The sequence below is a fragment of the Talpa europaea genome, assembly GCF_964194135.1.
Source record: "Talpa europaea genome assembly, chromosome: 5".
Taxonomy (NCBI): Eukaryota; Metazoa; Chordata; class Mammalia; order Eulipotyphla; family Talpidae; genus Talpa; species Talpa europaea.
The window spans coordinates 45,793,912-45,901,875 of NC_140071.1; the positions used below are offsets into that span (position 1 = coordinate 45,793,912).

The 107,964-nt window shown below is 34.4% G+C and overlaps 1 protein-coding gene across 3 annotated transcripts; it reads left to right on the forward strand.

Annotated features, from left to right (window-relative positions):
* Positions 1–238: 238 nt before the first annotated feature.
* Positions 239–71,915, forward strand: HOMER1 (homer scaffold protein 1; the record flags this gene model as incomplete). 3 transcript variants are annotated; one of them, XM_084233714.1, is made up of 8 exons in its annotated part: positions 239–391; positions 3,850–3,981; positions 7,609–7,701; positions 15,492–15,661; positions 54,562–54,718; positions 58,970–59,080; positions 59,672–59,752; positions 71,727–71,915. In XM_084233714.1, exons 2-8 carry the CDS (start codon positions 3,880–3,882, stop codon positions 71,913–71,915), a joined length of 903 nt encoding a protein of 300 aa, XP_084089840.1. In that variant the 5' UTR covers positions 239–391; positions 3,850–3,879. The 3 variants fall into 3 exon arrangements, with proteins under 3 accessions (XP_084089840.1, XP_084089839.1, XP_084089841.1); XM_084233713.1 differs by having other exon boundaries at positions 15,492–15,631; positions 54,514–54,718; XM_084233715.1 differs by having other exon boundaries at positions 15,492–15,631.
* Positions 71,916–107,964: the final 36,049 nt, after the last annotated feature.

Consider the following 107,964-nt stretch of genomic DNA (forward strand, 5'->3'; position numbering starts at 1 on the left):
ACCATGCCTATCAGCAACTCATATTTTTCCCATAGTGAAAGCCCTCAGTATTGATTTTAGTTCTACAAATAAATTTTAGTGAGTTGGAAAATTCACAAATATGGAGTCAGCAAATAATGTTTGATTGTGATTGTTGGAATTTGGGGGCATGCTGAATCATAGTTTTCATGTTCTGTTGTCCAGTGGAATAAAATTGACGACTCTTAGTACATCCTTTTATTTTCTGCCATACAGGGAACAACCCATCTTCAGCACTCGAGCTCACGTCTTCCAGATTGACCCAAATACAAAGAAGAACTGGGTACCCACCAGCAAGCATGCAGTTACTGTGTCTTACTTCTATGATAGCACAAGAAATGTGTATAGGATAATCAGTTTAGATGGCTCAAAGGTAAGTTACATTTACTTTAAATAACCTTGCTGCTTTATTTTAAACAGTACAGCATTCCAGCCTTATTCAGAGGATTTTTATCTCTACTAAAATATTTCCTTTTGAGTTTTTAAAAATTTTAAACAAAATCATTTTCAGGAAAACATGTTTTGTTCACTAAATTACTTAGAATAATCACCTTATTTATATAGAGTTACATGCCAAAATCATCTACAGATTTGAGGCCAGTTTACTTGATAAATATTAACTGCATTTTTGTTTATGTCAGACTCTGTGCTAGGAATATAGTGGTAACATGTATACAGTTTTTGGAGCACAGAATGTGCTGAACTAGAATTCTTTCTAGATACACTTCTATAGATTAGTAGTCAGTTCAAAATCTCCAAAAACATGAAATCTGTCAACGTCAGTATTAAGACCAGGATCCTTTATTCTAAACAAGTTCATATGGAGGGCCTCCCCTGGTGGTGCAGCAGTTGAGTGCTGGGCTGTGAAGCTGCCCACAGCCTCTGCAGCGCCCGTTCGATCTCTGGCCACTGGCGAGGGTCCCACATGGCACGACAGACCTCTCCTGCCACACCTGCTGCTCCCTTCAGTGGTGTATTTCGTCAGTCTGCCTGTTCTGTTCCCCGCTCTGGCTCTGGTGAATTCTCTCACCCTTCTGTGCTTCTGACTGTACCCAGTGCTTGTATAAATAAATAAATAAATCTTTTTTAAAAAAAAGTTCATATGGTTAAATCTGATTTTTTAAAAATTTTTTAAAAGATTTATTTATACATACAAGAACTGGGGTGTAGTCCAGAGTTTTAGGGGGTGAAAGGGTTCACCAGAGACAGAGTGGGGAACTGAACAGGCAGATCAACTGAAATACACTGCTGAGGGGAGCAGCAGGCGAGTCAGGAGAGGTCTGCTGTGCCATGTGGGTCACCTCCCTTGCTGGGGATTGAACTTGTGCTGTAGTGGCTGCAGTGAGCTTCGTAGGTTGTATCTTAACTCCTTGCACCACCAGGGAGTCTCCTAATTTTTTATTTTTTAGAGGAAGCAAACAGAATGATATTAAGAATATGGGTTCAGATTTCAGCTCCATCATCTACTAAGTTTTTGACTTTGGACACATTACTCTGAGCTCATTGTTCTTCTCTCAGTACTGATAGTCGTAAGGATTAAATTCGTGGATATCTGCAGAGAACTTAGATCACTCGCTGATGGATAGACTACCAAAGGGGAAGAAAGTCCATTTTTTCATCAATGAATTTTGACTAACATATAGGTCATATAGATAGGAAATACAGATGTCAGAATCTGGTTATATAACCATGTAGAAAGATGAAAACTCCATTCTTCTCCTCCAACCTTTCCTGATGCTAATGAGGCTATTACACTCCCAGAAATTTTAGCATTTCATTGTAGGGGTCATAATAACGTAGACTGTAGAGCTAACTGATTTGAATTTCTGTTCTGTAACTAGTCTTGTGGCCTAGAGCAAGATACCTTCACACCTTGGTTTTCTCATCTGTAAAAGGGATCTAACATGCAAATACCTGTATCATTATAAACTGGGAATATTGTGAAGATTAAATAATTAATTTAGGCCAAGGCACTTAAGGTGTGTTTAACAATAACACTGCTGTTGTTATTGTTATTAATATTATTAGGCTATCAGTTATGTATTGCCTAGTGGTTTGGGGAAAATAAAATGATCATTGACTTAATGTTCAACTCAGTTTGTTTTTTCTGTGTGCTCATCCCTTACTCTAACTCAATGTAAGCCCAGGGGCTAACATGTACTTATTCAAATAATTGATCTTCTTTTCATTTTCATTCAGAGGCTTCAAAGGATTTGGGAAATAATGATAATTTCTGTGAGGCATTATTTAATTAAGAATAATTTTGTTATATTTGGTAATTATTTAGTGAAATTAATAGATATTAATTATTATAATCTCAGACCTCCATAGTGTTATTTCTTTTTCTTGACTGGAACGTTCAATTTTCTATCATCTGTATTTCTCTCTTAGCCTAAACTACAGTGAATTTATCATTTGTATTAGACGGGAGGGTTAAATAGTTTTTAAAAAGTAAAGTTCAAATGAAGTAGTTCAGTGTCTCATGTGATTAAATAATCCTTGTGTTCTTCCTCTGAAGCAGTATGAACTACTGCTTCTGGCATTTCCATTTTTAAATATAGTTTACAGCTTATAATTATTAGGCTCTTAAATAACTTGTGGAAAAGTTTTTATTTTAACAAAATCTACTCTCTGTAGCAGAATTATATTTTCTATCACATGTTCTAGTTGCTTTTCTAAGCAACTAAACTGATGCTGTTGGTTTTTGGTAAGCAGCAATGGTTTATTTGGTGTGTTTAATGAGTATTTTTCTCTTCCCTACCCCCACTCCTATTTTGGAACTTCATAATGAGTTGGAAAGTCCTTATGTATCTAACCAGAAAAATGTCTTATTTAGTAGGACAAGTATCTTGCATTCATTGTTACAACTTCATCAGTACTGCAGAGATCATCATATTTACATTAATACTGTTGTTTACATGGTAAACAGATTTAGCTTTGCTCTAAAAATTCTTCATTTTCATTCAACATTTAGTTGAATGTAGTTCACCAAATAATTGCATATGGACTGTCTGATGCTTACTTTTGCTTTTTGCTGGACTCACTTAAAACTCAATTTTGGAGGCCGTTAGACTAAAATATTCTGAACTTTCACAGTAGAGACACAGGGAATGCACTTAGGCTAATATGTTATAATAATTGAAATATATTATTCAATAATTGCCAATGTTAATGTTTAATAACTTATGAAAATACAAGTTTTCTAAGATTACTAAGTGCTAAACAGAAGTGATAATGATTCTCAATTCATAAATTTATACCACAATGAAAAAAGTGGCAAAGTATATAGTGAATTGATTTTTTTCTTTGAGTAAAGTAAAAATGTACTGAATAATTGAAAATATTTTCTCTATCATAATCAGGTAAATAAGCTTGAAAATTTTTGATTATATATTTTAAAAAATTAGTATACAAATAGAAAATTTGTTATTGATATATTATTTTTTTAAAGATTCTTTGGATGGTGAGTCCTAACCTTAAGTAACTACTAAAATCTACTTCCAATGAGTATCATAAAAAATTAAGAGATTGGTTTTAAATATTCAAAGGGTAGAAACTGACACAATAAAAACTTTAAAAATTTTTTTGCGTCATAGGAAAATCTATTTTGATTGTAAGGTATTCAAGTCTTTGACAATGTCATTAATTTTTAGCTCTATTAACTATTTTATTAACACTGTTACAATACTATAAAATATTTCTCTAATTATCTTTATATATTTAACACTGTAGCTCATTATAAGCCCTAAATTTTATGTAACTAAATGGTCCTGTGTTTAAATGCCTGTTAGGTAATAATTGACAGATACTCATATTTGTTTTATTTTTCAGGCAATAATTAATAGCACCATCACCCCAAACATGACATTTACAAAAACATCTCAGAAGTTTGGCCAGTGGGCCGATAGCCGGGCAAATACTGTTTATGGACTGGGATTCTCCTCTGAGCATCATCTTTCAAAAGTAAGTTAAGCTATAAGAGCAAAATAGAAAACTCATCTTCAGCAGTTTAAGTCAGTTGTCTTAAATATATAATAACAAATTATAGGAGAAATTTGTTTAGTTTTCTCAGCCCAACTTTAGAGTAAGAAATGAAAGATCATAGGTTCCTTTGTCAATAGGAAAATTTACTGTACTCATCAGAAACAGTCCCTATTGATTGAGAAGGGTTTGTGTGACTGTGTGCATGATAGGAAATAATGGGGGAATATCACTTTTTAACCAGGAGGATATCACTTCAAAATGGACTTAACTCAGGGATTAGAGATGTTGGAGATGTTCTGTAAGGTATGTAGACGCAACACTCTAATGAAGTGATAAAGATTTAGTGATAAAGATTTCAGTTTTTGACATGACAGCAGGTATACATAAATTACTGTGTTTTGAGAAAATTGTGTTTTGTCTTGGTGAGAATTACTCTGAGCGCTCTCTGTTGCAGTAGAGTGAGATCCAATAAACAACAATGAGGAGTTGTTAGAACAGGGTGACCAAGTGAATTACTGCCTCAAGAAAAGCTGATAAAAAAACAGCATCCCCAGGCTAAGTACTAGAAGTAAAACAGTTGTCCCGCCATAAGCAAAAGCTGTGCTGTGTTAAACCAGCAGTACCTTCAGTTTTAGTGGTTGCCAAACAGAAAGTATGTAAGGAAACAATGTCAGAATAATAAGATAATTGGTGATGAGTATTGCACTTTGTCTCTTTTAATATTATGCTCACCAGTCCTAAAGATTTATGATTAAAGCCTTTCTGTTTGAAGCATTCACTAAAAAAGAAAATATAGCCCTACTTTTGAAGCACTTTACATATGATTCAATATGCATGACGAGCTGAAATTGTTCACATGTAGGGTAATTGGGTTCTTATAGACACACACCATTCACATTTATATAAAGCCTTATGCTATTTATTATAGACATCATTCAGGTATTAAAAATGAGTTGTTTTTTTAAAATCTTACACTTGTATAATATTTATTGACTTGACATGATAGGAGAGTTTAATAGTTGAAATAATCTTTGTTTCCTTTTGTTATAATTGTAAACATTCCTCAACACTGTTTTCAAGTGTTTTGATTTCTTTTTGAAGTTTAAAGCTCAATTTTAAACTATTTTAACTTTTGTGTTGATGATTTCAAGATATATTCTGTAAAATGATTAAAACAAGTGTTATCTGATTTAGCTTCTCTTTTACCCTTCTTATTCTCTAAATATACTTCTGGAATTGTGGCTGAGGAGTGAGTTTTAGATTCAAAATATTTCAGCATAACAGGGTCATAGACACCCAATTCATTATCCTTCCTTTAACAATCCCCTGAGAAAATTACACATTTATATAATACTTTAACCATTACTTGGGACCTTTTGGGAACTTTTCATTTGGAATTGTGTATTAAATTCTATAGCAGAAATATTAAATTATAATTGTATCCCACTTGCTGAATTTCTTGACAACACAGGAACTAAGTTATGAATTAATTGCTGAAACTTGTGTGAAATGATTTTTAGCCTAAGTCATTTTGATTATAAGTTTTTGTTACAACTTTCAGGTAATTGGACAGCTATCTGATACAGTAAAGGAATAGTTTATTACATTCTATCAATCTTACTGTCTCCTTTCATTCTCCTTCCCATTTTTTTCTGGGAATGATTTATATTTCAGTAATTTCATATCTCCTCTTTAATGTTAGCATGTACTTTTGACCAATCTTACTGGTTAGTCTAGTATTTTTTTTTTTTTTGAGTGTAAATTGACTATTATGAAACAACCTGTTAGTTTTTGTAGTCAAGGTTATTTATTCACTAGACTTGACTCCAAGAATTCATGATCATCATCAATCTGCTCAGGATGTTTTGGTACAGAGACAGAACCATAATTTCTTTTCCAGCTACTTTGAAGGCTAATTTTGGTGCTTTAAAAGCTGGAAGGAGCCCAAACAAGTTTGTAGCTTTTATATAAATGAAGCAAGCATTTAGAAATATTCCTGTTTGCTTTATCATTGAAAACCATAAGTGAATCAAAGTGATATAAGGCAATTCTAGATAAGGGCCTCTCAAAGTAGGAGTATTGGAAGAACTGTATGGTCTCCTAAGTTAGATGTATGAGGAATATTCCAACTATGCTTGGATTGTTAGAGTGCTTACCACGTTGCATCTTGTTATCATGGAAACCTCAGCCTATGAGAACTAGCAACAGTGTAGGTCTTTGTGAAATTAAGAAGGATTTTAAACATTAAGTTCTTTGGAATGCTAAATTACTTGTTAAAAACTTTGTGTGCTACTTCAAGTCACATACAAAGAACTTAATTATGGTGTTTTTTTTTTTAAATTTCATTTCCATCATTGTGAATGAGACCTTTAAAGCTCCATATTCAGATTTTTTTCTTTTTTACAATAAGGAGATATTCTGTTCAATAAAAGAACTATAGTAACAGATTCAGTTCCCTGATCTATAAATTATAGATGGGGGTGGGGTAACAATATTTAATATCAGAGGAAAGTTGTAATAATGACAACTTTAATTTAGACACTCTTCCATCTCCCTACAGCAGGTCGGAACATCATCATTCTTTCCATCCAAAACTTTCCTTCCCAAGATGGCAATGAAATCAGGTTGGCTTATGGGAGTTTGAGGAGGGAACTATAATTTCAAATTTTTATTGCCTGTGCTAGCAGGTGTTTTAATTACATAGAGATTTTAGGTTTTAAATTTGGTCATTTTGAGCCCTAACTTGATCTCTCTGAGAATAATAGTATACTACTTTCAGATACTGTTTGTGGCCATGGAATTTTTAGTTTCCTGGAAGTCCTAAGAATTAGCATTTATGTATGGTATTTTTAAATTGTTACTAGTCTTTTTTTTTTTTTTTTTTTTTTTTTTTGTGGGACCCTCGCTGGCGGCCGGGGATCGAACCGGCACCACAGAGGCTGCGGGCAGCCTCGCAGCCCAGCGTTCAACCACTGTGCCACCAGGGGAGGCCCAAAATTGTTACTAGTCTTAAATGACTTTGTGGAGTTAAGTCATTCCTTTCTGTTGCTAAATATTAGCTGTTTAGGAGTCTTTGGAAATGAAATTCAAGTAATGTCCAGACAGAGATAATATCTATGTTGTTTGATTGTGGAAGACAAAATGTCTTACGCAATAGAAGAGTTTATAATTTGTTAAAGTTAACATCATGCTGCAAATATTATGATGTTTAAGATTAGAAACTTAAGAGAGTCAGTTTTCTCCATGATAAACACACATGACATACCCATCTTTAGTAATTTTCACCCCTCACCTGTTAGTCTCTCACTGTGATATTAATGTATGTATGAACAACCAAGAGGGATATAGGTAAGCTTGCTGATACCAGATTCTAACTTGGTTAAACTGTGCTGTTCTTGAATGAGATTTGTCAGAATACTTTATAGTGTACAAATGCTTGGTATTAGTTTTCTTTTTCTGTTGTTTTAATATTATTATATACTTGTAATTGATTTGAGGGCTAGATTGTGTAAAAGACAGTTATTCAGAAAATGGAAACAAAACTAAGAAAGTGGGCATTGCAACTTAATTTTATTTGGTTAATGTATATAGTCTTCATACATTCAGTTTGCAGAAAAGTTTCAGGAATTTAAAGAAGCCGCTCGACTAGCAAAGGAGAAGTCACAAGAAAAGATGGAACTTACTAGTACACCCTCACAGGTGGGTATTTAATTTTTATTAGTATTTATGAGCCTTGTTCATTTCAGATGGTGTACTTTATGCCTGAGTTAAATTTGGAGAGGAGTGGCAAAATTAAGTTTATTTCCAAAGAGGACATAGAAATGCATGTACCAGTTAATCTGTACTCACGGAGAAAGGTTTTTTCCCCTCTGTATACCAATGTCTGTAAGAATCTTGAGGAAGGGGAGGGTAGTCAGGTTAGTAATTAAAACTCAAATTCTTTAATGCGCATACAGCTTAAAAACAATTGTACATAGAGAACATGAATTAGCCTGTTGTTTGCATTCTATATCTTGTGACAATTGAGTGCAGCCACACAGGAGAAGGTCAGAAAAGCACAAGTTTGATACACTCACAGATCCTAGAAACAGGGGGCATGGCACACCTCTGGAGCACTCACAGGATACCTTAGAGTGGTCAGGAAGCAGAAAACTGGGCAAAGAGCCTATATGGGGTGGCTGTACAAGGAAAACTGGAAGTAGTGCCTGTATGGGGTTTTCCCTGGGATGGGCTCTACACTACAAGAATTGTAGTTGGCTGATACATGACCTGGGATCATTAAGGCAAAGGAATATTGCCTCCTGGGTTGCACTGGCTAGACAGAGTAGGGATGGCTCTGGATTGGTTCGTTTGCTTATCAGAGACATCCTACCTTAACCCTTTGCTACCTCTAGATATTGAGTAGTTAGAGAGGTTATATAAGATGTAAAACATGATAATAAACAGAAAATTTTAAAAATTAGCTACTGATTTTAAAGTGTACTCAAATCTGACAGTTATGGCATCTTACTTTGTACTCTGCACTGAAAGCCAAAAGTTATATGGGTTTTATACAACTAACTTTCTTGGTTAAGAAATGAGTTAATAGCTGCTACTTGTCCATTATAGCCTTTCTTCATTAGAAGTTAGTTATATCTACAAATAATTTATTAGCTACATTTCAGTATGTTTACAAAGGTTTTAATATGCATGGTATGATTTATATAGAATGCCACTTATTTTCAGATTTTTAAAACAGATTTTCCAAAAATTAATTTTTTAAAGTTGTTTCTGTAACTTTTTTTGAGGTAACATTAATTTATAACACTATATATGTTTTAGGGAAATAGTTTCATTATTTCAATTGTGATTTCAAGACTAGTGTTCAGCTTTGTGCTGGATTCTTCTCTATAATAATTATTTTTGAAACATAATATGAGAAGGAAGGATTAGATGTTACAAATGTTTCTCTGCAATAATGTCAATAATAACACGCTTACAAAAAACCTTTTTGAGGAAGTAAATAGGAATTGCCTTGGACTTTAGTGACCAGTCAAATGATTGGAACATTTTGGAAAATTTTTTGCTCTTCCCCCTTCTTCTTCACCTTTAGTACCATTATCTAATAAACCCTACTGATATAAAGAGTTCTGTTTTGGTTTTGTTTTTTGCAGGAAAGGAGAGCTCTGCTCAGTATGCTTTCAAAGTACATATTTCCTGACAGACTAAAGGTATACTCTGGATTGAAGCCAAGGTGCTATTTTACCTCCTCCGTACATGCAGTGACCTGGAATAACATGAATGATCATTTTAAAACTTAACCTTGAGTCTGTCTCCCCTAAGTGCTGTGATAGTGTAGTGATACTTTTAAGCATAAAATCCTATTTAAAATTTAGTATCAATACAAGTTGGAGCTCCAATTCTTCGGGTAAATGATTGCAGTGTTACAAGAAGATGCTGTAGCACATTCTGTAAGAGAATACTTAGAGGACTCCAATAAAACTGTAATGGATTACACTTGACCATTGTACTTAGTTCCCGTTTCTCTAACCATAGCTGCTTTTTGATTAAATGGCCATGAATTATTACAGGTTGCTGCTAAGTTTCCTTTGAGGTGGAAGGAATGTCTTTGAGCATTTATTTTCATCAAAGGAATATATCAAAGATATTTATATTTGGAAAATGCTGTGAGATCTAAGGAATAAATATCTTAAGTTCCTCAGTATACCTATCTTAATTTAGCTTCTCAAAATATTTTAAATTTGTTAATGTACTGGAACCAGAAAAAAAATTTTTTAAGTATTTTTCTTTTTGCACCCTTTACCTTTTTTGTGACAGTTCACCACACATCATAAATATTTCTATTTTAGTTTGCATTGTATGACCACTTAGCACTCTGATCCTACTCAGCCAGAAAGCAAAACTTGTCACTGGTTAAACACAATCTGTTAATTTAATATTCTACTTGAATAATAGAATATTCTCATGCATTCAGCAAAAGATGTCAAGAGGCTAACAGATCATCAATAAAGGTAGACACTCGGTTGGCCATAACTCTTGTTTTTATTTGAGGAAGTATATAGACTGGCTAAAATTTTTGAGTCTGACCTACTTTTGCTATCAATATGTGCTCTTTAGGAAACTGCTTACCCCAAGTCTATTCTTTATACGCTTGTTATGAGTGTTACATTAGTTACAGGATTGTTGGGAGGAATGAATGTGATAATAGCGATGTCATGACATGACTAATGACATTGTCATAAGATAATGGCAGTTATGTAGCCTCTAGAGTCTAACTTTGAATCCAGTTTCTAACCCTTTTTTTTTTAACTTAAACTATTTTTTTAAATCTATAAAATGGGAATGAGCAATATGTCCTTGTAGAGCTCTTGTGAGGATTACATAGTGCTCACCATATTGTAAATGCTTAGTTATGTTAACAGCTGTTGGTTGTGGTGTGATTGTAATGATGAAAATGATGGTGAAAAGTCTTGGTATAGTATTTGACACATAAGTTATTTAGAGACATACAGATACTTTTGTTGAATTAATCCTGAATCCCCTGGAAGACTTGCTAAGATGCAAAATGCTGATCTGGCATTTATAGGGCTGAAATGGGGCCTGATAATGTGCGTTTGTAACAAGTAGTGAGGAGATGTGGATGCTGTTGAACTGGAACTACACTTTCAGAAGCAGTACCGTTTCACTTCCGCAAGGGCTTGTGATGAATGGGGTCTGGCATTTAGAGCAGTTAGCCACTTCCTTATTCTTAGACTCTTGAACTAAAGTTGTACACTTGATGTAAATTTATGGTCATGTCATGTCAGATAATCATAATGTCGTTTTGATCAAGGTAACATCTGTAGGAATAAATTGAATCCCATGTTGGCTGTTCCTTTCATTTCCCTCTTTAAATAATAGACATTAATCTAGAATTTTTTTTCTCAGGTGAACATATTGCATTCTTTTGTTTCCATGGGAATCTTTTAAACAGTCAATTTTTTGTTAAATTTGATAATTGACTTTAAATATGAATTTCTCATACAGTTTATAGTAAAAATACTATATTTCAGAAAATATTTTAGACACTTTCTTTAGAATGTGCACTGAAGAAAAAAAAGGGCCTCATAAGCAAATACTATCCAATATTTTTTTCATTTGAATTTAGAAAAAAAAATGTTCAGCTGTCAGTTAACTAAGACTTTTAATCTGAGTAAAGTCTATTTACCCTATCAGTTGTTTGTAACCAAACAAAAATTGCAGGGTTTTTTTCCCCAATTTAAAATTGTCATGTTCTTATAGTATTGAACAAATTGTAGTAGCTCTCTTGATTTGCATTGGATATGTCTAGCTTTTTCCTGATGATTTTTTAGAATTCACTTCATAGAAAAAGTAGGTTATATATGTATGTGTGCATGTGTGTGCAAAGGAAGAATATTTCTTTAGCTTTATAAAAATAACATAATTTTTAAAATTTTCATCTTAGTGATGAATTCTATTTACCCAAATGAGCACTAACTATGTAAGTGATTACATTCTCAATGAGTAATTATTTTATTTTATGAAAGTCAGATGATAGGCGTGAGTAGTAGTTTTTAGATCTATAAGATTAGAGGTTTGAATTATATGATTTCTTAGGACATTGTGAGTCCAATAAATCACGAATGTTTTTAGATTTCTTTGAACAGGTATGTCACCGGGCTCTTTTGAAAGGTGATTGCACTTTCCAAATGTTACTACCCTGAACTATTATTTATATGTAGCCCATATATATATACCATTAAAATTCATGAATGCTTATAAATTAATATTAAACTTTCTTAGTATCATTTAACTTTCTTAGTATCATTTCTTAGTATCATTTAATTGGGTTTTACTGAACCAGATCCAATAGATAACTTTACAGCCTCATGAAAGTTTCACTACAATTCTCTAGATATTAGTGTTTGCTCTCCAAAGTAAGGGCAATGTAAATAAGTATCTCTAATCCTGCTACTTAGCTCAGTGGAATGTTTATCAGTTTAACTAATGGGTGTACTGACTAGTTATTAGCAGTTTACCATTATAACCTTAAGTTAAAATTCAGTGTTTCACTTATCCACCAATATTTTGACTTAAACCTGACAACTTTTCTTTGAATATGAATCTGTTGTTTGGAATTTCATGTTATCTTTCTTATATAAACCATATAATAATTGTCAGCAGTTTTCTGTAAGTAGAGCCAAAACTCTGTACTTAAAAAGAAGTCTGAGTGTGATATTTGAAAGAGTTTTATGGCATTTTCTAATATGGTAGCATATTATATATGTTATATAATAGTATATTACATATACATAATTCAATCATGGGTTTTATTTAATTTTTTAGCTATTTATCTTTTAGTTGCTTTAAAGCATTTGTATTGGCTTTCATTAAAATAACCAATCTGATTTTATATTCAAATTTTATTTGTTTATATACATTTAATCCAACTATATAATTATATAAATAAACTATATAATTATGTAAATACAATTGGTATAAACATGTTCTGGACAAATATAACTGACTGTTGGTAAGCATTTAATGCAGTTGGTAGGTACAAAAATATGAGAGTGGAGATAAACACACCAGCCCTAAACATCACTCAGTCTGTATACTTTACATAGATAAGGAAGAGCTAGTCAGGAAGGAAGGAACTTCTATGAGATTTCAGAGAGGGCACTTGATGATGACCAACTTTAGGGTTAGGGTTAGGGTGTTTTGTTTTTTTTTTTTTTTTTAAAATAGAGGCATGTTTTATTTGTTTGTTTGTTTGTTTGTTTATACATGCACTGGGTACAGTCAGAAGCGCAGGAGGGTGAGAGAATTCACCGGAGCCAGAGCGGGGAACAGAGCAGGCAGAAGGACCCAAGTCCACTGCTGAGGGGAGCAGGGGGCGGCAGGAAAGGTCTGCGCGCCATGTGGGACCCTCCTCCGGTGGCCGGGGAGCAGCCGGGGATCGAACCGGCGCCACAGAGGCCGCAAGCAGCTTCGCAACCCAGCGTTCAACCGCTGCGCCACCGGGGAGGCCCAGGGTTAGGGTGTTTTTAACAACTATGTTGTATATACATATACACATACAAGTTTCTTTATAAAGATAATTATTTTCTTTTTCAAAAATTCAGTCTAATAGTTATGCCTCTAGTTTTTTATTTAATGTTTGATTTAAAGAAATAAAGTACACATAATTTTTATGTAAGATGTAGGGTTTTTTTTTTTTTTGAAGAATAGAGGGAAATGTTTAAGAAATTACAAAAATTGTAATTTTAAAAAAGAACTATGTGTTCGGAATTTGTTAAAATAAGTGTCACAGTGTTGTTTTTACATATATAAGTTTTCTCAGAGGTTTCACAGAATATTTTTGGCTACCTATGGGGTAGTTGGAGGGCAAAGGGGTTTCATTTTCCTCTTATGCCCTTTTATACTGTTGAAACTTTTTCTTGTTCTCATGAACAAATACTAATTTTGTTGTTTTTAGACCTACTTTTAGAAAGTCATGCTCTGAGGTTTTTTTTTTCTATTTTAGAGGTAATGATCTTGGGTAATTAAGTATGTCTTTTGTTAATGTAGCTAATATTCACCTTTCCTGAAGAAAAAGTTGCTGCACTGAAACATTGGGATTGTTGCAACCTTTATCCCTTTTTCCCCCCATCTCCTGCCCTTTCTTCTTTACTTGCCTCTGAGAATATTCTTCTGATTTCAGTAGCAACATTGTGGCTTCCCCATACCCACCTTATTTTCTCCTAGAAGGTAATAAAAACAAATATTAAATGATTCCTCCTCTTCTCTTTTAATTCTAATTTACTTTTGTCCCTTGAACTCTAGTCAATCAATTCCACCAAATCTATTAAGCATTAATTTCTAATGATGGTTATGCTCTTTCAAGTTAATAAGGTAATTTATGTCTGTTATTATTTCCACTGAATCAAGTCTTGGCGAACTTACTGTTTAGCAGAATGAACAGCTGGCCTTGATTATTTTAGTTTGGTTTGGACTTTCTTGAAAAATGGTACTGATTTATTGAAAGCAAAATTATAAGTTCATGGTTTCTCTCTCTGCTTATGCTTTTTTTCTGCCTAATTGACAAAGTTCATAACTAGAGGTGGTCATTTGGAGTTGACATTTTTGCAAAACAATTTTATATTGTCACATTACATACTATACAATTTATTCATGGATTTAGTGTCAGTGAATGGAAGCAGAGGATTTAGGAAAACAGTAGCAATGAAATTTTAAAAAGTTCAAAATGGAGGTTCCATTAATAATTGAAAAATAGTTAAAGTAATAATACAGAAACAGGAAAGTAGCCTTTTGGTCTTTGATAGCATTAAAGTACTATTAGTTAAAATATTTAAATATAAATAGCATTATTAAACCAGGGATCCCCCAAAAAGAAAATCTTACCATACCTTTATGTTTTCTTTGTGGCACATCTTCATGTGCTGTTTTTAGTGTAAGTCTGTAGATTATCATGACTTAGATATCCTTTTATATTCTCATGTTTTTTTCCTGATTACAAGCATTTTCCCTTATTACACATATTCTTCTTGTTTTTATTTGTGACAATTTTGTTTTCTTTCTAGTTGGGACATTTTGACCCTACCTATGCACTCCCCCATTGGACACTGATGTTTTCATTTTCTTCTCTGCCACAGCCTAATGTTTCAGTTGTGAAGTTTTTTTACTCAGAGATCGCAAAGGGTCCACCAAGCTGCTCTTTAACAGTCTGGCTCTAGAGCCTCTCCTGGTTAACAGACATACCACTCTTTATTCTGATAACTAATTTCAAATTTGGAAATTTTAATGATGTCCCTGCTAGAATAATTCTCAGTTTGAACTTCATTTTAAATTCCATTTATTTTCCAGAGGATTTAATTAAATGTAACTACTACACAAAAAGTAGAAATAAGACAAGAAATGTGAAGAAAAATAATTTCATTATGAGTAGCAGAAAGAAAAGCTGAACTATACTGTATCATCATGTGTGATAAGTTATAGTGGTATTTCTGGTAGCTTTTTAAAATAGCTATAAGAGTGAAAAGGAGGGCAGGTAAAAAAAATTAAAACTTAAAAGATGACATTCTCTTTGCTTTCCTTCCCTCCAAATTAAAATCATATTTGTTTTTATGCCATCTTCCTTTCTTGTACAGTAATAACTTGAATTTGTTTTATTCTGGCCAGTTAGTTACTTACATTTTTCAATTCTTTGAAAGTACATTTCTAAATTGTGTTATGTTTATATATCTAAATTGTATTGTTTCAGTTAGTTTTCATATGAATTGCTTTGCTTTAAGATTGCTTCTCTGTCAAATTAGACCAAAGACATTTCTTCTCCTTCCAATTTTAAGTCTGACTCAAATTTCAATTGAAATATGGTTCATAAGTAAGTATATACAACAGTCAGTAAGTGTAAGTGTAAGTAAGTGTAAGTAAGTGTATACAAAAGTGTAACACTTTTTCATCTTTCACCTGTTCTTCTTTTAAAAAAGGAATCAGCAGGCGGAGATCTTCAATCACCTTTAACACCAGAAAGTATCAATGGAACAGATGATGAAAGAACACCTGATGTGACACAGAACTCAGAGACAAGGGCTGAACCAACTCAGAACGCATTGCCATTTTCACATAGGTACAAATTCAATTCAACCGTCATGATTAAGTAAATTGTATAAATATGAAGTTTACTTGGGTTCAGATAAAATTATAGTTTCAATCCTGGGTGAATGTTCCAGGTCAGATTTTTTTTAAACTATTTCTGTTAATCTCGGAAAAGTTTTAATAGTAATTTTGATAGTTGCCTGGATGGACTAGAGTGTACCTTTTCTTTACCTTTGCAGAAAAAGGGCTACTGATCTAATTTTAGTACAAATAATTTTTCAGTGAAACGAAATTTATTGTAAATCTCTTCTACTCATTTTTTAACACAGTCCCTTAGAGGCCCCTTTTGCTAACCTGGTTTCTACTTTCATGAATGTTTTTGAGGGTTATAAATTTTTTTAATAATAAGCTTCCTACTCTGAAATTAAGCTTTACTATAGTCTTAGAGGTAATTTTACCATATGATTTCAAAGAAGGAAACGAGTTATTGGGGTAACTTTTAGCATGCACATGTTAATGTTAGCATCGGATTTATTTTACCATACCAAGTAAGGAGATAAATCTTCACATGCTTCTGAATGTTAAAAGAATTTGATACATTAAAAAGATACAAGTTATCCTAAATATGTTCCAAACTAGTTTCATTAGTTATTGAGCATATTATGACAGTTTTAGGCTATAAGGAGGCCTATGAAACTGCAGTTTTTCAAATGTAAACAATTGCCTAGCAGTCATTGTTTTATCGTTAATTTTTCTTTGGAAACTTTTGTCTAGGTAGTTTTAGTTAGAGTTATGAAAACAGTTTTCCTTTGTTGTGTGTCTCTTAAGAGACCAGTTTTTAAAAAATAATTCTTTAGCATATTTTGAAGAATTGTGAAGTGGGATATTCCCAACTCTTTTTCATGAGAATTTTAATTTTGATTGAATTTGTTGGACATTAGGGCATAAGATTAAACACAGGGACTAACATTGAGCAGCCACATGGTTGGACTGAGAAAGAAGAGAAATTAATATTTTTTAAGAAATGGATGAGACAAACTACTTGTGAGACTATTCTAAATTGTTTTTAAAATACTAACAATTTTGCATAAAGGAGTAGATACATCTTGGAATTATGGAGATCATGTTCTAACTATTACAGTATAAGCATTTTCTCTTTTATATTTATAAAAAGGAATATACCCATGAAAATTTTAGTTTCTCTGATTTGTTGCTAGGATCACATTGATTTATAAAACATGCAAGTTTTTAAAATATACAATTGCAATCAAAGAGCAATGTAAGTTTAGAAAAATTTTTATGTTGAGGGAAGGAATGTTTCTTTTTATTGCATTTGATATATCAATTTAATAGAATTAATTGCATTGAATATAAGTATTAACTTTGATTTATTTGGGTAACATTTAAATGAGCCATGTTTATTAATATGGTAGTATTTAGAATTATTGTATTTATCATTTACAAAAACTATTCCTAGTTTACTTTATGCACCTGAAATTTTCTAAATATTTATTGTTTTGCTAATCCTTAGTATTTAGAGTTCTTAATGGAAATTGGCTGTCTTTTATTGATTTTTCTCTGTTCTTGGGAGTATAGTAAGTGTCATTGCTTTGATTTGAAGGTATAGCTTCTTTTACTACTAGAATCTATAGATTAGCGAGGGAGAGATTTCAGTTCTAGAAATAAAGCTTAACAGATAGATTTGAGCTTTTAATTATGTTAAAGGCATTGCATAATTGTATAGTTCTTTTATAATTTTAAAAATACTTTAGCTATAGGACTTTAGAAGACTTATTCTCTGAACTTGTTTGGATTTTACACTAATCACCTAGTTGCTTTACTGAAATCACCATTTCTTTCTGAGATAAAAGATTGAATATTTTATAACTAATGTTCGAATCTCAAAATATCAAGATTAGACCTCAGAGATGGTATAATCTAGGATTTTCCATTTTACTGCTAAATAAAAAGCGAAAGTATTAGAATGTCTGTGATTTTTTAAAAAACAGAAAGGTAGGAAACAATGATTTATTCAATCTCATCTCATTATCAAACCATTTTGTGCTCTTAAAATTTCATACTTAAATCTCATGAATTAGTAATTAAAAGAATACCCTGGTTTTCATTTGCTCCTAAAAATTTTAGTAATATGGTTATAGTTCATTCTTCTCTGTAAGCTGTTTATTTTTTTAAGCATTACTTAACTTTAAAGCAGTATGCAAGATTTTCTGTTACACTTTAACATACAAATACATACAGATTTTAAGATACATATAAAAGAGAGAATACTATAGTGAACTCCCATGAAGATATGACTGGCTTCAACAGTTGATGAAAAAAATGGCCAGTCTTCTTTCATTTCTATCCCTACCCACTCATCTACTTTTGTACTATTTATAAAACAAATCCCACACATATATAATTTTATCCACAAATTCTTTTTCAAATACTTTTGAACTTTTATAAAACATTTAATAAGCTAGATAACTTTTTATATTCTAATTCAGTGGTATTTTAGGATTACCTTGAATTATTTTCTCTTTGATTTATAATTATACTGCTGAACTAAATTTTAAAATGTACAAACTGCTCATTATTCCTTGGCGAAGTGCTGTAGTACTGTTTTATGTCATTGTCATAAACTATGCAAAAGCATTATTTAATAAGTTTTAATAAATTAATAATTTTAACATACATTTAAATGCTTTTAAAAGCTTAGGAGTATGCAAAATTGGAAGACTGTGAGAATGAAAATGCTTACTAATTTCTTTGGGAAATTGGTATTATGTTTTATCTAAACTGCTGTTTTTTTTTTTCTTCAAATTTTCTTTTTTACCTACATGGTAATAATATCCTTTTGGACTGAGCAAGTATATTCTCTGTCTCACTAAAGTATTCAGGGCATCCTTTGAAACAATAATCTTTGATTAACTATATACTAAATAAAATATAAGCTAATAGACTACCAAATACACACAGGGGGGACAGTTTTATTCTGTCATTCCAGAGAGGTGTTGTTTGCTTCATAGCATCAGCTAAATAGAATTCTGGAATTTACTTATTTTGTAATAATAATAATAATAATAAATTCTGGATTTTAAAATACAGTTTAAAGCTCTCAAAAATTCTCATGGAAGTGGTTAATTTTATAGTATCCCAATGCTGTTAGAATGCATTAGTGAAATAGAATACTGAAAATTAAAATCCCTTTTCTTTTTCTTTTGTTCATTGTGAATTTATGATCCTCAGACACAGAGTAAACACTAATAAATAACTGCTATTATCCTATTTTTGAGAGTTCAGAACATATATATGTACATTAGTAGTTCATGAAGCTATTTTTGTATTCATAAATTTTAATAATTTTGAATTAATAAAATATAGGCTTTTAAAACACCGATTATATATAAATTCTTTTAATGCTTAGCTAGTCTATTCTCATGGTGCTGTTAGAATTTATGCATTTTGGGGTACTGCATGTATTTTCTAATATAAAAGAAATTTTTTTTCTGTCAGTTTGCGTGTTCCCAACAGATATTCATTAAATATTATATGCAGAAACATTACTCTTTTTAAAAAGATTTATTTATTTATGCATACAAGAACTGGGGTATAGATCAGAGGTGTGGGAGGTGAGAGGATTCACCAGAGACAGAGTGGGGAGCAGAACAGGCAGATCTATTGAAATGTACTGCTGAGGAGAACAGCCAGCGAGACTGGAGAGGTCCACTTTGCCATGTGAGTTATCTCCCTGGCTGGGGATCGAACCCATGTTGCAGTGGCTGGCAGTAGCTTGATGTTGCTGAGACTTAATCCCTTGCGCCACAAGGGAGGCCCAGAAACATAACTTTTTAGTGTATTGATTTTGCTGTAAATCAGTATAACAACAGTTTTACCAAAATTTATCTGAATGGTTTAACCCTATTCATATTCATTAAATTAAGTTTTTCATTAACAAATTTTTAGAAAGCTATTACTTTAAAGCTGTGATTAGAGATTTTTGTACAATTTCAAAAACTAATTTCATTGGAAACTTTACACAACACTTTTGTCCCATGTTAATATTTTTGAAAGTGCTTTCTCTTGAGTCATACAGTCTATGCTTCAAGATGATGCAAACAAGAAAAAAGTGAATGATTTTTAAGAGCTCTGAGGTGTTGTACTGTGTTGTACAGCTGTGCCATATATCTCACTTTTTAAATGCATAGTTAGCAAAACTTACAAGATTATACTCATAAACTAAAATAGGAATAATTTTTGCAGATGACTTGTGGGGTAAAATTTGTAAAGCTGGGCCTTGGTTTCATTAAGAAGTGCTTTATCAGTATAACTACAGAGGAAAGTTTAAGTTATAAGATTCCCCTTTATTGTTAAAAAGTTACAATTGACTTAAATGTTGTTATTTTCCATCATCAAACCTCAAAATTTCGATTAGGTTTTTAAAAATTAAATGCCAAGACATTTTTGTGGGAAGTCAACAATTTAAAGATAACTAGAATTTCCTTTACCATAATTATGAACAGATAGTATTGTGTAAGTAGTGCTGTAGTAATTTGCTAACATATATGGTTCTGCATCTTTGAGAACCGAGAAGCAATCTATATGTTTTTAAATGATATTCAATAAAAAATGTACTTTAGTGACTAGAAGTGTTTATTAGCTTTCTAAAATATCCTTAAATTTTCTATCTTGCCCATTTTTTAATTAATTTTTTTATTGAGGTAACATTGGTCTATAATATTGTGTGTGAGTCAGAGGCACCTAGTTGATTGTTTTAAAAACAAGCCTTTTCTCATATCTACTAGAAGATTTTCAAGAAACTGTAAAAATGTGCTAAAGCAAATTTGTTTGGCATTAACCCTTAATATAGGTTATCTGTAAGAAGAAAGATTCATATGCTTAATAAAGGTGAAAGAATTTTCACAAATCCATTCTTAGTGATGTCAGCTTTATTTTCAAGATGACCAGTTGGAGTTAGAAGTGTGGCCATTCCCAATGGAAGAGATTAATCATTGATTGATTATGATCTCTTCCCTGTGGACAGCTTTAAAAAATGTCTTTTGTTTTCTCATTTCAGTCCTTATAAGACCATAGTGGGGAATCCATTGGAAGGAGTTGTGTGACACAGACAATTCTGCTTTAGGACTTAGGGGGAAATATTCTTCCTTTGGATTGTCTTTCCTCCTTCTTTTTGCTGGATTAGTAAGGGACAAGATCAAGGTGTGAATACAGGCAGAGGCCTAGCAAGCCACAAAATATGTGAAATTTTGTGGTGTATAGGACAGTAAGGAATTGAGAGGTCTGTGGTAAACTATGCAAGTTTGATTGAAAATATTAAAGTTTTTATAAAACAAAGCCAAATAGAGGGGTGGAAACTAGAGGATCCATCTGATTTCTAATCCATGTGATTTTCATATGGTTTAGTCCAAGGTAAGGATTTTGAGCAAATTCCCAGGTAGTAATATCCATTGCTATAATACCTTTATAAGCTCTCAGTTGTGATATTTGAGAGGATATTATTTACGGATTTGGAGTAACAGATACTTTTCCTCTGGTGACATATTGCTCTGTAGATATTACTAGTTCTCTCAAACAAAAAATCTGACTGTGTCACTTTCCTTCTTAAAATACTGGCATGGTTTGTGTGTGCGTGTGTGTGCGCATATGTACGTGTATATATATGTATATGACTATATATATATGTACACATACCATTCCATGGTCATCAGATGAGGCCTCCCCAGCTTCATCACCTGGTGTTTCTATAGCAGTTACTCCACATACAACCAAGCTACTGCTAATCTTCAAGTCTTTGCTCCCTTGATTTTATAATAAAAATGTTCTCCCTTTGTATTACAATGATTGTATTTTCTCACTCTCCTTGCTCCACTCCCATGTCCTCGCACACTACCTATGTCTCCAATTGGACTACCATCTAGTCAACCTCTATATGTCCTATAAGCTTCAACATCACCTCCCCCAGTAAGCTTTCCCATATGCCCCATTCTGAATTGTGAGTCCTCTTCTCTTAAGTCTCTATTGGCCTCCAGACTGACTTACGGAAGATAACATAGACTGCCCAGTCTCTTCTGACACAAGGATTGTGTTTTATTAATTTGTATCCCTGGTGCTTAGCATGGTAGACATTGAATAAACATATGAATGAAACAATTTCACAGAATTTGAATATATGCTCTGAAATCACCTTGGTATGGTGCTTCAGTCAGCCAAAGTTACATTTAAAGATTCACAAGACCTTGCAAATGAATATTAAACTGGTTATAATTTTTGAAAGTCACTCTTTTGAAGAATGAGATTTGAGTTTAACTGACTTAGTCAGATTTTCATGGTAATGAAGTAATTTTTCATACTTTTCTTGAGAATACTACTATTTAAAGAGCAATGCAGTGTTTCAATGGTATATTTTCTGTGAAATTAGACAATATACTACTTACTTTTAAAACCTATTATAACCAAAATATGTTTCTAATAAAGATCCACACAAGTATTTAATATTGATTCAAGTGAATTTAGGGACTATAGATTAGTATAATTCTGTAGATTGGTATAATTCTCAACCAAAAAGTTAACTACAGTCCCTAAGTTAACTTGATGACTGGCATCAAAAATATACCGCATAATAAGCTAACAAAAGATATCAATATTAGCAATAATTAATTTACCTTTTATTCTGTATTAGTTAATTATACCATTTAATCCAGTTAGCTAATATTCCTATTAATATTTTTTTTTATTTTTTTATTTATTTTTTTTTATAAATTTTATTGTTATATTCCCCATACAATTGCAGCCCCCCATTCTGACCCCAATCCCTCCATCTCCCGCCCCCGCCCCCCTAAAAGTGTCTCTGGTTCATAGTTTTTTGTTGATTTTGATTTTCACTTTCTTATAGTTATTCATTTTCCTGGTCCCTTATTTAAGTTTTCTAGATTCCTGCTATGAGTGAGACCATCCGGTATTTTTCTTTTTCTTTTTGGCTTATTTCGCTGAGCATGATCCCTTCCAGCGCCATCCATGTTGCAGCAAATTGCATGTGTTTATCTTTTTTGAATGCTGAGTAATATTCCATGGTATATATGTACCACATCTTCTTGATCCAGTCATCTATTTTTGGGCATTTGGGTTGTTTCCAAAGCTTAGCTATTGTAAACAGTGCTGCTATAAACATAGGGGTGCAGGTGTTCTTTGGAATTGATGTTTCTGTGTCCTTTGGGTAAATACCTAGGAGTGGAATTGCTGGGTCATATGGAAGCTCTATGTTTAGTAGGTCCAGAAATCTCCACACAGCTTTCCACAGTGGTTGGACCAGTTTGCACTCCCACCAACAGTGCAGAAGAGTTCCTTTTTCTCCACACCCTCGCCAACATTTGTTGTTGCTAGTTTTTTTAACATGTGCCATTCTCACTGGTGTAAGATGGTATCTCATGGTAGTTTTGATTTGCATTTCCCTGATGACAAGTGATGTTGAACATTTTTTCATATGCCTGTTGGCCATTTGCATTTCCTCTTCAGAGAAGTTTCTTTTAAGCTCTTCTGCCCATTTTTTGACTGGATTATTTTCTTTGTTGTTGTTGAGTCTCATCAGCTCTTTGCAGATTTTTGTGATCAGTCCTTTATCATTAGTGTTGGGTGCAAAAATGTTCTCCCAGTTGGTGGGGTTTCTCTTTGTTTTTGTTATTGTCTCTTTTGCTGTGCAAAAGCTCTTTAATTTGATGTTCCTATTAATATTTTTAATAGCAGCTTTAAGAGATACAATTCACATGCTAAATAATTCACCAATTTAAAAGGTACAATTAAATGGTTTTTAGTATGCATACATGCCTTGTATTACTGTGCTTCAATTTATTGTGCATCACAGATCTTGTGAATTTTAATGACCTTCCACCAGAAAAAAGATTATGATTTGCTAAAGACTCAGATTGGATTTAAAAAAAAAATTTAAATTAAGATATGTACTTTTTTTTTAAAGATACAATGCTATTGCACACTTAATAGTCTGAAATACAGTATAAATACTATTTTTATATGCACTGGGAAACCAAAAAATTAGCGTGTCTTGCTTTTTGCAACAATTTATTGCGCTTGTCTTGTACTGAACCCACACATTCTCCAAGGTTTGCCTGTATTCAGAGTTGTGTAGTCATCACTGCAGTCAATTTTAAAATATATTTATCCCCCCAAAGCTCTGTATCTATTAGCGGTAACACCTGCTTTCCCTTTCATGCATTCCCTACATCCCCCATACTTAAGCAAACACTAACTTACTTTCTGTTGCAATAGATCTGCCTGTTCTGGACAATCTGTATTTATGGACTCACAACATGTGGTTGTTTTGACTGTATTCTTTCACTTAACATATATTTTCAAGGTTCATTATGTTATAGAACATATCAATATTTCCTTCAGTTGTTGGATAATATTCCATTCTATGGATAAACCACGTTTCATTCATTCATTCATTAGTTGATAGACAGTTGGATTGGTTCCACCTTGTGAAATGTCCATCATTATTTAATGCTGCTATGAATATTTACATACGAGTTTTTGTGTGGACTTGTGTTTTCAATTCACATGACTCATAGCTAGGACTAGAATTGCTGGGTTGCATGGTAATTCTGTATTTAATCTTTTGAAAATTGCCAGATGGTTTTATAAACCAGATGTATCACTTTACATTTCCACCAGCAGTGTATAAGGGTTGCAGTTTCTTCACATCATCAGCAACACTTGTGTTGTCTTTTTGATTATAGCCATAGGTGTGAAATGTTAGTTCTTTGTGGTCTTGGTTTGTAGTTCCCTGATGACTAATGTTGTATACCTTTCCACATACTTTGGTGAAATAGCTACTCAGACCATTTGCCTATTTTTCCTCAGGTTATTTGTTTCTTAGTTGTTGAGTTGTAATTCTTTATATACTCTGCATGTTGACTCCTTATCCTATAAATGATTTGTGGATTTTCTTCAACTCTGTGGGTTGTCTTTTTACTTTTTGGCAGTGTCCTTTGCAACACAGAATTTTTAATTTTAATGAAGTCCAGTTTATCTGTTTTCCCTTTGCTTTCTTAGGCTTTGAGTAGTTGAGAGACCATTTCTTAATACAAGGTCACGGAGGTTTACACCTATGTTTTCTTCAGAAAATTTTATAATTTTAGTTCTTATGTTTAGGTCTGATCCATTTTCAGTTAATTATTGCATATGATTTGAGGTAGGAGTTGACTTCATTTTTTTGCAAGTGAATGTCCAGTGGTCTCAGTACCATTTGTTGAAAAGATTATTCTTTACCTCTTGAATTGTCTTGAAACCCTTGTGAAAAGCCAGTTGGCCGTACATTTGAGGGTTTTCTTCTAAACTCACAATTCTGTCCCACTGATCTTTTGTCATTACTGTACTATCTTTATTATGTCATTACTGTACTATCTTTACTATCTTTACTAGTAAGTTTTGAAATTGGGAATGTGAGTCTTCCAACTTTATTCTTCCTTTTTAAGATCATTTTGACTATTCTGAGTTCCTAAAATTTTCATGTGAATTTTAGCGTCTATTTATAAATTTTTGCACAGAAGCTAGGGAGCCAATTGAGATCCTATAGAATTTGTGGAAAAGTTTTGAGGGTCACTTTAACAATATTAAGTCTGTCAGTCATGAACGTGGGATGTTTTCATTTATGTTTTTCTGCAGTGCTGTTTAGTTTTCAGAGGATAAGTTTTTCACTTAATTTGTTTAATTCCTAAGTATTTTATTGTTTTGATGCTGTTATTTTCATTTTCTAGTTGGTCATTGCTAGTATATGGAAATATAATTGATTTTTGTATAGTGATCTTATATCCTGTAAAACTGTATCCTACAAACACAGTTTTAATAGTTTTTTAGTAGTTCTCTTAGGACTTTCTGTATACAAAATAATGTCATCTGGAAATAGAGATATTTTTACTTCTTTTTTTTTTTTTTTTCCAATCTGGACTATGTTTTATTTCATTTTTATTTGATTATTTGCCCCTGGCTAGAACTTTCAGCACTATGTTGAATAAAAGTGACAAGGGTGGACGTCCTTGTCTTGTTCCTGATTTTAAGAGAAAGCTTTCAGTCTTTCCACACTTAAGTATGATATTAGTTCTGAGTTTTTCATGGATGTTCTTTGTCAGGATGAAAAAGTTGCCCTATATATTCAGCCTTTTCCTGTTTTACCATTAATATTCTTACTGGTTAGTGATTTTCTCATCTCATTTGGTATCTTTAGAACAAATATGAATAAGGCAGTATGTTTTCCTTATGGTTGCTTCTTAAAAGGTAATTGATAGTTTACTTCAAAGGAAAAAAGAATGAGATAGAGAATTTTTCTTATAAACCTGTCATTGTTTTTTAAAAGCTCAAAACTAGGCCTCAGTTTTCCTATCTAAAAGTAAAATGTTCCACTTTTCTAGTTTTTTGTTTCTTGAAAATACGTCCAAAACTTTTATAAATGGTAGGAAAGGGGGTATATTTATTTTTTTCCTGATATTTGTAAGTAAAATAGTTAATTATTTTTCTTCAGTATTTTTAATGAAAACAAATTAATATAAAATATGCTCTTTTTAAAGGGTAAAGGTAAATATTTGTTTAAAAGCATAGTGAATAAGTTATATCATTTTCCCATGAATAGAAAGCACATTCTTATTAAATATGTATACAAATGTGCATATTTCAAGTTGTTGATTTCAAATAACTGATTTTTAATGTAATTATTACTCTAGAAAAGCATTGTGTAGTTTTTCTTATTGCATTATAGAAATGTTAGATGATTAATAATTTAAATGAATGTGATGAATACTTGTTTTACATCAACACTAATTTATCATGGAGGGATTGTATTTCTGAATGAGTATAAACTAAAGGAATTTTTGGCATGTTTTCACATTAGCGTGTAAGCAATATGGGAATGTTATAATTATGCATAGGACACTTTAAAGTTTGCCTATGCATAAAAAAATAGAATTTTTATCAAATTTTAGTCATTTGGTAAACTAAATTTTTTAGTCTCATTTACCTTGGAACACCAGCTTTTTATAAGTTTTCAACAATAAGTTTACCATGATATTTAATATTATATGCATGATACTTATATTCCATGATACTTATATATTACTTATAGTATATATACTATTACTAGTTACAGTACATATATAGTTATAGAGAGATTTCCTTCATAGCTTCTTTGAAGTTTATTGCATGAGGGTAATGGCAAAGCATGTTACAAGTGTCTTTAGAAAGTATATTCAATCCTTAAGCTTAATAGTTTCTGGTAATGGGATCATTCTCTAGGGCATACTTTATTCACAAGTTAAGGCCTTTCTGGCTTTATGAAATAATAGGGTTTTTTTTCCCCTCTAAGATACAGAAAATGGATATTAATAATTTGCTAAATTACGTGAAGGACCCTATCAGTAGGTGTCATCTGAATCCAAGAACATTGCTATCATAAGCAGTCATACCTTTTCAACTTCTTTAAAAGGTGTCACTAAGCCATTTTGTCCTTCTTACATAAGATCAGGAAGTCTTCGCTTCCACAGTAAAGAAGGCAGATATTAAGAGGTCTTGTAGCCTGCAAGACTATCTGTGTATCAAGCCCTGAACATATTGCCACATTTTGTTTTGTTTTTTAAAGATTTATTTATTTTTATACAAGAACTGGGGTACAGGCCAGAGGTGTGGGGGGTGAGAGGATTCACCAGAGACAGAGTGGGGAGCAGAAGAGACAGATCTGCTGAAATACACTGCTGAGGGGAGCAGTGGACGAGACAGGAGAGGTCTGCCGCACCATGCAGGTATCTCCCTGGCTGGCCGGGAATCAAACCGGCTCTGCAGAGGCTGTGGACAGCTTCACAGTGCTGTGCTCAACCCGCTGCGCCACTGGGGAGGCCCCACATTTTGTTTTGTTTTTTTGAAGGCGATAGATATCTTAGGCAGAAATAATAAAGAAGAAGAAAAAAAAAAAAACCCAGCATAGTTAGATAGACTCCATTCCCTTTTCCCTGTTTCCCACTTCAAAAAATATTCTCCCTGAACATTTTTTCTCTTTGTGGAAAAGTTGGACTCCTTACTTTCCTCCATCCATACCTATTGGATAATTTTTTTGTGGAAAGTCAGAAAAGATCAAGTTGGATTTTTTTTTTTTCTTACTGTGGAGAATGCCAATTTTTCTTGGTAGATGACTTCTGTGACCACGTTTAGTTTTGGACCTTAGCGGAGTCACCATTCCCCATGGAAGAAGAGGATCTGCGGTTTAACCTAATTGAAAAGATGCAAGTAGTCCCTGACTGAGAGAGACTAACATCCTGGAAGAAACTTGACAGTTTAAAAAGACCAAATCATCCTAAGTTTAACTTTGAAGAATCAGAAGAAGTAGTACCTTTGAAGAAGACACTTAATTAAAGACACTTAATTCCTCTATATTTCTCAGTAACATTTATGATCTCACCATGTAGTGGAAGAGAAAAATGACTTGGCATGGCATCTTGCGTTTTCTTCCTTTGGCAAAATACTGTCATACTTGCTACACTTAATTTTCAGAAGACTGAAAAAGCCTTGATGGAGAAAGTGTTCTTTCTTGAAGATTAAGACAGCTATTATTCCTGATAAAGATAGTGAAAAATAAGCAACTTAATTTTCCTGGACTGCAAAATAGAACTGGTTCATAGATGCCATTTCTTTTAAGGCTTTAGCCATTTTCATGCGTGTATTCTTATATATTAGTCCATTTCTTGTGTTGTCATATGAGAAGGCTTAACTCCCCACCTCACAGGGATGTTGTGAGGCAAATTTCAAATGTTCCTAAGAAAAGTTTAGAATAAATCATTCTTGGCTGTTTCTTTGTTAATAGTTTCTATAATCATAAGATTTTGTTTATTTTAAAGTTTATAAGTGCTTTATTATAGTTATAAATGGATATTAAGTGTACTAAATGGAAGTAAGATAATTTGTATTTGATTTACAAATGAGCATACTTGTATAAATAATTCAATTGCATGAAACGTTGCATTGATATATTTTTCAACCAAGGGCTTTTATACAATTTTAATTAAAGAAGCTAAAGTAAAAGTGTCTGGTTTCCCCTTTTATTTAGTTGAGATTTAATTTTTCATACCTCTTAGATAAAAAGTGGAATCCAACTCATAAAATTTTCTTTTTTCCCCAAAGATATTTTTGTTTATTGTTTTAAATGCAAATATAAAAATTGCATTAGGTTGATACAGTAGTACTTAAATGATTCTAGAGTTTAGCTCTATCACATTTATCTTGAAATTTAAGTATCTGATTAAATTTTATAGAAGTTTAAATCCTTACTGTTTTAAACTCTCATTCTCTAGTGGGAAATTCAGACATAAATTGAATTTTCCTTAATGCAATGCTTAGGTATAAATTTTGTTTTAAGACACAAAGGTTTCTTACCATGAAAACAGGTTTAGCTTTGAGGAGCAAGGAAAGCTTGCTTAAAGAGAAAACATTAAATAAACCATTTCCTGATTAGTTTAAAAATACTAAGCCAACATTTGATATCTTTTTCCAAAGCAAATTTGCAAAAACAAAATCATAATGACTATGTACTTCTCATTGTAACACACCATGGTAATACTTGCATATAGAATAAAATTATCAATTTTAGGAGGCATAATTGTGATTGCTGTAATCTCAAGAAATGTATACTTTGTAGGAAAACTGTGTCCCCATGAAATTACAAAACTTTTATCTCATACCAAATTTTGGGTGTTTTAAATATCATACTTTTCCATATGATATTGTGATTGAGAAAGAATAGTGAAGTTCAAGTGGTAACAAAGATAGTTTTTATGGCATGGTGGAATATGCATTATTATTTTTCTTTCATAATTTATGGACAGGGAGATAAACTTTTAATTCCTTAGTTTGTGCAACACTCCAATTTAAAAAAACAAATGTAGCACTTTACTTCTTTAGTTCTCAACATTTTTTGACATATAATTTTCATCATTTGTGATAAATTAGTGGAAAATTAATCTATTTACTATGGGCAGTCAGTGTCTTTTTACGTGAGTAAGGCTTTTCATGAAGACTGTATTTCATTCATCTAATAGTAAAACTCCCTTAAAATCATAAACCTTAACTCATCAATCAATAAGTGTTTCTGTGTATCTTGAGAAATTAAAACTCTGATGTTTTATCTTTGAGCTATAAAACTATATAATAAGTAAAATGACAGTAAACATGTTCTATATCAGCAAAAATTTGAAAAGAGAATGCAAACCACCACTCAGAAATACAGAAGACTGAAAGATTACCATTAAAAGGCTAACTGCAGTAATATTTGTTTTCTTTTATTACAGTTTATTTTTCTTCCCTCAAAGAGAAGTGTTTTCTATAGACTGTATTATTACAGGCTTAATCGAGGTGTAATACCTAATTCCTGTGATACCTGATAGACAAAAAGGTCGTAGCTCTGGTTGTCAGTAAAATATCAGTAAGATATACTCTGGCCAACAGTGATTTAATGGAAGTACAAACAACAGATGGTGAATCAGCTTAAGAAGGTGAAATAAAAGCATTTGTAATTTATCTCGTTTATGAAATGCCTCCCCAAATAGTATAAATAGTAAAAAATTGAAGAAAATAAAATAAAAACCATGCCTTAATTACAAGTAATTAGCAATAAACTGTGATGACTAGCTTTTCAAAGAGGGAGACATTTGCACATAGGAGAAAGGAATTGGGACATGCCTTGGATGGGATACATATTTCACTAAGTGTCAGGGTCCTGAGACGTCCTTCAAAGATTGAAGCTTCCTTGGGGTATAGATAAAAAAAAAAATCTGTCTTCTTAAAATGCCTGCAACTATATATTTCCAAATGACAGACTATGGAGGTAAAGGAAAAAATGCTGATAGATTACATTCGGTAGTTGTGAACCACCCTGTTGAATAATAAAGACCACTAGCATAAGTGGCAGAGGCAGAGAACTTTAATTATTAGAATGTTTCTTTGAGCTCATAAAATAATATGAATAAAAGATGAAAACAGTAAAAAATAAAATAAGATTCTTAAAAACAAGATTCAAGCACACTGAGATGTCCATTATTTAGATTTTGATAAAAGTTGAGTAAACTGTGTTATTAGGTACAGGTAAAATTTAATAACTTTCATTAAATATAGTATTGTAGCAATAAAGAGTTGATAAGCCCTTGCTTCATATCATAGCAAAAAGAGTAAAAAAGAAAATTTGTATATACTGAGTAAAGGAAAGTGGTTTGAGTTAAAATTCATACATAGAAAATTCTTGATAGCCTGCAGCATTTGGTATCATTTTTATAATTTGAGTTTCTTAACATTTTGAGAAGTAATTGTATAACATTTCCTGTTTCACATAAATCAACCAACCCAATTTTTGCAAGTCAAAGCTTTGATATAGCACATGAATTATCAGATAATGGCTCCCAGAGTAAGGCTTTAAAATTGCTATCAAATGTCTACTTTCTATAGCTTTATTCCCACTGTCACAGTATCAAAAGACAAATCAATTCAAAGTGAATTTTGGGACTCAAGCTTATAATTTGGTAATCATAAATAATCTAGCAAGTCTTTTCTAAATTATTATATAATTTAAATGTTTGTTTTATAGCTTATTCTATATGCTTTATTTTTTTTCTTGAATTTTACTGATTTGCAAATCTTTTTTTTTTTTGAAGATTTATTTATTTATGCATACAAGAGCTGGGGTACAGGCCGCAGATGTGGCATGTGAGAAGATTCACCAGAGACAGAGCAGGGGACAGAACAGGCAAATTGACCAAAGTACACTGCTGAGGGGAGCAGCGGGCGAGCCAGGAGAGGTCTGCTGTGCCATGTGGGTAGCTCCCTGGCCGGCCAGGGATCGAACTCGTGCTGCAGGGCCGTAGATTGCCTCATAGTGTGGTGCTTAACCCCTTGCGCCACTAGGGAGGCCCTGATTTGCAAATCTTTTATGTAACTCTACTTTTGGGAACACAACTTCCAACTCTGTACATGCACGCGTGTCTTACCCTATCCCAAAGCTTCAGTGCCAGTACCTACCACCTTCCTTCTATTCTTCCCATCTCCCCCTCTCTTAGCCCCTCTGGTAACAAGTATATTTTCAGAGTCTATGAATTATCCTTATGTTTTACCAGTTTCTTTTCTTTGACTATTTATTATATGTTCCACAAGTGAGTGAAACCATTTGCTACCTGTCATTTTCAGCTTATTTCACTTAACATAATCACCTCCAGATCCATTCATCTTGTCCCAGTATAGTTGAGAAGATTTCCATTGAGTATCTATTCCACATTTTCTCTTTCTCTTGGTCTCTAACTGTGTTGATGTGCGTTTAAGTTGGCTCCATAACTTGGCTAATGTGAGTAATACTATGAACATAGGAGTGCATGCATCTTTTCGTATTAGAATTTTCACATTCTTTGGCTAGATACCTAAATGTGGCATTTCCATTTTTAGTTTTTTGAGCAATCTCCATACTGCTTTCCATATTGGCTACACTAAATTCACCAACAGCGAATGAGTGTTCTTTTTTCTACATATTCTTGCCAACAATTATTATTTCCAGTCCTTTTTATATAGGCCATTCTCATAGGTGTTGTGATACCACACAGTGTTGATTTGCATAAGTGATATTGAGCACTTTTTTTTCCCCTTTCATGTGCCTATAGGCCATCTGTGTCTTCTTTGGACAATTGTCTATCTAAGTCTTTTGCCCATTTTTTGGTTGGGTTATTCTTTTGTGATTGAGTTGTATGAGTTCTTTATATATTTTGGACATTAACTCTTTGTTGGGGGTGTGATGTGCAAATATCTTTTCCCAGACCATAGGTTCCTCTTTTGTTTTAAAACAAAAATTTCAGTGTGATACAGTACAATATGCTTTTGTTTCCACTAAATGTATCTCTGTAGTTGATGTCCAGGAGTGTTACTGCCTATGTTTTCTTCTATGTATTTTATGGTTTCAGTCTTATATCCAAGTCTGTAATCCATTTTGAATTAAATTTTGTGTATGGACATAATGATCTAGTTTCATTTTTTGGCATATGGCTGTGCTTGTTAAAGAGATTTTCCTTTTTCCATTGCATGGTCATAGCTTCTTTGTCAAAGATTAATTGTTTATATTGTGTGGGCTTATATCTGGGCTCTGTATTCCATTGGTCTGTGTTTCTGTTTTTGTTTCAGTATCATACTGTTTTGGTTACAGTTGCTGTGTAAAGTAGTTTGAAATCAGGGAGTGTAAAACTTCCATTTTTATTTTCTCAGGATTGCTTTGGTTATTTGGGGTCTTTTTTCGCTCCATACAAATTTTATAATTGTTTCATTTCCTTGAAAATGTCATTGGGATTCTGATAGGGATTGCATTGAGCCTGTGATTGTTTTGGGTAACACTGCCATTTTAAGTTTATTTACCCAATCTATGAACACAGGAATCTTCACATTCTTTGTATCTTCTTCTATTTCCTTTGAATATAGTATTTTATGCTTTTCAGTGAATAGATCATTTACTTCCTTTGTTCAGTTTACTGCCAGATATTTTATATCTTTTGGTGTGGTTGTGAGTAGAATTGTTTTCTAAATTTTTCTATCTTCTAATTCATTGTTTGCACATAGACATGCAGCTGATTTCTGTGAATTGATTTTGTATTCTGTCACTTTATAGTATTATTTCTAGTAGATTTTTAGTAGAGTCTTTTGGGTATTCTGTGTATATTGTCATCATGTCTGTGAATAGTGATAGTTTCACTTCTTTTCTAGTGGATTCCTTTGTCTTTTTCGTGCTTGATTGCTCTGGTGGGATTTTCGACACTGTTGAATAGTAGTGTGAAAGTGGAATCCTTGTCTTGTTTCTGATCTTAGGGGAAATGCTTTCAGTTTTTGACCATTGAGTATGATATTCAATGTGGATTTGAGATATATTCCTTTTATTCCAAAATTCAGTGTTTTTATTGTAAATGGGTATTGAATCTTTTCAAATGATTTTCATCTTCTATTGAAATGATAGTATGATTTGCATATGTTGAATCAATTTGTATCCTGGAATGAGCCATTTGGTCATGGCGAGTGATTCTCTTAATATACTTCCGGATTTAACTTGCCAAGATTTTCCTGAGGAATTTTTGTGTCTGTCTCCGTTGGAGCTATTATTCTATCATTTTCTTTTTTCGTGTTGTCTTTGTTTGATTTGGGGGATCAAGGTAATGTTGACCTCATGAAATGTATTCGAGATTACTCCCCCCACTTCAATTATTTTTGAGAAGTTAGAAGGATAGGTATTATGTCTTCTTTAAAGGTTTGGTGGAACTTACTTGTGAAGCCATCTGATCCTGGACTTTTATTCTTCAGGAGAGTTCTAGTTATTTTCATTTCAGTGCCTGTGATTGTCATTAGATCAATAATAAGTGAATATATTATATATCAATAATAAATGAATGCAGTAAAGTGGCAGGATACAAAATCAGTAGACCTATTTCATCCTGATTCTTTCTTTAATTGTAAAAATTTGCCTATTTCTTCTGAGTTGCCCAGTTTGTTTGCACTTAGATGTTCATTGTAGTCTCTTACAATTCTTTGTACTTCCGCAGTATATGTTGTAATTTCACCTCTTTTATTTCTGATTCTTTTTATTTGGGTTTTTTTCTCTTAGTGAGCCTAGCCTACGGGTCTATCAGTTTTGTTTACCCTTTCAAAGAACCAGCTTTCACTTTTATTGATCTTTTGTATTTTTGGTTTCTTTTTTATTTCTGTTGTAATTTTTATTATTCCCTTCCTTCTGATTTTTTTTTTATTTTGTTCTTTTTCTTGTTCCTTTCAAATGTAAAGTCAAGGTTTCTTTTGGTAATTTTTTCTTATTTATGTGACCCTTTACTGTTATGTGCTTTTGCTTTTAGTATATCCCATAGGATCTGATATCTTCTCTTCATTTTTGTTTATCTCTAGATAAAATTTATTTTTCCTTGATCTCTTCATTGAACCAGGTGTTGTTATTCAAAAGCTTCACCCCACCCACTGCACATGTTTTCTTCTTGGCATTGATTTCTAGTTTTGTACCTAGGTGATCAGGAAAGATGCTCAAAAATAATTTCGATTTTCATATATTTCTTAAGACATATTTTGCGTTCTGCATATGATCTACCCTTGAGAATATTCTGTGTTTACTTAAAAAGAATGTGTATTCATTTTGTTTGGCATGAAAGGCTCTATAAATGTCGTTAAGGCCACCTGATTGATCCATTGCTTAATTTAAGGCCATTATTTTCTTTTTTACTTTCTGTCTGGATGGTCTATCGATTTAAGTGGTATATTGAGGTCCCCTACTACTATTATTATTGACAGCAATACTTTGTATTGCTGTAGGTCTGTTAATAGTAACTATGTAATTTCTGTAGGTCTGTTAATAATTATTATATATATTTGCATGTACTGATGACATTTTATCTTCTTCATGAATTTTCCCCTTGATCTTCATGTAGTGCCCAACATTGTCACCAGTTTCCTTTTTTGGCTGAAAGTCTGATTTATCAGATATGAGAATAGCAGTTCCTACTTTTTTCTCTGTTATTTATTTGAACTATCTGACTCCTGTCTTTGTCTTAAGATCTGATGCGAGTCTCTTGTGAGCATGGTAGAGATGGTCTTGCTTTGTAATATAACCCATATTCTAAAACTTGATCTTTTAATTGATAACTTTGGACCATTCACACTTAGGGTGATTGTTGACATGAGTTTTATTTGCTGTCATGCTTGTGCTTTGGATGGCTTTATCTTTCTGATACTTTTTTCCATGTATTCCTGTCTTTTCATTTGGATGGCTTTACCTGGTGGTTCTCTGTTTATTTATTTCTTCTTCTTTATACTCAGTTTTTGTTTTGTAGCTACCATGATGGTTCTATCAAACTTACTGTATCTGAAAATAGTTCTTTTAGTGCCACTATCAATTCATTCTATTGGACAGAATACTACAGCAAGAATAGTGTTTTTGGAACTCCTAACCTCATAATAATGAGAAAAATACTATGTGAACAGTAATCTAGTTTGAGGGTAGTTACAAAATTATTGACAAAATTTTATACATTAACAGTAATAGAAATAAAGGTCCTTTTAAAATAATTTGGAACCGGGTTTCTATAGCCTCTAATGATTTTTAATACCGAGGTTTTTTTTTTCATTAAAAAATTTAGAGTGCTTTCCTCCTAAATATGATAATATCTGATATAAAATGTATATTCTTCTTACCAATCTAGGATAGAAAGCAAATATTAAAGTTGGTGAATACATGCTACATAAATAATGAAGAAATTTAACAGTGCTGGTCATCACCTTAATAGTATTACTTTTCTGGTCCTTAAAACTTAGATGAGCTAGCTATCTTGTATCAGTGCCTGTTTTATTATGGGAACAGTTCTGGGGATGTATCCTGAGCCAAATTTAGTTTCAGATAGAATAATTTCCTGGGAGGAAATGTGAACAATATAATGCTTTTATGATCATTTTCTTGGCCTCTAAAATTAATACACATTCTTACCATCATCTTCCTTTTACAAATAAAAGGGTAGAACTTGTATTCTTCTGATTATACCACCAGTAGTATTCATTTAAGCAAATTACCATCTCTCTGAGTAGTTTTACCATCTATTAAATATTTGAGGGCAGTAATAATATTTAAAACCTCCTTTAGTTTTATAAATGAATAAGATATCCTCTTGCAGTCTTCTATAGCTGGCATAACATTTAGTAGTGTTTGTAATCATCATAAACATTGATAATGTTACTGAGCTACATAAAAAGTATTATATTAATGAAATTAACCATTTTGTCTTAAGTAGAAAATTTCTAGGAAAAGTAAGTATAGTGTTCTGTGTTTTTAGATTATATGAGCATATAAATCAAATTATTTAAGTTCTTTTCAGATAGCACTATGGATTCAAAGTGTGCAATCCATCAATTACTACTTTTCAGCAATAGATTCATTTATAATTAAGTTAATACAACATCATAGTGTTCTAGAATGGATATTATAATGGATTAAATTTCCAAACTATAAAGCTATCTAATAACTAGACTTTTTTAAACCCATAATGACAATTAAATCTTCTATACTTGGGAATAGATTTTAGTGGTGTTAAATCATAAACAGAAACTAGGGGAACATTGCTTTATATAATTACTCACTATGAAACCAGTTGAAAAAAGGTTTAAGTAGAAAATACTATCCTTTGGGAAAGAAAGATATAAGGATTTAGTAAGTAATATATTGCTATACCTAGAAATAATAGGGTAGATATTTTGCACTTCTAATAGTGTTGTTTGTTGTTTGTTGTCTCACCTGTGAGCCACACCTCACAGTCTTATAAATTCTAAAGTACTTTATATAGAGAACACATTATACACAAAAAGGATGAATACCCCACTGAAATTCAGTGATGCTGATTGAGAGTAAGATCATCTTTTTTCTTTTTCTTCCTCTGTTTTTCTTCCTGAAGAGATCTTGTAATAGTTAATTTATTTCAATTCAAAACTCTGACTGTTAGGCTGTGTGCACTCTCCTCAGTTCTTCAAAAGATGAGGTAGTAGAGTATATATAGAAGTCTAGATAGGCTTATATTTAAGCCATTTTAAAAAATTAATTTTTATTGAGGTAATGGTTTACAATACTACATGTTTTAGGGTTCACACCTCTTCAAATGTGTATTATCACACCATACCTACCACGAAAGCACCCAATTCTCCACTATAATTCACTGGCCCTCTCGCTCCAATACTCCCCATCTCTCACTGTGCTCCTCTTATAGTTTCAATTTTGCAATTGAAACAATTCTAGGATTTGTTTGGTTTTGTCTGTTGCTTTGCTTTGTTTCTTTATGTTCCAAATGTGAATGATATTATCCAGTATTTTCCTTTCTTTTCCTGACATATTATGCTTAGCATAATCCCCTCTAGTTCCATGTTGTCACAAAGGGCAAGATTCCATCTGTTTTTTTCATCGCTAGTTAGTATTCCAATTGTGTATACCACTTTTTATTTATCCACTTATCTTCTGCTGTTGGGCATTTAAGTCATTTCCCTGTCTTGACTATTGTAAATAGTATTGCAACGACCATATGCAACAACCAAGGGAGTGCATATATCCCTTTTCATTCTTTTCTTTTTTTTTTTTTTTTGCATTTGTTGATAGCCACCTAGGATTGGAATTACTGGATCATGTGGTAGATCTTTTTTTTAAATATTTTGAGAAGCTTCCACACTGATTTCCATAGAGGCTGGACTAGTGTACATTCCCATTAATAGTGTGTGAGGGTTCTTTTTCTCCACATCCTCACCAACATTTGTTGTTTCTGCTCTGTTGGATATAAGCCATTCTCATAGGTGTGAGGTAGTTTCTCATTGTGGTTTTGATTTGTGCTTCCATGATTATAAGTGTCGATGAGCATTTTTTTTTCATGTGCCTTTAGGCAATCTGTATGTCTTTGGAGAAGTATCTATTGAGATTTCTGCATCTTTTATTTGTTTTCTTGCCATCTTATTGTATGGGTTCTTTGTAGATCTTAACTATTAGCTCGTGTGAGATGTGTGATCTGAGGTGTAAGGAGGTTAGGAATTTTTCTAAAATCTAGAGAGACCAGAATTATAATTTGATTCTAATCCTTTGTTGCTCTACCCCAGTCTTCCCTAATCTATTTTAAATAAATTTTAAGTCTTTATGTGAAGATTAAACTTGTAAAACATAATTAACAAGATTCATGCATTATTTGGTATAGAAATAGATTATGGATCTTTAACTGTGTAGTTGAAATTTACAAATAAATAATAGCTCTGTACATTTAATTCATTTGAGAATATATCACATATTTAGATTGAGTCATCAATGTTGATTTTACAGTCATTTACATTGATAAATATTTTAACAGGTATTAGTATATATGTGCATACATGTGTCTGTTACAGTATTCTTGATTATGTAGCTGCAAGCAATAAAAATTATTAGGAAATGTTATATTTGGGTAATTTGTATGAGCCTAGGACACAGGAAACTTACATGCTTTTTTTTGGCTTTTAACCTGTTTTCCTAATAATATAGTTAAGAATACAATATAGGTATTTAGTAGCTGGCTTATAGTTTTAATTCCGTTTAGAGCTAAGCTTTATCTTTCCCAAACCATAATGGAATGAATACACATCTGGAATGCTTGTTATAAGTGTTCTCAGATTTGCATACTAGGCACAGCAACTTAACAACAACCAGAGGGGTGCTCATAACAAGTTAAAATCATTTCATGGGTAAAGCAAGTTAAAACTTGAGTATAGCTTCAGAGGTATTCTGCAGAATAGGCTCACAGTCCCTAAAGAGTTCAAAAGTAAAGTCATATAAATTTTATTTGACAGTAAAGAGGTTAAAATTAGCTCTATTGTAAACCAGTGATTCCCAAACCATGTCCAGAGACAGGAATACCTGGAAGGCAGTTATCTTTGTGGAGTGGTTTTAAGGTTTTTTAAAAAATATTTATTTAATTATATATATAATTTACATCATTTTTCCTTTTTGTTCAATGTATGCTTTCTCCTCTCAGGTGCATTCCCCCTATAATTTCCACCACCAATTCACCCGTGCACCATCACCATAGTCCCTTGTGCTCTTCCCTCCCGTTGTGATTCCCCTCCTTCCTGCCCTGCATGGTGTCTCTGATTTATAGTTGCCTGTTAATTTTGTTTTTTTAATACAAGTTTTTTTTTTTTTTTCGAATCCTATTTGGTTCCCCTACATTCCTCCTGTAAGTGAAATAATCTGATATTTTTCTCTTTCTTTCTGGCTTATTTCAAGGAGCATAAGCCCTTCTAGCCCCACCCATGTTGCTGTGAACGGCATGAGTTTATCTTCTTTGATTGCAGAGTAATATTCAATGTGTATATGTACCACATCTTCTGATCCAGTCGTCTGTTTCTGGGCATTTTGAGTTGTCTCCATATCTTACCTTGTAAATAGTGCTGCAATAAACATAGGGGTGCAGGTATCCTTTTGGATAATGTTTTTGTGTCCTTTGGGTAGATTCCTAGGGTAGATTCCTGGGTCAAATGGTAGCTCCATTTTTAGTAGTTTGAGGAACCTGCACACAGCTTTCCTTGGTGATTGGATCAGTCTGCATTCCCTCTAGTAGTGTAGGAGAGTTCCTTTTTCTCCATGTTCTCGCCAACATTTGTTGTTTCCTCTTTTTTAATATGAGCCAGTCTCACTGGTGTAAGGTGGTATCTCATTGTGGTTTTGACTTGCATGTCCCTGATTACAAGTGATGTTGAACATTTTTTCATATACCTGTTGGCCATTTGTATTTTGTGGAGTGTTTTTATATGTATATAAAATATAAGAGAAGTGAGTGTATTACATATATAATGGTATATATAAGGGCCTCCCCGGTGGCCTTCCCACCGTCTCTGTAGCGCTGGCTCAATCCCTGGCCACTGGGTGAGGGTCCCACAAGGTGTGCAGACCTCTCCTGCTGCCCGCTGCTCCCCTCAGCAGTATACTTTGTCAGTCTGGCTGCTCTGCTCTCTGCTCTGACTCTGGTGAATTCTCTCATCCTCCCGTGCTTCTGACTGTACCCAGTGCTTGTATAAATAAATAAATAAATCTTTAAAAAAAAAAAAAAGAAAGAAAGAAATCACCTACCAAGTTATTTATATGAAATTACCATTGAGCTACACACAATGATAGTCAGTGGTCAAACTAAGCAAGACCAACTATTTCTGGCAGTTCGCCAAATATAGGTCCATTTTAATACACATACAAAACCATTTGTTGAGGATGTCTGTGTTCCAGGTCAGAGTGAGAAGGAACTTTATGAGGCAGTAGAACATATAATAGTATGGTAGTAATAAACAATGATATAGAGGTAGTGATTACAGGGTGCTCTGGAAGCCCAAAAGCCCTAGCTATTTCCATGGCTACTTTGACAGTAGTTTCATACTTTCCTATATACTTGCTTGACATATTTGAGTGCCAGGTACTGTGGCTACATTAGTGAACAAGAAAAAGTCTCTATTCTCATGGTGTTTAAGCTTATGTGGGATAGTGAGAAAAATAATTACATAAATAATTGTATAATTACTGTCATAAAAACTACCTTGAAAGATGAGATCAAAGTGAGAGAGTGGGGCAGGTGGTAGTATGGCTGGATCAGAAGAGGGAGGCCCTCTTGAATTGTCACATATCTCTCACCATTCCAGAGAATAGAAATCAGTTTAAAATAAAGGGAAGGAGTGTCCCATTGAGAGGGAGGGGCATCTGCTTTGGACTTGAAGCACTAAGGTGTTTAGTGCCCTCACCCAAGATCACAGCAGTGACAAATGGAAAAAAATCTTTAGAGCAAGACTGGGATGGAAAAAGTGAAAGGATTGCTCATTATCTAGCTTTGTGAGCAAGGAATTAGGAAGAGATGAAGATTTTTCTTGTCCACTAACTTGTAAGCCTTTGAGAACAATAGCCATACTTATTCATCTTTGAATTCATATTGTGTGGTAGTGGGTATGTAATAAACATTTGTTGAATCATTTAACTGGCTAATTGTTCCATATATATTAGATTTTTTTTCCTCCACTTAGAAATACCTTGGAGAATGAGATAGATGTATATTAGACACATAAAAGTTATTAAATACTGTTGATTTATTACTGATTGCTTGAATTAAGTTCAAGAATTACACCGATAAGTTATTTCATTATCCAGTAACCATAAAATGCTATCATATGACTAAATAAATGAGAAACATAAACATAATGCATTGATAGAAAATGAATCAATAGCTTTTTGACTATTTTATCTTTCTTCAAATAGACTACAGGAGCCAAAATAAGTAAATGTCCATATTTCTTAGAATTTTTCATGTTTCTCAATCTGACTGTTATAAACCTGGATTATCACTTAATACAGGCTAAGATCATCTGTGGATACAGTATTGTGGTTTTAGTAATTGGAATCCAAAATAAATATTCCTTCTAAATTCTTCATTTTTACAAAATGCATTCAAAAGAGAAAATTGCTATAGTTTCAAAAGATTAATATTTTTAAGTTGCATATGAAGTTAATTGTGATAAGTCATGACATTTAAATGTAATTCTTAAGGAACTCAATGTGAAAAATCAGCCTTACAGATTTTATATTTACATAGTTTCTCTTGTATTTATTTCCCCTCCTCACCTTTATTGAGATTGAGTATACATTATGTAGGTCTGGAGTGTAAAATGTGTTGATTTAGTAAACTAATATGCTATAAAATATTTTATCACCATAGCATTAAATAACACTTGTGTTGTGTAATTTTTGTTTCTTTTTTGTGGTGAGAGTTCTGCTCTCTTAGAACTTTCAAGTATATTATACAGTATTATTAACCATAACCACTCTGCTGTACCTTAGCTCCCCAGAACTTATTCATTGAATAGCTGAAAGTTTATACTCTTTGACCAAAATCTTGATTCCTTTTCTTCTCATTCCCTAGCCCCTGGTAACCACCATTCTAGTCTCTGTTTCTGTATATCCAGCTGTTTTCAGTTCCACATAATAAATAATATATAGTTATTTGTCTTTCTATGAAAAGAAAAAATGAATTATTTCATTTAGCATAATATTCTCAAGTTATATCCATATTGTCACAAATGGAAGGATGCGCTTTCTGATGGCTGAATAATATTCCACCACACCATCTTTTATTCATTCATCCATTGATGGATACTTAGGTTGTTTCCATAGGTCAACTCTTATGAATAGTGCTGCAGTGAGCATGAGATCCCAAGTCTTTAATGTGTTTTCCATAAATCAGTAATAGTTGTGGAGAGGTAATTTAACTGGTTTAATGTTGCCAACACTATGGCATGACCAACTCATACATCAGGCATTTACATGAAGAGATCACTTATATGGGTGGTCAGAAAGTTTCTGATAAAAGCTCCTTTCAAGCCTGGGATATGTGGTTATTTGGGGTGGTTTTCTGAAAGCTGTTAATAAACCAAGTAAACTTCTGAAAGTATTTTTTAGTACTAAGAGCCCAATTTTAATGGAATACATATATATTCATAAATATTCATAATAGTCTTTCAATTTTGAGTATTTAGTAACATGTCCATTATTTTCATATTCTCAAAGAGAAATATACAAGTCCTACTTTATTAATTTATGTATTTAATACCATTCTCCATTTTGAAATATGTTTCACAAGACATCTCAGCTTCCAAACTGAAATAAGGATGGGCAGATAAAAATATTATTGTCTTCAGTAAAATATAGCAAATACTATTTCCTTATGAATAAAAGGACAGGTTTAAAATTAATTGATATCACTCTTTGCAAAAAATAAATGTCTATTCTTAAGAACTGAGAGAAACATAATTCTTTACTTAGTATGTAAGGCTATTTCCCTGACAGAGTCTCCCCAATAGGATAATCTAACATGCTCTGAATAAATTTCCAAAGGAAGTTTTTAGTCATTAACCAGTTTTTATAAAAAGGAAACCAATACAGAAATTGACTTGTATGAAGAAGTAGATGCGTAATTCACAACATCACCTTGAGTAAATTCTTTTCTCACTTAGGAATTAGCATAAGACTCACTAAGTAGCTTGTATTTACTCCCTTCCTTAGATCCAGCATCAATACTCCAAATTCACTCACACGGATAAAGTATGATTTACATAAAATATTTAAAACACCTGTAAAGTATTCTAGTTTGAAGCTTATGTAAATATCTTTGAACAAGACGTTGGTATCCATACTTCCTACCTTAAAAAAGAATAGGCTGCTTTAAAATGTTAAAGAGAATCTCTTTAGAGGTTTTAGATCATTGTGGATTCAGGAGTGGCAGTGAGAGTAAAAAGTAGACGTGAACTGGTATCTCCTGTGGCACTTTTCCCCTTGTATCCCCTTACTTGACCAGAGCTACCTTGAAGTACATGGCAAAGACACAGAAGGCAGCACACACAGATGTTAATAGGTGTTAGAGTACAGTGAGTCCTCACTTAACATGATAGTTAGGTTCTTGGAAACTGTGACTTTAAGCAAAAGGACATAAAACAAAACCAGGGTTGTTTCCTTCAATGTTGGCCAGAATTCTTTTTTTCTCATCAATGTTAGAACAGAAAGGATGTTGAATGAAACTTTTTTCAGGGCTGCTGTACAGACAGGAGGAGTGACAGTTACTCTAATCTGTTGATACATTTTTGTTTCTGCTGTGGCAAAATTGTAAGTGCCATGAGGTTTCTAAGGGCCTCCTTTTTTTATGGGTTTATGGATCCCTCCATTTGAGTGAATAAAAATGAGAGTAAAGCTACAAGCTCGTGAAATCATATGAGAAACTCCACTGAAGTGCAAGGTGTTTCTTATCAGCTAAATATGACATCGTTCCTTTCTCTCATAATCAGAATTGAACTTTGCCACTTCATAAAAATCATTTTTGTTTACTTATTCATTCATATGCAAGTTTTTTCCTGAGATCTATACCAAAGGCTTAAACTTTATAAATACATCTATAATAATACATTTATTGTGCTTAAAGACAACAGCAGAAATCCTTGAGGCACACCTCATGTGGCTTTCATTTAAATTACATCTCTTTGTTATTCACATCACTAGTCAAGAATATCTCTCTTAAAATATTAAATGTGAAATCTTTTTTTAAAAGATGTATTTATTTATGCATACAAGAGCTGGGGTGTAGGCCAGAGGTGTGGGGCGGGGATTGAGAGGATTCAGCAGAGACAGAGTGGGGAGCAGAACAGGCAGACTGACTGAAATACACTGCTGTGGGTGAGACAGGAGAGGTCTGCTGTGCCATGTAGGTCACCTTCCTGGCCGGGGATCAAACTCTGACTGCTGATAACTTCATGGTGCTGAGACTTAACCCCTTGCGCCACCAGGGAGGCCCTGAAATCATTTAAAATTTTTCATAGCGCACTGAAGATTCTTTAAAGATTCTCTATTGCTTGTGCATAAGGGATGATAGTAATAATTGTTAAATGTCTTTTATGTACTTTCTTCAGGGGTACTTATCCCTCATAGTCACCCAATGAGGATAGTTAATATTTATGGTAATTTTCTAGATGAGGAGTCTGAGACATAACTAACAGATGTTTGGACCTATGATTTGAACTAAGTCAGCTGGGTCCTGAGCTTATGCTTCCCCACCCCATTTTAAATTGATACATAATTGACATATAACATTGTATTAATTTTAGCCATATCTAAAACTATGTTTTTAATCACTTTTTGATAATTGGTTCTTTTTTTTTTTTTTAAAGATTTATTTATTTATTTGTTTGTTTGTTTGTTTATACATACAAGCACTGGGTACAGTTAGAAGCGCGGGAGGGTGAGAGAATTCACCAGAGCCAGAGCGGGGAGCAGAGCAGGCAGAAGGACCGAAGTACACTGCTGAGGGTAGCAGTGGGCGGCAGGAGAGGTCTGCATGCCATGTGGGACCCTAGCCGGTGGCCAGGGATCGAACTGGCGCTGCAGAGGCTGCGGGCAGCTTTGCAGCCCAGCGCTCAACCGCAGCGCCACCATTATGTGTTTTGAAGTAATTTGTTTCAGATTAATTTTATGCGTTTTGAAGTAATTTGTTTCAGCTTAATTTTATTTTTTAAGATTTATTTTTATTTATTTATGCCTACAAGAACTGGGGTGTAGGCCGGCCAGAGGTGCGGGGTGTGTGTGTGAGAGAATTCACCAGAGACAGAGTGGGGAACAGAACAGACAGTTCTAAAATACACTGTTGAGGAGAGCAGCAGGTGAGACAGGAGAGGTCTGCTGTACCATACGTGGATTAGCTCCTTGACTGGCAATCGAACTAAGGCCATCAGGGTGATAATGCAAGACTTAACCTCTAAGCCACCAGGGAGGTGCTCAGATTAATTTTATAACTTCCTCGGAGAAGTCATTGATGTTTGATTTTCTTAAGTAAAATTCCTTATTTTATTTGATCTCTGATCCCTTTGATGCACCATTATTTTATGTACTAACAAGAAAAGATAATTAACAATCATTTCAGACTTAATGTAGACATAGATGTTAATATACCTATGTTATACTTTTGTATACATGTACTAATAAGTGGTTTAGATCTTCTGTTACTTCATTTTCAGAGTCCAACTCTTCTAACTCATTGTGTTACTCAAGAAATTATGTCCACATTTTTCAGCCCAGTATCTTTTTTTGTCTATGAGTAACATTGTGGTTTGATTGAAGTAACATTGTGTTTTTTTTAAAGATTTATTTTTATTTTTATTTATACAAGCACTGGGTACAGTCAGAAGTGCCAGAGCAGGGAGCAGAGCAGGCAGAAGGACTGAAGTACACTGCTGAGCGAAGCAGCGGGCGGCAGGAGAGGTCTGCGCGCCATGTGGGACCCTCCTTTGGTGGTGGCCGGGGAGCAGCCGGGGATCGAACCCGGCGCTGCAGAGGCTGCGGGCAGCTTCGCAACCCAGAGCTCAACCGCCGCGCCACCGGGGAGGCCCATGAAGTAACATTGTATTACAACATTAAATAAGTTTTAGATATTCATCATTGAGAATCAACACTACAGTGTTTCTTTGAAAACTACTTCTCTCTTTTCTCTGAGATTGTCTTCCAAGCCACTGTTTGTTAAAGTTTTAAGACTTAAACTCCATTTTAATTCTAAACATCCTGTTTCCCAAAGTATGATCAAGTGGTTTACAGTTCAGTATAGGGACTTTACTCAAAACTTTCCCAGAAAGGGACTCCCTGGTGCCACAAGGTGTTAAGTCTCAGCACTATGAAGCTATCAACAGCCACTGCAGCAGGAGTTCGATCCTTAGCCAGGGAGCTAACCCACATGGTGCAGCAGACCTCTCCTGTCTTGCCCTCTGCTCCCCTCAGCAGTGTACTTCAGTAAGTCTGCTTGTTCTGCTCCCCACTCTGTATCTGGTGAATCCTCTCACCCCCCCACCTACCACCACCGCACACCTCTGGTCTACACCACAGCTCTTGTATGCATAAATAAAATAAATCTTCAAAAAAAAAAACTTTCCCAGAAAACATGTCTTGCTCAATTTACCCATAGTTGTCAGTGTCTGTATTGTTTGTTAATCTAGACATGTTTACTAAGATGATGGATTGTGAGACAAGGAAGGAATCTGAACTGAAAAAAAGTAAGATTTGGGAGACCATCAGGCAAAAACTAAAGGCAAGTGTTAGAGGAGTCAGCGTTTATAAGCATAGCATAAGGAACAGAAGAAAACAAACACTGGATAAGAGGACCCCAAGGATAAGGAAGTTAACAAATTGTCCAATTTATAGTAAGCTCTGAGAAACATTTTATGCAATTAGGCAAATGAAGACTCAGCTATGTCTAGTAGATCTTTCAGTTTATTAGACTGCTTGACAGGACCCGAATTCCCTACTCACTGAAGTCCTTTTGACAATAAATACCGTTTTTAAACAATAGAAAGGTGTTTTTATTCAAGAGGTATTGCTCTCCTTTAAAAGAACAACTTCAGTATTATTAGGAAACAAAAATTTGAATACTGAAGTGTTGAAAAGACATTAGTTTCTAAGTGGAACTAATTTGGGGCCAATTGGCCAGTGTGAAAGCACCTAGCCCCAAAAGTGGGACACAAGTAGGCTCATGTGCATTCTGGTTGCTTCTGCATTCACAGGCATGAAAAGGAATGAAGAACAGGCAGTTGCAGAAACAAGGCCACGTTGTGGGGCCTCCCAGAATGACCTCACTAACAATACTGAGAATAATATCAGAAGAGAGTCTATTGCAACCTACTAGTTCTTTTTAAAGAGATTATCTGGATTTTCACAATTTTACATAATTAACAAGTGTAGGGAGTATGGAGAAGGGATTACCATTCTAATATATGCAAGGGGTTTCCATCCTGGACCCTGGAGGCTTGGGAGAAGCAGTTTTCATAAATTCTATAACCACTTGCATATAGGTTCACTCCACAGGTTTAAATATGCATTGCTTTATGCATTAGGCTCTTTTTAAGTTGTTTGTCTTTTGAAGTTCTTTTTCTTCTAGATTTTTACCTAGTTAATTTAATGAAGTTTACTTTCTCAGAGATCTTTGGCTTTAAAGAAAGAAAACCTGTACAATTCCAGCTTAAAGAACCTTTCAAATGATGTTTTTGGAGTGTTTTGAACTCTTTAGATCTGAAGCCAACAGGAAGCCAGCTGGTCCTTTTTGAAGGGAAACCTTACAACAGTCACAGAAATAAAGAATTATTTTGCCCTTATTTCAGTAATCAGATATGAAATCACAGTGATATTTCAATATCTCCTGACTCACAAGTGTCTCCAGCTAACCAATTTAGTGATTTCTTTGCAGACATTTTACTTAATGTAAAACTGTCAAACTTATACCTGTAAAAAAAAGAGCTAGATTAGCCAGTGAAACCCAACATTTTTAAAACAAGTATTCCTGAAATGTAAGATGTTAACTTAAAGTTTTGCTATCACATACCTGAGGAGAGAAAGTCTATATTGTGGAAAAAACACATGGGATGGAAAATAATGGCATGTCATTAAATAAATTAATTAAAATAAAATAAGAATTAATAACAAGGTATGAATTAATTACTGTTAAAAGTCAGTCTAATGTTGGAGTAAAGAAAGGATTTTTTTTCCCTCAAAATTGCTCAACGTGCAAAGTATTTAAAATGTTATACAAAGACTGAACACGTCTAACATAACTAACACAGCTCATATATAGAACTTTCTTCAGGATACCTTTGGAATTTATTGTAAGTTGAAATTGTATATGGTTTTCTAATCTAGGAGACAAAATGAGTATGTGAAGAAGCAAAGACAATTTAAGATTGACAAAAATCAAAAACTTTTTATTTCCTAAGTTGTACTTTCTACTGTGCTCTAAAAAAATGGATTATTAAAGGAGCCATTCATAAAGTAGAAGGAGCAAGAATCTTATAAAAGATTCAAATTTACCAGCAGAGGTAATATTTTAGTTGATTTAAAACAAAGCTTGAAAACATTTATTTACCTTGGAACTAAGTATAAGAAAACGCAGAAACATAGCTTAGCATTGAACTTATTTTAGGATTATTTAGTATTCATTATCAGCATTATTAAAACTCAAGTAGGGCCTCCCTGGTGGCGCAGCGGTTGAGCGCTGGGTTGCGAAGCTGCCCGAGGCCTCTGCGGCGCCGGTTTGATCCCCGGCTGCTCCCCGGCCACCGGAGGAGGGTCCCACATGGCGCGCAGACCTCTCCTGCCGCCCGCTGCTCCCCTCAGCAGTGTACTTCAGTCCTTCTGCCTGCTCTGCTCCCCGCTCTGGCTCTGGTGAATTCTCTCACCCTCCCGCGCTTCTGACTGTACCCAGTGCATGTATAAACAAACAAACAAACATACATAAATAAATAAATAAATAAATAAATAAAAACATGCCTCTATAAAAAAAAAATAATAAAACTCAAGTAGTTGTGATTTATTATAATATGAAAAAAATTTTATATTGATAATTTTCTTGAACATTTATTTAAGTGCAATCAGCAGTTAGGTTAATTGGGAGTCTATTGGATAATTTATCTGGGGCCAGATTTCACTACTTAGTATATTAGAGGCTCAAGGCATATTCATGGACATGAAGTAATAGACCAGTTATAGTATATCAAGACTGGTACCATTACCTTCGTTATCCTGTCCAAGAGACCTTATTTAGATTTCTTCCTGCCCAAAACTAGTTTTTAATTACACCTTCTCTATGTCCCATTCCTTTTGTTTGTGTATCCCTCTGGCAATCCTTGTATGTACTTGTTATCATCATCTCCAGATGCCCACTCACCTCTTTCTTTTTTTTCATTCTCATTATGTGTCACAGCCATTGTTTTCTGCCCACCCAGTCTCTTCCCATACCAACAAGTACAGATATGAGTAGAGCAGCTTAGATACCACTGGACATTTAAGATCTGATTTTCCAGCTTATTTTTTTGTAACCTTACAGTCACAGAAAAAGTATCTAGGAGTGTTTAGAAACACCCCCCCCCTCTTTTTGATAACATGGTAATGTCTTTTTTCTTTTAAATGAAAGTATAATTTCTATGTGCTAAGATTCATTCTTTCTACTGCATTGTTTATGAGTTTTGATGAATGTGTGCAGTTGTGTAGAGACCAACATGATCGAGGTAAAGAAAATTGTTGTCATCCCTCAAAGTTTTGTCTGCTTATTTGTAATCCACCTTTTCCCCGGCAGTCAGTAATCTGTTGTTTATCCCTATAGTTCTGTCTTTTCCCCGATGTCATAAAAATGGAATCTTACAGTATGCGGCCTTTTTTTTTCTTTACAAAATTGTGATAAGATATGTTTAACAAAATTTATCATCTGAACCATTTTTAAGTGTATAGAGTTAATTTTATTCACATTGCAGTGGAATCCATCTCTAGAACTCTTTTCATATTGCAAAACTAAAACTATGCACAATTCATTCCTGTTCTCACTAGTGAGCCAGTACCTGGCAAACACACTTCTATTTTCCATCTCTATGAATTTGACTACTCTAGGTAACATATATGTGCAGTCCTACAGTATTTGACTTTTTGTGACTGATTTATTTAGCCTAATGTCCTCAAGCTTCATTCACATTGTAGTATGTTTTCAAAAATTCTTCCTTTTTTGGAGTCAATTATATTCCAATTTATGTATATACCACACTTTGTTTATTCATCTGTTGGTGGATACTTGGGTTGCTTCTTTTTTGACTATTTTCCATAATACTATTATGAATATTGTTGTACAAATATCTGTTAGACATTATATATTACATTATATATATTACATTATATTACTAAGATCATATGGCATTTCTAATCATAATTTTTTGAGGAACTTAAATACGGTTTCCATAGCAACTGTGCCATTTTTGCATTCCCTCCAACAGAGCACAAAGGTTCCAATTTTTCCATATCCTTGCCAACGCTTATTTTCTGTTTTTTTTTTGTTGTTTGTTTGTTTGTTTTTGGTTTTGTTTTTATAGTAACCATACTAATGGATACAAGGTGGAACACATTGTGGTTTTGATTGCATTTACTAATGATAGTAATGTTGAGTATCTTTTTAAATGCATATTGACTCATTTGTATATCTTCTTTGGAGAAATGTGTACTTCAAGTCCAAATGTCACCTCATTAATATAAACTCCATGTAGCTTAAAAGAACTTATTGTAAGTAACAATAATCACAGTTTATCATCATGGCTTTGAATTAATTTCAGAAACTAAGAACAAAAGACCAAATATTATAGCAAATGATCATTGCTTTCATTGCACAGGGAATTCCAAAGTTTTTGGAAATTGTGAGTGAGGAATTTTTGACAAAAACCAAAATATTATTTATTATAAACCATAATATTACAGATACATAGTGTGGGCTATTTATTTTTAACTGAGGTAATATTTGGATATTCCCACCAGGTATTGTCACTATAATGCACCCATCACCCATTCACCTATAGTCCACCATCATAGTCCACTGTGCTTCCTTCCCTCATATACTGTTAACTTTTTTAACAAGATAATTGTATGGGGCCTCTCCGGTGGTGTAGCGGTTGAGCGCTGGGTTGTGAAGCTGCCCGCAGCCTTTGCAGCGCCGGTTCGATCCCCGGCTGCTCCCCGGCCACCAGAGGAGGGTCCCACATGGCACGCAGACCTCTCCTGCCGCCCACTGCTCCCCTCAGCAGTGTACTTCGGTCCTTCTGCCTGCTCTGCTCCCTGCTCTGGCTCTGGTGAATTCTTTCACCTTCCCGCGCTTCTGACTATACCCAGTGCATGTATAAATAAATAAATAAATCTTTAAAAAAAAAAAAAGATAATTGTATGTATGAGTTTGTTTGCTAAAGCTATTCTAACAAAGACCACAAAATGGATGACTTAAAAAATAGAAATTTATTTTTCACAGTGCTGGAGGTTAGATCGAGGTGTCAGCAGACTTGTTTCTTCTAGGATCTTCCCCTGACCTGCAGTTGCTGTCTTCTAATGTTTTCATGTCATCTTCCTCTGTGCATGTCCATATCCTAATTTCCTCTTGTTATAAGACCACCAGTCATATTAGTTTAGGTCCCACTCTAGTGACGCCATTTAATATTCATAACCTCTTTTTAAAACCCTATCTATAGTCATTCTGAGGTACTACTGGTTGGAACTTCAACATATGAATTTGGAAAGGACACATTTGGGCCCATAATACATGGAATTAAAAAAAAAGCCAAATGTAGAGATCATCTAGGATAGCCCTGTCCAGTAGAACTTTATGTAATGATGAAAAGGTCTATATCTTTGCTGCCTGATATGATAGCCACTAGCCACATGTGACTATTTAATACGTAAAATATACCTAATGGGACTAATTAATCAATTTTAATTAAGATTTTAATTAATTAATTTTAATTTAATTAATTAATTTTAATTAAGATTAATTTTTACCTTTACTAATTTCTGAGCAGTTTAAATTTAATTGGCCTCTTGTAGATCTGGTGACTAGCATTTATAGTTTTTGTTTTTTTTTTTTAAAGATTTATTTATTTATACATGCACTGGGTACAGTCAGAAGCGCGAGAGGGTGAGAGAATTCACCAGAGTCAGAGCAGGGAGCAGAGCAGGCAGAAGGACCGAAGTACACTGCTGAGGGGAGCAGCGGGCGGCAAGAGAGGTCTGCGCGCCATGTGGGACCCTCTCCGGCAGCTGGGGAATCGAACCAGCGCTGCAGAGGCTGAGGGCAGCGTCACAGCCCGGTGCTCAACTGCTGCGCCACCAGGGGAGGCCCAAACATTTATAGTTTTTGACTGATCTCTATTTGGCAAGTGAAGTATAAATGTTTGAAAGACTAGTCTAAGATCATACAAATAATTATTGAAATAATTGTGATGTACACTGGGTTCTCAAAACTCTTAATGGACTTTGCCACCTATAGACTATAAAATAAAACCTAAGGAAATAAAGTCTAAAACACCATATTTTTTTATTCTTTTTCCACTATAAAACCACATGTGGTAATTTTATAATTATGTATCTTCTTACAAATGGATTTTAGAAATATTCAAAACAATTTTTTCTTCTCTTTAAGTTTTAGAAGCTTAATATATCAAGTGTTTAAATTAGTTCAGTAAGATTTTCATTATCAGAAGCATTCATTTCAATAAAACTCATGTCTGTAGGGGAAAAACAGGCAGGAAGTTTTTTTAAAATCTGTAATTCCATTAGAGCAGTTGAATCAATGCATACTTTGCTCAGAAACTATGAATCTAGAAAATCAATTCACAAAAGAAGAAATAGAGAAAAGCTTTCTTTTCAAGGATAAAAATAGGTTGCTGATATTGCTAGCTTATTTTTTTTTTCATTTTTTGGTAAAATTTAAACAATTTTAGCATTCATTAAAATATTTTAACTTTTCATTATACTATTTTAACTTTTAAATAGTTTAAAATATTTTAACTTATTAAACTAATTTTATACTTGTAGAAGAGTTATAAAAACTGTATAGAGAATCCTTGTATGCTCCTTCACCTAACTTCCCTTAATGTTAACAACTTCTATAACCATAATAAAATTACCAAAATCAGAAAATAACTAATACTACTAACTAAACTACAGACCTCAGTCTTCACCTATGTCCCTTCTCTGTTCTTGGAATTTGTCCAGGTTCCCAGATTGCATTTAATTATTTCTTCTTAGTTTTCATTCTGTTTCTCAGTCTCATCCTTTTTTGATACATTTAAATAGTATCAATCGGTTATTTTGTAGAATTCCCTTGGTTTGGGTTTAAACAGTGTTTTCTCATTACTGAATTAAGGTTGTGCATTTTGGCATGAGTAATGAGAAAATGATCTTGTGTCCTCTATACATCGTATCAGGGGCTTCATGATGCTGAGATGGCTTGCTCTTGGTATGAGTTTTAGAAATCTTGGTGAGAGGAACTATGCTTTCTTTCACATAGTATACATTGAAATTACTGTAAACTATCAGTGCATCAGAACATTTACTCTATAGTATAAATGACTTATCAAAAATCAAAGTACCGATTAAAGAAAGCTGTTAACATCACTAGTTAGCTAATGGGGCGAGTTTAATAGAATTTCACTAGTAGGAACTATTTCATAATGAGAAAGAGAAACCACCTTTTTCTTTCAAATGAGGCAATTCTTTCTTCATTGGAAAGTTAAAAGAATTATTAAGAGAAGGGTCTTCTCAATTAATGGAATTGTCTTTGTAATAGAAAATCGTCTTGGTTGAGATACTTAACTCTGGGCAACATATGAAGTGGAACATTAAATGAGAAAAAAGTGATTCGTTTAGGTTTTTTTGTTCTATATATAACACTGGAATTCTATCAGGAATTAAGTTATTAGGACCAGTTTTTAAGTTTAGCCTGTAATATAACCCAAAATCAATTTATTGCAGCAAATTTTTACATTTTGGACATTTAAAATATTCTAAATAAATTGAAATAAACCAGCAATCATTTGAAAAGGAAAACATGCTCCAAACCTTATTGACATTAAACCATCTTCATTTGTTTTATGAAGGAAGGAAATTTACTTTAGGCTTAATGCTCTTAAAATATGTAGTACATTATTAGGTTTGGCTTATGGATTTGTTTAGGATATTATATTTATTCCTCAAAAGAGAATAGGTAGAAAGTCTTTTTTAAGTACCTGTGTCAGTTATAATGAAGATGGAAACTATTCCACATTAAATCTACCGCTTTAGTATTTTCTAGATCTTCACTGCGAATATTTCATTGAAATAATTGTGTTTTTATGCGTTCTGAATTGTATTTGAAACATACATAGACTATAAAGAAAATAATAGATTGTTATTATTAAGTATTCAAAGTAAGAGTATTAAGTATTAAGTATTCAAAGTAAGAGTATTCAGTATAATGGGTGGAGTATTCTTTTCTTTTCTTTTAGTTCAGCAATCAGCAAACATTGGGAAGCTGAACTGGCTACCCTCAAAGGAAATAATGCCAAGCTCACTGCAGCCCTGTTGGAGTCCACTGCCAACGTAAAACAATGGAAACAACAACTTGCTGCATATCAAGAGGAAGCAGAACGTCTGCATAAGCGGGTAGGTCCAGGGATGTATGGCTAACACATTTCCTTGTCAGAGGAAATATACATGTAGGTTCAGCATAGTTCCATCTTCTGAAGATTTTCATTGGTTGTTGAAACATATATATGAGTTGTATATATACATGGATTTATTCAGTGAAAAAAAATTTTTTCTACAGTTTAATGAGAACGAAGAATATATAACTTCTGGAGTCAAAAGACCTGGTCTCAAATTCCTGTTCTGTCACTTATTAGCTGTGCAACTTCAATGAGTTATTCCCCTTTAAGTAGGAATAATATATACTTAGTGCAATTTCTAATTGAGAAACTAATTGACATTTCTTTGCTTGGAGCCTAAATGATAGATGCTTTTATTATTTTTATTGTTTTTTAAAGAAGGAATAATGTAAAAAATATAGATGGGTTTTTTTTTTTTAATAAAAATTGGTAGTATTGGGAATTTGGAGCAGGAAAAGAAAATCAGAAATCACAATATTATTAATATCAAAAGCACAATTACTTTAAAAATTTTTTTTTTATTCGAAGAATATACTTTCACCAACAGGAAGAAAGTGCTATTAATTCATTTTTAGAAAAAAGATGCCAAACAATTGAATGCCACAGAAATGGGTTTAGTACCAGAGCACAGTTTGAAAAGTGTACTATACCCAGGGTGACTGGCAAAGCAAGATAGAAATGGAATAAAGACTGGGAGGGAGAGTAACAAAACTGAGTAAATATCATTCTATCCCATGTTAATTTATAAGGAGGAATTAGGAAGATGTTATTTAATGAGTAGTTTCTATTTTGTAAAACTTTTTTTGCAAAAAGTTCTGGATATTTGTTTCACAACTGTGTGATTATACTTAACTGAACTGTACACTTAAAAATAGTTGAGATGACAAATTATATGTTTTTCATTGACATAAAAAGTAAGCCATAAGCCAATATAGTCATTGAGGAGATATCTTGCCTACATGTTTTATCTCCTGCCCACGGTAATTTTGCTTTAAATAGTCAACTGAATTTTAAAGAATTTAAGAGGGGCCTCCCTGAGAGTGCAAGAGGTTAAGCATCACACTATGAAGCAATCCGAAACCTCTGCAACACGAGTTCAATCCCTGGCCAGCCAACGAGCAACCCAAAGGCCCAGCAGACCTCTCCTGTCTCTCCTGCTGCTCCCCTCAGCAGTGTATTTCGGTCAGTCTGCCTGTTCTGTTCCCCACTCTGTCTGGTGAATTCTCTCACCCCTCCCCCCCCTTATCTCTGGCCTGTACCCCAGCTGTTGTGTGCATAAATAAATCTTTAAAAAAAAAAGGAATTTAAGAAATAGAATTTTTTTATTTACTCACCTATTTATAATTCTCAATGCTCTTTTTTTTCCTTCCTGCATATCTATTCAGGTTAAATAACTTTCTTTGCATTTTTTTTTAAATTGCATGTGTACTAGCAAAAATTCTGTTAACTTTGATAAAGACTGGTTTTGTCATTACTTCAGGTTGCCTTTTCCCTATTTCTTCACATTTCATTATTTTTCAGTTGTGTTCTGGACATTGTAAATGAGATGGTATAGAGCCCATAGATTCTGTTACTTTATTCTGAATAGTATTGATTTTGTTTCAGTAAGTGGTTGAATTACCTTGAATTTGTGAAGAAATGGACTTAAAGCTTTATCAGAATAAGTTTATTTCAGTTTTGCTTCTACTTTTAGCACAAAGCCTTCACTCTTGGGATATCATGATCTCTAAGGCACAAGTCTTCTGGGGTTTCAGTGGAAAGCTTTAGGTATTTGCCCAGGCCCTCTATACACTTTATTGAGAATGATGACTAAACTCAAACATGATTTTGTCTTTTTGTGGTGAGCACTACCATGGGTAGTGCTTTAAGCCTTCCAGTTTTTTTCCACCTTCCTAACTTCTTACATTCTTACCTGTGCATGTGTAGTTCAGTGGTCAAAGATCTGAGGAAAATCTATATGCTTATTTGGCAGCTTCCTTTCCTACAGTGCCTTCCATTTTTAACTATTTCCATTTTTTTTTGAGGAATCTCAGAGTTCAGGCTTCTCCAGGAGATAAGGCTTCTGTTTTCATTGCAGTAGAGCAACACAGCCAGATTACAGAGTGCCTTCACACAAAAAGATGTGTAAATGTTTGTCTCATCCAATGTAATTGCTTTCTCTCGGTCTTTTGCCCAATTAGGGTCATTGAACAGTTGATTTTTACATTTTGTCTATGATCTGCAATTGTTATTTACAAGAAAGTTATTCTAATAAAAACTACATCATTATCAGAACGCCCATGAGGAATTTATTACCCAAATGGACAAAGAAAACTAATAAATATCAATTCTTATGATTTTTGAACATATGTTTCATTTTGTGGACTAGAGGACAGGAATATAGAGGAATGGCTCCCTGGAGAAAGTGTGTGCTGAGTTGGAAGTTGAGAGTTTATTAGGATCTGAATGGTTTTCAGAGGTAATAAAAGGCATTTATAATAGTTAAATCAACAAGGTGAATATGAACATGGCTTGTTTACTTCCCTATTTTTACTTCAAAGTACACACTGGGTATCTTCAGCAATGAGGATGGTTAAGTAGATTGAAGCCAGTGTATAGAGGAACGAAGGGCATAGATTTGATGTTATAAAAGAAATGAGCAGTTGAAAGCTTTGAGTGGAGAGGAGTTGCCCAGTGAAAGATAATGTTAGCTGTTAACAGAACAGATAAATATAGATAAAGATTATAATTATATCCCCTGGCAAGCCATAGTTTTTATTTAGGGTTCTGAGTCTCGGCACAAGGCTATTAGTACATAAATAGAAAGGAACAAAATGATTTGAGGGATAGAGTGACAGAATGTGAAGGACGATTAGGTGTTTGGAAAATGTGAAGGAGAAGAATTTGCTGTTTCCTTAGTTGTCTAGTTGTCTAGAATTTACTATATTCTAATCATCTAAAATGTATGAGATGCCTAATATGTATAAAGAAATGTGATGTTTTGTGTGTATTTGTGTGCAATTTTGTCTATTTTGACCATCTTGGATAGAATAACTTTTAAAGGGACAATTCTCTTTTCTGCTTTCTCAAAAAAAGCATGTGCTTATTTATTTATTTAAAGATTTATTTTATTTATACAAGAAACTGGGGTACAGGCCAGAGCACGGGAGGGCGAGAGAATTCACCAGAGACAGAGCAGGGAGCAGAACAGGCAGATGGACTGAAAACACTGCTGAGGGGAGCAGCAGGCGAGACAGGAGAGGTCTGCTGTGCCATGTGGGTATCTCCCTACCTGGCTGGGAATCGAACCCGTGCTGCAGAGGCTGCAGACAGCTTCATAGCACTGTGCTCAACCTGCTGCGCCCCTGGGGAGGCCCAAGCATGTGCTTATTTAAAGTTAGGTTGTTCTTTGGCCCCTCAGTACTTTTTGTTTTGTTTTGTTTTTTAAAGATCTATTTATGCATACAAGAACTGGGGTACAGGCCAGAGATGCGGGGGAGGGGTGAGAGGATTCACCAGAGACAGAGTGGAGAACAGAACAGGTGGATTGACTGAAATACACTGCTGAGGGGAGCTGTGGTCAAGTCAGGAGAGGTCTGCTGTGCCATGTGGGTTGCTCCCTGGCTGGCCAGGGATCGAACTCATGCTGCAGTGGCTGCGGGTAGCTTCACAGGTTGTGTCTTAACCCCTTGCGCCGCCAGGGAGGACCTCTCAGTACATTCTTATTGCCCAAAGAACTGTCATCTTTTGTCATGAGAGACACTATTGATGCGAAGTCATTTTATTATTGAATGATTTAAATTGTATTATAAGTATACCTTTTCTTCCACATTCTCTTATATTTTAGAAATGTTTGAAAATGTTTTTAGAAGTGTTTGAAAATTTCTGTCCTCTGTAAGGCCTGTTTTGAGACCCCATATTTATTTTGAAGGCTACAGGTAGAAGACAGATGACTATATCTGATTTTGGGTATGTTTTTAGAAGAAATTTTTGAAGAAGATTTTCATTATAAGGGCCCTCTACTGTCATTAATCACTTAATTTAAATTTTCCTAACCTTTTCTGACTAGACCATGTAAATATGTAATTGTTTTCTTATGTCTTTTTTCTTTGTCCTAAATTCTTATCTTTAAAGACTCTTCATTCTACCCTCCATTGCATTAATATTTCATAATTAATTTTCACCTATTGCTTCAAAATTCTTCATTTCTTTGACCAGAAATCCTTTAAAATTGTCGTATTGTTTAACATGTGTTGTCATTTAATTTTAGGTTACCGAACTTGAATGTGTTAGTAGTCAAGCAAATGCAGTGCATACCCATAAGACAGAATTAAATCAGACCATACAAGAACTGGAAGAGACGCTAAAAGTGAAGGAAGAGGTATTTGTTACTTTCTACTCAACTGTAATGTAGCTAACATATGTGTACAGAATAATAGAGTTTGTGTCACATTCAAAGGCATTTTATGCAATAAAATAAGATTGTGGGAGTTTTTTAAGATGAAATTTTCCTTGAGTGATTTAAGCTTGTCAATAATTTTTTTATCCCTGTTTCTGTTGTTGCAAACTGTGGAGAAGCCTTTAGACTGAGATACTGCCTGTTGCCTTCTGCATGAAGGTTGCTTTCATACAATCAACAGAAAATATGTTAGAGGTTAAATGAATTTTACAAGTTGTTGCTTTCTCTTGTTTCCAGTAAAAGGATTTAAAACCCTAGAAAAGAATTATTTCCACAAAACTTGAAGCAACATTAAAATGTTTAAATTGTTATTTCTAAGTAGTGTTTTGCCAAAACTTCCAAGTTAGACTTGTTGCTTAATAATATTCTGTTCTAGACAACATATCTATAAAGATTAATTCAGTCAGTATAAACATTTAAAATAATGTTTTTGAATCACCTTTTTTTCTAAGGATTGCGACAGTAATTTCAAGAAAAAAATAAGGCTTTCTCTTTTTGCTCTAACTATTCTAGGAAATAGAAAGATTAAAACAAGAAATTGATAATGCCAGAGAACTACAAGAACAGAGGGACTCTTTGACCCAGAAACTACAGGTAAACTTTAATAAAATTTGTAGTCATTTCTGCATAGAGAGGCATAAATCATTCTTTCACATAGTAATGGCTTTTTCATGAGACTCCTTTTTGTAATGTTTAGTCATTCTTCTTTTGCAGAACTTGTGATTCATGCCTAATCATTGATTTTTCAACGATTACTTAATACCTTCATCTAGGGTAGCATATAATCATCATAGATGGTCATTTGTAAGTTATTGTTAATAAATTATTTTAGAAATTTAGACTTAAAAAAATGCCCTAAATTCAAAGAAAATTTCTGAAATTGATTTCATTCATCATGGGAATTCTGCTTATTTTTTACACTTAATTAATAGGTGAATAACAGCAGTAGTTGTGCCTTAATAGAAATCAAGTTGGTGCTTTTTCTGCCATTAGTCTAATTTCACTTGGTTTTATCTGCATAAATAGAATGTTTTCTGATTCTAATTGATCCCTATATGCCCTGTGGAAGTGGTAGCTGACCATGGTTAAAAGAGATTTTTCAAAATTTATTCCATACTCTCGTCCTTCCAGATCAGGTACTTTTCTTATACCCCTTGGCTAGTAGCTGCAGTAAAGAAGGATTAAAGCTACTTTAGGATTTGTAGTAGAGATAAGTATATGTAGAAAGAATTTGAGATAAAGAGAGATGTGGTACTGAAAGCCCAGAATTATGGGCAGTATCAGTTTGTAACAAGAATGGCCAATATTTAGTGAGTACTTGCTATATCAGAGTCTGCTAAGCTCTTATGTTATTCATTTAATCCACATGAGGAAACTAGAACATGGATGGTTTATCTTTTCCAATCTATATTGAAGTGGAGATAGACAAATTCTATGACAATAGACAATAGATTCTTCATGAAGAAAACAGATTCTTTATATGAAATGAAATATTTTTCTCTCCCTCTCCCATCACTGGCTTTTAGCTATCTGAGGAAAACAAGGTTACTTGTTTTGGTTTGCCCTATTAAATTTGTTTCTACATTTTAATCATCAGTGTAGATTAGTGGATCTCAACTGAGATCCCCAGGGTGCCCCAGGGTACATTTAGAAGTGTATGGAGGCATTTTTTATTTTCACAACCAGGCCTGTGCAGCTATCATCTAGTAAGTCAGAGCCAATGATGCTGCCAAACATTGAATTATCCCACCCAAAATGTCACTAGTGCCAAGACTAAGAAGCCCTGGTGTCGAACCAAAATTTGAAGTGTAATCAAGTCTGAAAGAAATGAAGATGCAGTCCAGTTTTGTCTTTTGTTTGGTCTGGTTTTGGCTTCCATTTTTTTGAGTACTAGCTCTGATTCAGGCATATGCTAAGTACTTAACATATATTAGCTCTACTGTGTTTAACACATTAAAGATGTGATTTTCCCCATTTTCAAACTAGTTCAAAAGTGTTAACAAGTTTAATCTAGGCACTTTTCTAGAAAGTAGTGAGCCTGCATTTGTTTTGATTACAAAGTCTTTGTTCTTTATGCATTATCACACTACTTCAGGCAGTCAAGCATCCAAACTACCTAACAATTCCAGAGAAATCAAGAGACAATTCATTCATAACAGAATTCTAAATATATTTTGTCAGTGATTAGGCAACTTTAAATGTATTTTATCATTGATTGAGCAACAGTTAATTGAATTTTACAACTTTTACAACTGGTACCTGGAATGATGAATATCCATTCTTACCTACTGTTTCACTAAATTTCAAAAATACTTATCAAAACAATCTACCTAAAGCAGGGGAGGGAAGTTTTCAGAAAACCTCAGGATGAATTAAAAAGCCATAGAAATAACCTGTATTTTTTCCAATTAAAAGAAACTTTTTCCTTTTTACCCTCCCACCTTAAAATATCTGCTTATCAAATGTCCCAATACCCTTGAACTTCTGTTCATAAGTTCTTTATAGAAGGTTGGATTCATTAAATTTCTTGAGTGGTAGATAAACTTCTGTAATTGCAGTACATGGAATGGGTGGTAAGTATGAATATGGATAGAAAAGTCATAGTTATAGGTACATTAAAATATTATGATACAATTTTTCCAAGTTTTTCCCCAAATATGGGTATAACATATGCGTATTGTAAAAAATATATAAAATATTTTGTAAGTTCTAACAAGATATAATTTACAAAAATATAATTTATAAGGAAACATAATGAATCACAATCCCATCATCCTAAGGCAAAGCACTTGCATTTCCTCCCTTCAGTTTTGCATAATTTTTTCTGTGCATGAGACACGTAGACACCATTTTTATTTTGTTTTCCTAACATCACATTGTAACATAAGGCCAGTGGCTGCATAGTGTTCTCTTGTATAGATGTGCCACCACTTCCCAACAGGGATGGCGATTTATGTTGTTTCTGGTTTACCTATAATAAATCTTATTTAATTAAACTTTGCCTTTCTGATTATTTCTTTAAGACACACTTTTAAATGAGAAATACTTGGTGTCAGTGTTTTAAAATTTCTTAGGCAGAAAAATTGATATCTAAAAAGCAGGATACCCACTGGTTATTGGTCTCCCCTAATCTTGGCTGTCTGACAGCTCACATAGTAGTTTCTTTGTCTCCCTCCTTGCCCACCTCCTCCACAGCCTTTCCTGTTACACACTCTTTGTAATATCATATTTTCTTTTCCTTGTAGCATTTGTCACTATCCAAAATGATCTTGTTTGTACATTTTATTTTTAAACCGTTTATTTCTAAATTATTTATGACAGAAAAGTTGCATAAACAACACAAGGATTTTTCATATACTTCTCATGTACATCTCCCAAATGCTTTGCCATATTTGTTCTGTTTTTCATTCTGGATCTTTCTCTGTATCTCTACGTATTACATTTTTCCTGAAATGTTTGAGAATAAGTTGAGATATGGTATCCTTTTACCTCTATATACTTCACTATGCATTTTTTAAGAGCAAGAACATTCTGCTGCATAACCATGAAAATCAAGAAATTACAGTCTCTACTCAAATTCCTATAATTGTCCTAATATTTTCCTTTATAACAACTTTTAAAAATATGTTTTTCTGGTACAGGGTTCATTCAGTCTTGCATGTTGCATTTGATTGTCCTATTTATTTTGATGTTCAAATTATTCCAGATTTGGCCAATCAGAACCCTTCAGTCCAGACTCTATGTCCTTTTAATATGATCACATCATTTGTTAAAGAACTTCATGTTTTAGCAGAACTTGATAGTCTAGCCCTGGGATTAGCTGTTTCTCTAAGGAGAAAATTCTTTTTTTAAAAAAAAGATTTATTTTATTATACATACAAAACTGGGGTACAGGCCAGAGGTGTGGGTGGTGAGAAGATTCACCAGAGACAGCGTGGGGAACAGAACAGGTGGACCGACTGAAATACACTACTGAGGGGAGCAGCGGGTGAGTCAGGAGAGGTCTGCTGTGCCATCTGGGTAGCTCCCTGGCCAGGAATCGAACTCATGCTGCAGTGGCTGCGGATAGTGTCATAGGTTGCCTCTTAACCCCTTGTATTACCAGGGAGGCCTTCCAAGGAGAAAATTCTTTTAGCAAAGATTGGTATTTCGAAACTGAGATCCAGGCACTAGATGTTCTTTTTGCTATTGTGATAACATTTCTTCAGGTTCCTCTTAATAAACACAACTAGGAGTATACATATACCACCACATTATGTCCTATATATATGTTTTTAAAATGAATTTATACTCTGCTCCCAATGTAGTCCAATGTGAAGTTCATTGTAAGATTCCCAATTTTCATATTTCTAATTTCTTCCCCCAAAACTAAGAAAACTGTCCCATTCTCACAGTGTATTTACTTACTTCCTCATTCCTAGAAAGCACAGAATGTAATTTCTGAATTGTTAATTTTATACCACTGCAAGAAAAAAAAACCTTACCAACTAGACAGCAGTATAAATTTTTTTATGTTCAAAAGTTAGTTGGATTAGTTTTTCCCTTTCCCGTCTTTGATTAGATTATTCATTTAAGATGCAATTATGTTATTTGTGTTATATTGGATTCCATTTTAGTTTTTTCTTCCCCATCCTTTTTTAATTATATATATGTGTGTGTTTACTGAGTATATGAAACACTATGTGGTCCCCAAAGTCAGAATTATTGAAAAAGATATCTTTAAATAACTATTATATCTTCTTATCTCTTCCAATCAGTTTATCCAAGTTCCAGCCCCAATTTTTCTATGCTACAAGTGGACAGATGTATCTTTTTTACTGTCCCCCTATTTCTACACAAATGGTAACACACTCTAGATTGCTTGATATACAGCTTTTTCACCTAGAATATGTACTGAAAATCACTTTATCAGTTCATAGATAAAAATCATTTTTTAATTTTAAATAATAGCTCTTATATATTGAAGAAAACCTAAGCAGGCATCTTCCACAGTATGTCAAAAACCCAAGACATTTGCCCATTCACACAGCAAATTTCTTGGCACCCAGAGCCATGGCTTTCTCACAGTTGACATAATGCTGAACTTTTCCAATTCCACAACACATGGCAAGCTCTGCTCTTGGTGGTTATGAGGATCCCATCTGTACCTACCAAATATACAGTGTAGGTGATTCCAGCAAGCTTTAACACTGTACAGTGTAGAGTAGTGTAGATGGTATAGAGAAAGATTTTAGGGAAGAATGAAATAAAAGTATATTATTAGGAATATTGGAAGTACTGTTTTACATATTATTTTTAACTCAGTACTTTAGCGATTAGATGGAGTTTGTAAACCTGAAGATTTTTAAGAGCATTTTTGAAAGTATTATACAATCAGACTTTCAGAGATAATTCAGTTCAATTCAACAGCCTGCTAAGCACATCATCAGGTGTGAATTACAAAGATCAGCAAAGGGATCATGCTCAGCGAAATAAGCCAGAATGAAAAAGAAAAATACTGTATGGTCTCACTCATAGCAGGAATTTAGAAAACCTAACTAAGGGACCAGGAAGAAGACTAATTATAATAAAGTAAAAATCAAAATCAACAAGAAACTATCAACCGGACACACACTACTGGGGGCAGGGGGGACGAAGGGAGTAGGCTCAAAACAAGGCTGGTGGGAATTGTATGGGTGCTATAACCAAGATGAAAATGCATACATTGTGCAAAAATGAAAAATGGTGAAAAATATATGTAAAATAAAAAAATTTGTAAAGTGTACAATAATCATATAAATGCAAGGAAGTAAATGATGCTTTGAGAAAGTAAAAAAAAAAAAAAAAAGAAAACCACTTTTCTATAACTACAATACTTTCAGGACAAAGTCCGGGCTTATTAGAGCATTATACAAATTCCCCATAACTCAGTCCCTTATGTCTTACAAAGTACAGTGCCCTGACATACTATGCTGTTTCATGCTTCAATGTCTTTGTGTAACACAACTTTTTTCTCTTTGGAATTATCCTCATACCATCAACCTGCCAAATTTCTATTCATACTCTTAAAATCCAGTCCAAGGGACCTTTCTTCATTCCCCTTTCTCTCTCTTTTTTTTTTTAATATCTCAATAACCACTTTATTTTTTTTTAAATAATAAATTTTATTTTTATATTCCCCATACAATAGCAGCGCTGTTTACAATAGCTAAGCTTTGGAAACAGCCCAAATGCCCAAAAATAGATGACTGGATCAAGAAGATGTGGTACATACATACCATGGAATATTACTCAGCATTCATTCCCCTTTCTCTTGTTCAGGTGTCAGGTGGCATCACATTCATCTGTTGACCTGGTTTCCCTTTTTTATAGGACTGCGTGGAGCATTTTTTTTTATAGCTATGTAGTACGTAATTTGTATATGTGATGGTTTATTCAGCCACACTCCTTTATTATAGGTATTTAGGTTTCTGCAAAGTATAGCAATAAATAATACTTGCATAGGTATTTTGTTATTATTGGATGTATATCTTCAGAGTAAATTCTAGAAGCAAGATTACTAAGTGAGAAGCTAAATAGTTTCATTCAATATTGTTAAATTCCCCTCTTTAATGACATGTACCAATACCCTTTCATACCTGCAGTAAAAGTGAGTGTCCGTTTATCCACAACCTCACCATTAAAACATGCTGTCATACTTTTTAACTTATGGCAATGTGTGATAGGTCAGAAATTATCATTTTAGTTTGTATAGCTCATATAATGGGTGAAATTGAATATCTTTCATAAACTTAAGGGCAATTTTTGCTACTTTTATATGTGTGGATTGTGTGTTCCTCTCTTTTGGCTTTTACTCTATAGGTTCTTTAGTCCTTTTTCCAGTGAATTTCAAAGGATCTTTATATATCTGTGATTATGTCACAAATATTCTCTAGCTTGTCATTGTTTTTGGTCTTTGCTTAAAGTGATGTTTTTGTTTTATGTAGTAGTGAAATTTATCATTTCTTTTATTATTTCTGGCTTGGCATCAGAGGTAGCTCTTTTCCAAACTCATACAAAAATTTATCCATAACTCTCTCTAGTATATATATGGTTTCATTTGTTACAATTAGAGCTGTGATTCATTTGTTTATTCTTAGTAAATATTTATTGAATGAGTCAAAATTTCTTTATGTGGTTGCTGTGTTCTTCTGTCAAATTGCTAGCTGAATTGTTAACACTGTCTTGATACTTATATGTCTTGCTATATATTAAGGTTAATTATCTAACATGGTAATAATATATCTAGCTTGTTAGAATTCATGATACGAATTATATGTCAAGAACAGCATTTTTTCTGTAGTTCTATTTAGATTAAATAAAGTTTAGATTTAAATTTATAGAAAATTAAATCTGATGTGGCCCCATTGATATTGATAGTAATTGTTTAAAATTTTTTTAATCATGCTGGAGTTTTAGGTTCCATATCTAACTGATACAAAACATGACCTTCTGTCTACTAGGATATTATACTTTCAGTTATTGCCTTTTCAAGCTCTCCGAAGGGAGTTAGCAAATTCTGTCTTCCAATGCTTTATCTAGGCTGAACCGAGCCTCTGAGTGCCTTGGCACATGTCTTACATATCTGGAAATGAGAAAGGGAACACAGTAGGGAAAAAATGATAATAAGAAAATGATAATAAGAAAACTGTGTTAGGAGGGAGAATAAAAGGCAAGAAGGAGGAGGATTGGAAAATACACAGAAGGTAGAAAATCAGAAAATTCTACCAGCTAGGTCTCCCATGCTTCATATTGACCCCTGTGCACTGGGCTGTCTGTGCTTGCTCTATGGTCATGTTCTCCACTGCAGAATAGGCCAGCAGCATCAGCATTGTGTTGGGTCACTTTTGTTATATGCCTAGTAAAATTCCTCCAATCAGAGAAATGGCTATGAGTGCCGGACTCCTAGACAGAACAATTCAATGTTAATAACTGAGGGAATTTTGTATTTTGCTTGCTTCCATTGAAAATGTTTGGGTGTTTCATTGATTGGCAAGGAGAACAAGGCAGCCTTTCATTTCTAAGGAAGGCTTTAGAGGGCAACTGGGTGGTGCCTGTTGAAGTGGGTGTTTTCTAGTGAATGACTTTTAGTCTATTTTTATAGTTGGAAATGTTCTACTCTTAACCTTATTGTTTAAGCAGGCAAAAGAGCATGCTGTGCAACCATGAATGGAATTTTTACATTTGATCTCAGGGTCTAATTTTCTCTTTCATAGTGTAGAAGCTCCTTGAATTTGGCTTCTGAATTTATAAATACTTTATTAGTTTTAGATTTTACTCTCAGTTCACCTGTATATTATTCAAAGGCAAAAGATTAGAACTATACCTGTTTAATATCAACAGTAAATACTTTAGAATTAGATTGGGATTCCTTAAATTCTTCTTTTATAAGTTATTATAGCTGCTTTTTTCCTTTCTTAGTTTCCCAGACTTGCAATTTATCTGTGGAATCTTTGCTTGAAATTTGTTCATATTTATTTATGTCAGAGCAAGTGAACATTTCCTTATGTTCAGAATCCTAAACCGAGTGTTGCTTTTGTACATGTATTTGAGCCAATTTCCCAGTTATCTTTCTCAAAACTTTAATTTTTCAGCTATTAGAAGGCATAATCTCATAATCCCAACAACCAGAGTTACTTTCTGTTGTGCATTAATTCTTTTTTTTTTCTTTTTTTTTTATTTCAAATATTTTTTTTTATTTTTATAAATTTTATTGTTATATTCCCCATACAATTGCAGCCCTCCCATTCTGACCCCAATCCCTCCCCTCCCGCCCCCGCCCCCGCCCCCCTAAAAGTGTCTCTGGTTCATATTTTTTATGTTGATTTTGATTTTCACTTTCTTATATTCATTTTCCTGGTCCCTTATTTAAGTTTTCTAGATTCCTGCTATGAGTGAGACCATCCGGTATTTTTCTTTTTCTTTTTGGCTTATTTCGCTGAGCATGATCCCTTCCAGCGCCATCCATGTTGCTGCAAATTGCATGTGTTTATCTTTTTTGAATGCTGAGTAATATTCCATGGTATATATGGACCACATCTTCTTGATCCAGTCATCTATTTTGGGCATTTGGGTTGTTTCCAAAGCTTAGCTATTGTAAACAGTGCTGCTATAAACATAGGGGTGCAGGTGTTCTTTGGAATTGATGTTTCTGTGTCCTTTGGGTAAATACCTAGGAGTGGAATTGCTGGATCCTATGGAAGCTCTATGTTTAGTAGGTCCAGAAATCTCCACACAGCTTTCCACAGTGGTTGGACCAGTTTGCACTCCCACCAACAGTGCAGAAGAGTTCCTTTTTCTCCACACCCTCGCCAACATTTGTTGTTGCTAGTTTTTTTAATATGTGCCATTCTCACTGGTGTAAGATGGTATCTCATGGTAGTGTTGATTTGCATTTCCCTGATGACAAGTGATGTTGAACATTTTTTCATATGCCTGTTGGCCATTTGCATTTCCTCCTCAGAGAAGTTTCTTTTTAGCTCTTCTGCCCATTTTTTGACTGGATTATTTTCTTTGTTGTTGTTGAGTCTCATCAGCTCTTTGCAGATTTTTGTGATCAGTCCTTTATCATTAGTGTTGGGTGCAAAAATGTTCTCCCAGTCAGTGGGGTTTCTCTTTGTTTTTGTTATTGTCTCTTTTGCTGTGCAAAAGCTCTTTAATTTGATGTAGTCCCAGCTGTTTATCTTTGCCTTCACTATCACTGCTTTGGGTGATGTGTCTATAAAGATGTCTTTGATGTGCAAATCACGTAGTGTTTTGCCTATATTTCCTTCTATATATTTTATGGTTTCAGGTCTTATGTCTAGTTCTTTAATCCATTTTGAGTTGATTTTTGTGTATGGTGTGAGGTAGTGGTCAAGCTTAATTCTTTTGCATGTAGCGACCCAGTTTTCCCAGCACCATTTATTGAACAAACTTTCTTTGCTCCAATGCATATTCTTTGCTCCTTTGTCAAAGATTAGTTGACCATAAATCTGTGGGTTTATTTCTGGATTTTCTATTCAATTCCATTGGTCTGTATGTCTGTTCTTGTTCCAATACCATGCAGTTTTGATGATTATGGCTTTGTAGTATAGTTTGAAGTCTGGGAGTGTGATGCCTCCATTCCCTTCTTTTTTTTTCAGGAGAGCTTTGGCTATTCGGGGTTTTTTGTGATTCCATATGAATTTCATCAATAATTGTTCTATTTCTTTGAAGAATGACATTGAAGTTATGATTGGAATAGCATTGAATCTGTATATTGCTTTTGGAAGGATGGCCATTTTAATAATGTTTATTCTTCCAATCCATGAGCAGGGGATGTCTCTCCATTTCTTTGTGTCTTCTTCTATTTCTTTTAACAGTGTTTTATAGTTTTCTTTGTATAAGTCCTTTACCTCTTTTGTTAGATTTATTCCCAAATATTTGATTTTTTTTGTTTCAATAACAAAAGGGATGGTTTTTTTGATTTCTTCTTCTTCAGATTTATTGTTTGTGTATAGGAAGGCTACTGAATTTTGCGTGTTGATTTTGTATCCTGCTACTTTACTGAACTGATTGATGAGTTGAATTAGCTTTTCTGTGGAGTTTTTGGGGTTCTCTATGTATAATATCATATCGTCTGCAAATAGTGATAGTTTGACTTCTTCTTTTCCTATTTGGATTCCTTGGATGTCTTTCTCTTGTCTTATTGCCCTGGCTAGGACTTCCAGTATTATATTGAAAAGCAGTGGTGAGAGTGGACATCCTTGTCTTGTTCCAGATCTTAATGGAATTGCTTTCAGCTTTTCACCATTGAGAATGATACTGGCTGTTGGCTTGTCATAGATGGCCTTTATGATGTTGAGGTATGTTCCTTGTATCCCAAGAATTTCAAGGGCTTTTATCATGAATGGGTGTTGCACTTTGTCGAAAGCTTTCTCAGCATCTATTGATATTATCATATGGTTTTTATATTTCTTTTTGTTGATGTGTTGGATAACGTTGATTGATTTTCGGATGTTAAACCATCCTTGTGTCCCTGGAATGAATCCTACTTGGTCGTGGTGAATTATCTTATGGATACATTGTTGGATTCTGATAGCTAAAATTTTATTGAGGATTTTTGCATCAGTTTTCATTAAGGAGATTGGCCTGTAGTTTTCCTTTTTTGTGTTGTCCTTGTTCGGTTTTGGTATTAGTGTAATGTTGGCTTCATAAAACGTGTTTGGTATTGTCCCTTCCTTCTCAATTTTTTGGAAGAGTTTGTGAAGGATAGGCACTAATTCGTCTCTGAATGTTTGGTAGAATTCATTTGTAAATCCATCATGTTGTGCATTAATTCTTAATGTTTGTCCTTATTGATAGAAATTTGTGCACAGGTGAAATGTGTTGCTTCATGTTCTGTTCTTTTCATTTAACATTCATCGGTCTTTCAATAATTAAAAAAAAACAAATTCCACTATCATTTAGACTTGGTAGAAGTTTTTTTAGAGATTTACATTTAATGATATATTAACACTTAAAACATTTTCTGAGGCTGATTCATACTGTGTAGCTAACTTCAACATGTCTTAATTGTCCCATATAATTTTCATATGTGATTATAATTTGTGTCAGTCATTTAATTCCTCACAGATATATACATGAACTTTCCAGAAAGGATATATGACTTTGCTTATCTGAATATCTTATTTAAAGTGTAATAGTTTTTTAGGTATAAAGTGTAAATTTCTGTGTCTGAAGTGTGATAGACTTCTTGCTGTTTTTCTCTATTTAATTTTTTTAATCGAAACTAAATCTTTACCTCATGGCATATTTTAGTTTTTAGAATCACTTATTATGTTTGTCATGATAGGAAATACTTTTAAAGCAATAATCACTTCTAAATAACTCTTAAGCATGCCAGATTTATTGTACTAAAACAAATTAAAAACATTTTTTTGTTCCCATTTTTTCTTTCCTTGGTTTGGAATATGTTGGATTGTTAGCTTTGCAGTTCTCTTATATGTCCTGTCATTATATATTGTCCCCACAATTTTTAGCATTGAGCTATATTCTCTACTACACCCATTCATCTTGATACTGAGGCAAAACAAATTATAATTGACGTATTCTGAGCATCCTAAAACCTCATCTTGGAGAGTCATTTTCTTCTTTAAATCTTCTTCTAGAATTGCCAATGAGGATAAGAAACTAATTTATTTCTTTTCCTGCTTTCATTTGAGATTGCTAACATTGTGCATTAGGTAAAGTACTTGGCAGAAGTAGAAACGAGATGCAGAGAGTCCACAAAATGGCTCTTCAATCCTGTCGTGGTATATGAGGTGCCTAGAGTATTCTCTGGCATGAAGTAAGCAATCAGGAAATTTTTGTTGGATGGAGGGATAGATTCCTGAACAATCCAGTCACTAAAACCACATGGATTTCTCAAATGACAGAATCTGAAATATCTTTAAATTGTGTTAATGTGAGATTCAGAAGCTCATCTGATTGTCAGATAGCATTAATTACCATGATAAAAATGAAAGTTATATGGTTGTCTAAGTCATGAACTGACATACATGCATTTATTGAACTTTTGTTTCTAAAGGAAGTAGAAATTCGGAACAAAGACCTGGAGGGACAACTGTCTGACTTAGAGCAACGTCTGGAGAAAAGTCAGAATGAACAAGAAGCTTTTCGCAATAACCTGAAGACACTCTTAGAAATTCTTGATGGAAAAATATTTGAACTAACAGAATTACGAGATAACTTGGCCAAGCTACTAGAATGCAGCTAAGGAAAGTGAAAATTTCAGTGCCAATTGATTAAAAGATATACTGTCTCTCTTTATAGGACTGTTTGGGCTCTGCGTCAAGATTGCACAAAAAATTTAAATATCACTCCTCCAGGAAGAGGATCTTTTGAAAATTGGAATTGTATATTTCAGTGTAAACTTTAGAATTCAGCTTGTAGCTAGTTTGGGGAAAAAGAGATGAAAAACTTGAACTACAAATTACCTCCATGTATATTATTGGCCATAGTTAACTAGAAAGTTATAGACAATTAATGCAATCTTTTTTCTGATATTAGCCAATGGGAGAATTAACAATGTCTGGGTCTCATTTCTCTTTTGTGTTCAACACAGTGAAGGTTATCTGCTTTTTAAATTATTTTATTTATGATATCTAAAACTGTGTTTTGTGCAAAAACTTAGTGATGAAAGCCCTGTCTTTTGTTGTAATCTGAATAATTTCTCAGGATATTTTTGCACTGCTGAGAAGCAGTGCCATTACCAATTAATTCTTGCCAGGAGTGAAAGAGAGCTGCATCTTTAAATGAAACATACTTACTCTAACTGGGTGTATAGAGTTCTTCCCTTTTTTTTTATACTGGAAGATATTTCACTCTGGTGACCACTCTGGTGTTCTCCAATCTTGTCTGCTGTATAGTTTACTTTTCCATATTGATTCCATGTACTTCTGAGAAGATATTGTCTCCCATTTTATTACACATTTTAAAGCCAACTAATGAAGGCAGCTGAGTCCCTCAGAAATTTTTCTTTTTAAATTTCTAATAAATTTGACACACAGTACTGAACTATAGCAGCCCGTCACTGACGGTCTGGTCTAGCAATGTTAAGTATATTAACAGAATATGCAGTTACTTTATTTATATATTTTGCAAGAAATTTTTTCTGAATGATCAATGCATTTCAATTTACAAATATTAATGGTTATTGGGTAACTTTATTATAGATCATTTTAAGGTGTATAGCTATTTTAAAGGGGATCCATTTCCATCAAACAGCCTATCAGAGGACTATTGGAATTGGAGCCGTGTACTCTGTCTGGGTCTTCACATCAACCACATCTTTAGTCAAACCTCACAAGGCAATATTCTGAACTGTTAACTAGGCATTTCAAAACTAGGCATTTCAATTCAATAGACTCTTCTCAGTGAACAGGTTTTAATGTTGTTTTGATGTAATTTTAAAAGACTTTTAGCAAACATGCATTTCTTTCTATATTTCTTTTAAGAGGCTATTTTAAAAGTAAGCCAAGTGCTGTCTAGTCTGCTTATGGAGTAGGAATTGCATCAAAGTCCATATATTCTTGCTGTACAATGCCTGTGATGTTGAGGAGGGTTCTTTTTTAAGTGTATGCCTGAGTATCTGACTCTATGGAGTTTGCAAATGCACTGACTTTTTGTTTGTATCCCAAAACAATTGAATTGTTAAGTACAAAATTAAGCTAATTAATCAATTTGTAACCATTTTTTTCACTCACAAACAGCTACTTAAAACTAGATAATTTTGTTTTATATATGTATGTGTATGTATGTGAATACATACATATTAATTTATATTAGAGTGAAAAATAAATGGTTTGTTTCTAAAGTTAATTTCTAAAGTGAGTTTTCAGATGTCTATGAAAAGTTTATATCAGACACTTAATCATCACGTAGTATGTGTGCTTTAACATCATGTAAGTTACCTCCATCTTAGGATATTTTCCTCACCTATTTAGTGTATGGAGGATAATTTAGGTACACAAACTCAGAGCTGAAATTTTTCTCTGATAAATCAGATAGTAAAATTTATTTGATTTATTTGATTGGAATTTTGAAAATAGAAATTATTTAATCCATCAGTTTCTGAGTAAAAAAGAGCACCAAATTTTAATTTAAATAGGGGGTTTAACTCTAGGAATCAGGGAATTTGGTTATGAAGAGTTAAAAATTTAAAAAAACAATTAAGCTGTTGAATGGTAAGTGAATTATTTTAATGCTGTAATAAGATATTTTAAAATTTTCACACAGTTGTCATTTAATGGGAAAGTAATTCACCAAAATGTCTCCACTTGAACTGTACTGATATGCGAGACATGTGTGTAATTCATATACATATACCCATATGTCTGTACAGAAAATTATTTTTAATATTTTCCTACTGATATGAAATTTAAAATTGGAAATTTTGTGAGTTTTTTCCTTTTCCAATAAGAGCCTAATTTTTTTTCCTTTTTTAGTGATTAAGCAATTTCTTGAGGGCTGCACCTTTAAATTCCCAGATTGTCATTTAGGCATGTACAGTAAATGGGATAAGGTGGACACAAGTGCACATATAAATAAAATCTTTAGACTATTTTAAATATTCATTTACAGTAGGAGAGTATCTAGATTCCTTCATCAATAAGTCATAATTAGGTTGTGTGCCTACTGTAGTTTTCTCCATTTCTGTATTATATAAATTAAAGTTTGCATATTAAAATTTGATTTTTTTTCCCAGAGATAAGCATTATAAAATGTATCTATATTTAGATCAAACTGTGGTAATATATTTATCAGAAAATAATGTTGGGGATGATAGCCTGAACATGTGGACTTGAAGTGACACAGAAAAGGAAAGCAGACTGATCCCATTGTGTATAAGTTATTATATGACAACTATGAATTCTTGTACAAAAACAACTGAAAAAAAAAGAAAAACAAAAATACAATTTTTATTTTGAAATACATTTGTTGTTCTCTGAAGAATGTACTTTATCCTTTTTTTCCTTTAGTCTTTTACAGATATTTAAAAGCATTTAAGTGATGGCAGCATTTACTTAAATCTTACAGGTGCTACTGGATTTTGCATTAGTGTGTTATGTTGTGAAATCCTAACTTTGACATAAAAGGTTTTATAAGTATTTCCCTGCCTGGAAAATTAGTTTTTGTTTCTCTCTCTCTGTCTCTCTCTGTCACTCCCCATCTCTCCTCCCCTTCTCTCCCCCTCCCTTCTCTCCTTCTCTTTCCCTTTCTCTCCCTCTTTCACTTTCCCTCTCTCCCACATTAAAATGTTCATGAAGTTGCATCCTTCCTTGTCCCCAGAGGAACTCAAGCACCATCTTAGATTTAATGTTTTGCTGTCATTGAACTGTTGGGAAGCAGAGGAAAAACGTACTTTTTTTTTTTTTTTTCAAGTGGTACTAAAAGGGACACTAAAATTAAACCACCACCATCTTTTAAAACTCATTTCTTTGCCCTGTTAAAATTAAATTTATTCTTTAACATGTGTGCTTACAATTGTCTATGTTTTTATTTAACTCTGGAGTATACAGTTCAGCTACTCTTGTGAACTTGATTTTCTGTCAGTTCTGGAATGGGAGGCAGGCCAGAAGGAAAATTTGTTTGATGACTGTGGATTTGTTTTGTTTTTTAAGAAACACTTTCATTTATTTGATATCAAATGATTTTAACTTCCTGAAATTCTGTACTTGAAGTCATGAAATAGTCTTCATTGAATTTTTATCTTCTGGATATTTTTTGCATTGTTTCTTTATCACTCATGAAGTAAATTAATTTATATAAAATCTTAAAGAAGAAAACCTTCAGGTAAGAAGTATTTGAAAATAACACAATTTTCTAAAAATAATTTCTCAAGTAGGATACTGTGGTGTAATATTTGTTGAAAAGATAATTTTCATGTGAGAGTATTTTTAAAATTACTAGAAAAGTATTATTCATTAGACTGGAAATAGATGTATAATTTGCCTTTATATTGTGAAATTGTGTTTTTGCCTAATATGTCAAATTAGAACTTAAATTTTTATGAGTTTTTCTTTGTGGGAAACTGATATCGCACAAATAGAAGTATAGTTATTGAATTAAAGAAATGTTTTTCATTTTTTGATTACATGTTGCTAGTAAGATAGCTAGCAGTTTTATCCAAGGAAAAAAAGAACTCAAAAACTCAATCAGCACTACACTGCCTAGTGATTTATTTAGTATACTAGATAGAAAGAAACAGTGTAAGTCATTTTTGCCAAAAACAGATGACCCAGGAAATAAATTCCATCTGAACTAGAATAAAACAAATGCCACAGCTCCCAATAGACTTGTAGAAAGAACTCTGATCTCTTTAAGGACCCTTCAGTCCTCTAGAGGAAAGGATACATTCCTGAGACCACCAGTAGTAGGTTTGGGAAAGGAGAGGATATGTATTATGATAGCAGAATCAGAAAAAGAGCACAGTGGCTTTAGGTTTTTTCTCTATGGCATATCGAAATAGCCAGAGACACATAAAGTGCCACGTCTACTTTGCTGTTGCCTTTTTTTTAATTATTATTATTTTATATATTTTTACATCATTTTTTATTTTTGCACAATGTACGCATTTTCATCTTGGTTATATTCCCCATACAATTCCCACCCCCCCTTAATTTGACCCTACTCCTTCCTCCCCTCTCCCCCCCATAGTGTGTCTCTGTTTTATAGTTGCTTGTTGATTTTGATTTTTACTTTATTATAGTCTTTTTTTAACAAAAAGGAGTTGGGATTGTCCTAATGAATTTCAGAGGCTTTCAAGAGATCCTGTCATTTGTTTGTGAGGATGTTTTCCCATATAAGACATCTAACTTTCAGAACTCACTGAACTGTGGGATTCTGACCAACTTTTGTTAACTATTTTCATGTCAGATCTACACAGATAGAAATATTATTCTGCTTTGTCCTAGTAATACCAAATTAAGATGATAATGGGTACCAAATAAATTCAAAGTTAAACCCATTTCTGCAATGTAGAAAAATGTCTTCTGGGTATTTTTTCTTATCAACATTCATTTTATCTTATGGTATATAATTATTACTATATATACATATATATATATATAGTAGATCATATTTAGATGGCTTGTGTATGTGACTTACCTAATTGTTGTACCTTAAGTAGAAGGACTGTTTCAGAAAGCATGGCTAGAAAGCAGACGTACTTAAAGTAAATGCTTTCCCGACAACTTCAGTGTGAAATGGAACAGAAAGGACTATTTGTTGAATATTGGCTATTTGACAAGTACTGTACTAACTTTGGCATTTCATTTTTATGTATAGGCCCCCTTCCAAGGGTATTCTTTTGGAAGGAGGAAGGGGTGAAGGAAGGGAAGAGGCTGATATGATCACCCCTGCTGTGTTCTCCCAAAGCTCAGCTGGGACATCCGTTATGCCAGGCAACAGGTGGAGAGCTTGTTCACATTTCTGGTAGAGTTTTTCCCTCTAGTTTGCCTGCCTTGCCTCTAGAATATCTCTGTTAGCCCACTTCTTAACAGTATATTTTATATTTGCTTTTCTTGAACTTCTTCCTACAACCACCTTTGGTGTTTATAATGCTTGTTATCATTCAGTTATAAATTATACTGTTTATAGGTATCATATTTATGCAATATTTTTTAGTCCCAATTTTTTTTAACTTACAGGCTTCAGATAAGCCAGAGAAATAAGTCTCATATGCAGAATTTCAGTCTATAAAATTTAAGTAGCAAACTATATAGAAAGATGTTGGGAAAGCAAGGTCAACAAACAAATTGTAAACTATAAAACTCATCCCTTAATACTGAACAGTAGTTCAGCAGGATATGACTTTTGCATTCAGTTGTGGGTAAGTTGTGGTCAGTTTTGCTTCCACAGAAGTTAAGACCTTTCCAGGTTGATCAAACTGTTAGATCAGCCACATTGAAGTAACGCATAGCTGTAGAAACTTTAGCTGGGTGATACTAGAGATAAGGATGAAAACACTTCATATAGTTCCCAATTGGGACAGATGTTCAGTGAATAATTATTAAAGCACTTGGAACTGTATTTTACTGGACATGGAATATGTTTTTAAAACCCAGAAATTTCATGTACTTAATTGTTGACCTTTTTTTTGTGGTTGCAGTAAAGGATACATAGCATAATATAAATGTACCATTTAACCATTTTAAGTGTACAATTCATTGGTGTTAAATACATTTACAATGTTTTATAACCATCATCATTTTCTATTTCCAGAACTTCATCATCCCAAACAGAAAGTCTATACCTATTTAACAGTAATTTCCCAATCTTCCTCCCCCAGTCTATGGGAATCTCTATTCTACATTCTATCTCTATGAATTTGCCTGTTCTAGGTTCTCATGTAAGTGAAATCATGCAATATTTGTCTTTCGGTGTCTGGTTTATTTCACTTAGCATAATGTTTTCAAGGTTTATGCTGTGGCATATATCAGAATTTCAGTCTTTTTCAATGCTGAATAATATTCCCTTTTAGTAATACACCACATTTTGTTCATCCATCATCTGTTGATGAACATGTGGGTCATTTCCATCTTTGGGCCATTAGACAATTGTGCAAAAACAATCATGTACAAGTATTTGAGACTCTGCTTTCATTCCTTTAGGTATGTAGCTAGGAGTGGAATTGTTGGATCCTCTGGTAATTTTATGTTTAAATTTTTTAATAACTGCCAAAGGATTGGATTCATTTAAAGGACTCATAGAACAGGTGACATCTCTCTGGTACTTTAGTCATGTTGTTAGTGTTTTAATAATAGACCAGCAAGTGGTCCATGGCCTCTTAGTGATGCCTTCTATTCTATTACCCAAAACATTTATTGAGGACCTGCTATGTTCTAGGCCCCAACAGAAACTAGAGAGACGCTCACAACTTAGTACAGGACACAGAGTTACTTCCAATACGTATGTGCTATGATAATGAAGTGCACTAATTGAAGGGAGCCTAGAAAAAAGGAGTCAAGAATTCTTCCCAGAACAGATGTTAACTGACTGAATCTTGATGGAGGAATAGAAGCTAGCCAATTGAAGAAGAAATGAAAGAATTGTAGAAAGTATCATGAGCAGAGGTTCAGAGAAATGAAAACATTGAGACATATAGAAAATTAGAAGGAGTTAGAACATTAAAATAACACTAAAATGTTTAATAACATTTAAATGTTATTCCCTAACATTAAAATATTAGGGAAAGGTTTGACAAAAGAAAGTGACATAGAATTGGCCAAAGGAAAGACTTTGTAAGTCTTATGAAAGGTTTTATTCTAAATGTAATGCAGAAATATTGAATAATTTTTTGGAAAAGAAGTCATATAATACAAATTTCTCTAAGTGTAGGTAGTTTTGCAAATCACAGTAACCTCTATCGAGAGGTAAGTAACTGCCAAAGGACAGGCGCAGTGGAAATCAGGGCAGGCACAATGGAAATAGAGAAGATAGGATGTATTTAGGAGGTAGAACCAGTAGAATTTCTGGCTAATGTGGATGGCAGGGAAAGGAGAAGAATGCAGGATGATTGTTAGATCTCTTGAATTGGACAACCAGCTGAGATGGTGAATTCAGGAAAGAGAAGGGCTTAATTTTGGTGGAGGTGAGGAGACAAGACAAAGCAATATGAGTTTTAAGGTGCCTGGAGAATATCCAAGTGGAGGTGGGAGCCTAAATAGAGAAATGTATAGTAGGAGATAAATATATAATGGTAGCTGAGGATATAAGAAATGGAGAGAATGCAAGATAAAATGTTGCTTTGAACCAGGTGTAGGATGAATTTAGAAAAGAGGCAGGAGGAATGACCAAAGGGATACATGGATAACCAAAGAATTAGAACTCATGGAAGACTAGAGTGGAGTTTCAGAAAGGAAAATTTCACATTAAATAAATCAACTCATGTCTTGAGGCAGTGATATTCAAACTGTGTGCTGTTGAGACCCTTCATTAATATTCCATTTAAAATATTTAAGTTAAAACCAAATTAAAATATGCTATATATAACATTTTAATGTTTTGAAATCCAGCAAGTATCAGGACCAGGTTGGTTGGTTTTTGTGCAGACTCCAGAATAAAGCCAGGTCTAGTAAACTGAAGATTGTCCGATGTTTCAAGGTGAGCTATTAACTACATTTTTTAGTGTGAATCAGGAATTTTTCAATACTGTGCAACTGAAACAAAATACAGAAATGGGGTCTACATAAGATAATCTGTATCTTCTATAAATCCAGTCTTTCTGTTCATATAATAGAAATCCATGAAGCTGTCATTTGTAAGAGGTTGTGGGGGTGGGGTTTGGGGGGCTACAGGCAAAAAGGTTGACATCCACTTTCGTAGAGAACTTGGATTATTAATCTTTCTGTGACTCACCTGCCTCTCCTGAAAGTCAGGGTGCAGAGGCATAAGTTTATTTATTACAATGTGTTTCTTAAATGTGTTATTTTGATACTGAATTCACACTGAGACCAGGTGATTTTATGTTTGCATTGCTATAGCAAGTTTAGAGAGTTAACTTTTCTGTTATCTTAAATGTTCCTTACTCCTTTTCTTTCATACTAATTCATGAACAGATAACTGTACACAAATTATCTCTGGTAGAAATTATCTCAAATGACAACAAAGTACTCTTTGTATTTGGTTTTAGACTGCTGTATGGTATTTGACTTTTATTTTTAGTTTAAAATTAAAATTAGCCTGAATTCCTTGAGTAGACATGACTTGCACTACTTGGACAACAAATTAGAGCATGTTAGACATTCCAGGAAAAAAGAGGAGCTACGGGCTTTCAAATTTGGCTCCATACAATCCATAAAAATTGCAAATCACTTGTGAATTGTCAAATAAACTCTAACTTTCAAACCACTTTTGTTTATATTTTTCTATTTAGGGGTTAATCTTTGGACTCCTTTGGCAGAACTTTTATTTCAGAGTACATTCTTTGCTTTAAAACCCGTGTTATCTATGTAATAGAGTAAAACATAGCATTTTAGTCTGTGGCACATGGCCATCTCATAACAGTTCACAGCAAAGTTTCACAATGTCACTATCTCTGTGTTACTATTATCCCTGCTTTATAGCTTTATATAGAGTCTGCAATTCAAGCAAGATTAAGTGGTCAGCCAAGGAAGAAGTAGACTGAGTAGGACATAAGACTTCTTTCTGTTAATCCTTTCCCATTCCCACTCCATCATGCCTATGAACTCTAGGCCTTTTTTAAGAAGGCAGGTATAAAATTTTATCAATTCACAATATTTATTAACAACCTATCACTTAATGAGGAAAGTCATTTATTTTCCATTTCACAGTGGCATTAGATCTTTGAGTATTTCTGCCCCTCCCACTCACTTTAAAAAAACAACTTGAGGGGCCTCCCCGGTGGCGCAGCGGATGAGCGCTGGGTTGCGAAGCTGCCCGCGGCCTCTGCGGCACCGGTTCGATCCCCGGCTGCTCCCCAGCCACCGGAGGCGGGGTCCCGCATGGTGCGCAGACCTCTCCTGCTGCTCCCCTCAGCAGTGTACTTCGGTCCTTCTGCCTGCTCTGCTCCCTGCTCTGGCTCTGGTGAGTTCTCTCACCCTCCCGCGCTTCTGACTGTACCCAGTGCATGTATAAACAAACAAACAAATAAATAAAAATATATTAAAAAAAACAACTTGATTTTAATTATGTAGATGGTTCATATATGCTTTCTTTTTGCAAGCAGTTTTAATAGTACAGATAAAGTAAGAGTCACCCTTGACATCTTAGTTCCCACCCTAAAAATTACTGTGAAAATCTAGTTAATGTCTATCCTTTCAGCTTTTTAATATACATTTATAGGCTACATATATTGCTGATAGAAATAATTGTATTGGAGAAAAGAACACATAAATTTTATTTATTGTATGTCTTGTTCTATAATTTGTAATTTCTTACATAAATCTCTTTGGACGATCTGTCCAAATTGGTACATATAGATCTACTTCATTCCTTTTGACCAGAGTATTCCATTTTATTGAGACATCATAGTTTATGTAAGCATTTTCATTGTTTTTCTTTTTAATTCTACTCAGTCTTCTTGACCTTGAGGCTACTTGGTTAAGTATTAGAGGTATTCAAGTTTCATTAGTGCCCATTCACCAAATATCACACAATTCCCCTTATATTCCCAATCAGAATGAACTCCAGATAAGTAAATGTTTCTGAAAACCAAACTCAAAAAAAAGTCGTAATTTTTTAAATGAAAATCTTTCTAATTATACTATAAGCAACACTTAGCAACTTGTTTTAGATGTAGTACTTGACAACTATGTTAAATGGCTGAATGCTTATTGTCTTAGAAAAGAGAGGACATGTAATGTAAACTTTCAGCTTTGCTGGGTGAGTTGGTCCACCAGCTATTGTAGAGTGTCTATGGAAGACAGGGGAACCAGCAGGAGACAATTTAGAACTTAAAGTGCTGTGTTTTACAACATTCAGAGTGGGGAAGGAGATAGGATTAATGAGGAAGAAGAAATAGGGAGATGCCTAAACTGTGATGTATCTGGACACATCTCTCCTATGCCATGGACTTTTTGTCACCTTATTGGTGGCATTGCTTCTGGTGATTATTCAAACAAACATTTTGTGAGATTTACAGTGCCGCTAGAGACATTTCACAAGCATTTTTAATAGTACAGGTAAAGGAAAAGTCACCTTTGGCTCATCTTAGAAATATCTACTCAAATCTATGCAAAGATGGATGCAAAGAAGACAAGATACATCCACACACTCAAGAAGTGTATAAGCTAATGAAGGCAGCACATATGATAACCAATGGCTGCCACAAGACATTAACACATATCTATGCAGAGGAGTGAGCTTGTTGATGTCTTTGAGGTGGTAGCATTTGAGCCGAGATATAAAAGATGAGTAGATATCCTAGATTTGGTGATGGAGAGCCTAGAGGAAAGGATCTGCTACAAGTATAAAAAGTCACACATTCAAATTCAGCCTGGGATACTGTGGGGACACAGTGACTTAGTGTGGGGCACTCAAACAGACCAGGTGGACAGATTCCACCTTGTCTGGTGTCCTACTGCCCTAAAGGCAGTAAAAAGCCACAGAAAACTTGGAGCAAAGTGACATGATTTTAGGAAGAGTAAATCACAATGTTATATGTCAATTATAGTGTATTAAAGCTGGGGGATGTAGGAATAATGGATTTAAGAAAGGTTCTGTGAGATCAGATCAGGATTCAGTACTATTTTAGGTAAGATGTGAAATCTTACAATCTAGGTAAGATATGAAAAAACAACTGGAAATAATGCAAAAACAGCTTACTAAATATGAGAGATGTTCAAAAGATGTGATAGGATGATACTTAGAAAAATTTTATTTCTGCTTTCCTGGCTCTTTCTGCTTCTTACCCTTCCCCTGACCCCTAGTTCAGTAACAGCAGAAGCATTCTACTCCCATGGCCATCAGAGTTGGGTTGTTTTCTGCAGTAATGAGAGCAATTTTGTACTTTAGAATTTTTGCCATCAAATGAGATTTTTAAGAAGATCCTTCTTATGGGACAAGGAAGAGAGAATGATGGGTAGCACTAAGAAGGGACCCTGAGCACTGCCCCTTCCCTCTAACACACCTGCCTTAGATCAGAGTTCAGGGAGACAGTAGGTGAACCCTGAGATAGTATGGAGGATTGAAGAGCAGAGGGACAACCATGCTACAGTTTCTAGGTTTTGACAACAGAATTTCCCTGAGTTAGAATGATGTAGTAGCCACTGAGAAGAAACAGTGATGTGGTGTGTCTAAGGGGAGATTCCCTGAGTAGGGCCCAGAGTAGCATAGGGAGCATCTCAGGTTTCCCTGTTCTACTCTCTCCAGCAGGTGCAGAATCTATTGACAAAAGAGCCAGTGAATCAGTACAACGGTCACCTGTGTTAATCTGGAACCAAAGACCAGCTGGACAGCTCAGTCAGTATTGGTGCAGAAAGGTACCAGGGCTAGAGGGAACCCAATGTCTAAGCAAATGCCAGCATTGATAGAGGCAGATGCAGAACCAGAATCCACCAGTCCTTCATCCCCCCTCCCAATACTTTACTACTTGGACAGTATATGGAACTTAGTTGTAACCCCAGGAAGGAGGTAGTAGGAGGGAGCTCTTAAATGACTAAGTTTATTTTAAATTGATTAAAACAGTGTTTCTGCTGCCAGGCAGAAGATATTTTAGAACAAAATGGAGAAAAACAAAATTACATTATTTGCATTCCAGTGGTGGCCTGCAAAAATGTTACCCCACTACCCCCCACTAATAACTTTGCAGAACCATTCTATGTATTAACTGCCTGGAGGACTTCTCATTTTCTGGATTTGGTTTGAAGTAAGGTAAGTTCTGTTTTGGAAATGTTGAATGTGAGATACTTCAGAAGTTTTATGTGTCTACAGCTTGGGGAGGAAGTGTAGGCTGGATAAATGAATTTGGAAGTTATCAGAAAATGGGTGCTTTGGGAAGGCATGAGTGGATGAAATCAAACGGAATGTGAAAGGACAGGCCTGGAGCTCTAGAAAGCCCTGACTTTTAAAAGGGTGTGCAGGGAAAGTGGAGTTAGAATAGAGCCTTTGAAGAAGGGTACACAATGACCTAGATGTGAAACTAGCAGGTGATACCAGATAATCAAATTGAAACTCTCATTTAATTTTATATGAAATCAAGAGGATCCAGACTAAGGATGCTTAAGGGTTACACATAAAATTCCTTATAACATCTCATTGAACAGGAAATTATCTGCCTGCTATCCATATTTGAGGCCGCATTCTGGCTGCCTGGGAGTGCCGGGATTCTACTGCCAGGGCGTACCTTGTCTTCTTGCTGTGCAGTCTTAATTATCACCATAGTTTTTCTGCAAGGCATGTCATAGTTCATGTATATAGGGAATATTTCTGCATGTTATATCAAGGTGTTATCAGAATTTATTTCATTATATAACCCAATTGCCCTTTTAAGAAAAGATCTCTATCACAAATTATTGTCAGAGATTAAGACTAAACAAATTTGTTCTTTTGGGCCTGTGCTTCTCATTGTTGGGACCCAAGCTAATATTTAACTACTACATAAATCCATCATTCCCTCATCACCCTCACTGTTAAGAAGATCAAGACTAGGTTTTGAGCTAGTAACTGTAGTATTCCTTGGATATAAGTTCTTAAAATTCTAGTTTTCTTCCTCTTGACCCTAATTTATTCCTGTTCCATTTTTTCATCATTGGTTTAATCTTGTTATGCTGATCTGGTGATATATATATATATATATATATATATATATTTATAATAAGGTACTTCAAATCTTTTTTGTTTGTTCAGCAAGAAAGAAAATGAATACTTAAAAAGTAAAGGATATGTCACAAATTTGCACGATTTTTGTTTTTGTTTTTATCTATCTGTAAGACTGACCATTGGCCTGTGGTAGTAACTCCATCTTCATTTGTTAGTAACAAAGTTCATTGTGATGAATAATTCAGAGATGTTTTTCACTAATAATCTAAGTGTGAATAACAATAGCAAAAGGTGAACATTTGATTGGTTGATGATATAGGGTATCTGAGGAAACAAGGTTATCCCAGTGCAGTATCGCAAAGTTTTCCTTCTCCACTTTTTTCAGCTCTGCTTATGAGTCATAGCCATGTTGGTTAGCAGTGTGGGCACTAATCTTATAAGACATTAGTGTGAATATTTCCTTATCCAAACCCTATGTCAGGGTTGATTAGCTTCTTGCTTTGACTTGAACTATCCTGATGAAGAACGCAACAAAGATAAATAATAACATGTTCCCCTGTACTATGCTTGGGGTTCATAATTTTAAGCATGTTTTCATTTGTCACTTTTTTTTTTTTTTGAAATATAAGATCCTTTTTAGCTGCCAGGATCTACTTTTACTGTTACCAGTTAGGAAGATAAAAAGGTGAAGGTGAAGCCCGAAATATTGAAAGACACTTTGTCAAAAGCCAAGTTTCTACCCAAGAGCCAGGCCATAAACTGCCCCACTCTGGGCAGAATGCAACATACCACAGGATCCCCCTCTTCCTTAATTGTCTACTAAATTCATCTTTAAGAACCATGTGTCAGGATGGAATGCAGCTATCAACTTCCATTGCTTTAATTCTCCCAGCTTAGATGCCCCAGCCCACTTGAATTGAATATTGGATGAAACTCTCCTTTGAATAAGGAGAGTTGTCTACTAAATTCATCTTTAAGAACCATGTGTCAGGATGGAATGCAGCTATCAACTTCCATTGCTTTAATTCTCCCAGCTTAGATGCCCCAGCCCACTTGAATTGAATATTGGATGAAACTCTCCTTTGAATAACTCTTTGTAGTGGTTAATATGGCCTTGGTCCTCAGACGCTGCCTGCTAAATATTAGCTTAGGTCCCAACAAAGAGAATAGGTGTGAACTTTCCTTTTGGCTAATGATTTGTTCATCAAACCAAAATGTCTCAAACCTATAATTCTGGTTTTAACTACTTCTAAATCAATTTCAGCCTGTTGGAAAGAGCAAAAGCTATAAGAGTAAGAGAGAAGAAAAAGAACTTTTATTAAGCACATATAGATGTGTTGTGCACTCTATATGCTATGTCCCTTGGTTCTTAACATAGCCCTAGGAAGGCGAGTGGCTCTTCTTCACAGACAAGCACCCAGAGACCCCAGGAAATCTTTAGTCATTTAGTTACATGGACCTAGCAAACAACAGAAAACAGTATGGACTTTATTCCTATTTTTCTCTAAAGACATATTTTTCTTTGCCAGCCTCAGCAATGAGAGCGTAAGTGACAGGAAAATAATTTTTAAAGTGGAATTGGTTGCTCACTTAAGTGGCTGTAACAAGGTTGGAGCAGGTGGCTATTGCCCGAGTCTCTAGGGCAGGGTATTCAGGAAGATACCGGAATTGCTGACCATGATTCATTCATTTACTTTTGTTTCCTGGTTTATTATCTGACCCCAAGATTATACTGTCACTTTGGGGATGAAACAAAGCTAAGAGTTCATGCGTGCTTAGACTCCCATTGTAGTGCCTTGGATCCTGAGGTGGCTACTTCAAGCCTGTGGGGGAAATTCATGCAAGAAAGATGTATGCAGTGATTCAACCACTCTCTAAATACATTGTCCTGCGTTTGTGTCAGGGTAGTCTAATTCATGTGAATTCAGGGGAGATGCAGGGATCGGTTTTTGGAAAAAAACAGAACCTCAGATTCTAAAAACTTGAAATGTTGGCAGTAATGCTAATAACACTTAGTACTCTTACTCAGAGCACTGCGATTCCCGTCTGTTCATCCCTCTAAGAGGAGTCCAGGGTTGTTGGAGTTATCAGATAAAGAGAGGTCAGCAGTTTTATTTATTTATTTATTTATAAAATATTTATTTATTTATGCAAGCATTGGGTACAGTCAGATGCGCGGGAGGGTGAGAGAATTCACCAGAGCCAGAGCAGGGAGCAGAACAGGCAGAAGGACCAAAGTACACTGCTGAGGGGAGCAGCGGGCAGCAGGAGAGGTCTGCACACCATGTGGGACCCTCCTCCGGTGGCCGGGGAGCAGCCAGGGGTTCGAACCGGCGCTGCAGAGGCTGCGGGCCGCTTCGCAAACCAGCGCTCAACCGCTGCACCACCGGGGAGGCCCAGAGGTCAGCAGTTTTAAAAGGTGACAGCACACTCCATTCTTTCCCCTCAGGAACCTTCTAAGCCTTTCTCTCTGTGTGTTCTGCGAAGAGCTCTCTTCCACTTCAACCATGCTGGGAATCCAAGATCTCAAAATGAAGATTTGAGTTCCACCTTCTCTGCATACTGAAAGCAGTTTTTGTGGCAGACTGGTAGCTGGCAGTGTGTCTTCAGAATCAGAATGTTTGGGTTCCTAAAAACATGCGGCATGTAGCAGCATGGAATCCACAGAAATGCTTTTGAGCTTCAGCTTCTTCAAACTATACAACCAGTTGCAAAGATGATGGTGGGCTTTGTTTTCTCTGCAGAACCCAGGCTGCTTTTGAGAAAATGGACACATTTGTTAAGGTGATAATGATAACACATTTTAGTAAGTTGTTTCTTCCTTTTCATTATTTGGTTCAAAGAGTTTTTGAATTTTATTCCTTTTTTGGTTTTTCACTTTTTATGTCAAGAAAAACAGGGTCATTACAAGAATGACTTTACCAATATATTCCTATCATACCACAAATTCTCAAAGTTGCTTTGAGAGTTTTTTGAAAGTATTTTTATTTGTTGGTTTATTGTCAAAGTAGTTTCAGGGGAAATGTTTTTCCCTTTAATTTAAACTGCAATTTTTTTGCTCACCTTTTTTTACTGTTAGGAAAATGGAAATCAAAGCAATAACATATCCCCTCATACCTGTTAGAATGACTGTTATCAAAAGCCTGGAAACAAGTGCTGGTGAGTGTGGAGGAAAGGGGTCTCTCACACTGTTGGTGGGAATGTAAACTGGTACAGCCTTTATGGAAAACAATATGGAGCTTCCTTTAAAAACTAAAAATAGAAATACCATATACCAAGTAATACCACTTTCAGGTATTTAGTCAAGGAATATGAAAACACTAATTCAAAAAGATATATTACATACAATAGACGTGGAAACCAATGACAGATGAGTGGACTAAGAAGATGTGGTATATGTACACAATGAGTACTATTCAGTTATAAACAATATGAAATCTTGCTATTTGCAATAATATGGATGAAATTGGAGAGGATTATGCTAAGCAAAATAAGTTAAAATGAGAAAGGCAATTAATTACTGGGTGGTTACATTCATGTAGAATATAAATAACCGAAGCAAGCAAACTGGCAAAAACACAACAAAAGTGACTCTTAGACACTATGAAAAATATAGTGCTTACCAGAGGGGGGAAATAAGAGGGATGGGCAAAGGGAGTCAAAGTGATAGTGTGAATGGCACTAGAACTTTGATGGCAGGTGTAGTGAGGTATATATATATATATATATATATATATATATATATATATATACACACACACACACACACATCTGTATCAAGGTGTGAAGCTTATAGAGCATCATAAACCAATGGTAAAGCAATATAAGTTTAATTAATAAATACACATTTTCTTATCTCTCTGATGCGGCCTTTAAAATGTCATGCACAATAAGATTTGTATTCATCACTAGAAGAGGGTTCTGTAAGTATCTCTCTAAGATCTTACCATGCATCATATTGACAATAGAGGACAAACATGAATTCATTTCTTAATTAGCTAGAAAAGACTTATTTTTAGGTTAAGAAAGATGTGCTCAATGATGACTTTATTCCATTTTTATTGCAACTGAAAATGAAATAGGAGCAAATGCTTCCACATGGGATTCTTCTTGAATGAATTTGAGTGAAGTTCACTACTAGTGGTTTTACATTTGGTGAAGGTATGAAGTGTCCAAGAGAAGTGTTGACTTGATCCATCTCCAAGGGCCCGGTCTGCTGAGTGGGCAGTGCTGGCCTTGGGAGAAGTGGAGGTCTCTGCACAAGTCACAGAGCCTTCTGGGGTTTTATCAGAAGTCCATGCTTGAAACTATTTTTTTTCCACCAGATTCTAGATGGAGAACATAAGTCATCCAATATGAATGATTATTCAGTTATTTCTGACTGACAGTCCACAAGTATAACAATGTAAGCCAGATTCTAGCACGAGGTAGCTCTTTCTGACATTTCCTTCCTTCCTTCCCTCACACACTTGAATTTGTCATACAGGTTCCTCACTCACATGCGGCCTGCCAAAAATTTTAACCAACCCTGCAACTCTACTGGACAGGTGCCTCAATATTTCAGGCCCCCATTTCCTCCCCTAAAAATTAATGCAGTAGTCCACAATGTATTATACCCTCTTTTTCCATCGCTAGATGTTCAGTATATTAAGAATCAATGTTTCTAATACTTCCATCTCTAGAGTATACAGGGTGAAGTATCAATGCTTCTAGTGAAACTCCAAGGTTTCTCTCATTGAAGGAAAAGAGGTCCCTAGCAATAATTCATTGTCTCAAAATCTTGTTAACATTATTTGAACATAGACCTTTTATATGATGCAGCCATTTTACTCCTAGCTATTCAAGAGAAATAAACATGTCCACACAAACACTTGCACATGAATCTTTATTCGCAATAATCCAAAGTTGGAAATAACCCAAGTGCCCATTAACAGATGAATGAGTAAGCAAAATGCAGTACATTCATACAATGGATTATTATTTAGCAATAAAAAGGGACAAACTACTGATACATGCAGCGACACGAGTGAATCTCATGCTGAGTGAAAGAAGCCAGACACGACTGTGCATTCTACATGATTCCACTTTTTAAAAATCTAGAAAATGATAGTGACAAAAGCAGATTAGTGGTGCCTGTGGATGCAGAGGAGTGCAGGATCTTTTGGTGGTGATGGACATATTCTGTATCTTGATGGTGATGGTTGTTTCTCAGGTGTATGAAACTGTCAACACTCTTCAAATTGTGCACCTTAATTGGATACAGTATGGATATAAAATTATTTCTCAAAGTAACAGGGGACTTTTTTTTTTTTTGGTATGCTGTTGACCGTTAAATCTGAGGCTTGAAGATAAGCAAAGATAAGCAATACGTTTTGGGGGCCATGATATCAAAAAGTGTTGATGAACCAAAGAAAATAATCTTTAACATTATGGAAAGCCCTTTAGCTTCTGGGCAGCATATTTGAATTTGTGGGAAAAGAATTTATCTTTTGGTTTCAGATAAACCCCAGAACAAAGGACTGCTGAGGGTCCTAAGGTTAACTTTTACTTGCTGTCTTTCCACAGCCCTCTGGATTCCTAAGAGCCAGCTCGCTCAGCAGACACAGGCAAATGTACAGTGGCAGGCAGCCTGTTGTCTCTTTAGCATGTCAGGCTCTTTAATGATTTCTTCCTTCACTCTGCTGGAGGTGGTATGTGTCTACACAGGGGTAGATTCCATTCTACTTTATGAATAGTCTATTAAGAAACTAGAAAGCTGTAGGGCAATTCTTTCTTTACAGATCACCGGGAACAACCTGTTTTAGTTGGCACCACATATAGAACCACAGAATGTGAGATTTGGAAGGAAACTCAGAAATTTTCCTGTCCAATTTCCCAAATGAGGAAACTAAGACCAGAGGAGGTGAGTGACTGGACTAACCTCACACAGCTAGAGCAGGATTGAAAATCCTCCAGCAGCCTCTCCACTTTATTATGCTGCTTGAGACTCACAAAAAAGGTGCAGTCCAAGATCTCTAGCTGTCTAATACCAGATCCTAGATCCAAGCTTTTAGCCTTGTGCACTTTTAAAAATGAAAGCTGTAAAATGGTTGAATTCTAGCTGAGAAGTCAGCAGATTCTTAGTTCTGACCTATTGTGAGAAAACATAAGGATCAAACCAGCATGGGACTGAATGAGGCATTTATGATTATTGTAGAATTTGGCAGCAATTACAAAGCATGTTCCCTGATGGAAATGGCCATGTTATTTGCATTTGCAAATCATATCTATTCTTATTTGCAATTGCAAAAAATAGAATAAAATTAATTCTTGGGTAGGAGCATTTTCTGTGACCGGGAAATGTTTCTTGGTTCATTACTGCTCTTTTCACGCTTCATCTATTTCCCCTTGATGGCTATTGAAATAGCAGATATTTTATACAGAGAGGACATTCATCACAGCATATTCTTGATTGAAGTGGAATCAAATTCTTCCTGTGAAGCCACTACTACCAAGGAGACAATTAGGCCTTTCTGGAAGTTCTACTAACTCACAGTCCAATATGGCGTTAATTTTCAAAGTATAGTTTGGCAGGCCCAAGTCTCGCACTATCCCCAGTCACTTGCTCTCAGATCTGAATTTTCAGTGTCTGGACATGAATAGGGTTACACAGATGTAAACATCCCTGAAGGGGTGGTGATGGTCCTTCTCAGAGGTATCTAGTCACCACCCAAGGTGCTGCTGATGATTTGGGGGAGATGAAAATGACAGTTGTATGTATAATTTAGCAGTGGTTTGGTCCTTGAATTACCTGCTGTGTTGGTAACATCTTTTGCTCTTCACACAGATTTCCTGGAATATCAGTTGCAGAGTTTGACAAATGACTAGGATGGTAACATCAAGAAGACTTTGGGTTGTTAGACACACCCTAAATTGAAGCAGCAGCAGCAGTGTGCCCTAATTCCTTGAGGGGACACCCAGATCACAAGTGACAGGTCCTCTCAGAGGCGTAATGGTCGAGGCCCCACGCTTCTCAATGGTATTTTCTGTGCTGATTCATCTTGTGCTAGTTTGACTGCAATAAGCACTTTTTTCCACCTTTTATTTTCAAATAAAATTTTAAAAAATTTTAAGTACAAGTACCATTGTTTGACATAGCTGTTAGTATTTTAGCACCCATATTCTACCACCAGATTTCATTGTGCTTTCTTCCTACTCCAAAAATAGATGAGTGGATCAAGATGGAAAACATGTCAAAAAAGATATAACATACACAAGGTCTGGGAAATCGATAAGCTTGATAAAAAAAAAAGATGTAGTATGTACACACAGTGGAACACTATTCGTAGCTGTGTTACTATAAAAAGGTATATTCTGAGAACAAGGAACAACACTTAGAAATGAAAACTCTCATAGCTGATATTACAAATTCTATCCAAGGTAGAGGCAAGGAATGCAACACCAACCTAGATAAACAAAAAGATAAACTCATGCCATTTGTGGCAACGTGGATGAAGCTGGGATTATGTTTAGTGAAATAAGCTAGAAGGAGTAAGACATACTGAATGATGTCACTTATGTGCAGAATATAGAGAAAATGCCTTTTGTTTTCCAGATGAGGTGGGCACCCATCTAACAGTGGGGTCCAGCACTCCTGAAACACAGCAGTCTTGTTCTTCTTTGCATACTAACTCCATTCCTTGTACTGCACACAGGTTTGTGTCCACACCGGCATTGTCCATATGTAGTGAATCCTGCTGAATGACTAAATTATACTGTACTTGCTGAGCAAGTACAATTTATAATAATAATAAGTACAATTTACAATAATAATAAGTACAATTTACAATTTACAATAATAAATTACTGACCTTAAATGTGGTTTAATCTAAACAGTGTACTAGTGTTACAAGAAATCACTGAAAATATCATGTGAGAACAAACTTTTCCTAGAAAATCCATTAGTGACCAGAATAGATCTTTGGGGCTATTTTTGAGTACATTATCTAGCCATGGAGAATTGAGGTGGATGTTTAAAAAATTCATATCCTCCCCAAATCCTCTAATCCTTTGAATTTAAATTCCTAACTTTAAGGTCAAAGGCTCTTGGGATGCCTGGACTGCAAAACTAATTTTCTTTTCCATTTTCCTGTTATTTATTGATTATAAATGTGGTCTTTTGTTTACCTAAGAGACAGGAATACCTTTGTAATTTCAATTTAGTTTTAGTTTACTGTATTTTTATTAGCACACAGGCATGCTTTAGTGTCTCTTACCTTTGAAACATATCTGCCCTTAATCCTTATGTTATCAGTTGATTTCTCTCTTTTTCACTGAAAAAATCAGATCTGTGTAGTTATGCCATTATCTCCATTTGCTAACTTTCCATTCACACTTGAGACTTCTCCACTCTGGCTTCTGTCCCATTGCTCCAAGAAGAGTGCTCTCTCCAAAGGAACCGGAAATGACTGTGTTGGCCATTGCAGGGAGCATTTCTGAATCCCAACTTACTAGAAGCTCCTTACAGGACCACCAGGGAATCCTCTATTGCACATGAAAGAAAATCCAACTCAAATTGTGACAAGCAAATAGTAAGCTTTTTATATTTTTTAATAACTTCTCCCTTCCACTTTTCTCTTCCTCCAGGCATTAATCAGGTAATAGATTAATCAAATTAGTCCTCTATCTTTTCTGTTGTTCATTTCCTTAGCTATTTGTTTGGTGTTGAGTTCTTTGCCTCTACCCTGCATAGAACTTCTAATATCAGCTATTAGAGTTCTCATTTCTAAATGTTGTTACTTGTTCTCAGAATACACCTTTTTATAGTAATGTCTTGTTTCATTGCGGCAGTATTTTGCCTTATTTGACAAAATTTTGACTTTTTCCCTGAATTTGTCTATTTTTTTTTAAGTTGCTTTTTACAGTTTGTTTTAGCCTCTGTCCGTTGTGTGATTTTTCTGAGAATGTCTCTATGGTTCTAAGCAGTCTGTTTATATTCTACAGAGAGACCCTGGGAGTTATCCGGGCAGGTAGGGAGAAGCTCGTTGGAGGCTTTGGGGGTGAGTTCATAAAAGTCAGTTTTGTCATTTGGTAAACCTCCATGTCTCTCCATTCCCTACTAACATGTGCTAGACTGTCCTCTGTGACCATTTAGTTTCTCCAGGGAAACAAATAGGATCTTCCAGAATCCTGTGGAGGGTAAAGATGGCAGAGTAAGGGCCATCCCAGAACTAGGCAGGGGCTAGTCAGGGGCTCATGATTCTGAAAGTAGATTGTGACTTAACACTCCAGTGTTCAGCATTCCCTCTACCCTCCATTAGTACCTGCTATTTGAGTCCAGATTATTTTTGGCTTGTTTTCTACAGAGAATGAACCTCTAGTGTCTTCCAGTAGGGAGGAATGTCTAGGTGGTGAGGGGGTGTCTGTCTATTGCTCCTCTTTCAGACTTTCCACCATTCTCCTTTCACCACACCTCACCCTACCTTTCAAAGAACACAGTGCCCTAGGTGCTAGAGCCTTCAGGACTTGGCCTGCTTCCCAGTTTCTCACAGCAGACTCATCAGGGCAGCTCCCTCCTCTGGGTTAAGTCATTTATCCCACACCTCCCAAGCATCTTTCAAATACTTATTGACATTTCTCATCCATAAATTTTCTTCTCTTTTTCCCTTTCTTCCTTTACTGTCCTGTTAGAGCTCCAGGGGGGGAGTATTCATAAAAGCGTGTTTCAGGCCCCCATATTTAACTGAGAGTTCATTGGTGTTCTTTATATTTTTAGATTTGATTCTTTAGGTTTGCATTTCACAGAAAGCCAGTCTGAAAATAGGAATTCTACCTTTTCCGGGAGCACTCAATTCTTTCAAAAAAGTAGACATAAAGGTAAAGTTTTTTTTGTTGTTGTTGTTAATACAAAATGTTGATTACTGCATAGTATTCATTTTGTGACACAAATGATATTGTGTTCCATTAAATAACAAAATGCATATGATATTGCTGCATTTTCAGACTTTGTCCAGGAGCATGTACTATAGTCTCAGAAATTCTTACTTCTAAATGACTTTGTGAAGATTTTTAAAGTCACATCTTAAAAAGAGACTAATAGCTAACATTTATATATGAGTCAGACACTCTTCTGTGTACTCATTTTATCCATACAGCCACCAGATGAGGTGGGTGTCATTGTGTCCATTTTACAGATGAACAAAGTGAAGCACAAGGAAATGATGTGCTCAAGTTCACACAGCTAGTAGGTGTCTTAAAAGTTGTTCTTAATCACTACAATCTTTTTTTATTTGATAAAATTTCAAAAGGTTTTTCCCATCTACTTCACCAAAAGAAACTTATAAAAATATCTACAGAAGGAGTGGCTAAGATACACACACACACACAGAACCAATTAAAAGTTGAGGACTATGACTCAGAAGTCCGACTGAGTTGGTTTTTCCATAAAAGCACTAAATTAGGCTCTGATTTCCTGCCAACTAAGGAAAAAAGCGAAACATGATAGATTATATGTTCTCATTGTTTTAAAGAGCAAGCACACAAATTATTTTTGTGGAGAAAAATGTTTTTGGCAACTGAACCCTAGAAGCAATTTCTAGATTTCTAATAAAAGAACTGTGTATCAGGCTTTCCCCCCACCCCAAACACTTTATTGTGAAATGTCATATTTATTCAGAAAAAATGAATATGAATGTACGGCTTGCTGAATTAAAGTGAACCCCCACCTAGCCACCAGCCTGATCAAGAAATGGAAGCTTTATGCCCTATAGAAGCACTCTAGATTTGCCTTTCTAATCATAAAGCTCTCCTTTTTCCAAAAGTGACCATTGGCATAATTATTGCAGCAATCATCTCCTTGCTTTTTACTAATGAAATAATACCCTTACCACTTCATTTATATGACTGAAATCATGTATTATTCTTTATGGCTTCTTTTGTTCAACTTATATCAGTGAGGATCACCCAAGGTGTGTAGCTGTATTTTTCATTGTTTTGTAGTAATCAATATATGATTATGTCACAGTTTTAAGAAAATACCATAATTCCACTCATCAGTTGATGGACATTTGGGTTTTGTTGGTTATTGGATCCTATAAAGAATGCTGCCGTAAGCACTCTTGCTTATGTCTTCTGATTCAAGTACAGAGATTTCAGTTGGGTCACAGGGTGAGCATATATCCAACTCTTGTAGATAATGCCTAGCAGTTTTCCAAAATAGTTGTACCATTTATACTAGCATGAGTAATGCATGCAAGTTTTCTAAATCCTTGACAACACACAAAATAATCTTTTAAGTTTTAACTCTTCTTGAGGGTGTAATGTAATCATTTTGGCTTTGTTTTTGTTGCTAATGAGGTTATTTTTCTTTTTTGTATGCACATTGGCCATTTTAACTTATTTCTGTGAATTCGCTATTCAAGTTTCATGCCTTTTCCCCCACTAGATGTCTTATTTTCATTGATTCAGTGCTTTAAAATAGCTTTTTAAAATTTAAACTGATACTAGTTTGTAAAAATTTAGTTGATATTCAAATATTAAATTTTATGAATTATTAAACATCTTAATTTCTGTATTTATCTATAAACTTGGATTTCCTACACAATCTTATCTGCCTCCCCCCCATGTGTTTTCTTTCTTTTCAATTCTTTACCCTTTCTTTTTCTTGCATAGTTGCAATATTAGTATCTCTAATACAGTGTAGAGAGGAAGTAGTGATAGAGGGTATCTTCATCTTCTTCAATAAGTAATTTCTATGGTCTGTCCACTGCTTCAGGCGAAAAGTGCCACACGTTACTGCTGCTTCCAGTTCACTGGCTAGACCTAGTTTTATGCTTCACCTATCAGTGTTCCAGAAAATGTCGGGAACGTAAGTGGATAATCTGGTTAGCATGATCCTACGACACAAGGGGCTGAGCTGGAGGATGGCAGGGATCCACTTGAGGGAGGGTAGCAAATCCTATTTGAGGATATGGAAAACTGGATGATAGTGGATTGGTTTCTCAGGACTGCTGTAACAAAGTACCACAGACTGGTGGCTTATACAAGAGAAATTCATTGTCTCACAGCTTTGGAGGCTAGAAGTCCAAAATCAAGGTGTTGGCAGGGTTGATCCTTTTGAGGGTTGTGAGGGAAATAACTGTCAAGGCGTCTCTCCTCAGTTTGTAGCTGGTCATTATCATGTTGTCTCTTCTTATCATCTTCCCTCTACACTTATCTACATCCAAACTTGCCCATTTTATAAAGACACCAGCCATACTGGATTAGGGCCCATCCTAATTTAACTTGATTTCTTCTGTAAAGACCCTATCTCCAAAAAAGGGCACATAATGATGAGATGGTGGGGGAAGGCAGGAGTGGCAGTTAGGACTTCGACATACAAATGTTGAGGGAACACAAAGTTGTTGGTTACACTTAAAAAAGGGAAGAGAAAACTTATAGGAGTATGCCACATCTTACTCTCTTAATCTCTAAATTAAGAGATTACCCATGTGGCTAGTAAATAATGGGACCAATCACATCCAGATTTCCAGTCCATAGGAAAGAGATTTGGTATTTTATACTACATGCATTGGGAAGCAATCGGAGGGTTTTACGCAGGGGAGAGACTTGATCTCACCACTTTTACTGTGGATGGAGAGGAATTTGGAAGGAGGAAAGAGCGGCAGTAGAAAAAATCACTTAGGAGGCTAGTGTAGTGGTCTAGTGGAGAGAGGAAGGTGGTCTGCACAAGAGGGCGGGAAGGGACAGAGAAAGCAGTGATGTGTGCTGGATGTAAATTCCAGTTTGGCTTGATAGGACTTAGAGAATTGTATTTGGATGGTGTGGGTGAGAAAAGCAGTAAGGTAACTTCTAGGGTCTAAATTATAAAACCAGATGAAAAGTGAAAGTGGGTAAAACTGGAAATGGTGGATTCAGGTTTTTTTTTTCTTTTTAAAGCTTTCTTTTTTAAAGATTTATTTATTTACACAAGCACTGTGTACAGTCAGAAGCACGGGAGGGTGAGAGAATTCACCAGAGCCAGAGCAGGGAGCAGAGCAGGCAGAAGGACCGAAGTACACTGCTGAGGGGAGCAGCGGGCGGCAGGAGAGGTCTGCGCGCCATGTGGGACCCTCCTCCAGTGGCCGGGGAGCAGCCGGGGATCGAACCGGCACTGCAGAGGCTGCGGGCAGCTTCGCAACCCAGCGCTCAACCGCTGCGCCACCGGGAAGGCCCAGATTCAGGTTTTGATTGGGTAAGGATCAGAGGAATCACTGTGGACATGTTATATTTGAGATGTATACGAGGAATTCAAAGGAAGAGATCACTCTGCTGCTGAATACATACAGATCTAATTCTGAGAAGAGATATAGGCCAGAAAATGGGCATCACCATGACTTAGATGTACTTTGGAGCCAAGGGAAAGGGTGAGAGACTATGTAGGAAGGAAGGAGTTATGAACTCTAGAAATAATTAGAATTAGGTATTTCAGTGAGTGCTGTATCACAATAAATTTATGGTTTATTCTCTGGCAGTGTTAGCAATGCTGACAGGACAGGCAATAGATAACATTGTCTCAAATATTGTGGAACTGACCCATGTACTTGCCTAGATAGACCATCCTATTGATATTTCTGAAAAGAGGCGGATGATAAAGTGGCTTGTAGGAAAGACCAAATAATTTTGAATAGATACTAACTACTGGAACACTTCAACATTTACTCAAATAAGAACTCAGCAGTTCTGGGTCTTTAAGCATTAAAATTATTTTGGCCTACACATTTATAGGACATTGTTGCAAATTATATCACTTCATGATGGAACCATTGTATGACTTTTGCTACTGTAATCTTCAATAAGATGGTATCAGGAACTGCTCATGATGACTATGGATGGAAACTTTGTTCTCTTCACCTTACTTCTCCTCCCAAGTCATTTGATGGTGTTAATTTAGTAGCTTAAAATTATATTTATGTGCTGCAGAATATCAGAATAAAAAATCAGAAGAGGGGTTCTTATTCTAAATCTTTCCTAATGCGTTTTAGGAAAAACTGTAAGATTGAATCCTGCTAGACTTTATTTCCTTTTCACTAGAAAAAGTTTCTTGTGGCTTCCCAGTTATCATCTTTGATTACACAAAACATCTTTTGATGGAAGGAGTTCAATGATCTTGGGAATAAGTAACTTTTTAATTGTTCTCTATAGCAACTATTTTTTCTGACAGAAATTGGCTAGTATGTTTAGTTGCTTAAGGTTTTTCTTTAAAACTGTTAACTTACTTTCAATGACTTGATAAAAACATTATTTAACATAATTTCAATGTAAAAGGTTTCCAGATAACCTGGGAGGTATAGCAAGACATTTACTGAAGGTCAAAGGAACTGACTTGTTTGCAGTTATTTGGAATGTTCTAGCTCTAGAATCACATAAATCACTGAGGCTACGGGGGCACACTAGGACCTGCACGTATATGTATGTATATGTGGGGATATATATGCCCCTATGACGCTCCTTGCAGAAATTATGTTGTTGGAGAACAAAGTTCCCAAATTAGCTCTATATCAATAACAGAAGTTGACAATTGAAGTCAGTAACAACAGTCCACAAGTGACCAATTCTTGAAGTGCCTGAAGTTCTTCAATCTGCTATAACTCATTCATATAATAGAATAAATTGCTTCTGAAGAGATGTGAGCTTTTTTTCTGTGACTGTCTTAACTTGAAATCATCTCTTCATGCCTTTGATATTTTTGCTTCCATCCTTCATAAAATCTTTTCTTGATCAAGAGTTTGTTTGGCACATCTCAACACAGGAGGTACAGATTTAATTTTATCCTAGAGAAGAGCTCTTCTCAAGACCGTGAACTGAATACTGAGCACTTCATTCAGTGGCTCTTATGGGGTTAAGAATAAAGTTGATGATACTAGGGGGTTAAGAGTAAAGTTGATAATGTAGGGATTTTAAAGCAAAGCCCTCTGCCACTTAATTTACTGTCACCGTGGATAATTTAATATCTAAATCCTTTTCTTATATCTCAAATGATTAGTACAATTTATAGAACATTGTGAAGATTAAATAAGATTCTGTTATTTTTCCTTTCACATCTTAACTTTCTTATTCCTCTACTTTTAATGTTCTGATTGAGAATGTTGATAAACAGGGAGGGTTTTCTATATTGCCCAGCTGTTTTCCAAATGAACACTCAATGGATGAATTTAGATGATGTCAACACATGGAAAAGAAGCATTTTAGACAGACACATGTATAGGTAGAGAGGCATGAAATGACCATGTAAAATGAAAAGAATGGGTAAGAGCTTAGAAGGGAGACTTTGGTGCATGCTTTCCTAGGCCAATTTGGAGGCATGACATCCAGAAATCTACTGAATGCATCACAAGGCAGGGCCATGGGAATCAGTGACAGGGAGGAACTTGAGTCAGGAAGTTGCTCAGTGGCCTGAGTACCTGGAGTTATTCACAATAATAGCGAAGAGCAGAGAGAGGGAGGAAGGAGGGAGAAAAGAGGAGGAGGTAGTTATGAGCGGATGGACCTTAAGAACATGGGAGGAGAATTAATGGGCCATCAGCCTGTTAGAGATTAAACTGTTGACAAATAGCCAGCTTCAAAGAAGAGAGCACACAGGTGGTGAGCAAGAGGATCTTATGAATAAGCAAGACAACAAGTGACCTGGAGAAAATGTCACAAATTTCTGGTAAGAAAGTTGTGGGGTCTGGGCAGAAAGGGTATCTATGTGGCATGGGGATGGAGAGCTTGGGAATATAATTAAGCTTTGTTATCAATTAGTAACTGTCAGAATGTGATGAAATGTTGGGGTTTTTTTGCACCAACGAATATAAATGTCTCCCAAATAGCTTCCTTTGGCAAAATAGTTCATACGGTTTTCACCAAACTGATAGAACTCAGTAAAAGTCAGGTTAAGTGACAGAGTCACAAAAACTAAGACATCCTAGTCAGGCAAGATTTCCAGGAGACGTTTTTCACTTGACTTAGTGATGATGGCTAATACAAAAGAGGCCACCTAGTAAACCATGTCAAGCCAACCCACACCATGATTTCTGCAAGCGTGACACACGTACTAGGATTCTTAGAAGTCTCAGGCTAGAGAGCATGTGGGACCTCAGCCTCTACAAGGATACCTGCCCTTACATGTGTGAGTCTGGGGGTCAGGACTACACAGTAGCAGCTTTAAGACTCTAAACTACTCCTGTGTTTAAGTGTAAAGCCAAAACTCCCTTGATTTAGATAACCACAAATTAATACTAGGTCATTTACAGGTCTTCCAATTTTGAAAGTCAACATTTCCAAACTATGTGTATATTTACAGAAACAGCATGAATAAGGCCATTCTAACACAAATTAAAATATTTTATTATAAATAGTAGTTGGGAAGAGGAAGTAGTACAGGGGTAGATAGTCTCTGAATTCTGTTCAACATGTTTTAACAAATGCACAATTTGCTATGTTCCTTCTGTTTGAAATGAAGTGACAGTATCTATCATCAATGCTACTTCAAACAAACAAAATCAGGTTAACTCAATAAATATCTTTTATTAAGGAAAAAAAAAGGAATATTGTTAAGCACCAAAACTGTATGTTGTTACATTGCATGTATAAGAGAAAGGTGATTGCAATACTTGGTGTACAAGTACTTAACTCTGAAGTCATGAGTGTAAAAAACATGAAGTACAAAGCAAAACAATAATTACAATGCAGAAATTTTGCACTACAGAGCAAAAGGCAACAGTCAAAACAATTATTGGAGATTTCATAGTATTGCTATAAATGCTTCCTTAGTTTTTTCTTTGTACTTTTAATACTTTAGAATGTTAATTGAGCATATTTAAGTATTGTAAATTTGCAAAAGTTGGCATTTACAATACATTGTACACATTGTCCATTTAATGTAATGGTGTTTAGCTATCCTTAAAAGCCAAGCACAATGTGCTAGTGTTTTGTTTCTACCATTATAATATTGCACAAAGCTAGTAAATGGTGAATTGGTTTGCCATTAAATTTTTCATTTAACCAGAAAGGCTAAAAAACATGTCAGTTTCATTAGCCCTAATGGGCTTGTTTCATGCAAAATTATCTCTAGCCTTCAATTTTTCATAAACTATATATTATGCGTTCACACTTGGTAAGACATACAGTACAATGAGAAATGAATGAGACAATGGGGATTCTGTCCAAATTGAAAAGTCAAAAGTCACTGTATGGGTTGTATTGTTGACCCCTCTTGGATCACAAATGAAGGGAAAATGCCATCTTGTGATTGAGCCTTCTTAAAACCAATATAATTAGTATTGGGAAAAGCTCAGAATAACGTGTTACACTCTTTAATCATAGAACATGCAAATTAAAAAAACCCCAAACTTCCTTTGTTAAAACTGAACTGTATAACCAACAACCCATACTTTCTGTGAACACCTAAATCTCACTTTGCACGGTGGTGCCTAGCCAGCTTTAAATCCCCAAATTAAGCCACTCAGTTACACCTGACTTAAAAACAAACCAAACTTTTCATAACCTTCAAAATTAAGGTCTGATTGAGATTCAGTGTGAAACAACATTGATAAAATATTTAATATGTCAACCTCAGAGGTATTTTCTGTACATGCACCTTACAGTGGCATAATACATTATGTCTGAAGGGGAGAAACACTTATAAATTTGGAATTCAATCAATTAAATTCATCAAATATCAAGTTGTACATTTACTGAGGGCAAAACAGAAAATTTTAGGATGAGCACATTTTGAAATAACTCAATGGACAAACATTTGCAACATACACACACACAGAGGGGGTAGGGAGAGAGGGAGAGAAGAAAAGAGGGAGAGAGGGAGAGAGAGGAAGGAAATCCAGATTCTCTCTCACCTTTAAAAAACCTCTGTTTACATACGTGATAGTTTAGGCAACAATATAAACTCATTTTGTAGGAAAAACTTTTAAATTAGACTATATTTATAGGATAAAAAATACCATTGCTTCATTTTACAAAGCAATTAAGCAGAGACTCTTCTTTATGTGCTTTAATTAAAGAGCACTTTGCAGCAAAGTTCAGAAATAACTACTGAATTGCTCAGTAGCACTAAATAAATGCAACATGCTCCAACAGTAAGGTGCTTCTACTTTCTTACCTCTCTGACATCTGAAATAAATCTTGCGGGTCAATTCTCTAACAATAAGCACAGTTCTCCTATGTTAAGCAATAAATGAGAAATAAAATCTGTTTCAAATGCACATTTAACTTTATATTATCATTTAAATTCAGTGCAAGAATTAGGTAAAACTTTTTAAGGTTTCTGCTTTCATTATCAAATGGTTGAATTTTAACAATGCATCTGCCATGGACTTTAAATGTTTTACAGCAGTTCAAAAAGATTTTTTACAAATAACTTGGTAAAGTATATGAAATTTCAACTCCCTGATCAGGGCCTTTAAGGACCCACTAGTAGTGAAAAAAAACTTTTTTAGGCTCAAAGCACTGACTTAAGTTTTTATAAACACACTCAAATGCAATTTAAAAATGGAATCTTAGGGAATGTATAAAATTATATTAATCGTATACTGGTCCCATTCCAAACAGAGAGGATGCTGCCCATTAAGTTTTGTTCCATTATTTGAGAGTTTTAATTCTTAGTTTCTACTATGGCCAAAGTGTTTACAATTTAAACACATTTTATGACAAAGTGGTCATGCCATATATTATCAAATACTGCTACATAGGTCAGCTTTATAGAAAAAAGAATCCCTCCACCCCATTATACAGAGTACATGGAAGTGCTGAAAATGTTCTATGATTTCATAATAAGAAAAGCCCAATTCCCACTATAGAAATACTACATCCGATCCACTATTATAACTGTGTTCAAGAGTCCATTTAAAAATGCATTTTATAGAAATGTTTCTGTTTCACAACGAAAAATTAAGGGATGGTTGTTTTTATGCTGCTCATAAACTCAACAAGACTATAAAATAAACATCAAGTAAGAGAGACTATTAGTCATCTTTTAAAAATCCTCTTTAGCCAGGCATTTTCTCATACTGCTACACTACAATACTATCAGCATTTTAAATCATTAGCAATACCTTTTCTATGCATGCCGCATTGGTTATATATACATAATTTTGGTTACATTAGGAGAAATATTTAAAATTGTTCTTTAAGTGAGCAGTAACAGTAACCTCAAAACATCCCCAGATCATCATCTATATTTGTTTCCCTATTTTAAATATACTGCAGTTGAGACTAGATTGGTAAATTAACTTCTAAACTGATTCAGCAAAAGCGAGCAGCTATTTGTGGATTCTTCATACAGAAATGATATATTAACAGAAATATAACCATGAAATATTTTAACCTATAGAGTACAGCCAAGTTTGGAACTGAAATTGTGATCATCTGTAAGTACCATCGTAACTAAATATATACAAAATTAATACTAAGACCAAAGATGTTCATTTTTATTAGGGGCAAGAAGAAATATTTAACCATGCTTATATAATATTTGTTGGGTTCTGGATCAGCTTTAAAATGAACATAAGGGTTCAACTGGTAATCTCATCTTGATGGTCAAGCAGACTTATAGTTATTTCAAATTTTAATATTTGTCGTAATGCCAAAGTTGATGGCTTGTGGTAATTTGTAATATTGTTGGAAGTAGGAACCTGAATCTCAAGGCAGGAAAATGGGTATGTTGGAGAAAGTTATTAACCAGAGAATGAGCATAGCTGGCTGCTATCAAGGCTTTGCTTTATTTAACCTACTTATCCTCAAGTGTGAGATAACCTTCTGAAGTGCTATAGAGGAATGTGTTAAAAGCTGTGAATCTTGCACCCCTACAGGATTTATAGGGATCTGTATACCCTCCATTATTTGCTAGAGATTTATTACCACATGGCTCAGATAAGTGAGCCTGTCTTTTAATGGAACTCCAGCAGTAACAGTAACTAGGTAGCAAACCCCTCTTGACAAATGAAATTTTGTGTTTTTGTTTCTAATTTAACACTAGATCCTCCTATATTTTTCTAAATATTAATAAATGAAAAAGAAAAAAGCATCCAAAGGCATAATTAATACATGATTTTTTTTTTTAGGATCTGCAAATTTGCTTTAAAATATTTTAAATATATTAGCAATCAAATCAATCATTCTTTGGGTTACAAGCATGCTTTACTGAAGGTGTATCAGAAAAGAACAATTACCTCCCCCAAACAACCCCCTTTGGGATAAAGATTACATTAATATATTAGCTCTATTGCTTCTAAACCTCTCAGAAAAGGGGTGAGAATGATGCCAGAATAAAACCACTGTATTGTGAAAAAGCTGTGCAACAGCTCCTAGTCTCATTAATAAACATACCACCAACATTTAAGCAGAAAGATTGTTTTATATAATCTGTTCCAAGAAATTTTTCTCCCATAATTAAAGGCAGTAACATTTTAAAGTGACAAAGATTTGAGTGTTTCTTTTTCTCCAGGAACACCAATTCATATACATGGAGGACTTTTACCCTGGGACTGCTTTCTGATTCTAAGTCAGAAAATTGCCTCAGAAGAAAAAAATAAAGTTCTTTTTGGTACTTCAGTCCTAAATTCCCATCATATAAAGATCAATATCTGTCTTATGCAGAATTACACCCTACAGAGTACTGTAAACTGGGCCCAATATATCTATTTTCATTCAAACCAACAGCAGTCTTGCTGAAAATTCCTAACAGCTCTATTCATATAAATGCATCCTTCAGGACTCCCTTTCAGCAAAATCAGCACTTAAGAGCTACAAACATATCATTAAAACTTTAGTGACAATAACAAAGACTCTTTCCCAAAGTTGTACTTAAAGCATGTGAAGACGGTGAAATGTCAACAAAGGAGACTTTTTTTTTTCTGTCTACTTTCTGCATATTTGTAGAGCACACTTTTTTTCACTGTGGAGCATAAAAATAAAAACTTAAATGGTACATGAAAGACTTATGATATGCATCCCTATTACTGAATCCTGATTTTTGATTCTCAATAGGAAAGTCATGTGGAGTTATAGTAACAAGCAATAATTCAAACAAAAGGCTAAAAATAATTTGAAATATCAAATTACAAAATATTGCTTCCCATAAAACAAAGCTGCACATGAAATTCAAACTATTATAAATTCACAATTATGAAGAGCTACTTAAAAGCATGGAAATTTTACTTTGAAACCTTACAAAGTTAAGTGTGTGTGGCCTTCTAAAAATATGCCTTGTTAAATGTATCATCGTGTGGTAAACACATTAAAAGGTGTATCTCCATGTATCTTTTTAGATGTTGTTGAACATCTTTATGAAAACTCCTTTGGAGATGAGTAATATGGAAATTTTCAGTGCATTTCCACCTGATTTTAATTCCTTTCCTACAGCTAGCACAATAAACTTCTCTTTCAGAGCGTCACATTATTTATATAAGCTGATAGGGAATAAGCTCTATATTTTCAAGCAGATCACTAATCAGTGCACTGAATGATGGATTTCAAAGCTGTTTCAATACAGCTCACAGTAGATCTCTGTCAACCCAGTGTTTTTCCAACTCATAGTGACCCCTACCTTAACTGGCCACTAAAAGGATGTAAATGGGTGGACAGGAAGGGAAGGTGCTTAAAAAACCAGGACTCTCCGGAAGGTATTTTCTTCATAGCAGTCATGAACATTGCACATCTAAAACTTAACCACAATCTATTGGAATGACTGGAAATGTATTAACTTGCCAATTGTGCTTCTTTTTTTCACACCACTGAGGCAATTTTGGATCTAATGAAATCCAATTGTGGAACCAAATGATTAAAATTTTGTTTTCCAAAAGAATAAGAATCAATCTTCAACTGCAGGTATTTTTCTTCTTTCTGTTAAGTCACCTGTTCATAAACAAAATAATATAGTGTATTAAAAAGCTTGACCTATTAAAGATAGTGTGTAAACATCCAGGATGAATAGCATGGCTTATTCTTATAAATGGCAATTTACACTATAGTTTACAGAAGACATTTTAAAAAAGGGTCAGGCTTGAAGTTTTAAAAGTGACAGATGTTATTGGAATATGGACTTTTGATCACCATTAAAAGGCTGTATTTCAGATTCATTTTCATGTTTATTCTTTAACATTTTAAGTCAAAACCTTATACTAAAAAGAAATATGCAATCTAAAATATTTGCCCCATCTATTGCCAGTATAATATGAACTATTACATGAAATCTTTTAAATTCACAAGAGAGCAATTTTTGTTATATTGATATTTAGAAGACAGGATCAGTCTGGTCTTTAAATGGTGGCTTTACCAGGACTTTTAAAAATTCAAAATAGTTGTCTGAGACATATTTATGGCACAGGAGCCTATACATATAAAAGTCCTCTTTTTCAGATAAAAGCTAGGATGCACATGTGTAAAGTGCCAACCTATTGTTCTGCATCACCTAATATTATAGATAGATATAGCTATTGTGCACTTGAAAATTGGCTAGTGAATAAGGAACTGAATTTTTAGTTTGACTTAAACTCTGAGCAGTATAAAATCTTTGTCCATTAAATAGCATTTTATTGCTTTGGTAAGGACATTTCACTTTAATAACTGAATACTCAGTGTCCAAACTGAGGGGTGCTATTAGTAAGTATAAAATATACATTGGATTAAAACAATACAAAAAAGGGTAAACTACATCAAGACTTTTTTAATATTTGTAATATGTATAATGATACTATTTTGGATATATCATGTAAAATAGGTATTAACAAAATCAATATCACCCCATTTCTTTTTGCTTTAAATGACTGATTAGGAAAATTTAAAAATTATATCTGTGCTCATGCTGTATTTCTATCAGATAGCACCATTTATACTTACTAAATATATTTAAGGAGCCTGTGGGAAACAAATTTGAAACTCAAGTCCAAATAATTACATTATTTCCTTTCAAGGACACTATTCCCCTTCAAGGACACTATTACTTATGGCTACTTCTGGGAAGAGTTTTTAGAGAACGAAGAGGCAGGTAAGTGGACCTTTACTTTTTTATTCATGAAGTTTTGAGAAAT